The sequence below is a fragment of the Staurois parvus genome, unplaced genomic scaffold (assembly GCF_062004578.1).
Source record: "Staurois parvus isolate SC_StPar_1 unplaced genomic scaffold, SC_StPar_1.0 ptg000629l, whole genome shotgun sequence".
Lineage (NCBI taxonomy): Eukaryota > Metazoa > Chordata > Amphibia > Anura > Ranidae > Staurois > Staurois parvus.
In genome coordinates, this window is record NW_028318425.1 from 833,983 (window position 1) to 951,703 (window position 117,721).

The following is a 117,721-nucleotide window of genomic DNA, read 5'->3' on the forward strand; positions in this document are numbered from 1 at the left end:
ATCTTGTCATGATGTTTCTTGTTTGGCACGTCCTGTTATAGGGTGACAACACTCTGCCACTGTCCCCAGTTGTGCTCCTGTGTTGTCACCTGGGTTTCAGATTGAGACTACAAGTGGCTGATTCTACACAAGCTATGCAGACATGGTCCACTGTTGTCACCACCGGGAAACCTACCCTGTGAAATGCCATGCAGCCATCACCGGAGTTCATGTAGACAGGAAGTGGATACGAGAGATCAACAGAACTGTGATGCAACAAAAAATGAAAAAGGTAAGAACAACTAATTTACTTTTAAGCTAGGTTGACACTAGCCCGCATGATTCCTACACTTGTAATCACCTGCAGCCGCATCACCTTTCTCTTGAGAGACACGGGGGGGCACGCACTCGACAATCTCTGTATCCTTTGGACACAGCTGATCACATGATGTGGTAAAAGGCCAATCACAGCGGTCTTTTACCACGTGATCAGCCGTGTCCAATTACACAGCGATCACCGGGAAATGCATGAGGAAAGTACTGCTGATAACCAGCAATTGTCAGAGGAGGGATCGGCACCAATCATCAGATGATCAGTGCCCAGCAGTGCCACCCATCAGTGCCACCCACCAGTGCCCAACAGTGCCACCCAGCAGTGTTCAGTGCTGCCAGTCAGTGCCATCAGTGCTGCCTATCAGTGCCCATCAGTGCTGCCTATCAGTGCCCATTAGTGCTGCCCATCAGTGCCCATCAGTGCTGCCTATCAGTGCAGCCTTATCAATGCACATCAGTGAAGGAGAACAATTACCTGTTTGCTAAATTTTCTAATAGAAACAAAGGAAAACTTTTTTTTCTCTAATTTTTTGATTTTTTTGTTCATAGCCCAAAAAATAAAACACCCAATGGTGAGTAAATCCCACCAAAATAAAGCTCTATTTGTGTGAAAAAAATGATACAAATTTCACATTGGTACAATGTTGCATGACCGCATAATTGTCATTCAAAGTGTGACAGGGCTGAAAGCTGAAAATTGGCCTGGGCAGGAAGGGGGTATAAGTGCCAGGTAGGCAAGTGGTTAATCTATGCAAAATATAAAAACATTGTCTTTACTTACACTTTAAGCAGAACATTAAGCATGCATTTCCTCTACATTTTTTCACCACTAGGTTGGTCCTCTCTGTGGGGACCGACATAAACAGATTTTCCATTTTGTGCGGTAAATTAACTGAAAATTGCACGGTCATGCAATGCTGCACCCAAATGAAACTTATGTTATTTTTTTGCCACAAATAGAGCTTTCTTTCAGTAGTATTTGATCACCTGTGCGTCTTTTATTTTTTGTGCTATAAACTTAAAAAACAACAATTTTGAGAAAAAAATTTTACTTTTTGCTTTTAAACATGTCCAGTTAAAAAATCTAAATTCTTCATAAATTTTGGCCAAAATGTATTCTGCTACGTCTTTGCTAAAATAAATCCCAATATATGTAAATTAATTGGTTTACATGAATGTTATAGTGGTATAGTTATCGGAATTTTTGGAGGTTTTTTTTTTACTAGTAATGGTGGTGATCAGCGACTTATAGTGGGACTGCAACGGGCATTCTGACACTGGGTGGAACTGACTTGGTGTCACTGACATCCCCAGTGACACCAATACAGTGATTAGTGCTAATAAAAAGCACTGACACTGTACTACTGGCACTGGGCAGGAAGGGGTTAACATCTGGGGTGATCAAAGGGTTAACTGTGTGCTGTTTCACTATGGGGGCTGTGTGTGTGTTTCACTATAAGCACACTGCTTTGTATGGCTCTGCTATGCAGAGCCATACAAAGCAGTGTGCAGGAGCGTACAAGGGAGAGATCTGTGTTGTTAATACACGGGTCTGTCCCCGGCGATCACCGGAGAGTAATCACCCGGTGATTGACAGCCGAGGTCACGAATGGCAGCGCGGGTAGAGCACATGCACCCCCTGCCCAGAACTGCAAAATCATGTATATATATGTAATTTTGTGCACCCATGCCGCTCTGTAGCAGTATTTCTGCTATAGGGTGGTGCAGAATCGGTTAAATTAAGTCACGCAGAGTGTCAGCAAGCCACAATGAAGTGACACTGAGTTGCACAGAGTAGTGTGATTTCAAAGTAGCACTGATGTGGACCAGGGCGTATACAAATAAAGAGCTTTGTACAATGATTATGTCTGTTGCCTTGTCCCCTTTATGTCTTCATTAGAACTCTATATAACAACCATCTAAACAGGGCCAGTGCAAGGATTTTTGTCTACACAGGTGAAGGTACATTTTGCTGCCAGAAGAAGAGGAGGTTTGGGGCCTCTCTGTGCAATTCCATTGCACAGAGCAGGGAAGTATAAACCTGTCTGTCGGTTTGCTTTTAAATTAAAATGCATTTACAATCACTTTAACCACTTGAGTCCCAGAGCCATTTTTAAATGTTTTAAATGTTTTGTTTACATGTTTTAAAAATCATTTTAAGCCTGAAGATTACTTTAAACCCCCCAAAACATTTATTTTCTGACAGCAGACACCTTAGAAAATAAATGTATTATGTTATACAATATAAACAGTTAATGGTTTATGAAATACAAAATTTCAGTATAAAATATACTTCATGGGCACATAAATGCAATAAATGACCCAATTCTTTGGTAAAATGTAAAAGATGAAGTTGGGCCACATAAACAGATACCTAATAGGTCAAGAATTAAAATTGTGTGTGCCTGTGTCTTTAGAAGCCCCTACAAGGCATCAGTTGAGAGTTACACAGCAGCTCTGATGATAGAATTATTGATCTCACTTCAGCATGTGCAATGCTATTAGAAATGAGCAGGACAATCACTGTTTTCATTAATAGGCACTCCAATGCATGCATTTGTGTGTGTGTGTGTGGGGGGGGGGGGGGTAGGCTCGGGTAGGCTCTATAACTATAATTCTTTTTTATGTGTTTCTTTAAATATTTTAAACTTTTCTTTTGCATGACTTTATTGCCAATAGTCCCCAATGTGATAGCATATAGGTGACAGGCACTCTTTATGAGAAATATGGGGGCTGATTTACTAAAACTGCATAGTGCAGAATCATGGTACCCAATCAGCTTTTAACTTTTAACTTCAGCTTGTTCAATGAAGCTTTGACAAAGCAAAAGGAGATCTACACCAGATTTTGCACTCTCCAATTTTAGTAAATCTACCCCATGAGGTCTATTAGACCCTTGATGTCCCCTCTGTACTCCACTGCAGCTGGTGGAACACACATTGGTAGTTATTTACTAAAACTGCATGGTGCAAAATCTGGTGCAGCTCTGCATAGAAACCAATCACCTTCCGGGTTTTATTGACAAAGCTTAATTGAAGAAGCTGAAGTTATAAGTTAATCGGCTGCCATGCACAGCTGCACCAGATTCTGAGTGCTCCAGTTTTAGTAAATATCCCCATTGTGTTCCATCAGTAGCTTCCCTGGTCACTGATCCTGCCAACGCTGGACCAGAAAGTGATGACACACACAAAGTCCAGTGCTAGTCATCTTTAAACCCACTTCTTGTGAGCCCAGGCTGTCAAAGACCCCGCAACTGGGGGGCACATTGTTCCACCTGCCCGGGCTAACAAGAGGAGATCTTCAGCATCTTGGACCGAAGCACCACTGGAGAAAGAGAACCATAATGCCAAGTGTTTATATCAAAGACCACTGGAAATAAAGACATATATATATTTTTTAAATGTAAATGGTGTGAGGGGTGCTTCAGGAGATGGGGGCTTTAGAATTGGGAGTGGAGCATGTTACAGTTCCACTTTAACCAAGGGGGCATGCATATATTGGAAGATGTCTTCTCTATAAACCAGTAAGTAAGTTTCCTAATAAAATCGTTCTAGTGTCTAATGATTTTCTTTAACCTTTTTGGCCACAGCACTGATCTCCACCATCTTGCAGCTTAGGGGTACCGGAGTTCAGGCAAAGTCAACCAATTATCTAGCAAAAAGGGATGTTTAGCTAAACCGTCATAACTACCATTGCATTTTTCCCCAAAATCCCTTTAATGCAATCATGGAACTGGACCACAGTACCTTTGGTGGTCAACGGCAATCTACATTTTTTCAATGGCCAGTTTTAATACAGGGATCTTTATTTGTAAAGAATTCTCCTACCACAATGCAGAAGGATCCATTTATCTAGCTGTAGTATCCATGGGAAGCTATGTTGCAATGTTATCTGCTATATAGATACAGTAGATATACTGTTCTTGCTCAAACACGTGTGGTTGGGTGCCTGAGGTGCGTTAGGACAAACTGTTCTCGTAGTACTAGATTTGAACTAACCTGACAAACCAGGCGCAACTGGTCAGTTAACTATGAGAGCAACCAGGAAATGTTCTTCTCTCATGAATGTTTATATGTCTCAAAGGTCGTTAAAGTAATTTGTCTGGCACAGTCAGCATTGTACTGAATGAACAGTATGTCCTACAAAACAAACGAGTGGAGAGATGACAATGTATATAATCATTTTAAGTAATACACTGTTTAGTCTTTTGGTATGCTTGAATCCCAGCAGGTAACAAAAATTGCATGGATCCCTGTGCAAAATGTGTTCTGATTTTTGGTAGCGAAACTTGCGGCTCTATTTTTTTAAAACATGAATTATCCCTGTAATGCAGGGGTGTCAAACCTTTTAACTTTCCTGTGCCACACTGGAAGAATAGAAATTGTCTTGGACCAAACATTAAATACACTAATAATAAGGAAAGCTGCTGAGCAGAAAAAGTAGGACAGATCACAAATTAATGATCACTGATATAGATAATGTACAGGAGAAGTACAGCCAAAGCTTTTTTTGGCTGTACTTCTCCTGTGTTCACAGGAGTGCAATTTGTTCTACACTCCTGTGACCTGTTTTCAGCTGACAGGGACTGAAAGTAAGGAACGGTGTAGTTATTAAAAAAAAAATGCATAGCTATACATTAAGTCCTCATGTACACATGACCAGGGGCGGACTGACCATTTGGAAACTCGGGCACTGCTCGAGGGCCCGGGGTCAGTAGGGGGCCCCATGAGATTCCCCTGATACCTTTTTCATAGGCTTTTTTGAGTTTGGGCAAGGACACAGGGGCCCCATGATCCCCTATTGCCCGGGGGCCCCATGAGTTGTCAGTCCACCCCTGCACATGACATTTTTACAGCGGCTGTTTTTGGCTTTTGATTTTTTTCTACAGCCACTAAACCCCCCAGCATGTTATCCTATGTGTCCATGCGCACATAGACTGTAATCAACATTTTTTGGCTGGAAAAAAAACCCAGGACTAGTGGGTTTCTAGAGGAGTCTTTTTAGCTGCAAAAATTGCTTTAACGCTGAAAAACGTGGTAAAACGCTGCAAACTGGCGTTTATGGACTTTTTGACCAAAAAAACATTGTGAGGGGGGTAAAAAAAATGCTAAAAACTGCAAACGTGGAAAAACACAGGAAAACACCACTAATCATGGCAAAACGCAGCTAAACGCTAATGCAAAAATGCTAAAAAAAAGCTGAAAAACTCATGTTTTTAACGTGACTTTACACAGCTAATGTTACCAGTGGTATCAAAAAGTCCAGTGTGCATGAGGGCTTAGGGAAACTGCTAGTACATTCCTTCTGTGTAGCTAGGGCACAGCCAAATGTTCCAAGACTATTTCCCCTATAGGTTGAATGTTATTAATTCATTAAAAACAGAGTGGTTTAGGAAAATGTCACATTGTGGCCACTAGATGGAGCTGATGATCATAGGAAATAAATATGTATACTTAGACATTTTTATATTTTTTATGAATTATAACATTTGGCTTGTAGAGGAAATAGCCTTAGAAAATTTGATTTTGCCTCATTTACATAGAATGAAAATACCAGCAGTTTCAATAGATAAACAGATATGTAATTTTTCTTTTACAAACAGGAAGGTGTTTACTGGATTACTACGAGAATTAGAAGACTGATGATACAACAGTGTAAAATTGGCCATCACCAGGACATTTTCAACAAGGGAGTTATAATAAGCAAATCTTCACTATTTGTTATTATATACACTATATTGCCAAAAGTATTGGGACGCCTGTCTTTACACGCACATGAACTTTAATGGCATCCCAGTCTTAGTTCATAGGGTTCAATATTGAGTTGGCCCACCCTTTGCAGCTATAACAGCTTCAACTCTTCTGGGAAGGCTCACCACAAGGTTTAGGAGTGTCTATGGGAATGTTTGATCATTGTTTCAAAAGCACATTTGTGAGGTCAGGCACTGATGTCAGATGAGAAGGCCTGGCTCACAGTCTCCGCTCTATTTCATCCCAAAGGTGTTCTATCGGGTTGAGGTCAGGACTCTGTGCAGGCCAGTCAAGATCCTTCACCCCAAACTCGCTCATCCATGTCTTAATGGACCTTGCTTTGTGCATTGGTGCGCAGTCATGTTGGAACAGGAAGGGGCCATCCCCAAACTGTTTCCACAAAGTTGGGAGCATGAAATTGTCCAAAATGTTTTGGTATGCTGACACCTTAAGAGATCCCTTCACTGGAACTAAGGGGCCAACCCCTGAAAAAGAACCCCACACCATAATCCCCCCTCCACCAAACTTTACATTTGGCACAATGCAGTCAGACCATTCTCCTGGCAACCGCCAAACCCAGAAATGTCTATTGGATTGCCAGACAAAAAAGCATGACTCATCACACCAGAGAACACGTTTTCACTTCTCTAGACTCCAGTGGCGGCGTGCTTTACACCACTGCATCTGACGCTTTGCATTGCACTTGGTGGTGTAAGGCTTGGATGCAGCTGCTCTGCCATGGAAACCCATTCCATGAAGCTTTCTATGCACTGTTGTGCTAATCTGAAGGCCACACGAGGTTTGGAGGTCTTTAGCTATTCACTCTGCAGACAGTTGGTGACTTCTGCGTACTGTGTGCTTCAGCATGCGCTGACCCCGCTTTGTCATTTTATGTGGCCTACCACTTCGTGGCTGAGTTGTTGTTCTCAGTTGCTTCCACTTTGTTAAAATACCACTAAGAGATGACCATGAAATATTTAGCAGCAAGGAAATGTCACGGATGGACTTATTGCACAGGTGGCAACCTATCATGGTATTGTATTCACTGAGCTCCTGAGAGCGACCCATTCTTTCACAAATGTTTGTAGAAGCAGTCTGCATGCCTAGGTGCTTGACTTTATACACCTGTGGCCATGGAGGTGATTGGAACACCTGAATCACATGATTTGGAGGGCTGGCCCAATACTTTTGGGTGTAGTTATCACACCTTAAATGCCACTTTTTACACTCATTTGATAACCAAAGTAAACCACAAGTGCATTTACTAATCACTTACTGTGGTTTACAAATTATATAATACATGATAGAAAATAGGGTTTTCATCAAATCATAACCATGTGAAGTTATTCAAAAGTGCAACATTGTATAGTCTTTATTTTGTAAACCTTCAAGGCCAGTTCACACCAGAAAGTGCTGTGGGAAACCCACGTTCTGTGAACGTTTCCTGCACCGCATTCAAAACACACTGCCCTTACGATCTGCAACCAGTGGCGGACTGACCATTTGGAAACTCGGGCACTGCCCGAGGGCCTGGGGTCATTAGGGGGCCCTATGAGATACCCCTGGTACCTTTTTCATAGGCTTTTTTGAGTTTGGGCAAGGACACAGGGGCCCCATGATCCCCTATTGCCCGGGGGCCCTATGAGTTGTCAGTCCGCCCCTGTCTGCAACATATGTCATTGCAAAGCCAACGACACCCCAAATGCAAATCGCAAAGGTAGTGCATATGCCTGCACCAGATCCCATGGTACAGAAGTACCACGCAATCCAGTTGCTCTGTGACTGATTTTGTTGCAGTCTGGCATGATTTCAGCCCATTCAAATGAATTGGGAAATTACACTGCACCTATATCGCATGTGTATGGCACAGGAACACACAGCTCACTCCTGTGCGATTCATGGTATGAACTGGCCCTCAATCCTTCTTCAGGGAGGTCTGTTCCAGCCACAAGTGAATATGTTCTGGGACTCCTGTGTATCTTTTCTGTAAAAGAGCTCTTTTAGCATAGAATAAACCAATCTAAGGCCTCATTTAGGCGTGCAGCAACCCACGCCACCCCTCTGAAAAGCTATTTGTGGTGGAACACTTTACAGATGGCAGGTAACATGCAGCTGGGAGGAAATGCATCACATCACTGCCTGTTTTAATCCTCAAAAGCCCGTACCATTACATACAGTGCTTTGCCCTTAAGCAATGATAAAAAAAATAGAACTCCACATATTTTAATACTGTTACAACTACTTCAAGCCATGTTCACTGGTGCTAGCGCCAACACCAATTTATAGATCCACAACTGTCTTCAGGCATCTATCACCTGCCTACTCTGATGTGAGATCTCCCAGTCCTGACGTCTGTGAGCCAACAGTGACTCTCTCGGATCTCTGCTCAGACCCCTCCTACTGATATATTTCATCAACTTTCTCAAGGGTTATCTGAGTACAAATTGTTTTATCTTCTAACTGCCTCTGCATTTCATTTACTGCATCTTCCAATTCCACATTATAAACGGCCATTAAAAAAGCCATAGTTATAAACTCCTTACACTGAAAATGACCATAATCACAATTGTGTTTAGCTAAAATCATTTATTGAATACAAATATCATAAAATACCATAATATGTAAATTTTAAAATAAAAAGTTTAACTAGTTGACCTCTGAAAGATTTTATCTCCTTCATGACAAGGGCAGTTTTTTGCTATTCAGCACTGTGCTACTTTAACTGGCAATTGCTCAGTCATGCAACACTGTACCCAAATTTAATTTATGTAATTTTTTTTCCCACAAATAGAGCTTTTTTTGGTGGTATTTAATTATCACTGGGTTTTTTTTTTGCTATACTAACAAAAAAATACCAAAAATAAAAAAAATAAACAGCAACTTTTTTTCAGTTCCTGTTAAAAAAGTTTGCAAACAAATAATTTTTATTCATACATTTTATGAAATAATATACATTTTTTATTATATTATTTAGTCTGTGTAAAAGTTATAGAGTCTACAAACTATGGTATATATATTTGAAAATTGATCGATCCTGATGTACTGACAGCTGATCTAATTTCCTGAGACCCTAAAGTATTATTATTATAATACAGGATTTATATGGCGCCAACAGTTTGCTCAGCGCTTTACAATATAAAATTACCAGGATAGTACAAATAACCCCCAAATTACCTGTTTTTGGAAATTAGACTGTCCAAGGTATTTAGTAAGAGGCATGATGAGTTTTTGGAAGTTGACATTTTTTTTTGCTATTTTTTTGGAAGGTAAAGAAATTAAATATTTTTTTATTTTTTTTACATACTATCACCAGTGCAGTGCAGTGTCATCCAATGACTGGTGTGCTGGTGATCAAGGATACTGACTGGTTACAGTATGTAATAAACAAACAAATAATTTTTTATTCAATTTGTAAAAAATTTTTTTACTAATTTTTTACATACTGTCATCAGAGTAGCTCAAAGGCACCATTGTGACATTGTACTACACTGGGACGGTGATCAGGGACTTTTTTTTATTTACACTGTGATTGCTTATAACAGTGACGATCACTGTTATATGCAATCAATTTAACTGTCATGAATGCCTTTCATTCATTACAGTTTGCTTGCTATTGTGATGCTGTGATTGGCTTAAGGCAATTCACATGGGGTGCTGTGATTGGCCCAGGTACCATGTTATAGTTGTGGGCCAATCACAGTATCAAAATTGGAAGCCATTCCTGACAGTTTTGCTTACATGTTGCCATGTGATTGCTATGATTAGTCATAGCAATCACATGATACCCCAGACTCGCACAGCAGTTGGGAACCAAACACTGTGATCTACCAGACACAGCAGTCACAAGATGGTGCCGCTCCAAGGGCTATGCGAGCGCGCATGTGCACTGTAACATACAGGTACAACGTGGTGCCTGGGAAAGACGTCCGCCAGCAATAAATGTACTGTACTGCTGTATAAATTAGGGCAAAATAATAAACACTTTAATACATGGCATTTTATCAGAAAATACACACCTTTTATTCCTTTTATTACTAGTTATACAGAGCAAAATTATTTTTTCTTATTGTTAGAAGATTCTACTCTCGAATTTTATGTGTGGGTGTATAACCGCAGTGTCACACCACAGCTGTGGATGTTGTGATGTGCACATAATCTCTGTTTTCTACAAGTCTTCTGAAAATGGGAATTTGGGATGGCCTTTCCACCTGCAAAAACAAGAAAAACAAATAATAATGTGGACCCATCATTAGAACTCACAATATATATATATATATATATATATATATATATATATATATGTATACACATACACTGCCCAAAAAAATTAAAGGAGTATAGCATCAAGTCAATTAAACTCCTGGCATATTGATCTGGTCAGTTAAGTAGCAGAGGGGGTTGTTAATCAGTTTCAGCTGCTTAGGTGTTAATGAAATTAACAACAGGTACTCTAGATGGGCAACAATGAGACAACCCCCAAAACAGGAATGGTTTTACAAGTGGGGGCCATGGACAATTTTTCCCCCACTCATCTTTTCTGTTTTTCACTAGTTTTGCATTTGGCTAAGGTCTGTGTCACTACTGGTATCACGAGGCGATACCTGGACCCAACAGAGGTTGCACAGGCAGCCCAACTGCTCCAGGATGGCACATCAATATGTGCCATTGCCAGAAGGATTGCTGTGACTCCCAGAATAGTTTCAAGAGCATGGTGGAGATTCCAGAAGACAGGCAGTTAGAGCTGGACAGGGCCATAGAAGGTCCTTAACCCATCAGCAGAACCAGTATCTGCTCCTTTGTGCAAGAAGGATCAGGATGAGCACTGCCAGAGCCCTACAAAATTGCCTCCAGCAGGCCACCGGTGTGAATGTCTATGACCAAACAATCAGAAACAGACTTCATGAGGGTGGCCTGAAGGCCCGACATCCTCTAAAGGGCCCTGTGCTCACTGTCCAGCACCATAGAGCTCGATTGGCATTTACCACTGAAAGCAAGAAATGGCAGGTCCATCACTGGTGCCCTGTGCTTTTCACAGATGAGAGAAAGTTCACCCTGAGCACATGTGACAGACATAAAAGGGTCTGGAGAAGCCATGGAGAACATTATGCTGCCTGTAACATCGTTCAGCATGACCGTTTTGGTGGTGGGTCAGTGATGGTCTGGGGAGGCATATCCATGGAGGGACGCACAGACCTCTACAGGCTAGGCAATGGCCCCCTGACTGCCATTAGGTATCGGGATGAAATCCTTGGACACATTGTCAGACCCTACGCTGGTGCAGTGGGTCCTCCTGGTGCACGACAATGCCCAACCTTATGTGGCGAGAGTATGCAGGCAGTTCCTGATGGATGAAGTTGATACCATCGAATGACCCCAACGCTTGCCTGACCTAAATCAAACAAAGGGGCATCCTTACATTCCTATCACATTCATTACCCAGTACATACCAGTATAGATATCCAGCATATTTTTCCCCATTGAGGTAGTATATATATATATTTTCTTGCATTTTCTTTTTAATTCTTCTTCTAAGCTTCCTAACCTGGACTTAATGTGGAACTAAACCCTTCTATCCTTTTCAGCCAAGGAAGCTGCCACCTTAGCCTCTGTTTGATCTGCAACTGCTTGGGTGTTGCACATGTGATCAGTTATAACACCAGCCATTGGATGGTTTGACAGTTTGGTTGACAGCACAAGCAAATGTGACAGTTAGCATCCCCAGCATGCCTGGAAAGTAACTTTTTTTTAAATTGTTAGACTTTAAGGTCTAATTCACACCATACATGCAGAAAAACTGATGGAACAAACATGCAGATTTCACTTGCAGAGATACAAGTTTACAATAGTTTTCATGCGTGTTCCAGTGAGTTTATACACATGACAGATTCCTGCACAGAAAAAAATTGCACGTGATACCTGTATTGTAAGGTGAATAAGGCACATAGAGAACATTTGGGTTTTTTGTGCCCTTGCAGAAGGCATGCAGAAAAACTCACGTCTCTGCACCATGGTGTGAACGAGGCCTAAGACGTTAAAACCAAGAAGACACAATCATTGTGCAGTTGTTGTGTTATACTATTTGATTTATTATTATTTCTCTGTGACCATCACTTGTTTATTATTGCTCTGTAAATTTAAGCTGTCTCCTTCTGTCTAAGCTGAGCTCTTTCTCTCACTGTACTTGTGTTTACTCCTCCCTTCTACCTTTCTGTAATCATTCCACTGTATCCTGTCTTCTTGAATGCATCTTTCCATGAGCTACAACATTAACAGTTTTCTACCTATGAATATTCGCCATTAAACGGAACAATTCGACTGGGTTTCTTCATCTGGCTTCCTCAACATGTGAGTTTATTCATTGAGTTAAACTATCTGACCCGATGCAAGGGATAAATTCAACACTACGTGGTATAGCTGTATACATTGTGGGAGATAAGGTTTATTGTCCTGTAATTAAGTCAGAATAGCAGTACCACTAAGCAGGAAGCTGAACCTGCCTATGTAATGAGCAAAGATAAAGATCGCTGCACCCTATCCATATGTAACATTACAATCCATACTGTAAATGTAAGCAAGCTAGTTAACACACCATTTACATCATGTGTATATCTTTCAAATGCATTTCAAAAATTGTTACTATGATGATAATTCCTTTTAAACCATTGGTGCTAGCTTTGCACATAAATGCCGCACCACAGATATGTGCACCTGTGTTCTTGCTGGAATTGGGCTCCGTAGTGTTCCCTCAGCATGGACACAAAGTTGTTACCAACAGCTCTTGGTTTTATACTAATGGCTGGGAGCCATAAAGACAGGCTCCTGTTTACATGATCACTGTAATAGCTTGTGATTGGCTATCATAGTGATCACTAGCTATAAAACTCAGCTCTGTTGTCCTCTAAATGGTGAAAACGATATCATCATGTTGTAGTAGGTTACATTGCAAGTATTGCAAAAATCTGTGTTTTACTAGTGCAGAAAAATGCCAATCTCCGCACAAGTGTGAACAAAAGCCCTTAAACTTGTATGGAATATTTTCTCAGTATAACCTTCTTTAAGTGCCCTCTTTATTATGTACATCTGTCTATTACCCATGAAGGGTTAATCATGCTGTAGAGAGGGAAACCTATTTTCTGTTTGAAGGCAATGGTCTCCCTGCTGCAGTCCAGCACACCCAGTCAGGACGAGAACTCCCCGTAATGACATCACGTACTGGGAACTTAAAAAGTAGTGTCTGGTGGCCATGTTGTTCAGGAATCACAGGTCTACCATGACGGCTTAGGAGAACAGGGACACACTGCAGCAGAGAATTCCTAGGAGTGAACCCCCATAGCCTTTTAACTTAAGTCACATTTATGCGCGGGTGTGAAATTTCAAACAGCCTGTTGTCTCAACTTAGGGACAGCAGACACCAGTCCGCAGGAATTCACCAGAGCTGTAAAGACCTAACTGAGGTTCTTGCAGGGGGTCTGGCAGTGTCTGCTAATCATAAATATCTACAGATTATCACTTCCCTCTGGGGGTTATTGAGATTGACCCATCATGAAACCGTCACAAAATTCTTCAGTTCTGTCACCCATGGTTTGTAGGGCAATTAAACCCATTAGGAATACACAGCATGCCGTAAATTGATGTACCCAGGGTTAAAAGAGAAGTGTGGAATTGCTTTTTTTTTGTTGTAAATCACACTTACCTACGTGGATGCTGCATCTGCCTAATGCTGCATCTGTCTCCCGCCTGCTATAAGGTTGAGAACTCAGTGATCACATGACTGCCGAGTTCTCACATCTGCTCTGAGCTTAGAGCAGTGACTTTCAGTCTGGCTGGTTCAGGCTCTCAGCAGATCACTGAGAAGCTGAGTCAGATTCCACTCCAGACTCTGGGGTAGATCCTGACTTTAAAGTTGGGATCTTTCCCCAGCCTGGACCGGCTAAGTGACATCAGGCAAAAGCGGGCATCAGCCCACTGTCAGCTGAAAACGGGTCACAGGAGTGCAGAACAAACTGCACTCCTGTGATCCACAGAAGAAGTACAGCCAAAAGAGCTTTGACTGTATTTCTCCTTCAATGGGTATTGGAAAACCCCCCAAAAAAATCTACACACAATTCTCAAAATCAGACAGGACAAAGACACACTTATATTAGGTATATATTTAAATGGAGAGGATCGTACTGAACAAATCGAAGTCATACATGACTAAGCTATAACATACAGAAGGTGAGAAGTTTTCTACCTCCTGGGTGACAGGCCTAGCTGAAAGACTCTGTTTAGTATCTCTGGACACGAAATTTAAAGCTGGACAATAATCTACCAGGTTCCAGAATGCAACCTGTACATATTCAAAGATATTAACATTAGTATAATGCTGTGTGTAAGGAATGACCCTGATACAGTCATAAATCCAGTGACATCCCATGGCCTCTCCATAACTGTTTAAATGGTCAGATCATTTCTGTCAAGACCCCTATTACCGACAAGAAAAAGAGGATGCCCTTGCAGATGACAACTCTTGTGTACCATCAAAAGAAGGAAGATCTGTCAAAACCAGGACTTGATAACTATTTTCATTTTTTAACCCATTTGTTTTGCTGTTGCATTGTTGTCTTTTGTTTCTTTGTAATACCAATTTTCTGTAAATATTTTATTTGCACCATTTTTACCTTTTCATTATTAAACAAAAGTTTGAAAAGTGTTAAAATTGTCTAATGTGCTAGAGCTGAACCTAAAGAATCCCTGTTTCTTAAAGAGCGCTACTGGGTGCAAATCTCTGGATATACCTGTCTGTGGTGAAAGTGTGTGTTACAGACACTTATTCTAAGTCATAGTGTTACTGCTAATATTGTGAACTTTTGAGAGCTAATTTCTTAGTTAACTAAACCCAGTGACATGAGCTCTCATTCTGCTGGCACTTAGATTGTGGTCCCGCACACAGGAAAATCTTTTGTGCATGCTGTCTATGATGTCCTTTGCCCACACTCTTTGTATAACGTCTAGGGAGTTTCTCCAGTGCCTCTGAAGTCGGGGAACAGAATGAGATTTGTATTCTCGAAATGAAGTTGTGGTCTCTTTCATGCGGCTGATAAGATAAAGTCTCGGTCTCTATAGTTGAACAGTCTCACCAGAAATGGCCAATGATCTCAATAACCCCCACCCCCGGACACAGTGAGCTCTTTCTGTGATAAATGAGACAAGCACATTTTAGGTGGTCTCTGAAGGCTCAACAAAGTTGTTTGTTATCCCAGAGGTAGATACTGAGTTGACGGACATGGCGCAGTAAGACATCCACCCTCTTTTTTATTAACGGACGCCAACTCCCAGAACAGCTTTTTGTAAACATAGTCATCAGGTCATTGACTCCCAGCCTCCCTTTTTTTCAGTTCAGAACTATATTCACTAATATGTTTAATAATCAATATTCAATAGCTCTGAAAGTAAATTGGTTGCTGTATTATTTTTTCATCTATAGTCAGCTTTGGGTGATGGCTGTATAGTTGATATGCTGAAATATCAGTTCTCCTTCAGTTCTACTACATGACAACACTGACATACTTCATAGTTACCCCTGCTCTATAGTTAGAAACCCAAATTGTACTCTCCCGTTGGGAATTCTGAACTATTGGTTATTAACTTTGATGTTTGGATCTTACCCTGAGCCTGGACTTTCAGGGTGTCCTTAAAATGGTTTGAAATGTTTAGGGGTACTAGTCCACCCAGACCTAGCTGGTCTAAGTTTAGCATGATTTGTGGTGACAGGGCCTTAATGGGATTGTTCACGCAAACGCTGTTTAAATTGTCTAGATGAATAGCAATCCCTGTCTTGCAGTATCGTTCTGCCTTCAGCAGGGAAAATCATTATGCAATAATACATTTGGCCACTAGATAGAGCCCAGAACAAGTGTACTGTTCTACAGAAACTAGTGTCTGTTTGGTCTTAATAAAAAACTCCTTCATTCTAAGAAGAGGAAACAGGTGCATCCTGGGAGCTTAGACTCCATTTTAAGAACTGAGGGAAAGAAACCAGCCATAATTCTCTGCTGCACATGTCACGGACTGAACTTATATTCCATACAGGCAGCATCGCTGTTGAGCATGGACTTATTGCCATTCACATCTTATCATTTCATTGTGTTTGTATATCTCATATATTGATTATATGTACTTATCTGTTTTTCCTAATAGTTTCACCCACCGTGATTTGTTAATAAAGCTTCAAGATTACATTCAGTCTGGCTTATTGCAGAATAGGAGGGTCTAGCTGTGTGTGAAGTTACACAAAGGGAAGTGTGTAGTAAGGACAGAACAACTATCAAGCAAGTCATAACAGACCCAGTGGGCAAGGATGTGGCTGTAGTGATGGTTATCACAAGACACCAATATCTTTTTGTCAACTTCTAAATCCCTCCTCCCTATGACCCAGAAGTAATATGTGTGTTGGGTAGGTGCAGTGGCAGACAACACACAGAGTCTTTGCTTGCAGAAAATGATGTATTGTAGAACTTGTAAAACAGTAAAACAACCTGGAAGGAATAGAACACCTGACTGAGGAACTCACATCGGTTAGAGTCAGCTGTGCGTAAGCCCGAGCTGATGACAATGCACGTCAAGGAGAGTGGAGTGCAGCCTGGCCATTCCTACCCAAAATTGAGCCTGCTGAGGGGCTACGTACTCCTTTCCCAACTGCTCTGGAACATCTCCTTGCCGCTAGTGCTGTCCCTGACACTAGCGACCGAAGATGGACACCAAGGTAACCTGGATCCAGCGTAGCCAATCAGAGCATTGCCCCAGAGACTCGAGGGAATCATAGAAAAACCCATTTTCTCTAGACTTCCTCCTCCAGCAGCAATTCCATTTCAGACCAGCACCACCTGCAGTGGGAAATGTAGACTGCACCTTCCTATACACATTCTGTATGTTAAAGTACTATTACATTATCGCCATAAAAATTATAATAGCTAGTGACTTCAGTACTATAATGAACTCTAAGTTGGACTACACTAACCAACATACAGCCTCTGTAGTGGGCTTACAAGCCTGGGCAGACAGAATACTTGATGATGGAGGAACTAAACAGTGGTCTTGTTATTCCATCACACATGGCTCTGCATATTGCATTGACCTGGTTTTTGGATGCCCTAGTATTCTGTCCAAACTTTACTGCTGATCATACTCCTTTACAATTAACGTTGTGTAATGATGTTAGGAATATTTGTCCTCTTTGGCGGCTGGTAAATCAGTTTGGATCTCACATGACTACCTATTGGGAACTCAATAGGGAAACAGCAGGACCACAAATAGAGTGGGATGCCTTCAAGGCTTTTAGTCAAGGGGAATATATCTCAATTATAAAACACACTAAAACTAAACAAAATAAAGCTCTACATGATCTTCAAAACAATAATATTCTGGAACATTCTCTACTGCAGACCAAACTACATTTTGCAGCAGATCCTACCAGTGGTGTATTTAGTGCATGCGTTGCCCTAAGCAACACTAAAATTATGTATTTTCTGACTGGTCTCTTATATTTATGCCTACACAGCCTCTAACGAGACAGGATGAGCTTTATGCACAACCTTTTTGTTTTAAACTAAGGTTACCCTATTACATACAAAAGGTGGGCAGTTTGTAGACTGCTTCTACAAACATTTGTAAAGAATGGGTCACTCTTAGTAACTCAGTGATATCAAGAGTGGTATCGTGATAGGTTTCCACCTGTGCAATAAGTCCATCCGTGAAATTTCCTTGTTACTAAATATTCCATGATCAACTGTTAATGGTATTATAACAAAGTGGAAGCAACTTGGAACAACAACTTAGCCACGAAGTGGTATGCCACGTAAAACGACAGAGCGGGGTCAGCGCAGCTGAAGCACACAGTGTGCAGAAGTCGCCAACTGTCTGCAGATACAATAGCTAAAGGCCTCCAAACTTTGTGTGACCTTCAGGTTAGCACAACAACAGTGTATAGAGAGCTTCATGGAATGGGTTCCCATGGTCGAGCAGCTGCATCCAAGCCTTACATCACCAAGTGCAATGCAAAGTGGTGTAAAGCATGCCGCCAATGGACTCTAGAGCAGTGGAGATGTGTTCTCTGGAGTGACTAATCACGCTTTTCTGTCTGGCAATCCGGCAGACGTGTCTGGGTTTGGCGGTTGCTAGGAGAACGGTACTTGCCTGACTGCTTTGTGCCAAGTGTAAAGTTTGGTGGAGGGGGGATTATGGTGTGGAGTTGTTTTTCAGGGGTTGGTTTTGGCCCCTTAGTTCCAGTGAAGGGAACTCTTAAGGCGTCAGCATACCAAGACATTTCGGACAATTTCATGCTCCCAACTTTGTGGAAACAGTTTGGGGATGGCTCCTTCCTGTTCCAACATGACTGTGCACCAGAGCACAAAGCAAGGTCCATAAAGACATGGATGAGCGAGTTTGAGGTGGAGGAACTGGACTGGCCTGCACAGAGTCCTGACCTCAACCCGATAGAACACTGTTCAGATGAAATAGAACAGAGACTGTGAGCCAGGCCTTCTTGTCCTACATCAGTGCCTGACCTCAAAAATGCACTTCAGGAGGAATGGTCAAACATTCCCATAGACACACTCCTAAACCTTCCCAGAAGAGTTGAAGCTGTTATGACTGCAAAGGGTGGGTATAACTCAATATTAAACCCTACGGACTAAGACTGGGATACCATTAAAGTCAATGTGCGTGTAAATACTTTTGGCAATATAGTGTATTTCTTTGAGAGATACAAATGTTTGGGATATAATTGGTTTATTATGTTTGATAGAATAGCTATGTATGGGTGAGGTATACTGTAAATTGAATATCTTTACTGACATCTAGTGGGAGTCTTTGGTTTTCCTATAGTTCTGTTTGAGAAGAAGAAAAAACTGTCACCCATTAATAGGATTAAAGGAGGAAAATATAGATATTGACTTATTATGTTTATGAGGGAATTTTATTGATTTTAGTATCAATTAGGACCTTAAAGTGTAAGGTAAAAATAAAAAAACAACACTTTATTTCTAGGCATAGTAAAAGTTTCTATTATACATTATTGGAATTACTCGGTTCACATATATGCGAATTCTGATGCAATTTGAACCACACTGATTTACATGAGCATGTGAACTAAAATGCTTTTCTGTGGAGCCCATTCACATACATGTGGGACAGCCAAAGTGTGATTTTAAAAAGGGTCCTGTGCAATTTGCAGTGTGGTGCAGGTGTGATTTCTAGCCTAATACACTTTAACAATTCGCATCAGAATTGCACCTGTGCCGCATGAACAAAATCGCACCCCACTGGCCTTTAAATTGCACCGCATACAGTATATGTGAACTCAGGCTAAATGTCTGATTAGAAACAACAGTCTAATCAAGACATCTACAGTGAAGGAAATAAGTATTTGATCCCTGCTGATTTTGAATGTTTGCCCACTCACAAAGAAATGGTCTAAAAATCAAATGGTAGGTGTATTGTAACACCGAGAGACAGAATAGCAACAAAAAATTCAAAATAAATGCATGTCTAACAAATTATGCACTGATTTGCATGTTCATGAGGGAAATAAGTACCATTTGATCCCCTTCACAAAACATGACTTGGTACTTGGTGGCAAATCCCTTGTTGGCAATCACAGAGGTCAAACGTTTCCTGTAGTTGGCCACTAGGTTTGCACACATTTCAGGAGGGATTTTGGCCCATTCCTCTTGGCAGATCGTTTCCAAGTCATTAAGTTTGGTGGCTGACTTATGCACAGGTGAGTGCATATAAAGGAATACTTTTGACGGATCCACCAGGACTGGATGTCACATGTTCACGGATTTATTTTAGTGACTTTTTTATAACTATTGTTTATTGCAATGGTGTCATTTGATATATGTTCACTATCAGTCACTATTCATTTTATATAACCCAACGCTGACCACTCAGTGTGATGGATACCATGAACTCTCGCACTTTAGACTGGTAGCGCTGATCAGAGCGCCTCACTGTGTCTGCCTTTTAATGTTGCTGCTATTCGTTCTATTGCTGCTTCTATTCACCTTATTATTTATTTATGTATATGCACATGTTTTAGAAGTATTTCATTTGATTCAGTCATTACTTTAGCGCTGCACCTTTTATATTTCATTCTATAGGGTGGTCCTTTAATGCCAGCAGCTTATACCTTTCTACACATCCATAGCACTCACTGACATCCCATATACATTTACAGTATACCGCCATTTGTAAATGCTATAACTTTCACGTAAACCAGTTAATATACACTTATTGGGATTTTTTTTAGCAAAGACATGAAGCAGAATGCATTTTGGCCTAAATTTAATGTTTACATTTTTTTTTTACTGGATATGTTTTATAGCCAAAAACAAACACAAAAAATATTTTTTTCAAAATTGGCAGTCTTTTTTTGTTTATAGCTCAAAAAATAAAAAAGGCAGAGGTGATCAAATACCACCGAAGGAAAGCTCTTTGTAGGGAAAAAAATTACAAATTGTATCTATGTAAAGCATTGTATGACCGCACAAGTGTCAGTTAAAGTAATGCAGTGCCGTATTGCAAAAAAATGGCCTGGTCACAATAGTACACAATGAATGAAAGCCATTGTGTACTATTGACATGTGATTGGTTACAGCAATCACATGGTACCAGGGCCAGCCCCTTACAACAATCTGCCTTCTGCTGTGTCCAGCAGGTGATAGATCATGCTGCTGTGCAGCCCCTAGGGCAAGAACAAAGCGTGCACCTGAAGGATGTCATATGACGTTCACTCAGGGTAACACTGCTCCCGCTTGGACATCATTTTACAATAGGCCAGGTTTGGAAGTGGTTAAATACAAGCAGGGTCTTCAACTGTAACATTCAGTCATAATTTTAAGCAAAATGATAACATGAAGACCCATGCAAAATTATATATACTTACCTCTGTAGGTACTCAAGATCTTGTGTCTCTATTCCTATAGAGGGACCATTACCTTCCTGCTCATATGCCCTAATTTCCCTTGCAGTCCCCTGGGGGAGTTTTCTCTAGGCTGGTAATAGGAATCATTAGCTAATATGGTATGTAAATATCTTGACTTAGATCTGATAATTTGTAACTAAAAATAAGATATGTTAAGATATTGAAAATGTTTGAAAATATATTGTAAATACTAATGATGATTGTATATTTTAGATGTATTGCTGCTTGAAGAAGCAGATTTTCTGCAAAACGTGTCTAGCTATTCCTCATCGACTACCCAAAGATTGCAAGATCAATTGTTGGGTTTATCACAAATAATTAAAGCTCTCATGAACATAGAGATATCAGCATAATGTATGGATGGAGGCATATGGAAGTATGATAACTATACAAAAGCAAGAGGACGCCCTAAAAATGTATACCATTTAATGTGTATAAACTCTTTGATCAACTCAAATGACTACATCTGCACTGTAAAAAAGTGCCTTTATGATTGGGCTTCCTTGTGTGAATAGGCCCCATCTATATTTTTTCTCGAACTCTACTTTGCCCATCTATAAGGCTCCATGCACACTAGCATTTGTTTAAGCTCAAATAGCATTTTTTAGCAGTGTTTTAGTAGCGTTTAGGCACGTTAGAGTTTTATTAGCAGTTTTACAGTACATGTAAAGGAAAACAATTGGAAAACGCTGGAAAACGCTCCAAAAGCTATTTTTTTTCTGATCCTAGATGCTGAAGCTCACAAAACGCTAATAGTCTAAAGTAGGGGAGCCTAAGGCTGCCTACAATAGCAGAGGTTGCTCAGATCAGATTTGATCAGATATGGTACCCATGGCTGGAGTCCTTGGACATTTCTATGTTGAACTAAGATCCCCCACTATTGGGAGCCTACCCAGTCCCCTTCTCAACTATGTGATAATGTTAGCTAGTTTTGGTCTGGGATGCTTTCAGAATGCTTCTACTAGAGAGAGCCTCCCCTAGACTGAGAGTAATTCTGAGTTCATTCATGGAACATCCACTGCTGTTGGACTGGGTGGATATATACTCTCTTGATTCAAGTAATCTGTCCCTCATATAACTTTGTGATAAACACCATCTTATCTCATGTAATTCTGGCCAACTGACTTCTTTATCTTACTACTACCTCATGCTTTATAAAGGGTCCTGAATGATGAGTGGTTTAGGAGTGGAAGCTGGAGCAGAACAGATTTGGTCAACACAAGTGTAACTGACTTGTAAGATTTGCATTGACTTTATTATTTTTGTAACTGCAATACAGAACTTAAAAAAAAAAAAGAAGAAATGAAATTTAAAACGTTTAACTGGGTTTTGGAGGACCCAATATGTGGCAGTAAAAACACTTCCTGCAACATCATACTGTGAAAATCAACCGATACTGATACCATAAGGATGGGTTTATGGATTTGTTCCATGTATGCCACTTTTTGACCTTCCATCTGAACATCCAGCAAAAAGATGTGTCAGATCAGGCAATGCTTTTCCAATCTCTATTAGCCCAGTTTGGGTGAACCAGTGCCCTTGGTGGTCTATTTTTTTTCTATTTTCCTGTTCCCCATATGTTTAGAGATGGTCTTTTGTTTAGCACAGATGTGAAGAGTAATTATTGGGGCATCTGTGATTTTCCTATGAATTTGAACAAGTCTGGCCATTCCACAGAGCAGGTGCTGTCTGAATAAGTTCACATAGGTGTTGGATTTTAAAGGAGTCTTTAAAGAGTATCAACACAATGATGTTCAAGTTGCATCAAGTGACACAAGGAGTTCAAGTTGCATCAAGTGATGTTCCTTGATTACCCTTTGAGTTTTTAAATTTTTTTTCCCAGTGCTAAAATAGAAAATGGCACTCTGTAATCATGCTGTAAATGCCCTGTGGCTCATTTCAATAGAAGTGAATGAAGGCAGTTGCACAGTGGTAATACCATTCGAACTCTGCAGGCAGCTTTTGTTTTGCTTCAATGCAAGGTAACACTAACTCTGCCAGGAATGTAAATAAGGAGGATTAGGGAGGTCCAACTACCCCCACAGCATCTGCAGTGCTGACAGACACGCCAGGCATCCAAATCAGGGAACACTACTGTCAGGTCTGAGCAAGGAAGTCTGCTCTCCCCAGGCTCCAGTCATATCCAGCTGAAGGAGGACTTCACTTAAAATGCCCTGGCCTGATAAGTATGTTTTATGGAGGGGAATGGGGGAGCTGTACTGAGGGGGCAGATCTGTACAAGGGAAAAAGCTGTACTGGGGGAAGTGGAAAACTGTCCGGAAGCAGGAGAGCTGTATTTGAGGGGTTTTAGCTGTACTGGGGTGTACTGAAGGGGGAGAGCTGTGTTGTGGGAGGGAATCTGTACTTTTGGGGGGGTGGCAGATCTAGCCTATATGGCGATTGCAGAACCACCAAACTATTGTGGTCACTTACCCACCTGAATTTCTGGCTGCTGTAATGTAAACATAGCACTGGGGATTCCAGGAGACATCAATGACCAAACATGACCATGACCATATTTTGGCCAGGGTCCTATCATTTAACAACAGGAGTGTGTCAGGTTAACACAAACGTTGTGACTGATGAGGATTACATCACTAGAAGCCATGACTATGGGTTTTCATTGCTAGACATCGTGATTGAAATAGATTTATATTGGAAGACATTCCCTTTTTATTCCTTTGCCTATGAGGGGGCATATATCAGGGGGGCTTCTTATTATAAAGGGGGCTTTCAGATTCTGCTAAGTCCCCTAACAACTCCCACATCCTTCTTGGGCCATTGGATGTAGGGCAGAGGCCCTTGTTCCTCAGCAAAGTGCCTTGAAAGGGGAGCTTTGCCACCCCTTACAAGGTACTCCAATGTTAAATGAACTTGTCTGGCACTGGAGGGGGGAACTGAAACTTGTTATCCTCCCTTTCCTGGCCACTCAAGTTGCATGCCTGAATAAGGGTCTAGGTGAAATTTTAAGGGGAACTGCATGCCATTTTGTCATATCTTTTTTCTTTTTTTTGTACTTTCAGTTTTAAAGGACTATCATACCATCACGGTGGTTTTAATACATCCCCAAAAGCAATAAATTTAAAGGGTTTGTATATTTTCATTGTTGCCCTATAAAGGATAAGTTTACCTTTCTGCAAGAAATAAAAAATGTGCATATTTTTTGCAAGCAAAACAAATGTGCCTTATTTATTACTTGCACAGGAGCCTGTAGAACACTGCACATGTGATCAGTGGATTTAGGATGCAATGTCGGGCTCCTGCAGACATGTTCTCCAGCTTTCTTGCCCATACCTCTGTATGAGCTTTCTGTTGAAAGATGGAAAATATGTCAGTGGACTATGATAGCGCTCATCAGGACAATTGCAGTCTATTGAGAACTACAAGCCAACTCTCGTAGGTGAAAATGGGACATGCAGTTTACTCTCTTCAGACCTTTTCAAATTTGCCTGCGGGTCACAGTGAGAGGGTATCGGGGGGGTGGACTGATGTGTGCAGGGACCGGTGCTGGAGCATGTTAAATATGGGTGTAATGTGTACGTTGCTCCAAAAGGTGAACTTAGCCTTTAAAACACATGAAAGACCTTCTTCCAACTGAATGGTACTTTTTTAAATCTCTTTGCATTGGTATATGGCAGTGTTCAACTCTCCATGCCTTTTCTCAACAATAATTTGCCTATTGCCATTAAAATGGCCAAAAAACAATAAAAAGATTCAGATTTCTTAAGCGCCTATGGGATTAGGCACTAAATTCAAGGTTCAGAGATTTCCTGCTGGGTTCACCAAACCGGGATTAAACCCAGCTAGGTTCCTTCATCCCTAGTGGGGTTCGCTGAACTGACAGGCCTGAAACAACTCCTTCTTTTACCTTCTGGTTGTGGCGGTCCTGACACATCCGATTCAGTATGGACAGACATGTTAAAGTTAAACATTACTATAATGATTGACGAAACAAAAAAAAAACCCCTGCTTCCTGTAACTTACAGATCAGCATTTATATAACTTCTGTTCTGGTTCAATCCATCAAGAGTTTTCATCTCTTCATTGCTTAATTCAAATTCAAAGACCTGAAAACAAATGTCAGTCCATAAGCACGCCGTCAATTATGTAATGTTCTAATTCTAAAACTAACAAGCATTTGTAATGATGCGAGATTGTTTAAAGTGGAAATCCAGCCCAAACTTTGCTTTGGTCTTGGTCTTTTGGAAAAGACTTCACCGTGAAATATGAAGGGAGGTGGAGACAATAATCACATAAGTGCATATACCCCAAATCTGGCTGATAATTGGTACGTTGGGTGTCTACATGTGCATATTTGTAACTGATTGGTTTTAAACTTTTAAAATAAATAATTAGAGATGTTTATTGAGCACAGTTTGAGGTAAGTTCTTATTAGATCAGAGGTAGAAGAAGTGAGAGAACTTGTTGTTTTGCCAAGCACTTTTAGGAAAACTGTTTGATTTGAAGATAATGGCATAGTTGATATTTTGATTTTGGGATTTATTTGCAATGATTATTATAAATATATTTTACGGGCTCATGTTTTCATACATTGTCTATATCTCCTGTGTAAATATAGTGGTTGTGTGAATTTTTCTTTATTGTGGAACACTGAATTAAATTGTATAACATGTAAAATCAGCACAGCCCTGTCTGGCAGGGCAGGAGACCTGTTTTTTTTCCACTGCAGTTATGAAATTCTTACAGGTCTTGACCCTCCCCTACCCTATGATTGGACAGTGACTATACAAGGAGCTGACTGATAAGCTGATTTCTCTGTCACTCTGTCCACATCTTTGATCAGCACTTTCACACAAACACTGCAGCACAACTGATTAGCTTCAAGTGCTGTTTCTCCTTCTTCCACTCTGAGCTCAGTGTGCACTGTATAAAAAAGTGACAGGGGTGTATACCTTCCAAACTCTGCCAAAGCCAAAAAAGTTTTAGCTGGAGTTGAGCTTTTTTTAAATTCCTGTGACTGGACAGTGAAAAGAGAAGCAGCAGACTGATGAGCTGATCTCTATTTCAGTCTGCTCTCTCCTATCAACATGCTTCTTGCACTGTAGCACAACTGATTCACTTCTTGTGCTGCTACTTTCTCCCCTGGTACAACTCTGCATTGTAGTCTTTTACTTCTGCATCTTTGGACTACTGGTATCAGGGAATTTCAGTTAGCCAGGATGCCAGTGTTTACTGATCTTCAGCTGTATCCTGTGCCCTGATTGTGTCCAGTATATGGTTCCTGATACTGATCCGGCTCGCCCAGGTCTGATTCTGGATTCTGCATGTACTGTTGCTTAAAAGCTCCATCCACAACTTTGGTTCGAAATATGATTTTGTACCTTGCTGCCTGCTTGCTGCTGACCCTGCCTTCCTATGTGACTACACTTCTACCTCTGATTTGCTTCCACACTGTTACCAAGTGCCTGCACTGGCTGCATTTAGCATCAGCCTCCAGTCATTCCTATGTTTTCCTACCAAAAGCTCACTGGAAATGATAATGGACTCCACCTTCTGAATCTACGAGGCAATCAGAGTTCCCCTTTAACCTCCACTGGTTCTTCTAGCAGTGCTGCTGTACCTGACCAGATGTTCTGCTACATCTTTTAAGTCTGCATCTCCAGCCCAAGGTTCTGCCATCAACATCTACTGGCACTCATGTTCCTCCTGTCTGTCCCTTGGCAATACCTGTCTCACTTCAAGTGGTGCTTGGGCCGGAGATTTAAGGCAGGCCAACCTCTTCATTTTAGTTTTCTATTAGGTACACAACAACTGGTGAATATCAGGCCAAGGCTCAACATTTGACCTCTCCTTCCTCTTAGCTCACCCAAGGACCTCCCTATCCTGCCCATCAACTTCCAGAATAGTCACTCTCACTGAAACCCTGATTTCTACTTTCTGTTGGTATGCGTCAACTTACAATAAAAAAACAGACAATGATTAATGTGAAAGTGAATACATGCATCAGCATCTAACACAGTGTTTATGAGAGATACAAAGTAACATTGTTCTTTTCTGCTTCATTCATCTATAGATCAAGGGGATCAGTGTTAATATACACATGTATGATGTCAACTCAAGCAACCTGACAAGCAAAAAAAAATTGTCCCTGTTCAACTTCTTAATAACCCTTTTTACCCTAATCAGCTTTAATTAACTCCTTCTTTCCCTTCTACCCCTATTTTTTCCCAATGATTCTTTTTGTTTATTTTTACTTTTCTAACCATTAATATTTAAATTTTGTTAATTTTTATTTGTTTTGTTTATTAATGTTTATGTGTTGCATTAAAAATGTGCAAAATTTTAAATAAGCCTATGTTTAATTTGTAAATAACTTTGAAAATCAAAATATCAAATTACACTATATTGCCAAAAATATTGGGATGCCTGCTTTTACACACACATGAACTTTAATAGCATCCCAGTCTTAGTCCGTAGGGTTCAATATTGAGTTAGCCCACCCTTTGCAGATATAACAGCTTCAACTATTCTGGGAAGGCTGTCCTCAAGGTTTAGGAGTGTGTCTATGGGAATATTTGACCATTCTTCCAGAAGCGCATTTGGCTCACAGTCTCCGCTCTATTTCATCCCAAAGGTGTTCTATCAGGTTGAGATCAGGACTCTGTGCAGGTCAGTTCCTCCACCCCAAACTCCCTCATCTATGTCTTTATGGACCTTGCTGTGTACACTGGTGCGCAGTCATGTTGAAACAGGAAGGGACCATCCCAAAACTGTTCCCATAAAGTTGGGAGCATGAAAATGTCCAAAATGTCTTGGTATGCTGACGCATTAAGAGTTCCCCTCACTGGAACTAAGGGGCCAACTTCTGAAAAATAACCCCACACCATAATCCCCCCTCCACAAAACTTTAGACTTGGCACAATACAGGCAGGAAGGCAAGTATTGTTCTCCTGGCAACCGCCAAACCCAGACACATCCATTAAATTGCAAGGCAGAGAAATGTGATTTGTCACTCCAGAGAACACATCTCCACTTCTCTAGCGTGCAGTGGTGACTTGCTTTACACCCCTGCACCTGCCGTTTTGTGTTGCACTTGGTGGTGTAAGGCTTGAATGCAACTTCTCAGCCATGGAAACCCATTCCATAAAGCTCTCTATGCGCTGTTGTTGTGCTAATCTGAAGGCCACACAAAGTTTGGAGGTCTTTAGCTATTGACTCTGCAGACAGTTGGAGATGTCTGCTCACTATGCACTTCAGCACGCGCTGACCCCGCTCTGTCATTTTACGTGGCCTACCACTTCATGGCTGAGGGGCTGTTGTTCTCAGTTGCTTCCACTTTGTTATAATACCACTAACAGTTGACCGTGGAATATATAGTAGCAAGAAAATTTCATGGATGGACTTATTGCACAGGTGGCAACCTATCATGGTACCACGCTTGAATTCACTGAGCTCCTGAGAGCGACCCATTCTTTCACAAATGTTTGTAGAAGCAGTCTGCATGCCTAGGTGCTTGATTTTATACACCTGTGTTCATGGAGGTGATTGGAACACCTGAATCCAAAGATTTGGAGGGTTGGCCCAATACTTTTGGCAATATAGTGTATATACAGTGGGGCAAAAAAGTATTTAGTCAGCCACCAATTGTGCAAGTTCTCCCACTTAAAAAGATGAGAGAGGCCTGTAATTGGCATCGTAGGTAGACCTCAACTATGAGAGACAAAATGAGAAAATAAATCCAGACAATCACATTGGCTGATTTGGAAAGAATTTATTTACAAATTATGGTGGAAAATAAGTATTTGGTCACCTACAAACAAGCAAGATTTCTGGCTCTCACAGACCTGTACCTTCGTCTTTAAGAGGCTCCTCTGTCCTGCACTCATTACCTGTATCAATAGCACCTGTTTGAACTTGTTATCAGTATAAAAGACACCTGTCCACAACCTCAAATAGTCACACTCCAAACTCCACTATGGTGAAGACCAAAGAGCTGTCGAAGGACACCAGAAACAAAATTGTAGACCTGCACCAGGCTGGGAAGACTGAATCTGCAATAGGCAAGCAGCTTGGTGTGAACAAATGCTAGAGAGCATTTGGATGATCCAGAAGAGGATTGGGAGAATGTCATATGGTCAGATGAAACCAAAATAGAACTGTTTGGTAGAAACACAACTCGTCGTGTTTGGAGGAGAGAGAATGCTGAGTTGCATCCAAAGAACACCATACCTACTGTGAAGCATGGGAGTAGCAACATCATGCTTTGGGGCTGTTTCTCTGCAAAGGGACCAGGACGACTGATCCTTGTACAGGACAGAATGAATGGGGCCATGTATCGTGAGATTTTGAGTGCAAACCCCCTTCCATCAGCAAGGATATTGAAGATGAAACGTGGCTGGGTCTTCCAACATGACAATGATCCCAAACATACCGCCCGGGCAACGAAGGAATGGTTTCGTAAGAAGCATTTCAAGGTCCTGGAGTGGCCTAGCCAGTCTCCAGATCTCAACCCCATAGAAAACCTTTGGAGGGAGTTGAAAGTCCGTGTTGCACAGCGACAGCCCCAAAACATCACTGCTCTAGAGGAGATCTGCATGGAGGAATGGGCCAACATACCAGCAACAGTGTGTGCCAACCTTGTGAAGACTTACAGGAAACGTTTGACCTCTGTCATTGCCAACAAAGGATATATAACAAAGTATTGAGATGAACTTTTGATATTGACCAAATACTTATTTTCCACCATAATTTGCAAATAAATTCTTTCCAAATCAGGAAATGTGATTGTCTGGATTTTTTTCTCATTTTGTCTCTCATAGTTGAGGTCTACCTATGATGCCAATTACAGGCCTCTCTCATCTTTTTAAGTGGGAGAACTTGCACAATTGGTAGCTGACTAAATACTTTTTTGCCCCACTGTATGTATTGCTTTGATATCTTAGGCCTGGTTCAAACCTATGCATTTTTGGTGCTTTATGCGGAAACACACTAAAATTTAACATGGTTTCTTGTGGGACACGTTCACAACTATGCTTTTTTCAGCTGCTGCATTTTTGGAAAGGGTCAAAGACTTTTTTAAATGCAAAATGGTGCATTTTTGGTTCAATAGACTTTAATGGAGAAGAAAAACATATACTGCTTTTTTAATGCTTTTTTATGTGTTTTGCATTTTTTAATCTGCCCAACAACAAATAGTAAAAAAAAAAAAAAACAAAACACAAAACGCATGAAAAACGCATCATAAATGCAAACTGCATCGGAAAAAACACTGCAGAAACAGATCAAAATGAAACTGCATTGGTGCAAACTAGGCTTTATAGCTAAGTAAACAGCAGATGTAGAAATTGCTGTGGTCTGAAGGAAATGTACAGGTGTGAAAGCTGAACTGCTTAAATATTGCGCAAAGTACAAGTATGCTGCTGACAATAACTGCAATACAAACCTTCAAGTTCTGTTTGATCCTCTCTGGCTTGAAGCTTTTAGCAAGGACAACAACCTCCTTCTGCAACAAGTGCCTCATCACTACTTCTGCTGGAGTTCGGCCACGTTTTTTAGCGATAGCATTAAGTACAGGGTCTTCTAGCAGGACAGGTGCGCTTTGATCAATCCTGAAAGAAATACAATTATCCTTAAAGTGGTTCTAAAGCCAGAAGGTTTTTTACCTTCATGCATTCTATGCATGAAAGTAACAAACCGTTAGTGTGCAGCTGCCCCCTCAGCACCCCTTTATACTCACCTGAGCCCAATGCGCATGAGATCAGAAGCTCTTCCAGGTCTCTGCCTCCCAATTGGCTCTCATTGCTGTCAATCACAGCCAGTGAAGAGGGAGTGAGGGGCGGGGTTAAGCTGTGCTCTCTGTGTCTCATAGACACACAGAGGTGGCTCAGGAATGAACACACAGCTGGCCATGGAACAGCTGAAAAGCCAATTGTCCCATTACTTTTGGTCCTTTAACAAGTGGGAGGCACATATGCAAACTGTTGTAATTCCTACACCATTCACCTGATTTAGATGTAAATACCCTCAAATTAAAGCTGACAGTCTGCAGTTAAAGCACATCATGTTCATTTCATTTCAAATCCATTGTGATGGTGTATGGAGCCAAAAATGTTAGAATTGTGTTGATGCCCCAATATTTATGGACCTGACTGTAACATCATGGAATATTCTAGCGCTGACATGCCAAGACTGTGCCAGACAAGAGACGCAAAAGTAGCTTAAAGGTAAACTAGCATAAGATATTTATTTCATGTTAAATACATGCATGCAGGGGCTGACTGACCATTTGGAGACTTGGGCACTGCCCGAGGGCCCGGAGTCAGTAGGGGGCCCCATGAGATGCCCATAGTACCTTTTTCATAGGATTTTTTGAGTTTGGGCAAGGACACAGGGGCCCCATGATCCCCTATTGCCCAGGGGCCCCATGAGTTGTCAGTCTGCCCCTGTATGCATGCTACATACCATGTAACTGTAGCACGTACACTGATTTATTAATGTTGACAAAGATCACACTGACAATGTCTTTGTCTGATTTTCTCTCCGAAAGGAAGGCACTAGCTTTGTACAAGCATCATTCTGAGTTAGTATTTACTTCCAGGGCTTAAATGATGGCTTTGAGATGACATACAAATAATGGTGTTTATGTAATTTTTTTGGCTCATATTTGTTCACAAACATCTAAAAAAACCCTTTCTCAACCTTTTAACCCCAGAGGAACCCTTAAAATAATTCCCAGATGTCAGCGAATCCTTGCTATAATGAATACATTGACAGCTCAAACTACAAAAGAGCCAAGAGTAAGTTGATGATATAATAAATATCATAATAAGAAAAGATATGCCCATAGTGTAGTAACTTTGAAATATTTATTGCAGAAATCCGAGTTAAAACACAACAAGATTATATACAGGGCAGGTAAAGCAATGTGGATTGACCGTCCAAGTTTAAAGGTGGCCACTGGAGCTCCACGTTGCTCTGGCGGCGTGACGTCACGGCGTTACTGGCTCCTCCTTACATGTTTCGTGCACCCGCAAATCATCTGAGGGGAGTGTCAGTAACACCTATCCGCGTGCCGTCTATTTTTGTCCACGATGGCGCATGCGCATTGAACATGCGCCATCTTGGAGTAGACCTGGTCTTGTGCGCAGACGCGACTAAGCGGGCACCATTTTTCAATTCAAGCAAACTCACACGACAATACGAGGTGTCAGAAGTATGTGAAATATCTAAAATGTGATGGATATATAGATACAATGAGGAATCAAAACATCAGGGAAAAACCCTTACTGACAGCATATGAGCGTTACAATTCATAATGTATACCTATGGAAAAATGTGACATTAGGTCTTTAGTACTGAAACATATAAGGATATATATATAATCTCCAAGAACTGCAGGGAGATCAAAAGTAGAACTTCAAAAAGAAGACATTAATCCCTAAAAACAATATTCCATATGTGTATATAAAACAATATAAAAATAAAAGAAATATTAAAATTAAATTGAATATATAAATATATAAAAACCTTATATACCTGAAGTGAGAATTAGTCTATGTGGTAAATGAGCGTAATATACACAAATTTAAAATGAATAATAAGGAGGAGGTACTAAAACACGTGTATGTAAAAATGTAAAAATGACAATATATATTTAAGAGGATATTAATAAAGATGTTGAATCTGTTGTGTAGAATAGAATGGGGTAGAATTCTATCTCATTCTATTCATTATGTATTTAGCAGTAATGGTAGCAAAGAAGTGACTATATTGTTGGAGGGAATAACTATTATTGATGTAACAATTTATATCAATATCAATATTATGGCCGTATGGATGCATTGTATGGAGCTCATATATCCAGCACGTCTCAAGTTGTGAGACAGCTCTTAGCTTATTAGTACCCTGCCAGTGGGGTTGTACCATATCTATCCCTATAAATTGTAGTGGGGATGGATCTATTTTATGTTTCCTCCTGTAGTGATGTGACAAAGAATGTTCCTTATAGCCTTTTTTTAATGTTGTTGACATGTTCTCTTTGCCTATCCCTAAGGTGTCTGGTGGTACGTCCTATGTATTGAAGATTACAAGGGCATTGCAGGAGGTACACCACATTTTTACTATTACATGTAATGCACTTATCTATATTATAGGCCCTTCCCGTTACTTGTGAAGTGAAGGAAGTTGTTTTATGTTTTCTGCTGTTATTCACTGTGCATACAATGCACTTATTACAAGGAAAAAATCCTATTAGTTTGTTAAAAATGGTAATTCTCTCTGGTGGACTAATGACATTAGGTGCCACTCGGTGGCGAAGAGCTGTTGCTTTCCTGAATATAATTTCCGCTTTTTCTGGTAGGATTTTTGAGAGAATTGGATCTGTTTTCAACACGTTCCAATTTCTATAGATTGTGCGGTTGATGGCTCTGTATTGCATAGAGTATGTAGTTACAAATGGACATACTTGGGACTGTTTTTGTTTGTTCTTATCCCTCAGTAACTCAGTCCTGTCGACCTTTGCTACTAATTGAATAATGTCATCTAAATTTTTTGAGGCATATCCTTTTTCAAGAAATTTATGTTTCAGGTTTTGGGCCTGTGTGTGATATGTCTCAAGGTCCGTACAGTTCCTCCTGATTCTTAAAAACTGTCCCTTTGGTATGTTGGCTGACGGGGAAACCCAAAACTCATGGGTTCCAGTAACATTTTGACTGCTGAAGCCGGATTGAAAAGTAGATGTTTATTATACAAGCATGTAGCTAGACCTCCATGCAGGGAGAGCAGAACAATACATGGTGTTGGATTCAAAGTTATGCTCTAATCTAACTAGGGCTTTCTAATACAATTTATATGCTCTACAGTGGGTGGTACCTAGCTATCTGATCTTTCTTTGAAGAGTCATCTGTGTCTTTGGTGTAACTCATTGAGATGCGAATAGTTATCTACATGTTATTGTTACTTCCATTGTCCTTTGGGTTTAGCAGGATGTCAAAGAAGTCTGGTCATGGTCATTAAAAAGTTTGAGAGGAGTACATGCATCTATGCATAAACCCCTAAAACAATCACACAGCTGTATAAAGCTCTATTCATTGTAACTGTGTCATTGTGAAGACCAAGACAAGGATAGAGAGAGATAAAGAACTAAATCAATATTTATATCTAGAAATGGTTGCTCCATTTTCCCTTACAATCCCTCCTCTTGGACATCATATTGTCCAAACAATTATCCCTTCATAAAAAGAAATTTGAGAAACATATTTACTTTACAATTCCTCCCCTCCTTTAAATTCTCATACATCTCACTTTGTTTGCCTAATATTTCTTTCTAGTCCATATTTCTCCTGATTTACACATCCAATTTACTTCTGCAGAAAAATCTAATTTTGCTTCACAAAGGCTGAAAAATGCAAAACATTAAACAAAAATTAAAAATCAAAAAGTCTAAAAAAAACTGTGTGTTGGGCTAACTGTTTATGAACGCCAAGTCTGTAGTTGATTCCTCCAATGTATCCTTGACAGCTAGTCCTCCATAAGACTGTACTGCAACACCTAAGAACTCATACAATGTTCATACATAATATTTTCTTCAGGACCATCGCAGTCCACATGACAAGAAACGTCCGGTAGGTGTGCAGATCTGCTGCAATTATAGCAAATTGAGCTTTGACTTCTATTCATGGACAGCTGAAATGATAAGTGGAAATGTTCTTCAGATACTTAAAAGTTTTGAAACCACTTTTCTCCATCACTGTTGTTCGTGGCTGATGTCAAGAAGTCCAGGAATAAGGGAGGATATTTTTGAAGATGGCGTCATTCAGATTGCTAGTCCAACATTAGGTATTTAACAAAAATGCCCATGAAGCCATGGCGTTTTTATTTTTCTGCCGAAGTAAATCTGTGTTATAGAGACAATAAGACCTAGAAGAAAAGAAAGGAAATCCATCTTAATACGAGGAGAAACCATTCTCACTTTGTATAATGTGTTACTCAGTCGTCATCCAAACTTAACTACACTATTCATAATTCAATCATAAACAATCGGCCATCTTAAAAAGGGCCTATCATGTATGGCTGGGATCAGTGACCAGGAACATGTAAGCACAGAGACAGGAGACTTGGAGAGCACAGAATACAGGACTTAGAAGAATGGCAGGAGGACAGTTCAGCACTGGGGCACTGGTCTTAAAATCAAGCAGGACACAAAATGCTAGTAAGAAACATTTGTAGCACTGGGGATCAGGGCTCACAGGGAATGCAGGCACACAGGATACAGCTGATATATCAAGGATTCTAAGACCGGAAGGATACCCAACAGTATCATCTGGGGAGAACACAGCATGTCCGCACATGCAACAAGGGCGAGGGCCCTTGTAAGGGCCGAGGCGCAGAGTCTAAGGAACTGCCTTGTCTTCTCCAGAGCTCTTGAAGGTAGAGATGGGTTTGCTGCAGACAGTCCCCAGGTTGCGGTCCTTGTACTCACCCAGGCAGGAAGCTACTGGGAATTACTAACTGATAAATAAGAACCCCTTGCAGTGATGAGGCACAGGGATCACTGGACAGTTGGGAGCTCAGTTCAAGCTGACATGCATAGAAACACACAGACACTGGGAACAGAAAACTAGGAGTAGGTAGTAAAGCAAGCAAACAAACAGGAGTCTCTAAGAGCAGATAGAGATGTACGGTGACACCAAACAGGAAACAGGATTGAAACACATTCGGAGACACAGAGACAATCTGCTAGGACCTTTAAGGTGTAAAGCCTGAGGCAATGAGCCACATTAGAATGAGAAGAGATGGCCTGGCTGGGTTCATTAAATCATCAGCAGGAGGTTAAGCAGCCTTAAACACAAGTCTTGTGGGACAATAGGCAACAGCAGAACCTTATAATTTAAAGTCATGGAACTACATGTACCAGCATACCCCTGCTGCTCTTTGGAAATAGAGGAGACAGATCTGAAGAAAAGCTGAAGACCCTGACATAGCTTTAATTTAAAATCTTGACAATATCTAACTGAGCTTAACAATCAATATAGTAACACTAACATACATGAATTATATTTCTTAGGATATTATAGGTGTTAAAATAGAGAAACAATTATTCAACTCAATAGTCAAACTTTCACGATAATATAAAAACTTTATAAGATAGAAAATGCTCAGTTTTATTGTCACTGGTATCAGGGGATTTCTGGCTTTGTCTGGTTCGTTTGGGGACCTCCCTTAGAGTGTTGAACTCGTTAATACCAGAGCCCATACATGTTAGATCAGAACACACAACAAAGAAGATCTAACACCCAATAAATAGGAAAATAGGAACTTCCAAAGAAGGTACAAACTTAACCAACTACACCGATATCAGCTAATGGGGGTGAAACATTTAAGTATTTACAAAAGAAAACAGAGTAATAAAACAAGGAAGAAAACAATTTGGAACAATACTTCCATTGGTTGATTTTTTTTTTTTTTTTTTTTTATGAAGGTTGTGATCTTCCGTTCTGAAAGCCTGAAAGAAGTCCAACCAAGGCATTGATCTAATCTGATGAATAAGCATCAATTACATTTAGTAACAAACATGACACTTTCCTTCTAATAAACCAATGGTTAAAGATCTAACAACAAAACATACAGTACATACTTTTAAAATTTTTCTCTTTTAGTTGTTCTAACAGTGCACTTTTCTAATACCAAAAATTATTGACGTCAAATTAATTATTACCACGTGGATTTTGTTTATGGTATACCATTAAGAAAAAAATTATTATTATACACCATGGTTAAAAATGATCAGCTCAATGTAAACCTTTTAGTAAGCTACCATTCGTGTGCAAGAGTTATACTTCACCATACTGAACACTTGGAAACTTCCAAAACTGTATCTTCTAAAAAACAAACACAAGATAGTGAATACACATAACAATTCCCTATTAACATCTGATTTCCTTTTAGAGTTCACTTGGCTAAGTAAATTTGCATGACCATACAGCTGTTCTCATATACAAACCATGCAATTAACCTGTGTTAAAGAAAAAAAGGGGGGTCAGCACTCGGTGGGCTGTCAGCACCTTAAACATATGAGACAGCACTCCTGATTTTTAAACTTTAAATAAGATCAGTGAAAATGCTTTTTACATGTCACTAATTCTTTTAATATTCCCCTTGACTTTTTATAAATGTTAATAACGGCAATGGGTGTGGCTTAAATGTCCAAACCAATTTTACATGTTTTTTTTTTTTCCTACATTAAATTTATCACATTCCTAAATTGGAAAGTGCAAAACTTCTGCATATTACACTTATAGCTTTACGATTTTAAGTGATTAGTTACCCCAATCATGTCTCAATTTGTTTAAACTTCTAAAAGTCAAAATTCAAAATTTAGTAATTTTAAGGTCAAAATGTGTTTATCTTCTAGATGTTGCCATGACCAACATGGTATTGACTCGTTACCTTTACGTGCAACATCACATCACCTTAAAACATAAGTAACAAAACAAATCATTATGCCACTGATATTGAATCAGTATTGTCAGATATTTTGCTGACAGGGCACTTTAGGCACATTAATACAGTCATCCCAGACAATACAACATACAATCCATGGATCTCACACATCTTAACACAACATACTCTCACAATTAGCTTGCTTAAATTCTAGACACAAATATGAGCACATTTCTCTAATAAGGCTGCATTCTCTCTCTTATATTTTTTTTCTGGACTGTACCTCAAATCTATATATAGATCTCATTATTACCCTTTTTTTTTTTTTTTTTTTTTACATTCTTTCAAGAGTTTAAGGTGAAATTTCCCTTCTAGGGGTACTAAACCCCTGTGTGCCTTGGTTCCATTCCTTGAGGGCTTTAGCCACTCCTGTTCCAAAGTTATATATCATGTACTTTGGCAATCCAGGAGGAGCTCCCGGTGGGATCACACAGATACCCATTTGGGGTGTACACGGTGGTACAATTCCCCATCTCACACGGTGGTGAGACTTCCTCAAGAATTAATCTATTACTAAGCCCCCACGATCAAATGCAAGATACGATATACCTAGATAATGTCAGAATTCATCTATTACTAGGCCCCCACGATCATATGCAAAGATACGATATACCTAGATAATAGCAGGAACCGTATATCTGGCCCCCAATCCTGGCCAAGGATATATACCAGACTATACTATGCATAAATCAGCCACACAGACTGAACAGGGACACCTCAGTCACATAGGCTGAGGGGATTCGGTTATACGGTTATAAAAAAAAATACTTCTTTCTACAAAAAGAGAGACAGTCCACTTATATGTAAAACACATGGCAGTGCATAAAGAGATCAATACAGTACAACCAAAGCAACCAAAATTTCAATAGGAAAAGATTATAGAACTTTTTAGAGAAAGTATAGTATCTGACAGCTCTGTTTCCCTAAAAAGTCTTCCACATCAGTCTATAGACACTGCTGTAGAATAGAAAAGACAGTTCCTCTACTTATGGTGTGACTTTATGGAGAGCCACGCAGAAGAGAAAAAAAGAAGAAAGCTTCATCAATCAAAACTGGTACTAATGTTTCAAGCAGTGCTGTTTTTTAAGCAGCCTGTCACCCATGGCAATGGACCACGTGGCCCCACCACACTTAGTACCTTATCAGTCATACCTCAAGATATTTTGAGGCAGAAGACCCGATCCCTGACCTGCCCAGTCGCCCGGTAACAGGAACTGCAGAGATCCTACCTAACCACACATTGCACCTGAAATAGGGCAAATCATTCAGCAGAACACATTCATGCAAAAGGACAGTAATAAGTAACAGATAGTATGGAAAGTAAAAAGAAAAGAAAAAAATTCAACAGTCAAGGTTCTTGGAAAGGGTACTTTTCCACAACATCGACTTTACAGAAAAAGGCACAGCACAAGGGGAATCATAGTAAGCAGAAAGTTAGCTTACCAATGCCAGCAGAGATGACTTCCCAGGTTGTGCTGTCCTTCTGTGTCTAAACGATGTCTGTAGAGTTTCCCTTTCCGGCTCGAAGGACCAAATTGACGGGGAAACCCAAAACTCATGGGTTCCAGTAACATTTTGACTGCTGAAGCCGGATTGAAAAGTAGATGTTTATTATACAAGCATGTAGCTAGACCTCCATGCAGGGAGAGCAGAACAATACATGGTGTTGGATTCAAAGTTATGCTCTAATCTAACTAGGGCTTTCTAATACAATTTATATGCTCTACAGTGGGTGGTACCTAGCTATCTGATCTTTCTTTGAAGAGTCATCTGTGTCTTTGGTGTAACTCATTGAGATGCGAATAGTTATCTACATGTTATTGTTACTTCCATTGTCCTTTGGGTTTAGCAGGATGTCAAAGAAGTCTGGTCATGGTCATTAAAAAGTTTGAGAGGAGTACATGCATCTATGCATAAAGCCCTAAAACAATCACACAGCTGTATAAAGCTCTATTCATTGTAACTGTGTCATTGTGAAGACCAAGACAAGGATAGAGAGAGATAAAGAACTAAATCAATATTTATATCTAGAAATGGTTGCTCCATTTTCCCTTACATTGGCTAACCAAGTTGGGTGCTGACAACTGCCTAGTGGAATGAAACTATTTCTGTCCGTTTTTTCAAAATAGGAACTGGTTGTGATTCTTCCATTTTTTATTGAATAAAGAGAGATCTAGAAAGTTAATCTCCTTGGTGCTATAGGTGTACGTGAATTCAATTTCCAATTTATTGTCATTTAATGTGCTAATAAAGTTTAATAATGACTGCTCCTCCCCATTCCATAATAAAAATACATCATCAATATACCTTTTGTAAAAAATTAGCTCAGGCCATTCCCTGGCAAAGATTAAAAATTCCTCCCAGTAAGCCATAAATAAATTTGCTAGGCTGTGGGCAAATTTAGCCCCCATTGCAACACCTTTGGTTTGTAGGAAATACTTATGGTCGAACCAAAAGTAGTTATTTTGCATAGCAAACTGTAAAATTTGCAGAATAAAACCGATATGGAGAGGTGATAAGGTGCTGTATGTTTCCAAATAAAACTTGGCTGCTTCCATACCATCAGTGTGTGCAATATTACTATACAGCGAAGTAACATCAGCTGTTACTAAAAAAGTATTGGATGAGATCGTAATATCCTTAATGGCATTCAATACGTGCTTTGTATCGCGTAAGTAGGCAGGAATCTGCGATACTAGTGGCTGCAGGAAGTAATCAATATATTCACCTGCTTTTGAAGCTAGGGACCCTATCCCACTGATAATCGGTCGCCCTGGTGGTCTTGACGGATTCTTATGTATTTTTGGTAGTATGTAAAAGATAGGGAACTTTGATGCTGAAGAACATAGGAAGTCTCTTTCTTTTTTATTAATTACCCCATCTTTAAATCCCTTTTTAATGATGTTCTTCAAACCTTGTTTGAATGCTAGTAGGGGGTCATTCGCTAGAGGAGTATATGTGGTATTGTCCTTAAGTATATTATATGCTTCCTCAATGTAATCGCTTTTATTGAGGATGACCACTCCCCCTCCCTTATCAGCTGGCCTGATGACCAAAGCTTTCCTTTCCAGGAGAAGTTCAATACCTTTTGTAGAGTCGGTTTTAGGGGACTTTTTTATCTTCAGTTCTTCCAGATCTTTTAAGACTAACTCCTTAAATATATTAACATGAGAACGGGGTTGTGGAGGTGGGTTGTATGTAGAGGCTTTTCTTAGAGTGGAGTGGTTAGAGGCACTTCTATTGTTAAGTTCTATGGGGTTAGATAGAAATATCTTTTAAGTGAAAGTTGCCATTTAAAGACTAGATTCTCCTAGTAATCTTTAAAATCTCTATTATATTTTTTCTTTTTCTTAGTTATTTGTTCTTTTTACACATTTTCTAAATAGTTTTTTAACTTATCAGATTCCTTTTTATACTCATCTCTATCCTTATATGGGATGAGTTTTTCTTGTATAAGATTAATCTCTGAATCTAGGTGAGGGTTTTTTTCTTTTTCGGTGTGATCAGAAATTTAGGTAGGTCAATACCAATATTATTAAAGAACTGGAACCACTCTGAAAGGCCTGTGTTATCCATATTATCAGGAGGCACGTCCCATCTGAGTGATTTTATATAACCCTTTACACTGATACCTAACTAAAATCTAGTGGAACCAAATACCTTCAGAAGTCACCTAATTAGTAAATACTGAGTCCACTTGTGTGTAATTTAATCTCAGTATAAATACAGCTGTTCTGTGAAGCCCACAGAGGTTTGTTAGGGAACATTAGTGAACAATCAGTATCATGAAGGCCAAGGAACACACCAGACAGGTCAGGAATAAAGTTGTGGAGAAATTTAAAGCAGGGTTAGGTTATAAAAAAATAAATGTAGGCCAGGCAAGGAGAGCATTAATCAGAGAAGCAGCCAAGAGGCCCATGGTAACTCTGGAGGAGCTGCAGAGATCCACAGCTCAGGTGGGAGAATCTGTCCACAGGACAACTGTTAGTCACGCACTCCACAAATCTGGCCGTTATGGAAGAGTGGCAAGAAGAAAGCCTTTGTCGAAAGAAAGCCATAAGAAGTCTGTTTGCAGTTTGCGAGAAGCTATGCGGGGGATACAGCAAACATGCGGAAGAAAGTGCTCTGGTCAGGTGAGACCAAAATTGAACTTTTTGGCCTAAAAGCAAAACTTTTTGTGGTAGAAAACTAACACGGCACATCACCCTGAACACACCATCCCCACTGTGAAACATGGTGGTGGCAGTATCATGCTGTGGAGATGCTTTCCTTTAGCAAGGACAGGGAAGTTGGTCAGAGTTGATGGGAAGATGGATGGAGCCAAATACAGGGCAATCTTTAAAGAAAACCTGTTAGAGTCTGCAAAAGACTTGAGACTGGGGCGGAGGTTCACTTTCCAGCAGGACAACGACCCTAAACATACAGCCAGAGCTAGAATGGAATGATTTAGGTAAAAGCATATTTATGTGTTAGAATGTCCCAGTCAAAGTCTAGACCTAAATCCAAATGAAAATCTGTGGCAAGACTTGAAAATTGCTCTCCATCCAATCTGACAGAGCTTGAGCTATTTTGCAAAGAAGAATGGGCAAAAATGTCCCTCTCTAGATGTGCAAAGCTGGTAGAGACATGCCCAAAAAGATTTCCAGCTGTAATTGCAGCAAAAGATGGTTCTACAAAGTATTGACTCAGGGGGGCTGAATACAAATGCACACCACATTTTTCATTTATTTGTAAACAATTTTGAAAACCATTCATCATTTTTCTTCCACTTCACAATTATGTGTTACTTTTTGTTGATCTATCACATAAAATCCCAATAAAATATTTTTACAACTTTTGGTTGTAACATGACAAAATATGGAAAATTTATAAGGGTATGAATCCTTTTTCAAGGCACTGTATGTTAATGATAAAGTAACTCCTTACCAGTTTTGATCTCGGGTGGAGCCCAGAACTCCGTAGGCCACCAGCTTGATGTCATGTGACTTGCAGAGTTCCCGCATCTTGTGCTGGTTTAAGTATATATGGCACTCTACCTGGATATGGAAGAAGGCAGCAACATTTCATAATCATATTAAATGTGATTCAAAGAGATTCGTGTATGTTTGCTGGTATTAAAATATTTGATTTCATATTCCGGAAGGAGCCTGACCATGGCATGGAGTGAGAGCCCGATGTGAGGGCTTTCAGCTCACAACTACCTCCGTGTCCTGCCTATCAAAGAAATGCCCAAGGAGAGCAAGACTCACCAGTGAGAGGGGTGGTCTTGGTGGAGGAGCGCGGTCCCCACGGAGCGGTAGAGGAGACACTTGGTGCGAATCGGCTGTGGAGGTTGGGTGGACCAGGGATCTCCCAGAGAGGCGGCTGCTGCAGCGGGATCGCCGCACTTTCAGTCCGGTGCCGTATACTTCCCGGAGCTTGGAGTACGCATGTGACCCACCGCAAGGAAGCACTGGGAGGTGGGGAAGCCGGCCGGCGTTCTCTGAGGGAAGGAGACGTTGGATCCCCCCTTCTCATATAAGGGACTGTGGCTGCCAGGTTCCCACTGAAGACAGGAGAACCCCTCCTCTGCAACTTGCCTGAACTACTGAAACCCCCCAAAGGAAAGTAATCTAAGCCGCCTCACCCAGGAGAAAGTGAAGAAGGCGACAGGAGGGTGAGTGAGAGCGGCAGACTGCTGTGATGGAAGGAATGTGGGGGAATAGAGTTGTGCTGTAAAATTAAAGGGGGGGTTCACCCAGGGGGTCTAAAGGAAGAGAGAGGAAGGAGAAGGAAATAACAGAAAGGAGTGGAAGGAGAATAAAATAAAAACAAATAAAGACCCAGAAGAAGTGGAACTTGGCAGAGGAGATTAGGAGAGGGGGGGAGAGGAAAAGAAGAAAGTAGAGAGAAATTCCCCTGGAAGATTATAAAATTGATCATAACTTGGATATTTAGTTTAAAAAATAAATCTTCAGAATCCGGAAAAATTTAAAAAAATTGCGGACAATAAGAAAAATAAAGTGCCTAAAGGAGGTGGGCCTAAGGCTTCCCAAACAGGCTCAATTAAAAAATATATACCCTCACAGGAGAAACAGACCCCAGAAAGACAACAGGGAATATCTGAAAGGAGTGAGATGGAAATCAGTGTTGGAGAAAACTCCAGACTATCCCTAGGAATAGCCAATAGTAGTCAATAAATGGAAGAAGAAGTGGGGATGGAAAATGTAGAAGAACAAGAGCTCACAGCTGGCCACTAAAACAAAAATAGCAGAAATGTTTAAAGGACTTGAGAAATCTATAAAACAAGAAATGTCGAAAATGCACAAAGACCTGGGGCAAATATTATTAAGAGTGGAGGAGACGGAAGAAAAAGTGGATAAACATACCCAAATTAATCAGAAGTTAGAAAAACGGACGATAGAAACAAGAAAAGAACAAAGAAATCTACTATATATAATAGAAGATCAGGAGAATAGAGATAGGAGATGTAACCTAAGGATACGAGGTCTTCCAGAGATCTCTCAAGGAGAAGATCTAATGGGAATAATAAGGAAAATGCTGAATACTATAATGGACAGACCTACATCAGAGACTCTTAAAATGGACAGAGTATATAGAATAGGAAGACATCAACAAGAAGGCAGAAAAGATAATCCGAGAGTTGTGCAATTTCATAACTATCGAGATAAAGAAGAAATTTGGAAGAAGATAAAAGGAAGAACAGTGATAAAATATGGAGAAATAAATATACAGATTTTTGCTGATCTAGCAACAGAAACACTGATAAGAAGGAGATCTCTGAAACCATTATTAGAGCTGATGAGAAAGCAGAATATTCGATACAGCTGGGGATTCTCGGCGTGTTTAAATGGATGGAAAAACGGTCGTTCAGCAAGATTGAGATATCCTGAAGACTTGAGTGACTTTTGTGAGAGACTTGATTTACAGAAAATGGATATTCCTGGGTGGGAAGTAGAAGAAGGGGAGATATGGGCTAAAGAAAAAGAGCGATGGCAGGTAGTGTTAAGAAGGAATAGAGAGTAGAAATAGTAAAAAGGATCAAGACGGGAGGAAGGGGGGAAATTGAATGAATTGTTTTTTCTCTTCTTCATTATCTCCCTCTATTTCTGCCTCCTTCTTAGGATCTTTGAGTTTTTTCTTTTTTAAGTAAGGCTGGACACGGAGGTTTAGGTATGAATACTGGAGGGACGTACATGGTTAGAGTTTCACTCTAAAGTCGAATCAAAGGTGGGGTTAGGACCACAAATTATTGATAGGCAAGAAAGTAGCCTAAAAGGGGATGGGGGTTGGGGGGAAGGGAAGGCAGGAGGTGGGGGGAAGTGAAGGCGGGGGATGGGGGGGTAGGGGAAGGGAGGGGGGAAGGGAGGAAGAAGGGTATGGGGAGGTAGTAGACAGCCTGGGACTCTTTGGCAGCCTTAGATTACATGGGATAGTTGGAGGTACACTAGTCTGGAGAAACTCTAGAGAACGAAGGGGAAGATATGAAGGAGAGAGAGAGAGAGAAAGGTGGAGGGTGAAACCCAAGGATAACACTGCCAAATTTAATGAAATCTTTAAAAGAATATGGTGAGATGTCAAATTTAAAAAATAATCCAACTAAAACAGAGATTTTAAATATAAACCTTCTAAACAGAGATAAAAAAAATGCTACAGGAGGAATTTTCCATTGTCTGTAGAGAAAGAGAATTAAAATATCTTGGTATAAAATTGACGGTATCTATAAAAAATTTAGATAGATTAAATTATATTCCTCTATTAAATGAGATTAAAGATGAAATAAAGAAATTAGGATGGGGATTTCAGTCATGGATTGGACGGATAAATTTGATAAAAATGGTGATTGTCCCAAAAATGTTATATAAAATTCCAAATGATACCAATTGAACTACCCGAGGTATACTTTAGTATAATTTAAAAAATCCTGACAAGATTTATCTGGAGGAATAAGAAACCTAGAATTACTGTAGTTATGATATTCTAAGTAGAGACAAAGAGAAAGGCGGTTTGGGAGTACCAGACATAAAAAGATACTATAATTCAGTAATATTGGCAAGAATTTTTGACTGGTTAGATTTTTGAAAAGCTGGGTAAAAATAGAAAACACACTAAGTTGTATGGATTTAAGCAGAAATATTTGGTTGCCTCCTAAGTACCATGGATTAGCAGATAACACAAGTTTATTTACAAGTAATGTTTTAAGAGTTTGGGATGTTCTACACAAACAAATGGGATGGGAATTTAATTCACTGCTAATGCCCCTTGGGTACACAGAGTCTTTCCCTCCAGGTAAAGAAAGTATTACAAGGAAGTGGATAAAGAAGAAAGAAGCACAATTAAGAGATATAATGAAGGAAGGGGATATATGTTCACTTAAGGAATTGGAAAGTAAGAGGGAAATATTCATGAGAATGGATGTATGGCATTATTTTCAGTTGAAACACTTTATAGGGAACCTCTCAAAACCACTAAGAAAAAAAGAGGATTGGAACCCCTTCGAGCACTTACTAGGAACACGAGGAGATGGGAAGCACGGGACTTCTAAAATATACATGATACTCACAGGTTTAAGTATGGATATAAGGCCACTATTTATAGAGAAATGGGAAAGGGATTTAGGAGTAATAATTGCTGAGAAAAAAACAAAAGAAAATGTATAGTTTAATTCACAGAAATGTAAATATGAAGGAGGTAGAAATGAACTATAAATTCTTGATAAGATGGTACATTACACCGAGTGTTGCACATAGGATAAGTGGAGATAATTCACCTTTATGTTGGCGGGGATGTGGAGATAGAGGCACAATGTTTAACTTGTGGTGGGAGTGTCATAAAATACAGTACTGGGGAAGTATAGTACACTTAATACAGGAAATAATGGAGGTCAATATTCCAAAGGAACCTGAGATTTGTCTTTTCTATGGCTCTGAGCTCTCGGTAAAAAAATATAAAAAAAAATCGGATTAGTGTACTACTTGAATGCAGCGAAAGGGCCTGATCCCCAAATTCTGGAGGGAACAACAGGCACCGAGAGTAAAGGATTGGATAGAAAGGGTGGAGAGGACTTACAAATTGGAGGAACTTTACCATATGGATGAAGATAGGATGGAGATTTTTCATATAAGCTGGGAAAAGTGGGAGGAATTTAAAAAGTCAAACTCATACCTGGAATAAATGTATTAGAGAAAAGAAGTCATGGAGGATAGTTGTAATATTAAATTTAAAAAAGTAATATTCTTTGAATAGGATTAATAGAACGAGTAGGAAAGAACATAATCAGGGCTGCGGGGGAGGGCTTAGGGGCAGGGGAGGTATAGGTAAGAGGGAGGGGAAGGGAAAAGGGGAAAAAGGATACCAAGAACAATGCTAATATCTTGATATATTTTTGGATAAATATGAATATCTTATTCTGGTGGTTTTATTAGCTTTTGTATATGAAAAATGGTATTTTTGAAAATTTATAATAAAATATTTGAATGTTAAAAAAATATATACTTGATTTGTGATGGTGCTTTTCTCTCTTAGGTAAAAACAAAGGCTTGAGTCCCAACTCCAGCCACAACTTTGTATTTTGTTTTGGATAGAGAACGGAAAGGTTGGAGCTTCTATCAAGGTAGAACTGCTGCCAGTATCCCTAATGGGGAAATGTCCCCTCACTTCCTGTCACTGGGAAACAGACAAAAAGAAAAAACATTTTTAGTTTGAACTTCCTACAATGTTTCGATTGCTATCTGTGCCTTCCTGTCCTAGTTTTCCATTTCCTGATTTCTTGTATGGTTGCCACAGACAGGAAGTGAGGGTGGGAGCCCCATACAATGAGCACAGCAAGTGTGAAGACAGAGAAGCTCAGCACACGCGTGGTGGGAACCCCTCATAATAGACACAGATGATAGAGTCCATTGGCGCTTGTCCTTGATTGCATACATCACTAAACCTTAGTACCAGTCCAGCCACCAAGTGTGCATGAGTCCTTAAATAAACATGTATTTTCCTATAATGTGTACCAATAAAAATATGTTCTCATTATCCATTAAAAAAAGTGGTTTCTTCAGGAAGGCCTATTCGCATACGTCACCTGGTTACAAACTGGTTTGTGTCTCAACCCTGGCATATTGAGAATCAGTTGAATCTGGCTGCGGTTCAAGTTGGAGACTCCGATAGACTTGGTCAGTCCAGCTTCTTTACAGTCCTCCATGGCCTGGGATTAAAAAAAGATGGTAAATTCTGTAACATATTTAACGAATATCATCTAGTGACCCCAAATTGTCATAATTTGCCAATACTTTAAATTTTGGAATCTGAACATTAAAATGCAATACCCTCCACGTGTCTCGAAGGTCTGTGTTGTTAAAGATGAGTTTTCCATTTTCGTCTGTTGGGTGGAGGTCATTACCAGGCTAAAAAATGGACAGAAAAAGAATGTCTTTGAAGACCAGATTGACAATGGTTTACAAGAACTAAAATTTCATTTGTGATTGGCCATAATCCACCCTCAGTTGGTTAAATGTTTCACCATCCATAGAGGATCTACTCTGTTGTGCTTTGGGTTTTTACAATGCAAAAATAATTATTTAGAAAGACAAGGGAAGGTTGGAAACTGTAGGGTGCTTGAGCTTCAAAGCTAAATTACTCAAGTAGTGGTACATTTATTAACTGGATTCTGTACTTATCTGTAAAATCCATTTCTTGGAATACATCACAGGACATAGATCGACCATAATATTCCATACTCATAGGGATGCCCTAGAGCAGTGGTCTCCAAACTGCGGCCCGGGGGCCAAATGAGGTCCTTTGCTTGCTTTTATCTGGCCCTTGGGGGGCATCCCCCCCAACTGTCAGCAACAGTGGGGCATAGTTCCTGCCACTGACAACGAGGCTCTAGTCCTCCCACTGACACCAATGACAGGGCACTATTCCTCCCACTGACATCAACAATGGGGCAGAATTCCTCCCACTGACACCAATGATGGGGCACTATTTCTCCCACTGACACCAATGAGGGGTCATTATTCCTCCCTCTAATATCAAAGAGGGGACACACCCACTTACACCAGGAATTTTTCTACTCCTGCTGGCCCCCTAAAAACTCCTGTCCTACAGCAATGCCCATGAGGGAAGGAAGACACAGCCAGCACTAACAGACTAAAAAGAATCTGCATAGCAGACTGTAAAATAGTGCGACCAAAAGCAGCATCCTCAGTGGCTCTAACATCTGTCTGGTAAAATCTTGAACATTGAAGGCCAGATTGTAGATTAGCAGACCTGAGCCACTGAAGCCTGATGGGAGATAGCCCAAGAGGCAGCAACACCCCTGGCAGACTGAATTATCATGGGATAATGGTTGAACTTCTCTGTCAAGTCATAGACTTGAGAGATAAGCTGAGGAAGGCAACGAGAAAATAGAGGACTATAAACTTTGTAACCCTGATTTTTAGTCCTGATGGAGAGACAAATACAGTTTGACTACCTGGTTGACATGGAAAGCTGAAACTGCAGCAGGCAAAAAATCCAGTTGAGGTCAAACAACCATCTATCATGATGAAGTACCAGAAATGTAAAAATGGAAAACCGCCTTTGGTGCAAAAAAAAAAAAACTAAAGTAAGGTCTTGCATCGGTCCAAATGGCAGTTTCTGCAAACTGATAACACCAAGCTGAGATCCTCTGGAGTAAACAGTGACCTCACTGGAAGAACAATCCACATGACATCTTGAACAAAGGTACACACCAGAGAACAAGAAGCAATTGACTTTTGAAAGAGACTACCAGTGTCAAAATCTGTCACTTGGTCATACTCAAGGCCAGTCTCATATCAATCCTGTTTGGAGAAAAGCATAACACACTCCACACTAAGTCATCTAGGCTTTCCGGGTCCTGTGGTAAATCTTCCCTGAAGAAGCCTTTCTGGCTTTTAAAAGTGTGAGGATGACTGCATCAGACATTAAGAAAAGAAAAAACAGGTAGGTACAGAGCAATTCACCAAAACGGGCCATATACTGAGCCTCTGGGGCATAAATTGACAGGTTAATTAATTATACACAATAATAATAGAAAAAATCTTTATTAAATTTACCAAAATCTATACAAAAAACTGTAAAAAATAATAAACCACCTTCCACAACCGTAATAAAACAAGGCAACGTTGCCTTAGTACCAAAGAGTACTCTAGACATCACACACATATTCATACAGCTCACATTATAACATTATAACATATCAAAGCATTAAATTCTGCGATAAAAAGCTGTATGTATCCTCCACCTAAGGGTGTCCTATCAGTGAGGCTGTAGGATCATGGTGACCCATTATCAATTAAATGAGCCAAAGGTAAATAATCACAATGCTAGAACAGCTCTGGGCAACCAAAATATAGCTCACTCAAGCTTAACAAGAAGCATAACAAGATCACCGGGTGTAAAAAACATAGGTGATTGCAACTATTTGATCAATCAGATATTGATTCATTCAGAAAGCTTCTGCTTGGACTAGGAATGTAGTAGTAGCAAAGCCATGGATATAGATGAGCGAATCTTCTATACTGAGCACACAGTCCTGTAAGCAAAGGGGGGAGCTAAATGCAGTGTCTGTGCAAATAAGTATCTCTCATAGCCCCCTAGATAGATAATAGTTCAGCAGAAAGGCTCAAAGCAACAGAGGCAGCATGTATAGCAAATGGTAAAGAGACAGTGCTCTACATCACCAGATCTTCCATGGCAGGCTAATAAAGGATGTGGAACCACAGCAGCATAAATCAGGGAAGGCAGATAAAGCAGATGGGATGGGGGCAACAGACAGAATAGCATGGCAATTCAGCAGAGGTGTTGGAACTGTCCTCCTTAGTGTCTCTCACACCCTCCACACACAAACTTCAGACACTTACAAAGTCCTTGGTCCTTGGTACAACAAGTTTCGCCAGGAACCCCAGCTTCATCAGGACGTCAACAGAAATCCCTTATCCATCAAAACTCTGACTGCAGTCAAAAACCAATCATAACAAAAGGATGAAAGATCAGACCTTACAACGGGGAGTCTGGTCGGGTTGGAAGAATCCAAGGACCATGCACCAACTGATTCAGGTGTGATAAAATTTGCCAGGATTCTTTCCACCTGCGAAGCAGACATTGAAAGAGATGTAATGGAGGAAAGGCCTAAGACAGGGAGAACTGGTCCCATGACATCACCAGGCCATCCAACAAGGACCTGACAAGAAATCTGCCCAGTCTCATACTGAACTGAATGTCAACAAATTAATTCCCAGCCTGTGCCAGTACTGACATCGAGACCTCCAGTTAGAGAGCCCACTCCTCCATCACCAAATGTTGATAGCCAAGGAAATCCACCTGCCATTTCCCTACCCCCAGCACAAGACTACAGACAGAGCAGGGTTGTAAGGGACCGCCCGGCGGTACCACTAGCACTCCACTGAATAGACGTCCCCAGCGCACGGAATCTAAGTCCCAGAGTGCTTGTTCACCAGGGCCCCTGATGGTGGGGATGGACTTGGAGCACCCAGAGACCAGGTTGTGGCTACTGGGTACGTCCGTCAGTGGTAGTGGTATGCGCCGAGGGCTCCCACGGGAATGAGTCTGATATGAGGAGGTCTGAAGACCCCACTGCGAGGGATGGATGGATGAGCAAGGTCAGACAGGCCGGGTCGGTAACAGAGAGGACGGTAAGGTACAAGGCAGCGGGCAGAGTCACACGCCAGGTCAGCAACAGCAGGTCAAATCCAATAGGGGGCATCCAGGAGAGAGGTCAGGCAAAGCAAGGGTCAGGACAGGAGAATATAGCAAGGTCAGGTACAATCCGGGTCAAAAACTTACAGGGCACAGGTTTGCAGGATACAGGATGCAGGTAAGACCAGAAGGCACTGAATGACAGCTCAGGGCCATTTAAATATCCCGCCCTGCGCTGCCATTGGTGCCCAGCGGGTGGCCGTGGTTTCTACTGCACATGCGCGAACTCGAACGCCGCGGCCGGCCCGGACCTAGTGCCCGTGTCCCTGCACAGGGCGGCGCACTGCGCCTGCGCCGGGACCATCGCTTCGGGGATCGTGGAGATCCCTGACAGTGGTGTTCTGCTCAAGACAGGATGAGGACCACTTCTTTTTGGTTTGCCTGGCTTCTGGTTCCCCCAGAAGATTGATATATGCTGCAGCCATGGCAGTTCCTGAATGAACCCTCACTGGAAGAAGCTGCAACTGGTCTGTCTTAAGCAGAACTAGGTGAATTGCTTGCAGTTCCAGTATATTGACAGGTAACGAAATCTTCTGATGAGACCACATTCCTTGTGCTGAAAAGCAATCCAGAACTCCTCCCCAAAAAGTTAAGCTGGAATCTGTTGTCAGCACTTTCCTACAAAAAGGGAGAAAAGATTTCCCTCTCCAACCTTAGGGGCTACATCCACCAGTCTAGAGACCATTAGTATTGGAATGTAGGGACGTTGGAGAGATCAATGACTGAGTCCTCCACTCCCATGGTAACAGATCACTCTGTTGTAAAGTTCTGGAATGGAACTGAGTAAAAAGCACTGCTGAAAATGAGGTAAACATATTCCTTAGCATTCTCATGAACTGAGACATGTGTCAGTGTTCCAAGAAAAAACACCTGATTCCTCAAAGCCAGGTATTTTTCTTGAGGAAGAATCACCTATCCAGGAGCAGGCCCAGACATATCAAATGCTGAGTTGGCATCAAAGCCGAACTCTGGAGATTGAGAATCAGCCAACCTCTCCAGAGAGTACATTAGGGATGAGATGTGCTTCAGGTACCTCAGCATTGTATCCTAAAAAAGGCCTAAAATTGTGCCCAAGACTTATTCAGGTTCCCACATTTGCTTTTTCCTCATTGTCCACCAATTCCTCTTCTAACTATGAAGAGAGGACAGGTGATTTTTATTACCTCGCCCCATAAAAGCTATAGTGGACAGCAAATCCTTCATCATAAAATTTAATGGTGTCCCTGCACTAGCTACAGGACCTGATAGACAAAGGGGCTCAGAACCACCTGACACCTCTCAAGGAAAACTGCATCAGTGGGGCTGTGTCTAGCATCTTGTAGACCTGGACTGAGCCTCTGTGAGCCCTCTCAGTTGCTCTCAACAGCAATAAGCGGGAAAAATGGGTAGGAACTAATGTTCTTGTTGTATGTTTATGTTGGAATCAGGGGCGGACTGACCATTTGGAAACTCGGGCACTGCCCGAGGGCCCGGGGTCAGTAGGGGGCCCCATGAGATGCCCCTGGTACCTTTTTCATAGGCTTTTTTGAGTTTGGGCAAGGACACAGGGGCCCTATGATCCCCTATTGCCCGGGGGCCCCATGAGTTGTCAGTCCGCCCCTGGTTGGAATACAATGTTCATGTATTTTGTGTGCGACAACTACATCAATACAGGTGTCCAGTAGAGATATATTCTTCAACAAATAGATGGCAGTGTTTATAAGTGTGTAGCTGCATTTATGGTTAAACTTTATGTCTTTTCTCTATAATAAAGTTGCAGTGAAGCAGCAGATAAACACATGTGGACTATGCATTATTGTCTGTTCTGTAGGTATATACAGTTGTGTTCAAAATAATAGCAGTGTGTTGAAAAAAGTGAATAAAGCTCAAAATTAGAGATGAGCGAATCGAACATGGCGAAGTGGAAATCGTTTCGAAGATTAGGAAAAATTCGATTCGCGCCGAATCCGAAAATTAGCAAACTTCGGATGCACGAATCGAATTTTCCCAAAAATGGCGGCGACATGTGTGACGACGGAGCGGGGATCTCTGGGAAGGCGCGCAGACAAGGCGCGCTGACCCATAATGCATTCATTCATGACATGTGATCGCATTAGCCAATCAGCAGCCAGCCAGCCAGCACTGTGTAATGGTGGAGCTATAAATCGCGGCCATCTTAGAATTCTCCATTAGCCTCCAGTCATTCAAGAGAGACAGACCTGTCTGTATTAGGGACAGAGTTAGGGCCACAGAGACTTTAGGGCCACAGAATCGTTACTCAGGGACACAGAATCGTTACTCAGGGACACAGAATCGTTACTCAGGGACACAGAATTGTTATTCAGGGACACAGAATCGTTACTCAGGGACAGACACAGAATTGTTACTCAGGGACACAGAATTGTTACTCAGGGACACAGAATCGTTACTCAGGGACACAGAATCGTTACTCAGGGACACAGAATTGTTACTCAGGGACACAGAATTGTTACTCAGGGACACAGAATCGTTACTGAGGGACACAGAATTGTTACTCAGGGACACAGAATTGTTACTCAGGGACACAGAATCGAAACTCAGGGACACAGAATCGTTACTCAGGGACACAGAATTGTTACTCAGGGACACAGAATCGTTACTCAGGGACAGACACAGAATCGTTACTCAGAGACACAGAATCGTTACTCAGGGACACAGAATTGTTACTCAGGGACACAGAATCGTTACTCAGGGACAGACACAGAATTGTTACTCAGGGACACAGAATCGTTACTCAGGGACACAGAATCGTTACTCAGGGACACAGAATTGTTACTCAGGGACACAGAATTGTTACTCAGGGACACAGAATCGTTACTCAGGGACACAGAATCGTTACTCAGGGACACAGAATTGTTACTCAGGGACACAGAATTGTTACTCAGGGACAAAGAATCGTTACTGAGGGACACAGAATCGTTACTCAGGGACACAAAATTGTTACTCAGGGACACAGAATTGTTACTCAGGGACACAAAATCGTTACTGAGGGACACAGAATCGTTACTCGGGGACACAGAATCGTTACTCGGGGACACAGAATCGTTACTCAGGGACACAGAATCGTTACTCGGGGACACAGAATCGTTACTCGGGGACACAGAATTGTTACTCAGGGAAACAGAATCGTTACTCAGGGACACAGAATCGTTACTCAGGGACACAGAATTGTTACTCAGGGACACAGAATTGTTACTCAGGGACACAGAATCGTTACTGAGGGACACAGAATCATTACTCGGGGACACAGAATCGTTACTCGGGGACACAGAATCGTTACTCAGGGACACAGAATTGTTACTCGGGGACACAGAATCATTACTCAGGGACACAGAATCGTTACTCAGGGACACAGAATCGTTACTCTGGGACACAGAATTGTTACTCAGGGACACAGAATCGTTACTCGGGGACACAGAATTGTTACTCAGGGACACAGAATCGTTACTTTCTGCTTCACAACCACTATTGAATTAAAGAGTATGTCAGACAACACGCAGAGGAGTGGCAGAGGAGGCAATGTTTCAGGAGCGAGCAGACGTGGCAGCAGACGAAGGGGTCGAGGCAGCACTAATCGCAGCCAGAGGTCAGTGCTTCCAGTGTCATCCAGCGGTCGTGTCTCCACCGACAACCCTGCCGTCATCGATTGGTTGACTCGGTCGTCTTCCTCTTCCCAGGTCACCTCTGACACCTACAGCCAACGGTCGGTGGGTACGTCAGACACAACCGTTAGTTGGCATGGCCCGGGAGCAAGCCCACTGAAATCACGTGTCCTCTACCTGCCCCTGTCCTTTGGTGTTCCCTCACCAAGCGAAGTATCGCATGCTGTGGGTTCAGCCCCACTGTACAGTGAGGAAGAGCTAACAGAGGGCGGTCAGGAACGGGGGGAGACATCCGCCTCTTCAGCAGCCAGGCGAAGAAGTACTGGCGAGGAGAGTGGCTCGGTAGCCGGTCTAGAGACAGGTCTGTCTCCTGACCCACACGCAGCCGAGGGGGCTAGTAGTGACGCGGAGACCCTAATTGATGATGATGAGGCTGATCGCACTTGGCAGCCTCGTCGTCATCAGGCTATTGCTTCCGCATCATCAGGAGAAGAGGGTGCCAGCTTGGCAGCGAGCAAAACAGTCGGTGGGTTGCCCAGGAGGCAGCAGGGTCACAGCAGTGTCAGTGGAGGCAAACGGCCACGGAGTAGAGCACCAGCTCCACTGCAGCCTACCACCACGGCCAGTAGTGGTGCCGGTGTGCACGGAGGAAGTAGCAGTCAGCCAGTGAGGAGTAGCGGGGGCAAAGTTTCCTACTCGGCGGTGTGGCAATTTTTCGTCAAGCCGCCCGAGGAAGTAAACGTAGCCGTATGTCGACTATGTGGCCAGAAAGTCAAGCGTGGCCAGGGGGCCCATGTTGGGACTACAGCGTTACGTCAGCATATGCAGCGTCGCAATTCGGTGGCCTGGGAAAACCGTGATAAAGATACGGCGGTTCTGCCTGCCCCAGCCCCCGCTCCATCACCCGCTCCGTTACTTGCTCCGTCACCCGACGTCAATCGCCCCCTCTATAAGCCAGTCAAGGCTCCAACACCTCTGCTGAGGGGAGTTGTCGCTCGTTGGCATCTTCCGCTCATTCAGATGCTCCTTCTCCTGCTACTCCTCTTCACGGATTCCGTCAGCAGTCTTTCTTGGAATCCGTTTCCAAGAGACAACAGTTTGCGAGCACGCACCCGACGGTGCAGAAGCTGAACGTCCTCCTGTCCAAGTTGCTGGTGCTGCAGTCCCTCCCTTTCCAAGTGGTGGACTCAGCACCTTTCCGAGAAATGATGGCTTGTGCCGAGCCGCGGTGGAGAGTGCCAAGCCGTCATTTCTTCGCCAAAAAGGCAGTGCCAGCCCTGCATTCACATGTAGAAGAGATGGTGGGCCAGTCTTTGAGAATGTCGGTCTCTGCCAAAGTGCACGGCAGCGCCGACGTGTGGAGCTGTAACTACGGTCAGGGACAGTACATGTCATTTACGGCCCACTGGGTGAACGTGGTGCCGGCACAGCCGCACCAGCAACTTGGACAGGTCACGCCGCTTTTGCCTCCACGTTTGCACGTCCTTGGTCCAGCAAAGATGTCCGCCTCTACCACCTCTTCTTCCGCCGTGTCCTCAGCCGCCACCCCCGTGCCAAGTCCCATTACCCGACCGGCATATCACATGTGCAGGGCGCAACGGTGTCACGCTGTGCTGCACCTGGTATGCCTTGGCGAACGTAGTCACACAGGGGAGGAACTTCTGAGTGTAATGAACAGAGAAATCGACAGATGGCTGTCTCCGCGCAAACTGAAAATCGGAACCATGTTGACCGACAACGGAAAGAACATGGTGTCTGCTCTGCGTCAAGGAAGGTTGTGCCATGCGCCATGCATGGCTCACGTGTTCAATCTGGTTGTCAAGCGGTTCCTAAAATCCACCATCCCACTGCAAGACATCCTTAAAATGTCACGTAAACTTTGCATGCATTTCAGCCATTCCTACACCGCAAAGCACACCCTCCTTGAGCTGCAGCGGCAGAACGGAATTCCACAGCATCGCCTGATCTGCGACGTTGCAACAAGGTGGAATTCAACCCTACATATGTTAGACCGCCTTTACGAACAGCGAAAGGCCATCACCGATTTCCTGATGTTACAAGCGGATAAAGGTACTCCCCTGTGTAACTTAGATGTCAGCCATTGGCAGCTCATGCGTGACACCTGCCGCTTGCTCAGGCCCTTTGAGGAGGCCACGCTATTCGTGAGTCGGCAGGACTATGGGATGAACGACGTCATTCCTCTGTTGCACGTCCTGGAACAAATGCTGTTAACAATGGCTGGTCAGGGTGCGGTAGACGTGGCGCACAGATCTCAATGCCACATGACCCCTGTGGGGGCAGGACAGGAAGAAGAGGAGAAGGTAGAGGAGGACATTGGTGCTCAGGAATTATTGAGTGAAATGGGTGGTTTTTCCACTCAGCGGACAGGAGTGGAGGAGCAGGAGCATCTGGTAGAGGAGGAGGAGGAGGAGACAGAGGACCCAGATGCACCGTGGCAGTATGCTGTGGAGATGGAGGCAGGGAGTCCCTCGCATTCCTTGGCACAAATGGCCCATAGCATGCTCGGTTGCTTGCGTAGCGACAGCCGAATAATAACCATCAGACAGAGGGATGACTTTTGGCTGTCCACCTTATTGGACCCTCGCTACCGTTCATAATGGTGGCCTTTTTCACACCTGCTGAGAGGGAGGCCAAAATAAAGTACTATAAAAACCACCTATGTAGTCAGTTGGTCTCTGCCTTTCTGCGCCAACGTCCATCCTCAGACACTGTGGGCCCTGTGCGCTCGCGTTCTGCTGCCATGGCAGCAGGGGAGGGGTGGGGTGGTAGGAGCAGTGGCAGCTCCACCAGCAGCGGCTGCCTCAGTCTGCAGTCGATGATGAGTAGCTTTCTTCACCAGCGCAGTGAGGAAACTACTAACCAGCTACAGCAGCAGCAGCATCAGGTGGACCTGGAGCAGGACCTCAAACAACAGGCTCGGGCCTACTTGGACAGCACCCTGCCAACCGAGGTAGACAATCCCCCTGACTACTGGGCAACGAAACTTGACCTTTGACCCCAACTAGCTGAATTTGCCCTTGAAAGGCTGTCATGCCTGGCCAGTAGCGTGGCATCGGAGCGCGTGTTTAGTGCGGCAGGAGGTATTGTAACTCCGCGGAGGACACGACTGTCCACCCAAAGTGTCCACCCACGCTGCTGACGGCTTCCATTTTTTAACCTAGTCCTGTGTATGTCTTCCGAATACTGCTGCCTCCACCGCCACCCTGCGCCATGTGCCACTTTCAGGTCTCCTTACACTGTTGGTGGGTTCCATTTTGTGATAGGGTGCTGTATGGCCTTCCATTGCTGCTGCCTCCACCGCCACCCTGCGCCATGTGCCTCTGTCGTCTGCTCACGCTGCTGACGGCTTCCGCTTTTTAACCGAGGCCTGTGTTTGGCTTCCGAATACTGCTGCATCCACCGCCACCCTGCGCCATGTGTCTCTGTCGTCTGCTCACGCTGCTGACGGCTTCCGCTTTTTAACCTAGGCCTGTGTATGGCTTCCGAATACTGCTGCCTCCACCGCCACCCTGCGCCATGTGTCTCTGTCGTCTGCTCACGCTGCTGATGGCTTCCGCTTTTTAACCTAGGCCTGTGTATGGCTTCCGAATACTGCTGCATCCACCGCCACCTTGCGCCATGTGTCTCTGTCGTCTGCTCACGCTGCTGACGGCTTCCGCTTTTTAACCTAGGCCTGTGTATGGCTTCCGAATACTGCTGCCTCCACCGCCACCCTGCGCCATGTGCCTCTGTCGTCTGCTCACGCTGCTGAAGGCTTCCGCTTTTTAACCGAGGCCTGTGTTTGGCTTCCGAATACTGCTGCATCCACCGCCTGCCCACTGCTGCTGCCAGGCCCGTAATCTGTCATGGGCCCCTGTACCGCCTCCTCATGCTGCTGCCAGGTCCAGAGTGTGTCATGGGTCCCTGTACGGCCTCCCATTGCTGCTGTCTCCATCGCCACACTCTGCCATGTGCCACTTTCAGGTCTCCTCACACTGCTGGTGGGTTCCATTTTGTCATAGGGTGCTGTATGGCCTCCCATTGCTGCTGCCTCCACCGCCACACTGTGGCTCCACACTCTGGTTTTGGCCCCGTGACTGCCCAAATGAGTGAAGTGTGCGGTGATTCTAAGATCGACGGCACTCATCTGCATGTCATACTGACTGACAGTATTAGTTCTCTTCCCCAGCAGACTCCAAGGGCATTTAAATTAAAGGTACAGTGTTCTTCACTAATATAAAGGCTCTCTGAAGCCTAGAAACACCCTTTTTATAAGTTAAATTCGCAGCGAATATATTCGCCTCGAATCGAATTTATTCCGCGAATTCGGAGAATCAGCCGAATCGAATTTTTGAATAATTCGCTCATCTCTACTCAAAATCCTTCTAATAGCTTTTATTTCCATACACACAAATGCATTGGGAACACTACATATTCTATTCCAAATCAAAACATGAAGAAAAATATATCAAATTTGTGTTGTTCCTCTAAAATAATTGAAGAAAAGTGAATATTAGACTGTTTAAAAAATAGCAGTGTTTGTATTCTTCTTTACAAACTCAAACATTCACTATATAAACTGAAAAATGTTTGAAGATTTTGCTTTCCTTTGAATAACTTAATGAATATTTAGTTGTATAAGCACTGTTTCTGAGAACTGCTGTACATCTGTGTTGCATGGAGTCAACTAACTTCTGGCATCTGTGATCAGGTATTCCAGCCCAGGATGATTGGACTACATTCCACAGTTCTTCTCTATTTCTTGGTTTTTGCCTCGGAAACTGCATTTTTGATGTCACCCCACAAGTTTTCTATTGGATTAAGATCCGGGGATTGGGCTGGCCACTCCATAACGTCAATCTTGTTGGTCTGGAACCAATATGTTGCACGTTTACGGTGTGTTTGGGGTCGTTGTCTTGTTGGAACACCCATTTCAAGGGCATTTCCTCTTCAGCATAAGGCAGCATGACCTCTTCATGTATTCTGATGTATTCAAACTGATCCATGATCCCTGGTATGCGATAAATAGGCCCAACACCGTAGTATTAGAAACATCCCCATATCATGATGCTTGCGCAACCATGCTTCACTGTCTTCACAGTGTACTGTGGCTTGAATTCAGTGTTTGGGGGTCGTCTGACAAACTGTCTCCGGCCACTAGACCCAAAAAGAACAATCTTACTTTCATCAGTCCACAAAATGTTGCGCCATTTCTCTTTAGGCCAGTCAATGTGCTCTTTGGCAAATTGTAACTTCTTCAGCATGTCTTTTTTTCAACAGTGGGATTTTGCGGGGGCTTCTTGCAGATAGCTTGGCTTCACATAGGCGTCTTCTAATTGTAACAGTACTCACAGGTTACTTTAGACCTTCTTTGATCTTCCTGGAGCTTATTGTTGGCTAAGTCCTTGCCATTTTGGCTATTCTTCTATCCATTTGAATGGTAGTTTTTTGCTTTCTTCCACGTTTTTTCAGGTTCTTTCAGGTTTTGGTTGCCATTTTAGAGCATTTGCGATCACTTTAGCTGAGCAGCCTATCATTTTCTGCACTTCTTTATATGTTTTCCCCTCTCCAATCAACTTTTTAATCAAGGTACGCTGTTCTTCTGAACAATGTCTGGAACGACCCATTTTCCTCAGAATTTCAGAGAGAAATGCACTGTAACCAGCATGTACAACATTTGCTGCCTTCCTTCCTTAAATAAGGGCTATAATTGCTGCCTGTTTTTCAAAGAATGAATGACCTCACTAATAGAACTCCACACTGCTATTATTTTGAACATGCCCCTTTCAATTACTGATTCAATTACACAGAATCAGCAGCATGCATGTCATGACTGTTGAGTCTGTTGGATTTCTATTACTCTACTACACCTACTAGTAAATTATTTTCCATGTAGAAATATAATTTCTACTAAAAACAGTGATAGATCCGGTTAGTGATGTCTGACTGCTATTATTTTGAACACAATTGTATATATATATATATATATATATATATATATAGTGAAGGAAATAAGTATTTGATCCCCTGCTGATTTTGAATGCTTGCCCACTCACAAAGAAATGATCAGTCTAAAAATCGAATGGTAGGTGTATTGCAACACTGAGACACAGAATAGCAACAAAAAATTCAACAGAAATGCATGTTTAACAAATTATGCACTGATTTGCATGTTCATGAGGGAAATATATTTGATCCCCTATCATTCAGCAGGATTTCTGGCTACCAGGTGTCTTTCATACAGATAACAAGCTTAGATTAGAAGCAGTCTCTTAAAGCGAGTGCTGCTAATCTCATTTTTTACCTGTATAAAAGACACCTGTCCACAATAGCAACCAAACAATCAGATTCCAAACTCTCCACCATGGCAAAGACCAAAGAGCTGTCCAAGGATGTCAGGGACAAGACTGTAGACCTACACAAGACTGGACTGGGCTACCAAACTATCGCCAAGCAGCTTGGTGAGAAGGTGACAACAGTTGGTGCAATCATTCGCAAATGGAAGAAACACAAAACAACTGTCAGTCTCCCTAGGTCTGGTGCACCATGCAAGATCTCACCTCGTGGAGTGACAATGATCATGAGAACAGTGAGGAATCATCCCAGAACTACACGTGAGGATCTTGCCAATGATCTCCAGGCAGCTGGGACCACAGTCACCAAGAAAACAATTGGTAACACACTATGCAGACAAGGATTGAAATCCTGCAGTGCCCGCAAGGTCCCTCTGCTCAAGAAAGCACATGCCCAGGCCCGTCTGAAGTTTGCCACTGAACATCTGAATGATGCAGAGGACGACTGGTTCAAAATGTTGTGGACAGATGAGACCAAAATTGAGCTCTTTGGCATCAACTTAACTCGCTGTGTTTGGAGGAGGAATGCTGCCTATGACCCCAAGAACACCATCCCAACTGTCACACACGGTGGTGGAAACATTCTGCTTTGGGGGTGTTTTTGTGCTAAGGGGACAGGACAACTGCACCGCATCAAAGGAACAATGGACAGGGCAATGTACTGCCAAATCTTGCGTGAGAACCTTCTTCCCTCAGCCAGGGCATTGAAAATGGGTCGTTGATGGGTGTTCCAGCATGACAATGACCCATAACACATGGCCAAGGCAACAAAGGAGTGGCTCAAGAAGAAGCACATTAAGGTCAGCCACCAAACCTTAATGACTTGGAGGGGATCTGCCAAGAGGAGTGGGCCAAAATCCCTCCTGAGATGTGCAAACCTGGTGGCCAACTACAGTAAATGCTTGACCTCTGTGATTGCCAACAAGGGATTTGCCACCAAGTACTAAGTCATGTTTTGTGAAGGGGATCAAATACTTATTTCCCTCATAAACATGCAAATCAGTGCATCATTTGTTAGACATCCATTTCTTTTGAATTTTTTGTTGCTATTTTGTCTCTCAGTGTTACAATACACCTACCATTCGATTTTTAGACTGATCATAAGGCTTTCTACTCTATTTTATTCTTATCTCATCTTAAACTGTTGTTCAACTCTTGGAGAAGGCGGATTCCCTTCCCCCAAAATGCATTGTCTGTATTTTGTGTTCTTGATGATTATGTTAAAAAAAAAAAAAAACACGATGAACATTTGTTCTAGGTGTTCATAACCACACATCTTGATGTTATGTCAGGTGGTAAAACAACCTGACATGGGTTTCAACCACTGCATACTTGCAGATGGTGACCTCGTTGGTGCCTGAACAAAGATGATGCTTTCCTTCTGGAGAGAAAATCATATGTAGACATTATCAAGGGGAATACTGTGATCTCTGTTAGAGATAATAAATACCTGGAAGTCTTAAACTTACACATTAATAGCATGCATGAGTGTAACATGGATATTACCGTATATACTCGAGTATAAGCCAAGTTTTTCAGCACATTTTTTGTGCTGAAAAACGGCCCCCTCGGCTTATACTCGAGTCAACGGGGGGGGCGCGAGGCTCCGTCAAGGGGGGCGTGTACAGGGGTGGGCAGAGGGCTGCAGTCTTACCTGACTCCCACGATGATCCATCCAGGAAGCGCTGCTCCTTCCGTCACTCCGGCCACTCCCTCACTCCTGCCGCTCGGCTCCGCCTCCTCACCGGTGATTGGCCGCCAGAACTGTAGCTCAGGAAAGGTACACAGGCGGCCAATCACGGGCGAGGAGGCGGAGCCGAGCAGACCCGCGAAAATCGAGTGAGGGAAGAGCCGGTAAGTGTACAGTGCAGAGGTGCTGCTGCAACCACATATGCTGGCTGCAGCAGCACCATACTGCAACAGGGGTCAGCAAGTGTCATTGGTGTCAGTGGGAGGAATAGTGCCGCATCATTGGTGTGACTGAAACTAATGATAGGGCATTATTCCTCCCACTGACACCAACGATGGGGCACTATTCCTCCCACTGACACCAATGATGGGGCACTATTCCTCCCACTGATACTAATGATGGGGCATTATTCCTCCCACTGCCACCAACGATGGAGCACTATTCCTCCCAGTGATACCAATGATGGGGCACTATTCCTCCCACTGACACCAATGATGGGGCACTATTCCTCCCACTGATACCAATGATGGGGCACTATTCCTCCCACTGACACCAATGATGGGGCACTATTCCTCCCACTGATACCAATGATGGGGCACTATTCCTCCCACTGATACCAATGATGGGGCACTATTCCTCCCACTGATACCAATGATGGGGCACTATTCCTCCCACTGACACCAATGATGAGGCACTATTCCTCCCACTGACACCAATGATGGGGTACTATTCCTCCCACTGACACCAATGATGGGACATAATTCCTCCCAGTGACACCAATGATGGGGCACTATTCCTCCCACTGATACCAATGATGGGGCACTATTCCTCCCACTGATACCAATGATGGGGCACTATTCCTCCCACTGACACCAATGATGGGGCACTATTCCTCCCACTGATACCAATGATGGGGCACTATTCCTCCCACTGACACCAATGATGGGGCACTATTCCTCCCACTGATACCAATGATGGGGCACTATTCCTCCCACTGACACCAATGATGGGGCACTATTCCTCCCACTGATACCAATGATGGGGCACTATTCCTCCCACTGACACCAATGATGGGGCACTATTTTTATTTTATTTTATTTTTTACATTGACTAGTAGGTGCCTCATTTCCCACCCTCGGCTTATACTCGAGTCAATAGTTTTTCCCATTTTTTTGTGGTAAAATTAGGTACCTTGGCTTATATTCGGGTCGGCTTATACTCGAGTATATACGGTAAGCCAATCATAATTTTTTATAGTTACGGGAAATAAAAACCACCAGTGTGATGACTACTTTCTAATAGGAATTCTGACCTTGAGCTCAAGGGGGCTGTGAATGATGAACAAGTCCATGTAATCCAGATTCAAATCCTTCAACGATCTCTCAAGCGCTGGACGAACCAAATTGGGGACATGAAAAGTTGTCCAGAGCTGAAAAAAAAAATGTTGCTTATTTTTGCATTAGGATTGTATGATTATGTATGTATACAACTGGCATACTAAGGCTTTGGTCTAGTTAGAAATTTAGGGGCACCACCTTAGACTATGTTCCTTTTGAAATCATAAATGCCAAGCTCCTGCCTTACTGAAAGAGTGTGTTGAGATGAATTACTTTGTGCACACATCTCTGGAAAGAAATGATCATATGTAAGAAGGACCCACTAAGCCATTATGTGTGTTGAGGACTCCACAAATAAATATATGTATGGAAGACCACCCTCCAAATGATTATGTATAGCAAGGGGTCCCTGAACAATCATGGTTATGGACAACCTCCAAAATGATTATGTAGTATACAGAGGACTCCACAAACAATCATGTGTACAAAAGATTATGTGGGTATAAGACTCCACAAAATGATCATGTGAGTGGAGGACACCCAAAACAATACGTTCTATGCACACCCAACAAAATTATGTGTATCAAGGAGTCCTAAAATAATTATGGGTATGGAGGACCCCACATAAATATGTAAATCAAGGAATCCCTAAACAGTTATGTTTATGGAGGAACTCCCAAATGATCATGTTTATGAAGGACCCCCCAACCAATCATCTGTAAGAAGGACTACCCAAATGATCATGTGTATGGAGGACACTCCAAACAATAATGAGTTTCAAGGAGTCCCAAATTGATCATGTACATGGTGGATCCCCCTAAGCAATTATGTGTATGAAGGATATCCCAAACAATTATGTCTACGGAGGGCCTACAAACAATCATGTAATGCAAAGACTCACCAAACAATCGTGTATAGAGAAAATCCCAATCAATAATGTGTATAACAGGGGGCCCAAATGATCATGTGTATGAAGTGAAGGCCCCCCAAAAGATCATGTGCACGGGGTTCTACACATGATCACTTGTGATAGAGGAACCTCTAAACTATTATGTATTAGACATGTGAACAGCAGAAAATTTTGTTTTGTTTCAGATGCATTTGTAAGGTAGATCATTTTGTTTTTTCGTATTCGTTCATTTTCGGGATTTGCATCATATCTTTGGCATTCATTTTATATATTCATTGGTTTGGGCGGATTCGAAAAGTTTTGCAGATTTTCCGGAAGATTGCTATATATTCGATATAATTCGATATAATTTTGAATCTGACCAGTTCGAATCAGATAGATTTGATATTTACAGCCTTTAGTCCAACCCATCAAGAGAAACGGCATGAGCTGATTGGACATCCAAATAAATGAATGGCTAAGAAAATTTCATTTTAATTTTGTTTTTGATTCACTGTAATTTGTTTCTGTTTTGTTTCAGATATTCATTTACATCCAAATGGCTGAATAATACATTTTTGTACGGAAACCGATTCCCAATTAACCAGATCGTACATACAGTATATCCATTATGTATGGAGGACCCCCAAAATGATTATAGGTATAGAAGAGCCCCACAAACATTAATGTGTATGAAGGACCCCCCAAACGTTTGTCTATATGAAGAACTAACGATTGTGTGTGGAAGACACTGCAGAAAACCCCAGAGAACTCCAAGAAAAAACTGGTCAGCCTGAATTCATTAGTCACCATTGTTCCTGAGATAAGTCCCACATTGGGGGTGTCTGAAGAGAACATAAACAGGCTTGCTGGGCATATTTGTGTCAACAATCATTGATTCGAACAAGTCATTGCAAACAACAATCCTGCAACAGCTGGATCTTTCCACACCATCCCTTGACTAGGGTTTGTATGATGATACTACTGTTTGATGTATTCACCTTTTTGTTTTTTTATTCAAAGGGTGAACAGTTACCTTGCTGGTGTAGAATACATCCTCTCTCTTCACTGTCCCATCTGCAATCTTTGTGTTGATTGCACGACCAACCTCCACTTCATTACCATACATAAATGCAGAGTCAATGTGACGATATCCAACATCAAGGGCCACTTTAACTGCCTCTTCAGCCATGGACTTGGGGAACTATTTTAAAAAAGGAAAATATTAACTATAGTTTATTAAAAAAATTGTTTTTAGAGGTTTTTTTTAGTCTATTATATACTTTTAAAAAATATAAATATCATAAAATATTATATGAGAATATATGGTAAATATATATCACTTATTGTCACTAGGTGGCAATTTCTAAACAACAGCTCTAGTTTTCTGGTGCTCAAAAATCAATTCTGTTGCAAAACAGCAGGAGAGATCAGATTACACACAGCTGAATGAGTCAGAAAAGGCACACCCAACTCACTCCCTCTTTCCTAGCAGAGACAGGACCATCATAATTAGGCTACTTTAACACTGATCCGCCACAAAAACACAGCAAAAAACTCATAGGTGTTTTTAGCACACTTTTACCATGCTTTTGCTGTGCTTTCTGGGTGTTTTTTAAAGGACACATGACTTAAACACTGCTCCAAAAGCGCTTCTCAGAGGCAATTTTGAGGCATTTTTAAGGTGGTTTTTGGGCATTTTTCAGGAATTTTCCATTGATTTCAATGTGAAGAGACGTTTTTGGGGCTTTTTTTTTAACTCCCCAAACATGCCCCAATGATGCTGCAAGCAGGAGTTTTTACACACCACAGCGCAACACCTCAGTGTGAAAACATACAGTACATAGATATACATTCACATACATAAGGAAACAGTTTTCTTGAGCTTTTCAAGCACTTTTTAAAATGCAAAAACGCTTGAAAAACTCCTCAGCGTGATAGCAGCCTTAGTCTGTTTTTCTGAAAACTAAGAATAATGGATGTACCTTGTACTGAAAATAATTTTGTTAAACAAAGAACATTTTAATACAACAAAAATAGTTTGTAATCTTTTAAAAAATATACTTTCCCTGTAATTATAGATACTGTATATGTATATAACAATTGCCAGCACCTAACAAATGGTCAGACAGACTATGATGCTTCAGAACAAATAATGTTTGAACCTCACTGGTTTCAGTTTCTTTTCACAGGTATAATGGTCCCACTTCTCCTGTCTTTTTCCATTCTCCATATAAAATAAATGTAAAATATGTTAGGAACAGAGGACAGATCTCATCACTGGAGTCCCTGGGAGATATAAGAAGCCATGAGGCAGTTTAACCATTTGCCAGCCAGCTCACAGTAAATGTACTGCGAGCGGGCAGCACAGGTAATCACGGAGATGTACTGGTACATCGCCCATGCACATGCGCACCAGCTTACCCCGTGGGGCACGCAGTGGCTTGACCCAGCAGATCATCGTGCTTGGTACCTGGCTGCTGTGAGCAGCCGGGGTATCATGTAATCTCTGTGACAAATCATATTGATCACATGATATTATATAAGCAAACTGTCATGAATGGCTTTTGTTCATGAACAGCTTGCTTACTGCTGTGATGTTGTGATTGGCCCATAGTTATTACATTGTACATGGTACCTGGCACTCTGTACCCTGTAATTAGCTGTAGCCAGTCACAAGTCAGAGCATGTCAACAGTAAAACAAGCTCTCATAAATGGAAAGCCATTCATGACAGTTAATTATTGCTTATAACAATGATCATCGCTGTTATAAGCAATAACAGTTAAAAAGAAAAAAAAAAACCCTGATCAACCTCCCCCCAGAGCAATACAGTGTCACTATGGCGACACTGACATACTCTGATGAAAATTTGTAAAAAAAAGTTAAGCAATAAAATTGTTAAACAAGAAAAAAAAATGTTTAAAAAATGGCTAAAAATGTATTTATTTTCTTTTTCTTTACATACTATCATCAGTCAGTATCCCTGATCATCACAACAGCTTGACCTTTTGACATATATAACCTAAGGCATGTATGAGACAATGTAGAAGTTGAATTGGAGAATGTTTACATCAGTGTAATAGTTAGAAAAAGGATACGCCAATGTGGCATGCCGTTCCTTCAGAGCTCATGCTCTACACAGGTGAATTTCTTCTACATGGTGCATGTTTAGGAGATAATTTCAGTACCTACAGGTAAGCCTTATTATAGGCTTACCTGTAGGTAGAAGTGTAAAAACAGACTTTACTACCACTTTAATAAATGCACATTAATACACTGCAGGGGTCTAAGCTCTACCACAAGAACCTTAACAGACGCAAAGCAAAACAATTGAGGGCTCATCTGGGATTTACACTAAAGTTCACCCAAAACAGACCTGTTTTCTGTAGCTTGCACTAAGTAAAAATGCTGTGTAAGATATTTAGGAAAAGCAAGGCTATAGAGTTTTATGGTTTCCAGGAGCAGGCATGCACCCTGCCTACCTGGGCTAGAGATCAGTGGATGCCTCTTGCTAAGGAATTTGCCATATATGCTTCTCCCTTGAATAAGACAAGGGGTGATAAAATTCTGTAGATTTTAGCCTTGATGGGTTTGATTTAGGTAAAGCAAAGAAGTAGACAGTGTCCCAATTTAGCTGGTACTTTCTTCATACTCTCTTTACTGAATCACAAAGGATGGAGAAAGTGGCAGAAATTAAGCTATTAAAAGATCAGCTAGCAGTTGCTTCAGAGTGTGTACGTTCAAGTGACAGTTGGGTTGATAACACTGTTCAACAAATTTTTATTTTTTGCCAGTTTTGGAAACAAAAGGATCCATTTCTTAATGAATTTCACATTCTGAGTTCAAATATAACAATGAAATTTGTCAATTGGCTCTAGTTTTTCTGTAAACGGAAAGTTTTCTACTATAGGCGTAATGACTACATAATGCACAATAATTATATAGATAGATGTCTTTCCACAAATATAAAGCAAGTGATATTGACTACATAACAAAGCCTAAATGGCATAATATATTGCATAGGATTACCAAGAAAAATTATAGCCATAAGCCAAGTTGAATCATTTTAATACTTAGGATTCTCACTAGTTTTGTCTTCAGTTTGTGTCGGTTTTGCTTCTCTTGGCTTTTCTCTTGTATTCGAGGAAAGGGCTATCTCTTACAACTGCACGTGACTACACGCTTCAGGTTCTTCCTCACTTGACTCAACCACGAAGGATTCTGGTGCTTTAGGAATTGGTAGCCCCTCTCCATGAGGAACTGGACGTATTGCCGATGGAATATTTGGATAGTGCACAGATAACGTTTTCTTCTTATTTAGCCCTTTTACAATTGGAGGCACCATACAAAAGTAACAATTACTAACATGATCTGTTGGCTCTCTCCAAATCATTGGCACAGCGAAAGGCATAGATGCCTTTTTTCCATTCAACCATTGCTCCAGTGCCGTCCCACAAGAATTGCAGCATATATGTGGTGCCCAGCTCTTGTCCTGGTCTCCTATCTTGCAGCCAAATTACAAGTTGTAGGCTTTCTTAATCATTCCTGTTATCCTCCTTTTTTGTGAGATAAAAGTTATTTCACCGCAGATATAGCAGAAATTATCTGCTTTATTCACACAAGTTCGAGGCATTACTGAGTAGCCTATATAAGCATAAAACGAAATGTAAAGACGCTGTCGAACTACAATCAGCTACAGATACTGCAGCTTTTATGCAGTGAAGTGATGCAATTAAAGGCTAATATTGCATCATCTCAGTATACATGCAATTTTCTATTGGTCACCAGTATCAATTGCGCAATATGCAGCTGAAGTTGCATCATAATTTTGAATGGCTTACGTCATTAGATGGGTGAATATATCATGGAAACTAGAGCCAATCAACATTTTTTAGGGACATTTTCGTTTTCAGCACCCCAAAATTATGTAAGATTAGCTAATTTTATGCCCAAAACTTTTTACCTGTTGAACAGTGTAATTTGCAAGTGTGCAGCCCTCATGACCAAATCAATTAATGCCTTAAGGAAAAAAAGGGCTGTAAACCTGTTAGTAAAGCCAGAGTACGTGCCATTGTCACATCCCAAAACTGGGATTGTGAGGATGTGCTCTCCTCAAATGATAGTGAGGATGAGGGGATAGAGTTTGATATTTTTTTATGATGATCACCCACTGGAAAAGAAAAAAAATGTGCCAGACCTTTCATTACCAAGCATAGGATAAGGCAACATTATAGACAGGATATGGCAGATGGGCAGTGCATTACATTAGATGTGGAATTTGAAGAAGTAAGGGAGTTTACACAAGCTAAGCGCCATGAGCTGGCAAAACAATATAAACAGAGCTCTGGGAAACCCCTATTGAGTTGGCTCCTATGTTTGTGGGATGAAGGGGCATACAGTGTTATTTTGTCAGGCAAGGAGGCAATGGCTATGGGAGTGTTCACCCATGGTCCACAATTGCATCCAGCCATATGAAAAGCCCAAGAGGTTACAGTGAATTTTTCACTGTTAGACCTTGTGAGAGATAGGTTAGTTTGAGTATACACTAATCCTAGTGGCCTGGAAAATACTACTCATGGAAAACAATAGGAGAGGGTATTGTCAGGTTAAGTGAGATGGGCTGTATAACTGGATTAAATAAGTTTACAGAATGGATGGGTATAGATATGGAACCCTTTACATCTGCTGTCTGCGCTTTAAGCTGATGAAGTCTGCGCCATTTAATCTCAGTGCTCCTATATTGTCCTTGCTGGGGAACCTGGAATTAAACAGAAAGATTCATGAAGCTACTACCCTTTTAAGCTGGTTGGGGGAGCGAAAGAAGACTAAAACAAAACCTGTTAGAGCAGAAGATAAGGTCAAGGCTAGACAGAAGAAAACAAGCAGAAACAAACAAAGAAAAGGAATATGGTAGAGAATACAGGAGATGAAGAGAAAACCAGGCTAGTTATCCACAGGAAACAAATGTGGGTGGACCTATTAAAGGCAGGAGTACCTAAAGATGATATAAATAGGATTTGTACTGCAGAATTGCTGAAAAGGTGGAAACAGCTAGTGGGGAAAACTATCAAGGTCAGGAACACTACTCCTAATGAAGATAACAGCCTACCTTTAGAGAAAACAGAACAGACCCCCTCCTGTTACTCCCAAACTGATTCCCCAAACTGTACATGAACCCAAACCCAAATCCCTGGGGAGGAGTTAGAGAGACCCAGAAAGGGGAAGGTTCCTTATCCTTTTTGAAGGGAAGGTGGGTCTCCTGTGATAGCAATGAGAACAGTGACAGCAGGAGACCAATGCCCATATGCACCTGTCATTGTACATTGGGGGAAAGTCATCGTCTTTTACAGCTTTAGTTGATAATGGAGCAGAAGTTACACTTTTGCAAGGAAATCCTTCACATCACAAAAGAGAAGTGATTCATGTAGCAGGGCGAACGACACCAGCAGTTAGGACTAGGGTGAAATTGGCTAGGGACTAGGATTTTGGACAAATATTTTGGTATCAGAGTTACCCGAAAATATTCATGGTATGGATGTATTTTAAGGTTAGGCAATTCAGACTGAATGGAGTATATTTCCATTCGAGTATCCTGATAAATCCTGATAAAGAGTGGTGAAGGCTGTGGTCATAGGTCATGCAAAATGCACCCCTGTCAACATTCCTCCACCAGAGAAGAAGTCTGTCTCAAGCAGTATAGACTTCCTGGAGGCCACAAACAAATTGAGGAGACTATTCAAGACCTGTTGAGAGTAGGAATCCTTAGACATGCTGTAAAGTCCTGTCTCGTCTCCAGTGTTCCCAGTAAAGAAACTTGACCTGGCATATAGAATGACTGTGGATTATAGAGGTCTAAACAAGGTGGCACTTCTATTGAAGTCAGCTGTACCTGATATTATCTTCATCATTGAGAAAATTGCTAAAGAGGCAGGGGAATATCATGTTGTAACCTTGCTAATGCCCTTTTCTTAATTTTGATGGACCCACAATGTCAGGACCAGTTTGCTTTTGTGCGGGATGGCCACCAGCACACTTTCACTGTCTTTCCACAAATCAACCTTCATTCTCCAATGATATGTTATGGACTGATTGCCCGAGATTTAAGTACCCTGAATTTTAATGTCACTGTGTTTCACTACATTGATGACATCATAATCTCTGTAACAAAAGAAGATGTAACTGAAGCACTGCACCTGCTGACACAGCGCATGGAGGACAAATGAAGGGCTATCAACAGAGACAAAGTCCAAGGGCCTGCCACAAAGGTGAGATTCCTTGGAATGATGTGGACTGGGCCACAGAGGAAAAATCCAGAGGCAGTTGTGCAAACTATCCAAGCACTGTTGCCCCCCACTACCAAAAAGGAAGCACAGACGTTCATTGGAGTTGTGGGAATCTGGAGATCATTCATCCTACATCTTGGCCTGATCTTGAGGCCTATATACAATGTCACCAGAAAAAGAGTTCTCATGGGGTGCAGAGCAGCAGACCACATTCCTTGCTGCTAAAGAAGCCATTTTGCAGCATCAGGGATTGGGAGCTATGAGACCAGGAGTACTATTTCAGCTGGAGGTACTAGAGCAGGATGGTACCATATCTTGGAGTCTGTGGCAGCGAAATAAAAAGAAAAAAAGGACATAGAGTAAGCCTAGAGTTCTTGTTGTTCTTGTAGGGTTCTTGCGCAGATTGTGAAGCTGCTATAAGCCAAACGAAGTAACTTGTAGCATATTCTTATTGTATACAGACCATTATTCATACTCATTCACTAGGAAGGATAGTGTTTGTGCTTGCTTGTTGTAGGTATATCTGTAACGTTTAACATGTTCTTATTGTATACAGACCACAGTTCCTGCTTATCCACTAGGGAGCAGGAAGCATTTTGCTTGTTGCATGTATATCTGTCAGTTTCATATTTTTTTTCAATGATTGAAATAGTTTGTATGTACAGAAATTTTTGTTTAGTAAATGCATATTAATACACTGCAGAGGTCTAAGCTTCCTTGGGTTTCCCGAAAGAACCCTAATAGATGGAAAGCAAAACAGCTTTTGGCTCAGAGGACTACATTTGATTTGACCAGCAGTTCTATCGTTCATAAATTACAAACATTGCAAGCATATATGATTTATAAGGGTTTTTTTTTCATTATATGACTGTGTGGCATATTAAATTGCCTTTGTTTTGGGTGATGGAATCTCTGCATAATGCTACTTTATAATACACCACTTTTGCAGTTGGACTGTGACCAGTTTATTTTCTTTCAACAGCAAGATTACATCACAACATGCTGAACTTAACTGCACTTTACTCGGTTCACATTTATGGATAAATATACTTTTGGACTTTGCCTATGGCACAATATTCAAGCTCCATATTTTTTGCAGACACAGATACAAAAATATAGGGGCATATTTTAAAAATCAGTAAATCTGACATTCAGCAAACATTCACTACAGGTGAGCCTTCCAGGTGCATGTGCTTTAAATATCAGTGATTATAAAGAGATGTCTTAAAATAGTATTAAACCCTCTGCATTTTTTCAGTTTAACACACTGAGCACAATAATATAAACATACTCCCATGAGCTTTTGTTAACATTCCTACCCCAGCACATGCAGTTTACAACTTATAATGCTGCTGGCTTCTGCTTTCTCAGCTCTGCTTCCCTGAACTTCTGGTCTTCCTGTGAAACAGTTAACAGTGGACAGTGCAGTCTCTAGTCAGTCTGTAAGCTTGGAGAAGGGAGGGGGAAAGGAGGAGGGAGGAGCCAGGGAGGAGACATCCTAGGCTAGGGGGCTGAGTATTTTTATTGATGCACACAGTGTAGGGAGACACAACTCTAGTCCCTGCCTACAAGGGTGACTCCATAGGATGTTGCAAGAAGAAGGATCCACTCTAAAACAGGAAACCTGGGGCAGCACTCATGGCACCAACAGGAATGTAGGCAGGGATTAAAAAAAAAAAAATAGATAAAGAAGATGCACAATAAGTAAGTGATTAAATCAGCTGTCGTAAAGGCTAAGCAAAACTAAAGGTTTAATATCACTGCAATGTCTCGTGAAATATTTACATGTCATATTAACCTCAGGCGAACATGGCCAGCACACAATTTTAGCTCTAATTACATTTGTGCTCAAAAGTTTGCATACCCTGGCAGAAATTGTGAAATTATGGCATTTATATTGAAAATATGACTGATCATGCCAAAAAATGCTCTTTTATTGAAGGATGATGATCATATGAAGCCATTTATTATCAAATAGTTGTTTGGCTCCTTTCTAAATCATAATGATGATATAAATCACCCAAATGGCCATGATCAAAAGTTTACATACCCTAGAATGTTTGGCCTAGGTACAGACACACAAGGTAACACACACGGGTTAAAATGCCAATTAGTGGTTAATGTCCCACATCTGTGGCTTTTTAAATTGCAATTAGTGTCAGTGTATAAATAGTCAATGAGCTTGTTAGCTCTTACGTGGAAGCACTGGCTAGGCTAGATACTGAGCCATGCGGATCAGAAAAGAACTGTCAAAAGCCCTGCGTAACAAGGTAATAAAACTTTATAAAGATGGAAAAGGACATAAAAAGATGTCCAAAGCCTTGAATATGCCAATCAGTACTGTTAAATCACCTATTAAGAAGTGGAAAGTTCTCTTGATACCAAGCCAAGTACAGGTAGACCAAGAAAGATTGCTGCCAGAAGAATTGTTCGGGATACAAAGGGAAACCCAAAGGTAACCACAAGAAAAAATACAGGCTGCTCATGAAAAATACAGTGTGGTTGTTTTGAAGGAGCACAATATGATGACACTTGAACAAAAATGAGCTGCATGGTCGAGGTGCCAGAAAGAAGCCTTTACTGCATCAATGACACAAGAAGGCCTGGTTAGGCATGTCAAGGTGTTGTCAGGCATATTGTAACTGGGCTTTTTTGTGGCATTGGTGTAGTAAAAGCTTCTTTCTGGCACCTCGGCCATACAGTTCATTTATGTTCAAGTATCACCATATTGTACTCCTTAAAAACAACCACACTATCTTTTTCCAGAGCAGCCTGTATTTCTTTTGAGATTGCCTGTGGGTTTTTCTTTGAATCCCAGACAATTCTTCTGTCAGTTATGGCTGCAATCTTTCTTGGTCTACTTGACATTGCTTTGGTATCAAGAGTAACCTCTGGAGGAACCCTTGAGTTCCATGGAACATTGGCTGAGAGACTGTTTTATTATTATTATTATTATTATTATTATACATGATTTATATAGTGTTAACAGTTTGCGTAGCACTTTAATATTAAATACTATTTTGATGGATACCTTTTTTTCAGATCTCTGTTACATTATGTTTAATACTGATGTAGGTGTAACCCATTCAAATGTTATTGCTTGCAATACATTAAAATGGACATTACATGGCAGTGGTCTGCCATTCAGGGTCACCTACAAGGTCAGGACAGCCCTCTGGAACTTGTATGCTGTATATCAGGACTCAGCTGGTGAACAGGGCGGTCAGGGACTACATTTCCCAACAGAGGTGGCATGTGGGCAGGAGCATATGAATATCAAGGCCTGGGAAATTAGCAAGGAGAGTGCAGGGAGAGACTGAAGGAGAAGGAAGTGTGCTGACGGTTGAAGTGCTGAACTAGGCCACGGAGCCAGGGTTGGAGAGAGAGAGGAAGAGCGGAAAGAGCCTACTGACTACCCAGTCTGCCATGCTGCCCAGCAGGCTAGTCTGACAACAGGAGACCAGATGGGACACAGAGTCTGAGTCGGAGAGTCCGTGGACTAACCCTGTTTTCAGAGAAGGAAAGGCTGCTACGATCTGCCAGACTACTTAATCGAGTGAAAGAGACCCATGCTCCCACTAACCAAGTGAATACTGACAGTTTCTCACCTCAGCTATCCACCTACACATAGTTTTGAACATTACATATAGTTGATCAGTTTGCAGCCTAGTTCTTGCAGCTGCCATCGTTGAGCTACATCTACATTGCAGTTTATTGTACAAGCTAACCGCAGGACATACAGTACAGTTGCAGGCCAGGATACAGCCGTGCCAACTGAAACAACATGTTCCCCTTTTTCAACAAGGCAGGATTCCCATTACTGTTAACTTTTGCCTTTGATGTACAAAGGGAGCTGTCTTTGCCTATAGACATTCAAGCCAATTGCTGCTATTCATTACTTCAAATCTGTCCCATGTTGAGTGTTTTAAAGGGGACCCCCGCCCTAAATTGCTACGATCGAGAGGAAAGGTGTTAAATCTCCTTTGTGGGAGGCGTGGCTGAGCAGCGGATGTAGTCGGATGCTTCCTTCAAGCTGTCTGCCGAGAATCCAAACAGTTATCCTGTGGGCACCCACATCCTTAGCCCGACTATCATCCACTTAGCACTGGGGACATCACTTACCATCCTGCTCCCAGTTGAGGGGTCCCGCATTGCTCTCTGCCATGTCTAAACAGCTAAAAGACACCCACTCCTCCACCAAGCCCCCGAGGCCAACATGTTGCCCTCCCTCAGCATTCTGCTAGAGAGAGACAAAAAGGTTGCCCAGAAACTCTTTTCCAAAGCCCCAACGAAGGAAGCGTTGGCTCTAGATGACTCATGATTTGTGTCAGACAAAAAATAATTTTTTTTTCAATTGACGATGCCTTATGTCTTATCTCTTCTGTTGCTGTAATGTGTAATGAGTTCAGTTGCTGTACACAAAATCTATGCACTGTATCACACCCCATTTCTTTTTTGGATGTCCTGTGTTATGTAAGATGTACACGCCATTGTAGCAATTGTACGTACAGAGATGGATGTGAACTTCCATTTTGCCAAAGGCCCTCCATCTTGTGTCAATTCTACTCCAAATCAGCTTCCACCCTCCCTTTCTGTTGGCTGACACGTGGTCCCTGTGTGCTGGGTTCAGAAGTGCTCAGGCAATCAGGCACAGCAGGACAGCTTCATGGTTATAAATCCCAAATTAGCTGGTGCCCAGGTGTCTGTTAGCTTCTTAATCTGAGATAATTGTAAAGCCATAAACCAGTCCTTCACGCGACTTCAAAGACATTCCAGCTAACCGTAAAACACACAACACATTTAAAACCCGCTTTCCCATATAATTTTATAGCTGGAGATAGGAAATAATTACCTAAAAATAAAGCATATATTCAGATAGCTCAGTTTAATGCGAGTCGTCTGATATCTTACACTCCTAGTTGAAGTCTACAGGAGAGCAGAAAGCCATATAGATCTAGCTGGAATCGTGAACTATGCCATGTTTGATATCTAGACATTCAGCAGATGATTCCGCATATTAATCTACCCTTGGATAGAATGTTACATGTACCTAGGGAAGTTTATTGACCCTGGTATAACTTGAGAGGGATTTTGGTTCTAGCTTGGGTCTCCGCCTAGACACCCCCTCCCCAAATAAGGCGATTGGCCCTTGGCTTCAGAGACACCCCCTGCTGGAGGCCTACAAAATAGGTTTTCAGGCCTGAGGGAAGGAAGTTGAAGAATTCTCCCTTTTAACATCGGAACCAACTTGGGAGACGGAACCCTTTTGCTCTGAAACTTGATCTGCTTAACCCAGGACTTTTGGCAAGCACTCTACCTCTCTAAACTTCTTTCTGTTCTCTTTGCTGTGTTATTGCTCTCTGTATTTATATATACATATTGGCTACATCTTTTTCTGTAAATACTGTTATTGCACCATTTTGACCTTTTTAGTAATAAATCTTATTTTCTGAAAAGTGTTGAACTGTTTCTAAAGCTCTTTATTAAATACCACTAAAAGAAAGCTACCAGTATGTATTTGTGTGAAAGAAATAATAAAAATGTAATATGGGTGCAATGTTTCATGACCGCCCAATTGTCATTCAAAGTGAGACAGCGCTGAAAGCTGAAAATTGGCCTGGGCAGGAAGGGGGTTAAAGTGTCTAGAATTGAAGTGGTTAAGCAACTGCCTTTAAACAGAACTTGGAATTTGGTGAAAGACTGCAGTAATTCTTAAACTCTAGTTAGTGTCTTTGCCTTGCCTGAGATGGTGAGCTACTCAAATCCCTGTGAGCAAGCCCTTCGGGGTAAAACAAATTTGAAGAGTGTGGTATATTTGGTGGAGACAGAATGTATGAATGCACTTTGATTTTAATGGACTAAAACAATATGAACAATTTAAGGTGAGTGCAATTCTCACTTTTTTTTTTACACTGTTATGGAAGCGGATACAGGCTATAGCTTCTGGCATCATAACAAATCTTGAACCATGAGCTGAGGTCGCTTGGAGCAGCGTTGCAGATTTGCGTGCGTGTTTACATTGCCTGGGATGATGTCATCAGTCTGCTGCAGGCAGGGGGAAGCATTTGCCCTCTCTCCCCCAGTGATCAGACTACAACATTGTAACTTTGGAGCAAGTCACAAGGTGAGAGGCTGCAGCAGTGGCTGATCTGTGTCAAAAATGTTTAAACAGAGCCAAGAACTGCATCGGCACCAGGATTCATCTCTGAGCTGGCACCTCAGTCTAGGAAGCAGACGGGTACCCTGGATGATGCCCAGACAAAGATGGCTCTGTCTTTCTGAAGACATAAGCAGGTGAAGGCATTGTCAAGGGAAGTACTGTGATCTCTGTGACAGGTAATACCTGGAAGTGTTTAACTGACACTTTAGGCCCCTTTCTCACGGGCGTTCCGTATGTCCGATTTTCATCTGTCCGTTTACGGATGAAAAATGGACACCCGTGTATTTCTATGGACTAGCAGATGTAAACGGATGATCATCTTTTTACATCCGTTAATGTCCGCATTCGTTAACATCCATTTTTGTAATGGAAGAAAACCCTATTTTTCTTCTGTTAAAAATAAGGTAACGGACTAAAACGGATGTAAATGGACAAAAAACAGATGTAAACGGATGAAAATCAGATATAAACTGATGTGAACTGATCCGTTTTTTCTTGGAAAAAATGTGACTGGACTGATGAAAAAAACAGAATGCCCATGTGAAAGGGGCCTAACTCACTATGCTGCACTTAACATAGACAATGGGGGTTAATAACTAAAACTTGAGAGTGCAAAACCTGGTGCAGCTCTACACAAAAACTAATCAGCTTCCAGTTTTTATTTTCAAAGCTTAATTGAACAAGCTGAAGTTAGAAGCTGATTGGCTGCACCAGATTTTGAGTGCACCAGTTTTAGTAAATCTCCCCCACAGTGTCTGATTCTAGGCCAACTTGAAAAGACTTCAGCTTGCCAGCAACTACACAAATCTGTAGTTGGGCTTTTAAATACTTGATACATGTTTACTCAAACTTTGCATTACTGTTGTGTGATGTCACCGGCTAGTGTCAGTTTGTGTTATGCACTACCCGTTTTAACTGAAATCAATCTAAAGGCAGTGCCAGTTTGTGCCTGGTTCAGACAGTTTAAAATGGTGATGATGACTGTGCCATATTATACACTTTGCTGCCCAAGAATAGCTGAATGTACCTACCTCCTGAGGGGCATATGTACCCAGCCCAACCACTGGCATCTTGTGTCCGTCATTCAGTAGGACCCGAGAATCTTTTGTCAAGGCCATGATTATTCAATCGATGGGCTGTGAGCAATGAATCGTATTTTTCCTGAGGTTTGCAGGTCACTTTTAATCCAGAGTCGCTCCTCCTCTTGGCTCAGACAACATTTGCAGTCTGCCCAAGCTTTCTCTGATTTCTCTGATAACCGTGCTTTATTGACAAAAACAGCACGTGATCTGGAACTGTGATATTCTACTTGTATAACAGATACCAACATGCTCTAATTGTTTATCACAGATTAACACAACCTCTCACACAAAATAGTGTGAGTGAAATGTTGTCAGAGACATGAGAGACCTTAGAGTGACTCATTTCCACTGTCTGATGCAAATGTCAATATATATGCCACTAGTTAAAATTTAATCAGGCAGATTTGTTTATTGCAAGGGCACAGATATGTGACCTGTTATAACCCTGTTTACTGCGATTTATCCATTTTGGTTTCTTTAGTTATTTTAGCTTTGCTACAGAGGCAAAAAGAAAAGAGGAACAGCCAGCTTAGCAATTAGTAATTTATAATACTGCAGGAGGTTACTGGGCAATTGGCAATCAATTAAAGTGTTACTTAACCCAGGACCCTGCATTCACTATATCTGGTCTCCCAAAGTACACACAACATGGAAATGCAATTATTTTAGTAAATATAAATTATAATGACAGGAATGGGCATAACTCAGGGGTCCCATTAGCAGAAAGGTGTGGAGACAGCAGGTTCCTTGTCCAGAGGGCTGAGAGAGTTGAGATAGGTAAGCAAGTCTGGAGGACTGGGAGAGTCGAGATGACTAAGTGAGTCCAGGGCACTGAGGGAACCAAGAGGTTTCAGAGGACTAAGTGAGCCTAGGGTATCAGGAGATCCCCTACTGAGAGGCCAGGGCATGGGCCTGTACAGCAGGCTTGTCAAGTACCTGGTCAGAGGCCAGAGTTCTGAGAGGGCTCCCCTTGTAGCTGAGTGCAGAACACTGCTGAGGGTAAGGAACAGGAGATGCTCAGCCCAAAGAAGCATGGGTTTCCAGCTGTAAGAGCCCAACCAGCTTGTGATGATGGCCACCTGAAGATATAGGGCCAGTAGGAGCAGCTTCAGAGCTGATATTCCCAGACATGGCAGGTGGAACTTAACAGCAGACAGACAACAGGGTCAGAAGTTAGGCTGAGGGTCATGCACACAGAATTGGGCAGAAGCAGCAGTGAGAGGCAAAATCAGAAACAGGCTGTGGTCAATGACGGGTGTTCAAGCGGCAGGGTCAGAAGGCAAGCCAAAGTCATACGCTGGTAATCAGGCAGCAGTGAAGTCAGTCAAGCAAGCCAGGGGTCAGAGTCAGGAGATGAGACAAGACAGGTCAAATGCAAGCCAGAGTCGGCAACAAGAAATCCACTAGTAATAAGACAGGGGACAGGAACACAGGGGGTTGATGATCATCCAGCAACTAGTGGTCAGAGCTGCTGTCCTTTTAAAGGAGAATAGGTGCCAGAATCTATCATGCTCTGCGCGTGCCACCGCTCATGCGCACCTGCCGATTCGCGCACCTACGTGCGCCAATGCAAATGGGAGAGCGCAACCTGCGGCCATGTTGATATTTGTGCCAGTCTTACTTCAACTAGTCCCCTGACAAGGCTTCTGCAACTAAAAAGACTGTGAGAGCCCAGAGAGCTGAGAGAGCCAGGAAAACTGGGTGAGCTTAGAGAAGGGCAGAGGAGCACAGAGGTGCTATGTAAGATGGTCTGAGGGACCAAGCAAAAGCCCAAGGGGCAAGGTCTAAGCCCTAAGCAATTGGGCTGCTGAAAAGAAGAAGCCAGGTGGCTTGGTATTATTTTCACATTTCCTGTATTGACTGTGAAAACCCATTTGTGGGCAACTGTTTTATGTTGGACGTTTAATGTCCTTTAATAAAAGCAGGCCAAAAAGTCTTAAAGCACAGTTCTAACTGGCATGTACTCACTAAAATGCTAATATATAGAAAGGGTATTGCTAAAATAAGTGAATGATATTATAGTGAAAATAAAGTGCAAAGTCAATCTGACATATAGCGGAAAAAAAAATTGATCAGCGGAACAGTCAAGTGCAGCATATAAAAATCAAATATAAAAAAAAGTTCAATAAATCAATAAATAAATGTGAAACAGTAAAGTGCAGCATAAAAGTGAGAATATATAAAGTCAATAAAATATCAATGGAGTAAGAGCTATAAATTGTCCATAAGGATATAAGTATGGCAATCAAGGTGAAATATTGTGAAATGATTCAATAGGGAATCCACCACCTCTGTCAGATGTACACTCACCAGACATCTACTGTTAAACAGCATGTAAGCACATCTCATCTGGGTACAGGTAACAGCAATGAAGCCTCTGCAAGGGATGCTCAGCCAAGGGAAAAAAATGCAGGTGGACCCTCTCCTATGAAGAATAGCTCACCATAGGAGCCAAGATGGCCACCGTTCCGACCTGTGGCAACGGCGGCATGACGTCAGAAAGTGCGGCTCCACCCGATGTGTTTTGTGCGCTTGCATATCTTCAGGGGTATGCTCACTCAGGGTACCACTGAGTGAAATTCCCCAGAATATCACAATGCCAACACTTTTCAACCACTCCATTACTGGTACTTTTAGAAAGCACTAGCGCAGTCTGAAGCGCCTCAGTCATGGAATTGAAAGATATTTAAATCAAGCAAAATGCTTACCAGGCAGAAAGAGAATCGCTCAAAAACATATGTTCCTTGATGTCAAGTACAAAGATCTTGTCATTAAAGCATCCAGTTGGATAATGCACATAGCAGAGGCAGGTGGCATATAGCAGCCCAGTGTAAATACAGATTAGCAAGCAGAGGCAGAGTAATTCAGGCCATACATGGGTCAAATTCCAAACGTCCAAAAATGGTAAATAAGAATTTTTGTTCAAATTTTGCCCCATTAGTAGGCCACAGCAACAATTCGTATGGCCATAAAATTTGAGTGATCAGACATGTTGGAAATTTTTTGAAAAACAAATTTTTAATCAATGATGGGAGATTTGTGTGAAAAATATAAATAATAAAAAAATGAGCATGAGTTGTGACCTAGAAAGAAAAGATTCCCAGCAACGAAAGTTCTTTTATGTAGCAACATGAGGTGAAATTGAAGGCTTGGTCGAATTTCAAAATCAATGGTGGCACCACAGGATCACAAAACACCCAAAATTTTCAATTTTCTAAAGAAAATTTGTTTGTAATTCGACCCATATATTGCCTGCATTACAAGACAAATGCAGCTGTGATGCACAGGCACTTAGTACGCCACCTTGCACCACTGAAAGCTTGGACATTCACCTTCTGTCTCAAACAACGGTGCTCAGATGTCTACTTTGACAGTGGAGACTCACCTGAACCATTCCTCATAATGGTGCATTGCCCAACACACTGATGATTGCCTAGCTTCAGGTATTCTCCATGGAGAATGCCAGAAGGAGTGCAGTGCATTCAGCAAACATCAGAACATAGATAGAGGTGACGTCATCTACCCAGAAATTCTGAAGTTTGATAAGATTTTGGTTGAAGGTTGGCTCCCACCAACACATTTCATCCGTATGAGAGCAGACTTTTTCAGGAACTTACCCTTTGATATATCACACATTCATTTAAAACTCATGCAATACCTTACACCGTGTTCCAAATTATTTTGCAAATTCTATTTAAGTGTCACAAAAATGAAATATTTTGTTTTTCAGTTTAACTCATGGATGGCATTGTGTCTGAGGGCTCTTTTGATCACTGAAAACAATCTCGGACACCTGTGATAATTAGATTGGCCGGTGATCCCAATTTAAGGAAAAACTACTAAAGGAGGGTGTTCCACATTATTAAGCAGAGCACCATTTTCAAGCAATATAGGGAAGAAAAAGGATCTCTCTGCTGCCGAAAAGAGTGAAATAGTTCAATGGCTTGGACAAGGTATGAAAACATTAGATATTTCATGAAAACGTAAGTGTGATCATCGCACTATTAAGAGATTTGTGGCTGATTCAGAGCACAGACAGGTTGGTGCAGATAAAGGCACATTGAGGAAGATTTCTGCCAGATCCATGCATCGGATCGAGAGAGCAGCTGCTAAAATACCATTACATAGCAGCAAACAGATATTTGAAGCTGCTGGTGTCTCTGGAGTCCCACGGACATCAAGGTGTAGAGTCCTCCAGGGTCTTGCAACTGTGCATAAACCTTCTATTTGGCCACCATTAACCAATGTTCACAAGCAGAAATGGCTGCAGTGGGCAGAAAAATACATGAAGACTAATTTGCAAACAGTCCTGTTCACTGATGAGGGCCGTGCAACCCTGGATGGTCCAGATGGATACAGTAGTGGATGGTTGGTGGATGGCCACCCTGTTCAAACAAGGCTGCGACGTCAGCAAGGCAGTGGTGGAGTCATGTTTTGGGCCGGAATCATGGGAACAGAGCTGGCCAGCCCCTTAAGGGGCCCCGAAGGTGTAAAGATGACTTCTGCAAAGTATGTGGAGTTTATGACTGACCACTTTCTTCCCTGGTACAGAAGGAAGAACTATGCTTTCCATAATAAAATCATCTTCATGCATGACAATGCACCATCTCATGCTGCAAATAATACCTCTGCATCAATGATTGTTATGGGGATAAAAGGAGAGAAAGTCATGGTGTGGCCTCCATCCTCCCCTGACCTCAATCCTATTGAGAACCTTTGGAGCATCCTCAAGAAAAAGATCTATGAGGGTGGGAGGAAGTTTACATCCAAACAGCAGCTCTGGGAGGCTATTCTGACATCTTGCAAACAAATTCAAGCAGAAACTGTCCAAAAACTCACAAGTTCAATGGATGCAAGACTTGTGAAGCTGCTATCAAATAAGGGGTCCTATGTTAAAATGTAACGTGACCTGTTAAAATGTTTAAAAAGTTAAAATGTTGTTAAAAGTTTGATTAAAATAGCTTTTGATTTCAGTAAATATGCTGCAAACACAACAAATGACAGTTTTCAGTTCTTTACAACCTATAAAGTGTTTTGAAACTTACTGTCCGTAATAATTTGGAACAGTGCATTGTAAGTGTTTTATGTTTAAAAAAAATGCTGTTATCATTAGAAGGTTTGTTCAATAAAATGTGAATTGTACTCTTAATAGTTGATAACATGAGAATTATGCTGACTGTTATTTACATCAATTATTTAGGTAAATGAGAAAAATATAATTTGCATAATAATTTGGAACACGGTGTAGTACCACTCACTCCTACAAATGGACAGGTTTAAAGACAAATCTTTCTGATTGTTGTCAGTTTCCATAGAGCTCATTGTTACAAGCACACACAATAAATTCACCTTATGTTATCAAAGGCCATTCGCCATTTCATAACACTTACTTGTTTTTAAAATAATAATTAATTTGTGCCCTAATTTAACCACAGTGCTATAATGGACTTCTATTTAAACTGTATGACTGACACAATGGTGGTGGTGGTGGAAATCACAAGAGGATCAGAATTCAAGTATCACTGGATCATTTTCATATTTAATGTTCTGTGGACTTATTTTCTATAAATGTTTCATTACTGGGTGAATATGCATGTTTATAATGGTATTTAATTTAAAGGTATATGCATAGTACCACTGGATTGGCATAAGGCCAATGTGGTGCCAATATTTAAAAAGGGTTCAAAATCTTTACCAAGTAATTATAGACCTGTTAGTTTAACTTCTATAGTTGGGAAGATACTGGAGAGTTTAATAAAAGACCAAATAGATGAGTTATTGCTGGAAAAAAATATTTTAAGCAACAGACAGCATGGATTCATGAAAGACAGAAATTGTCAACAAATCTGATTTCTTTTTATGAGGGGGTGAGCAAAACCTTGGACAGAGGGGTGGCGGTGGACGTGGTATACTTGGATTTTGCAAAAGCGTTTGACACAGTTCCCCGCACACGGCTAATGTGTAAGGTAAAGTCTACAGGCTTGGAAAAATCAGTCTGTAAATGGATAGAAAACTGGCTAAAAGATCGTATTCAAAGAGTAGTGGTTAATGATTCATACTCTGAATGGTGTTATGGACCTGCCGGCCGTAGCCTCTAGCGTTCCACAGACCGGAATTCCCCAAGGCGCGAAATCTAAGCCCCGACCTGCTTGTTCACCAGGGTCCCTGATGGTGTGGATGGACTTGGAGCAGGCCGAAACCAGATTGCGGCCCATGGGTGTACCCAGCTGTGGTAGAAGCACTTGCCGGAGGTGTATAGCAGGCGAGAGCCTGATGTAAGGAGGTAGAGAGAGCGGAGTCGGGCAGGCTGGGTCGGTAGCGGTGGAGGCAGAACGGTACAACACAGTAGACAGAAGGATAAACTGGTCACGAACAGCAGTAACAGGAGATCAAAACATGCAGGATTAGACTGGAGAATGGTCAGACAAGCCAGGGATCAGAGCAGGAGACAGTCAGCGAATCAAGGTCAGGCAGGGTCGGCAACAAGGCAATCTACTTCAGGAAACACAGGATACAGGTAAGACCATACGGCAATTAGAGCACAGACCTGACCTGTTTAAATAGGGCGCCCTGAGCCCTCATTGGTGCCAGGTGCGCGTCCGCGAACGCGAGTGCGCATGCGCGACCGCCGCTGCCGTCGCGGGTGCCCAGGTCCTAATGCTCGCGCGCTAGTGCGGCCCGGCATACCGCACTTGCGCAGACCCGTGCGCCGCGGAAAGATCTGGGATCCCTGACAAGTGGTCTAGGGTTGTCAGTGGTGTACCCAAGGTTCAGTGTTGGGACCCTTACTTTTTAATATATTTATCAACAATATAGGGTCTGGGATTAAAAATACCATTTCAGTCTTTGGAGATGACACCAAGCTACAGTCATGGCCGAAATTGTTGGCACCCTTGATATTTTTCCTGAAAATCAAGTATTTCACACAAAAAAGGTATTGCATTAACACATGTTTTGCTATACACATGTTTATTCCCTTTGTATGTATTGGAACAAATATAAAACAGAGGCAGAAAAGCAAATATGACATAATGTCACACAAAACCCCAAAAATGGGCTGGACAAAAGTATTGGCACCCTTAACTTAATATTTGGTTGCACACCCTTTGGAAAACATAACTGAAATCAGTCGCTTCCTATAACCATCAATAAGCTTCTGACACCTCTCACCCGGAATTTTGGACCACTCTTCCTTTGCAAACAGCTCCAGGTCTCTCTTATTGGAAGGACACCTTTTCCCAACAGCAATTTTAAGATCTCTCCACAGGTGTTCAATGGGATTTAGATCTGGGCTCATTGCTGGCCACTTCAGAACTCTCCAGCGCTTCTTTGCCATCCATTTCTGAGTGCTTTTTGACGTATGTTTGGGGTCATTGTCCTGCTGGAAGACCCAGGATCTTGGACGCAAACCCAGCTTTCTGACACTGGGCCCTACAGTGCGACCCAAAATCCTTTGGTAATCCTCAGATTTCATGATGCCTTGCACACAGTCAAGGCACCCAGTGCCAGAGGCAGCAAAACAACCCCAAAACATCATTGAACCTCCACCATATTTTACCGTAGGTACTGTGTTTTGTTCTTTGTAGGCCTCATTCCGTTTTCGGTAAACAGTAGAATGATGTGCTTTACCGAAAAGCTCTATCTTGGTCTCATCTGTCCACAAGACGTTTTCCCAGAAGGCTTTTGGCTTACTCAAGTACATTTTGGCAAACTGTAGTCTTGCTTTTTTATGTCTCTGTGTCAGCAGTGGGGTCCTCCTGGGTCTCCTGCCATAGCGTTTCATTTCATTTAAATGTCGACGGATAGTTCGCGCTGACACTGATGCTCCCTGAGCCTGCAGGACAGCTTGAATGTCTTTGGAACATGTTTGGGGCTGCTTATCCACCATCCGGACTATTCTGCGTTGCAATCTTTCATCAATTTTCCTCATCCGTCCACGACCAGGGAGATTAGCTACAGTGCCATGGGTTGCAAACTTCTTGATAATGTTGCGCACTGTGGACAAAGGCAAATCTAGTTCTCTGGAGATGGACTTGTAACCTTGAGATTGTTGATATTTTGCCACAATTTTGGTTCTCAGGTCCTCAGACAGTTCTCGTCTCCTCTTTCTGTTGTCCATGCTTAGTGTGGCACAGACAGACACACAATGCAAAGGTTAAGTGAACGTCTCTCCTTTTTATCTGCTTTCAGGTGTGATTTCTATATTGCCCACACCTGTTACTTGCCCCAGGTGAGTTTACAGGAGCATCACATGCTTGTAACATTCTTATTTATCCGCAGTTGTGAAAGGGTGCCAATACTTTTGTCCAGCCCATTTTTGGAGGTTTGTGTGACATTATGTCGAATTTGCTTTCTTTCCTCCCTTTTTTTGTTTTGTCCCAATACACACAAAGGGAATAAACATGTGTATAGCAAAACATGTGTTAATGCAATACGTTTCGTGAGAAATACATGATTTCCTGGAGAAATATCAAGGGTGCCAACAATTTCGGCCATGACTGTATGTGGAATAACGTCCTTACAGAATGTCTCAAACTTACAAGCCGACCTCAATGCACTGTTTAATTGGGCAACTATATGGCAAATAAGGTTTAATGTTGATAAATGTAAGGGTCTGCACTTGGGGGCTAAGAATATGCATGCATCATACATACTGGGGGGGAGGGGGGTACAACTAAGGGAATCAATGGTGGAGAAGGATCTGGCAGTTCTGGTAGATCACAAGCTTAATAATGGCATGCAATGCCAAGCTGCGGTTTCTAAAGCGAGCAAAATCCTCTCTTGTATTAAAAGAGGTATAGCCTCCAGAGAAAGAGATATCATATTACCCCGGTACAAATCATTAGTAAGACCTCATCTGGAATATGCAGTTCAGTTTTGGGCACCAATTCACAAAAAACATTGGGGAACTGGAGAAAGTAAAGAGAAGGGTAACCAAACTGATAAGAGGCATGGAGGAGCTCAGCTATGAGGAAAGATTAGAGGAACTGAATTTATTCTCTCTTGAGAAGATGAGATTCAGGGGGGATATGATCAACATGTATAAATACATCAGTGGTTCATATAGTGAACTCGGTGTAGAGCTATTCACCCTGAGGACATCACAGAGGACAAGGGGGCACTCTTTATGTCTGGAGGAAAAGAAATGTAATCTCCAAAATGTAAAGGTTTCTTCACAGTGAGAGCTGTGAAAATGTGGAATAGACTCCCTCAAGAGTTGGTTCTGGCCAGCTCAGTGGATTGCTTTAAAAATTGGATTATTTCTAGATACACAGAATATAACTGGTTACTAACATTTATAGGTAATGTTGATCAAGGGAATATCCGATTGCCTCTCGAGTGATCAGGAAGGAATCTTTTTCTCTGCAGGAGCAAATTGGATCATGCTTTGCTGGGTTTTTTTGCCTTCCTCTGGATCAACTGTGGGTATAGGATTATAACTTTTTATATTTTTTGAATGGTTGAACTGGATGAACTTTTGTCTTTTTTTCAGCCAGACTAACTATGTAACATTTTTGTTTATTGGATCATACACTTCCTTAACCACCATTTGGTACATCCTCCTTCTGGAAGCACTTGGTTAACTCTTTTGCTTCCTCGTGGAATTCTCTATCTCCGGAGTAGTTCCTTCAAATACTGAGAAACTAACCTTTAAAAAATCCCCTTACTGGTTGCTATAGGATGATGGCTGGCAGCATGGAGGAGTGTATTACCTGCCATGGGTTTATGAAGAGTATTAGTATTTATATATCCTTCCTGGATACAGATTTTTAGATCCAGGAAGGTAATTTCTTGAAAATCTGCAGTAATGGTAAGATTAATATTTCTGTGATTTGTATTTCATATGGATATGTTAATCCAGGTGATCGTGAGACCCATTCCACACTGCCAGAACCTAATCAATATACTGCACCCAGAGCTTGACATAGTCCCCATACACCTCCCAACAGCTAAGGTGCATGTAAGTATAGGAGGAGGTACGTGCTGCTCCCATGGAAGTCCTGAACATCTGATGAATATACACACCTGCAAAAACAAAGAAGTTGTGTTTAAGAATCATTTCCAACATATTCAAGATGACTTGATTATATTCATCACTTTACTGACTGTATTGCCTATGCAAATTTACCATTGTTTCTAGGCCAGTTTTCATGTGTACAGCAACTCCACATTGATCCTCACCAACAGCCTCCCTTCTCCAAAGGGAAATACATCCAACTTCTTCAATACAACCTCAGTATCCAGTATGAAGGAAGAAAGACATAATATGAGAGGTTTCAAAGCGCCGTCAGTAGATTTTCTGACACTTTCCATAGAACTGCCAGTCGCCGAAATGATTGGTTCGCCAGGCGGTGTTACTGAATTTTTGTGGATTTTAAATAAAAAAAATCCTGCATTATTGAATTCATTTACCCACATATATTCTTTCTTTTGTTTCGTAATTACTTTTTCTTGCCAACTTTGTTTCAACAGTCCATTCACCTTAGTAACAAGGGAGGGAAAGGGATTCCTGGAAATGGGTTAATAATAACTTCTACCTCTTAGTTGAGGCCTTCACCTCATATTTAGTTGTCATCGGGATTGCCTTCCCTTCTTTGTCATTTTTTTTTAATAACTTTTAAAGCTTTTGGTTCACCTTTTCTTTTACTGACTGTAAGATTATCAATGTCCTTCTCAGACCAGTAGGTTAATTTGATCTCCTATGCAACCATTTACACAAACAGGTGAATATAGTTATGGTAGCTTAGGGGTGATTTTTTTTTTAGATTTTTATTAATGTAGGACATTTTAAGGTATGTCTCTTTACCTCATCTTCCTCTCGACTTACCTCACTCCCCTCCTTAAAAATGTTGGCTAGTTCTTTAAGAGCTTTTTCTTTCTTCTCAATCCAAATCATCATATCGGGATTGTCATTTCTCTCCTGTGTAGTCTTTACATTCTGGTTTACTTCCTTAGGGGATTGGATTAAACATAATATGATGCTACATAGGAACAAAAAATATCCATATAACTAATAAATTAATTTCCATTAAATACTGGGGGGGGGGACATGAACATACTTAGCAACAATAAATGATCCTCACTTAGTTGTATATCTGTTATTATTATACAGGATTTATATAGCGCCAACAGTTTGTGCAGCGCTTTACAAAATGAAGGTAGACATTACAGTTACAGTACAATTTGGTACAAGAGGAATCAGAGGGCCCTGATCATTAGAGCTTACAACCTAAGAGAGAGGGTCAAGTGATACAAAAGGTAAAAGCTGTAGGGGATGAGCTGATGGAGAGAGTAAAAACAGTGTATTAGTTATATGCAGGATAGGCTTCTTTTAAGAGAAGTATTTTCAGGGATGGTCTAAAGGTAAATAGATTAGGAGATAGTTGGACAGATTGGGGTAGGGAGTTCCATAGGATGGGAAAAGCTTGGAAAAAGTCCTGGAGGTGAGCACGGGAGGTGACACAGGAAGTAGAAAGCAGGAGGCCTTGGGAGGACCGAAGAAAGTGGATTGGTTGATATTTTGAGACCAGGTTAGTAATGTAGCTGGGGCAAAGTTGTGGATGGCTTTGTAAGTTGTTGTTAGAACATTTAATTTTATTAACTGATTGAGTGGAAGCCAGTGGAGTGATTGGCAGAGAGGGGTGGCAGTCACTGAACAGTTGGTAAGAGGGATGAATCTGACAGCAGCGTTCATGATGGACTGAAGGAGGGATAGCCTATGATTTGGACAGGGATCGGATGTGGGCCTCAAAAGACAGTTCAGAATCCAGGGTTACCCTTATTACCCTGGCATTTGGGGACAGGTTGATAGTTGTGCCATTGATTTTGACAGAGAAATCAGGGGAAGAGGCACATGGAGGAGGAATATTATGAGTTGAGTTTGAGGAAGTGGTGTTACATCCAGTCTGATATTCTGTTAGTAAATCAGTGATACGTGAGGAAACTGATAGGGTGAGCTGAGGGATAGTCTAGCTTGGTCTTAGGCTTCTGCCACAGACGCTCAAGAGCACAGCAACATTTTTTGAGACATCTGGTATTGTCTGTTCGCCAGGGATGTAGCAATCGGGGCCTGATTCTGTGTGTAGAGAGGGGGGCTAATGTGTCTAGGTTGGATGACAATGAACTGTTGTAGACAGAAGTGGCCAGGTTGGGGCAGGACAGGGCTGAGATTTTGTCATAAAGACAATCTGTTGCAGAAAAAAGAAGAGAAGGGTTAAGATGGCAAAGGTTTCTACGGGTAACTGTTGGGTAGTTGGAAGGCAAGAAGCAGGAAGCCAAGGAGAGAGTGAAGCTAATAAGGGAGTGATCAGAGAGTGGAAAAGGAATGTTGGTGAGGTTGCAAGGAGTGCATAGGTAGGAGAATACAAGGTCAAGGCAGTTACCATTAGAGTGAGTGGGCTTTGTTTTAGGTCAAAACAGGTGGTTAGGCTCAGAAGTTTAGAAGTAGCAGGAGTGTTAAGGTTAACGTGGATGTTGAAGTCACTGAGAATAATTGTGGGAGTTTCAGAAAAGAGAAAGTAGGGTAGCCAGGCAGAGAAGTCATCAAGGAAGCTTGACACTGGTCCAGGTGGCCGATAGATTCCAGCAATTCTTAAAGAAACTGTAGAGAATAGATAAATACAGTGAGCTTCAAATGATTAGCGGGACAGAGAGAGAGGGGAATGAAGGACCTGAGAAGGATTCCAACTCTACCTCTCTTCCTTCCATTAGGCCTGCCAGAGTGAGTCTAGAGGAGACCTCCGTGGGAGAGGGCAGAAGGAGAAGGAAAGTCAGATTCATGAAGCCAGGTTTCTGTAAATGCAAGTAGGTTAGAATAACTTACTTGATTATTCTAACAGCCAAGGCATTGAAAATGGGTCGTGGATGGGTGTTCCAGCATGACAATGACCTAAAACACACGGCCAAGGCAACAAAGGAGTGGCTCAAGAAGAAGCACATTAAGGTCCCGAAGTGGCCTAGCCAGTCTCCAGACCTTAGTCCAATTGAAAATCTATGGAGGGAGCTGAAAGTTCGAGTTGCCAAACGTCAGCCACCAAATCTTAATGACTTGGAGAGGATCTGCCAAGAGGAGTGGGCCAAAATCCCTCCTGAGATGTGTGCAAACTTTTCTCCAGAAGTTTTTACCCCCCCCCCCCCCCCTTCATGACCAGGTTGTTTTTTGCTTTTTGGAACTATGCTACTTTACCCGACAATTGCGCAGTCATGCAACATTTTTACCCAAATGAAATGTATAAAAAAATTCACATAAATAGAGCATTCTTTTGGTGGTATTTGATCACCAGTAAGTTTATTTTTTATTATATAAACAAAAGAAAACAATATTTTTAACCTTCTCCTATAAAACATATTCAACAAAAAATAGAGAGAAAATCTAATTTCTTCTTAACTGCTTGCCGTCCAGCCACTGTGGAAAAACGGCCACAAGGTGGCACCGCTGGGCAAAATCACGTTTTAAAATGTGATATTGGAAAACAAGTAGGGGGCGCCAGCAAGGCACGCGCCCGCCCTACCCGTCCCAGCGATCGTGGTCGCGGGTGTCAATCACCAGGTCCCAGACGGTCATTAGCCATCGGGTCCCAGCGATTGCCGGCAAACAGTGACACAGAGCACAGCTGCATTGTTTACAATGCAGCGCTGCTCCCTGTCAGCTCCTAACACACTGATCCTGAGAGCAGAGTTTAGCTCTCAGGATCAGTGTGTTCCTGTAAAGTACACCCCCCCGCCCACTAGTAAAACACTCCCCTCACACAGTTAACCCTTTGATTGCATAATAATGTTAACCCCTTCCTCCCCAGTGCCATTAGTACAGTGTCAGTGTTTTTTTTGCAGTGATCACTGTATTGGTGTCACTGGGGATGTCAGTGACCCCAAGTCAGTTCCCCCCCAGTGTCAAAATGTCCGCCGCAGTCCCACAGTCCCGCAGTCCTGCCATAAGTCGCTGATCACTGTCATGAATCCCTGATCACTGCCATAAGACGCTGATCGCCGCCATTATTAGTATAAAAAAAATCCCAGTATCTTTTCCGCCATTTGTAGACGCTATAACTTTCACGTAAACCAATTAATTTACACGTATTGTGATTTTTTTTTAGCAAAGACATGTCGCAGAATACATTTTGGCCGAAATTTATGACGAAATTTGATTTTTACATTTTTTTACTGGTCATGATTTATAGCAAAAAGTCCAAAATATTGTTTTTTTTCCTCAAAATTGTCAGCCTTTTTTTTTAAAGCGATTCCCCAACAAAGATGGCCGCTGTAACACTTCCGGTTCCTGTTTCTTACGTATGACGTCACTTCCCTCTGACGCGTTTCGTCACTTCCGGGACTTAATCATAAGAGAGAGACCTCTCTCTTATGATTAAGTCCCGGAAGTGACGAAAAGCGTCAGAGGGAAGTGACGTCATACGTAAGAAACAGGAACCGGAAGTGTTACAGCGGCCATCTTTGTTGGGGAATCGCTGGATACCTGTGTATGAACTGCCTGGAAAACTGGGGGAACTGCCTGGTAATCCCCATTAAGTGGGGTTTTCTGCTCTAATCGCATATTTTTATGTAAGAAGATTTATTAAAATGCTACTGTAAATACATGGAGGTATATCATGGCAAATATTTATTATACTGGAGCCTGGTAAAACCATGATTACAGACCTGTGAAAGTGGATGGCATTATAACATCACCCTGACAATAAGTGCAAGGAGGAGAGGAGGAGAAAGTTCTTTTGGAGGATTTCTACTAAATATATTATAAAGGCGTGGTTTTTCTCTACGGTTGGTAAGGGTATATTTGCCTTACTCACTAGAAGTGTCACGTGTGGATAGCAATTTCACTGAGTGTTTCACTTCAGGATTTCAGAGTTTTTTGAGCACAAGTATTTTTATTAATTGTTTGGAAGGTTTTCACTAGTGTGTCACTATCACTTAGTGTGGCACAATTCTATGATACACATTTGTGTGTGCATGTAAGCGTATATATATAAGATTTTTTTTTTTTTTTCCTTTCTTCTGATTTTATTACGGTAATGCACTATTGTGAGTTTCTTTTTCTTTGAGGTTTTTCACATAATTCACTGAACACAATCAACGTTGCAAGATTCATAACTTTTTGGTTTCATTATTTTGATTATTGAGACACTGGACTTTTATGATTTTGTTTTGATTATTGGGACTTTGGACTTTATGATTTTCTGGTAGTTCACGTTTACAAATTCAAACCTTGCCAGACCAGTCGCATGGAGTGGCCTAGCCAGTCTCCAGACCTAAATCCAATAGAACATCTTTGGAGGGAGCTGAAACTCTGTGTCTACTTTCCAGAAAGGGGTCATTTGGGGGGGGGGTTGGTGCTATCCTGGCATGTCAGGGCCTTAGAAACTGTGATAGGTATTGAGGAAGTGAAATGAGGAAGTTACGCACCTTCAGGCTTCAGCAAGTGCTCATTGGATTTCAGGCTCCTGTATGTGGCTAGGCTCCCAAAAATTCTCACACATGTGGTATCCCCATACTCGGTAGAAGTAGAAGAATGTATTTTGGGGTATAATTCCACATATACCCATGGCTTGTAAATAATAATTTAAATGACAACTTTGTGTAAAAAAAAATGTTTTTGTCATTTTCCAGAAACTTGTGAAAAAAAAAAATCTTCCATGGACTCAATATGCCTCTCAGCAGATAGCTTAGGGTGTCTACTTTACAAAAAGGGGTCATTTGAGGGTGTTTGTACTATCCTGGTATTTTAGCACCTCAAGAAATGTGATAAGCAGTCAGAAAGTAAAAGCTGTGTAAATTCCATTATCTATACCATAGTTTGTAGACTCTATAACTTTCATAAAAAGCAATCAATATACACTTATTGGGATTTTGTTAACCAAAAACATGTAGCAGAATACATTTTGGCTAATTTATGAGGACATTTTAGTTTTTTTGGATATTTTTAATGACCGAAATGAGAAAATATTGGGTTTTTTTTACATTTTTTTCTTCAAAAATTTTTTTGTTTATAGCGCCAAAAATAAAAAGTGCACAGGTGATCAAAAACCACCAAAAGAAAGATTTGTGTGAAAAAAGGACATAAATTTAATTTATGTACCGTATTGCATGACCGCGCAATTGTCCGTTAAACTAGCGCAGTATCAATACCATAGTTTGTAGACGCTATAACGTTCACACAAAGCAATCAATATACACTTATTGGTATTTTCTTTACCAAAATCATATAGCAGAATACAATTTGGCCTAAATGTATAACTAACTTTGAGTTTACTATATATTTTTTATAGCTGAAAGTAAAAAATATTGTTTTTCTTCAAAATTTTCTGTCTTTTTTTGTGAAAAATAAAAAAGCGCACAGGTGATCAAATACCACCGAAAGAAAGCTCTATTTGTGTGAAAAAAGGACATAAATTTTGTTTGGGTGCAGCATTGCATGACCGCGCAATTATGAGTTGAATTAGTGCAGCGCCAAGTAGCAAAAAGAGGACTGGTCATTTAGGGGGGTAAATCCTCAGATGTGCAAGTGGTTAAAGTGTCACTAAACCCAGGACCCTGCATTCACTATATCTGGTCTCCCACAGTAGACAGAACATGGAAGTGCAATTATTTTAGTAAATACAAACTGCTAAACACCTTTTCTCATCAGCAGTTAGAACAGTCTTGTGATTTCTGTCAGTGCCCAGCAGAGCACTGGTTAAAGCTTGTAGGAGGAGTTTTCATTTTGTTCTAGGAGGATGCAGAACCCCTGACCTCTCTGTCTTGACAGTGTTGATTGGCCCTGTCCTCATCACATGCACAAGAAAAAAAAAAACCTCTCTAGCAATATACACCAAACTGAGCATGTGCAGAGTGCCTCCACACTATATGTCTTATCAGGAGATAAGAGGGGGGACACTGGAAGAAGGGGAGCATCAGAGAAGACGGGATCAAACAGCATTTTTACACAATGCAGAGGATTAAACCCTTTAGGTTCCACAGTGAGTATAACAAGCATGCTTTACTGCATATATAGACAGACATATTTTACTGTTGTGGGTTTAGTGACACTTTAAATTTAGGCCAAAATGTACTCAGCTACATGTCTTTTGTGAAAAAAAAATCCCAATAGGTGTATATTGATTGATTTGTGTGAAAATTGTAGCATCTACAGCAGCGGTTCTCAACCTGGGGGTCGCGACCCCTTTGGGGGTCGAACGACCATTTCCCAGGGGTCGCCTAAGACCATCGGAAAACACATATTTCCGATGGTCTTAGGAACCGAGACACCGCTGCAGTCTCCGGCGATGTGTGGGCGGGATGATACGCTGCTGTCACCTGGCCACACCTCCGGGATCGCTCAGCAGCTCCGCCTCCTCACCGCTGATTGGCCACCGGAACTGTAGCTCAGGAGAGGCACACAGGCGGCCAATCACCGGCGAGGAGGTGGAGCTTGGAGAGGAGGAGCCGAGCGGCAGCGCGCGTACACCAAAGAAGACCGAGGGAGCTGCCGGAGCGAGTGAAGAGGAGAGCGGCCAGAGAAGGAAGACAGCTGACAGGTAAGTGAGAGAGCGAGCCCAGGCTGTCACTAATACCAACGATGGGGCACTATTCCTCCCCCCACTGACACCAACGATGGGGCACTATTCCTCCCCCCACTGACACCAACGATGGGGCACTATTCCTCCCCCCACTGACACCAACGATGTGGCACTATTCCTCCCCCCACTGACACCAACGATGTGGCACTATTCCTCCCCCCACTGACACCAACGATGGGGCACTATTCCTCCCCCCACTGACACCAACGATGGGCACTATTCCTCCCCCCACTGACACCAACGATGGGGCACTATTCCTCCCCCCACTGACACCAACGATGGGGCACTATTCCTCCCCCCACTGACACCAACGATGGGGCACTATTCCTCCCCCCACTGACACCAACGATGGGGCACTATTTTCCCCCCCCCCCTGACCCCAATGATGGGGCACTATTCTCCCCTCCACCACACTGACATCAATGATGGGGCACTATTCCTCCCACTGACATCAATGATGGGGCACTATTCCTCCCACTGACACCAATGATGGGGCACTACTCCCACTGACACCAGTGATGGGGCACTACTCCCCCCACTGACACCAGTGATGGGGCACTATTCCTCCCACTGACACCAATGATGGGGCACTACTCCCACCACTGACACCAATGATGGGGCACTACTCCCCCCACTGACACCAATGATGGGGCACTATTCCTCCCACTGACACCAATGATGTGGCACTATTCCTCCCACTGACACCAGTGATGGAGCACTACTCCTCCCACTGACACCAGTGATGGGGCACTACTCCCCCCACTGACACCAGTGATGGAGCACTACTCCCCCCACTGACACCAATGATGGGGCACTACTCCCCCCACTGACACCAATGATGGGGCACTACTCCTCCCACTGACACCAATGATGGGGCACTACTCCTCCCACTGACACCAATGATGGGGCACTACTCCTCCCACTGACACCAATGATGGGGCACTACTCCTCCCACTGACACCAATGATGTGGCACTATTCCTCCCACTGACACCAGTGATGGAGCACTACTCCTCCCACTGACACCAGTGATGGGGCACTACTCCCCCCACTGACACCAGTGATGGAGCACTACTCCCCCCACTGACACCAATGATGGGGCACTACTCCCCCCACTGACACCAATGATGGGGCACTACTCCTCCCACTGACACCAATGATGGGGCACTATTCCTCCCACTGACACCAATGATGGGGCACTATTCCTCCCACTGACTCCAACGATGGGGCACTATTCCTCCCACTGACACCAACGATGGGGCACTATTCCTCCCACTGATACCAACGATGGGGCACTATTCCTCCCACTGATACCAACGATGGGGCACTATTCCTCCCACTGACACCAACGATGGGGCACTATTCCTCCCACTGACACCAACGATGGGGCACTATTCCTCCCACTGACACCAACGATGGGGCACTATTCCTCCCACTGACACCAACGATGGGGCACTATTCCTCCCACTGACACCAACGATGGGGCACTATTCCTCCCACTGACACCAACGATGGGGCACTATTCCTCCCACTGACACCAACGATGGGGCACTATTCCTCCCCCCACTGACACCAACGATGGGGCACTATTCCTCCCCCCACTGACACCAACGATGGGGCACTATTCCTCCCCCCACTGACACCAACGATGGGGCACTATTTCCCCCCCCCCTGACCCCAATGATGGGGCACTATTCTCCCCTCCACCACACTGACATCAATGATGGGGCACTATTCCTCCCACTGACACCAATGATGGGGCACTATTCCTCCCCCCACTGACACCAACGATGGGACACTATTTCCCCCCCCCTGACCCCAATGATGGGGCACTATTCTCCCCTCCACCACACTGACATCAATGATGGGGCACTATTCCTCCCACTGACACCAATGATGGGGCACTATTCCTCCCACTGACACCAATGATGTGGCACTATTCCTCCCACTGACACCAGTGATGGGGCACTACTCCCACTGACACCAGTGATGGGGCACTACTCCCCCCACTGACACCAGTGATGGGGCACTATTCCTCCCACTGACACCAATGATGGAGCACTACTCCCCCCACTGACACCAATGATGGGGCACTACTCCCCCCACTGACACCAATGATGGGGCACTATTCCTCCCACTGACACCAATGATGTGGCACTATTCCTCCCACTGACACCAGTGATGGAGCACTACTCCTCCCACTGACACCAGTGATGGGGCACTACTCCCCCCACTGACACCAGTGATGGAGCACTACTCCCCCCACTGACACCAATGATGGGGCACTACTCCCCCCACTGACACCAATGATGGGGCACTACTCCCCCCACTGACACCAATGATGGGGCACTACTCCTCCCACTGACACCAATGATGGGGCACTACTCCTCCCACTGACACCAATGATGGGGCACTACTCCTCCCACTGACACCAATGATGTGGCACTATTCCTCCCACTGACACCAGTGATGGAGCACTACTCCTCCCACTGACACCAGTGATGGGGCACTACTCCCCCCACTGACACCAGTGATGGAGCACTACTCCCCCCACTGACACCAATGATGGGGCACTACTCCCCCCACTGACACCAGTGATGGGGCACTACTCCTCCCACTGACACCAATGATGGGGCACTATTCCTCCCACTGACACCAATGATGGGGCACTATTCCTCCCACTGACTCCAACGATGGGGCACTATTCCTCCCACTGACACCAACGATGGGGCACTATTCCTCCCACTGATACCAACGATGGGGCACTATTCCTCCCACTGACACCAACGATGGGGCACTATTCCTCCCACTGACACCAACGATGGGGCACTATTCCTCCCACTGACACCAACGATGGGGCACTATTCCTCCCACTGACACCAACGATGGGGCACTATTCCTCCCACTGACACCAACGATGGGGCACTATTCCTCCCACTGACACCAACGATGGGGCACTATTCCTCCCACTGACACCAACGATGGGGCACTATTCCTCCCACTGACACCAACGATGGGGCACTATTCCTCCCACTGACACCAACGATGGGGCACTATTCCTCCCACTGACACCAGTGATGGGGCACTATTCCTCCCACTGACACCAGTGATGGGGCACTATTCCTCCCACTGACACCAGTGATGGGGCACTATTCATCCCACTGACATCAGTGATGGGGCACTATTCCTCCCACTGATACCAACGATGGGGCACTATTCCTCCCACTGATACCAATGATGGGGCACTATTCATCCCACTGACATCAGTGATGGGGCACTATTCCTCCCACTGATACCAACGATGGGGCACTATTCCTCCCACTGATACCAACAATGGGGCACTATTCATCCCACTGACATCAGTGATGGGGCACTACTCCTTCCACTGACACCAATGACATGGCACTACTCCTCCCACTGCAAAATTACAGTTATGAAGTAGCAATGAAAATAATTTTATGGTTGGGGGTCACCACAACATGAGGAACTGTATTAAAGGGTCGCGGCATTAGAAAGGTTGAGAACCACTGATCTACAGGGACATTTTGCAGGGAGAAAAAACAGCCACATCTCTGCTCCATGTACAGAGCCCTGTGTTGCTGTGTCATTTGCAAAGCTGATCAGCAGGTCCAGGACATAAATCATTGTCAAGGACCTGCTTATCGCCTTGTCCTGTGCGGAATGACAGCACAGATGGGGCAAGCATGCCCCCTACCCGGAAATGAAGGATCATGCATCATGAGTGGCCACCCTGCCGCAGTACACTCTAAAAAATAATGTTTTGGCTCAACAAAAAAAATTAACGCAACAGTTTGCATCAAGCTTTTTAAGTTATGACAATGTCTGGTGAAATTAAGTTGAAGCAACAAACTACATTGCATTGAGGTAATTAGCTTTTCTGATAGAAATGAATGCATTTTTATTTACCGCCAACGTAATTACTGGCATTATAAACACATGTTTTTAAGTTGAGTACTTAAACATATTAAGTTAATTCAAATAGTTTTTCCAGTTTTTATAAGAAACCTTCAAGTCACGTGTACTTAATTGCTACAATTATGAGCAAGTTTTTTAAAGTTAAAAAGCAGTTAAAAATCAAGTTGATCCAAACTGATTTTCTGTATTAGTTTTTAGCTTTGTTTTTTTATACTAGCTTTCAAAAATGAATTAATCAGTTTAGGCTTACACTAGAATGTGTTGCAGAAACCCCGCAATCTGTGTGCATTTCACGCACCGCATTCAAATCGCACTACCCTTGCAGTCTGTAGTGGATGTCAGTGTTGCAAATACAGTGCATTTGCCGGCACCAGATTGCATGGTACAAAACAAAACATGCAATCTGGTTGCACTGTGGTTCAAAAATTGGTGCATGCATGTCTTTGGTGCGATGTGGTGTGATTTGAGCTCATTCAAAATGAATGGGCTCAAATTGCATTACACTGAACCACATGTGAATTGCACAGGAATGTGTTGCAGTTCCTTTGTGATTCACATGCACTTCATTGTGTGAACTAAGGCCCAACAATCCAATTGTTAAACAATTGACATTTTTTGCACGCCAAAATCAAATCCTTAAAGTTGTACTGATGAATGAGTAAGCACTTTGCATTAAGATTTTTTTAATATTGTCTGTCTGGTGCAGAAACTGTTTCTCTACAAGACCTTTGCTATATTGTGCAACAAATTGTGGCAATATAGTGAAGCTATTGGAGGATATTGAAAGTTGATATTTTGTGAGCTTTCTTACAATTTGCTATATTCTTTCCGCATTACCCTGCGACAACCATTTTGTGAACTGAAATAAAAGTGAAAAATGTCATCTGAGTATGACTGTGCTATGGAACACATACGTTCTTCAGAGAATACTGTACTTGAGACCCATTTCTTTAGCACTGGCTTTCAGTCCATCAAGTTCAAAGAACAGTTTTTGAAACAACTGAGACTTGATTTGTGTTAAGTGAATGGGGGTGGAGACTTGCAATGCAGCTCTCAATGTAGAGCAAAATTAAGTTACCAAGTCAAATTTATTAAGGTACCTTAACTTAAATTTCATTGTACAACAATGAATGCAGAAATGTAACTGTACATGACACACAATATTAAGTTGATGTAATTTCCAACATTATCATTTCAACACAACTCATGAAAGTAGGTTTTTAAATGAAAAAGTTTATTTAAACCAATAAATTAGGATTTTTATCTTGGAAATACACATTTAATTAATTGGTGGCAACAGGTCGCTTGAGTTATTTTTTAGAGTGTATATATACATGGGACAGTCTACAATCGGATATAGGACACTAAAAGACTTACCTCTTGTTTCTTTCTTTGTTGCTCTGTGTTGTCATGACCTTTCTTTGAGAAAGTGTCAGATGGCTGTGGGTGGGCTGAGAGTGTTGTCACCTTTTAATACTCATGGGAAGTATTTTTAGGAAGTTTTAGTTAATTTACTCATGTTCTATAAAGTGATTATGCACAAAAGCATTTAATTAACCATTTTCATTTTTCTTCTCCATCTGTTTGAGAATCCATTATTTTGGGTTTGGAATTGCTTGACTGTGTTCTTATCCAAATTATTAACTTCTCATGTACACTGCTCAAAAAAATTAAAAGAACACTTTTTAATCAGAGTATAGCGTCAAGTCAATTAAACTCCTGGGATATTGATCCAGTCAGTTAAGTAGCAGAGGGGGTTGTTCATCAGTTTCAACTGCTTTGGCATTAATTAAATTAACAACAGGTGCACTAAATGGGCAACAATGAGACAACCCCCAAAACAGGAATGGTTGTACAGGTGGAGGCCACTGACATAATTTTCCCTATTCATCTTTTCTGACTGTTTTTCACTAGTTTTGCGTTTGGCTAGGAACAGTGTCACTACTGGTAGCATGAGGCCATACCTGGACCCTACAGAGGTTGCACAGGCAGTCCAACTCCTCCATGATGGCACATCAATACCTGCCATTGCCAGAAGGTTTGCTGTGTCTCCCAGTACAGTCTCAAGAGCATGGAGGAGATTCCAGGAGACAGGAAATTACTCTAGGAGAGCTGGACAGGGCCGTAGAAGGTCCTTAACCCACCAGCAGGACCAGCATCTGCTCCTTTGTGCAACGAGGAAAAGGATGAGCACTGCCAGAGCCCTACAAAATGACTTCCAGCAGGCCACTGGTGTGAATGTCTCTGACCAAACAATCAGAAACAGACTTCATAAGGGTGGCCTGAGGGCCCAATGTCCACTAGTGGACCTTGTGCTCATTGCCTGGCACCATAGAGCTCGATTGGCATTTGCCACTGAACACCAGAACTGGAAGATCCGCCACTGGCACCCTGTGATTTTCACAGATGAGCACGGGTTCATTCTGACCACATGTGACAGACGTAAAAGGGTCTGGAGAAGCCATGTAGAATGTTATGTTGCCTGTAACATCATTCAGCATGACAGTTTTTGTCAGGAATGGACTGGCCAGCAATGGTGGGTCTCACCTGCCTTATGAGCTGCAGTACCAGGGCTGGCCAGCGGGTGCTCCCAGCAATCAGAGACTCAACCTTGCAGCCAGTCAAACACCTGGAACTGATTATACTGGTGTATTTAAGGGATGGCCAGACCTGCAGACTCTGCCTTGGTGTGTGTTTCTCCTGGGCCCTGTATCCTGTTCCTGCTCCCTGTTCCTGTTCCTGTCTGATTCGTTGCTGACCCTGCTCTGATCCCTGGCTTTGTGTGACCATTCTCCTGCTCCTGATCCCTGGCTTGTCTGACCATTCTCCTCTGCCTGACCCTCTGTACCACGCTGCCCGCTACCTGCTGAACCTGGCTTGTGACCCCGACCATTCTCCGCTTGCTCCCCCTGTACCTACCTGCCTGATTGATATTGACCCGGCCTGCCTGACGACGCTTGTATTGTATGTACTGTCATCTGTGGGTGGTTGGTTTGGTTTGTTTGCACTGTGTTATGTTTTAGTATTGCACTGCATTTATGTTTGTATTGTTAGTGTTAATAAATTATATTGTTTATAACATATCTGAGGTCTGCGTTTCCCTGCGTCAGTCACATACCTCTGGTCACACCCTGGAGCCCTGACAGTTTTGGTGGTGGGTCAGTGATGGTCCGGGGAGGCATATCCATGGAGGGACGCACAGACCTCTACAGGCTAGACAATGGCACCGACTGCCATTAGGTATTGGGATGTAATCCTTGGACCAATTGTCAGACCCTACGCTGGTGCAGTGGGTCCTGGGTTCCTCCTGGTGCACGACAATGCCTGGCCTCATGTGGCGAGAGTATGCAGGCAGTTCCTGGAGGATGACGGAATTGATACAATTGAATGGCCCCCACACCTTAATCCAATAGAACACCTCTGGGATATTATGTTTTGGTCCATCCTATGCCGCCAGGTTCCACCTCAGACTGTCCAGGAGCTCAATGATGCCCTGATCCAGATCTGGGAGGAAATACTCCAGGATACTATCCGTTGTCTCATTAGGAGTATGTCCCAACTTTGTCAGGTATGTATAGAAGCACGTCGGGGCCATACAAACTGCTGAGTACCATTTTGAGTTTCTGCAATGAAATATCAGTAAAATGGACTAGCCTGCTGCATCATTTTATCACTTTGGTTTGCAGGGTCTTTGAATTCAGTCCTCTGTAGGTTGATCATTTTCTTTTTCATGAAACGATGGGGCATCATTATGTACCTAACACATTACCCAGTCCATATCAGTATAGATATCCAGCATGATATTTTTTCCCCATTGAGATGTCTGATGTGTTTTAAAATGTTCCTTTAATTTTTTTGAACAGTGTACTTTTGATATCACTAGTCACCAGTACTACTCATAGATAACAAAATTATTATGCACAGAAGCATTCTGTTTCACTGTTTTCATGCTCCCATCTTTTTGAATACTGACGACTGCCTGCCATTTTTGGGGCACAGCTGTCAGAGTTCAGTTCCTCTTTAACCACTTGAAGGCTGACATATTAAATCCCTGTCCAGGCCATTTTTCAGTTTTCAGCACTGTGATAATTTGACTAACAATTAAAACTGCACCCAAATAAATTTTATAGCATCTTTTGAGAAAGATAAAGCTTTCTTTTGGTGGTATTTGACCACTTGCCTACCAGCACTTATACCCCCTTCTTTACCAGGCCAATTTTCAGCTTTCGCGCTGTCGCACTTTGAAGGACAATTGAGCGGTCATGCAACATTGTACCCATATGAAAGTTTTATCATTTTTTTCTCACAAATAGAGCTTTCTTTTGGTGGTATTTAATCGCCGCTGGGCACTTTACTTTTTGCGCTATAAACAAAAAAGTGCAAAAATTTTTTTTTAAAAAGTTTCTTTGTTTCTATTATAAAATTTTTCAAACAGGTAATTTTTCTCCTTTACTGATGTGCAGTGATGAGGCAGCACTGATGGGCACTAATAGGCGGCACTGATGGGAACTGATAGGCAGCACTGATGGGAACTGATAGGCAGCACTGATAGGAAGCACTAATGAGGTGGCACTGATAGGCAGCACTAATGAGGTGTCACAGATAGGCGGCACTGATAGCTGGCACTGACTGGCATCACTGCTGGGCACTGACTGGCGGCACTGCTAGGCACTGACTGGCACAGCCACTGGCACTGACTGGCAGCACTGCTGGACTGCACTGATGGGCACTGGTGGAGGGCACAGGTGGGTGGCACTGCTGGGCACAGGTAGGTGGCACTTCTGAGCACAGGTGTGTGGCACTGCTGGGTGGCACAGGTGGGCGCACTGCTGGGCACAGGTGGGCGGAACTGGTGGGTGGCACTGCTGGACACCGATAATCGGGGCACTGATCATCAGTGCCCCGATGATCGGTGCCGATCCCTGCTCTGACAACTGCCGGTTCTCGGCAGTACTTTCCTCGCGCTCTGACAGCGTTAGGAAAGTGCAGCCGAGAATAGGCAATTGCATTTCCCGGTGATCAGCGTGTCATTGGACATGGCTGATCACATGGTAAAAGGCCGCTGTCATTGGCCTTTTACCACATCACGTGGTCAGCTGTGTCCATAGGACACAGCGATCACAGAGGTCGCCGGGTACGCGCCCCTGGGGGCGCGCAGGAGAGCGCGTTCTGGGGGGAGTCATATGACGCCCTCCCAGAACTGGCCGGCCGCAGTGTAGCCGTCATTCGGCTATCTGCGGTCGGCAGGTGGTTAATCACCACTGGGTGTTTTATTTTTTACTATATAAAGAAAAAATTACAAATATTTTTGGAAAAAATCCTGTTTTGGATAGTTTTTGCTTTAAATCTTTGCAGATAAATAATCTTTCTTCACATATTTAGGCCAAACTGTATTCTGATACATTTCTTTGTAAAAACAAATACATGTAAATGGTTTATTATGTGTGAAAGTTATAAAGTCATATATTTGAAATGTATCAGCCCTGATGCATTGACTGCCTATCTCATTTCTCTAGGCCCTAAAATGCCTGAACAGTACAAACAACCCAAAATAACCAATTTTTGGGAAAATTGTCACTCCAAGGTACAGTCAATGGCCAAATATATTGGCACCTCTTCATTTCTGTCAGATAATGCACCACTTCACCAAGGAAAGTGTTGCAATTACAAATGTTTAGGCATTCTCATGTTTATTTCCTTTGTTTGTATTGGTATGACACAAAAAAGTGGAGAAACAAAAAGCCAAATCAGATACATTCCACACAAAACCTCAAAAATGGACTGGACAACATTATTGGCACCCTCAATTTAATATTTGATAACACACCCCTTGGAAAAAATAACTGAAATCAATTGCGTCCTGTAACTATCAGTTTCTTAAACCTCTCTGCTGGAATTTGGACCACTCTTCTTTCTCCAACTGCTCCAGGTCTCTCAGATTGGAAGGTTTCCTTTTCCCAACTCCTGTTTATAAATTTCTCCACAGGTGCTCTATGGAATTGAGACCTGGACTCAGTTCAATATTCTCCAGTGCTTTGTCTGAAACCATTTCTGGGTGCTTTATGACAAGTGCTTTGAGTCATTGTCCAGCTCAAAGACTCATCACCTCTGACGGAGAACCAACTTTCTGACACTGGGCCCTACATTGCACCCCCAAATTCTTTGGTAGTCTTCAGATTTAGAATGTCATGTACATGGTCAAGACATTCAGTGCCTGAAGCAGCAAAGCAAGCCCAAAACATTAGTGAATCTCCACCACGTTTGACTGTAGGGACTGTGTTCTTTTCTTTAAAGGCCTCATTGCCTTTTCTGAAAACAGTAGAATGATGGGCTTTATCAAAAAGTTGTAACTTTGTTTCATCTGTCCACAGCACATTCTCCCAAAAGGATTTTTGGCAAACTCCAAACTGGCTTTTTAATGTTTATGTGTCAGCAGTGGGGTCCTCATGGATCTCCTACCATAGTGTCCCTTCTCATTCAGATGGCGATGTATAGTGAGAGCTGACACAGTTGTACCCTGTGCCTGAAGGTCAGCTTGAATTTGTCTGGAAGTTGATTGAGGTTCTTATCCACCATTCGAACAATCCTTCCACAATTTTTGTCCTCAGACAATTATTTGCTGCTCTCTCTCTTCTCCATGCTCCATGTGGCACACTGAGATACACAACAGAAAGATTTAGTCAATTTTTCACCATTTTAACTGGTTGCCGGTGTGATTTCCATATTGTGAGCATCTGTTAATTAATACAGGTAGGTTTAAATACAAATTACAGGAGCTTCACAAACTCGGAATGCAATGATTTCTTACCATTTTGAGAAGGTGGCATGAAATTTTGTCCAGTTCATTTTTGGGGTTTTGCGTGGAATGTGTAAAATTTGGCTTTTTGTTTCTCCACTTTTTTGTGTCATACCAATACAAACAAAAGAAACAAACAAGAGAATGCTAAAACATTTGTAATTGCAACAATTTTCAGGGCAAAGTGGTGCATTATCTGACAGAAATGCAGGCGTGCCAATATTTTTGGCCATGACTGTATATATCAGTATGCAGTGATATGTGAACCTCCAAAGCCATATGACCCATTTTGATACACTGTCGGAATTTTAGTGTTACTCTGAATTATTTTTAAATGTTGATCAATTCTCATAATACCTTGATAATGTAAGCAGTAGCCCTTCATCAATGCATTCGGAAAAGCTTTTTAAGTCTAGTTGAGAGTAAGGCTGCTTCCATTAAGGGTAGGTTCACACTTGCGGGCTGGTTGCAGGTTCAGGAATTGCACCTGTAGCTGCAACCAACTGCAGCCAAATTGCGCTGCTCTTGTGAGACGTGTGGGACTGACATTCATTCTTAATGGCACCCCCATGTATCTCAGCCTGCTGTGCAATTGCGGGTGCAGGAACCGTAGGGAAACCGCATGGTAAAAAAGACCATGCAGTTTCTCTGCAGTCACATTTTCAAACAGGTGCATGCACTTTTCTATGCGGAAACATGGGCACAGCAGCCCATTCAAATGAATGGGCTGCCATGCCTGAGCAAACACAGGTCACACGGTGCACAATAGTGTAAACCAAACCTTACACTGGATATTTTTGCCAGGAGCTAAAGTCTGGACTAGAAAAAACAAGCAGTTTTTGTCCTCTACAAATAACTATATCTTTTATGAGGGACAGGGTGCCCTTTCGCATATAGGTATGATTGTCCTTCACGATAAGAACCCTACATTGCCCGGCTACGGACACAGAAGAATTGCACGCCTTCAAATGATATTTTGTACTGCGCCTCCTGGTCCCATTATTTGAATAATCCCTACGCATCAGAGCAGCATCCACTATAATCCTCTAGACTACCTATTATAATCAGTATTCTTTTTTTTTTTTTTTTTTTTTTTTTGGTTTAGTTTACTCAACAGCTATAATGTGATCTTTTGTATAAGGGTAATTCACACTTCTAGTAAACAACTTATGACCCGTCTGCGCTACGGGAGATTATGACAGATGTTTATGCGCGGACTGTGTTCCGTATCCGTATATGACTTGTTGTGCCTTTCTTATTTCAAAATAAAATAAACCTTTTTTTGGGAAAAAAAGAAAAAACAAGCAGTTAACCATTTTAGTGCAGAGAGAGATCCAATGAAAGGGTAACTATCTCTCCAGCCCAAATTCAGCTTTAAATGACTGGGGGAGATTTACTAAAACTGGCAGTGCAAAATCTGGTGCATCTCTGCATACAAACCAATCAGCTACCAGTTGTAGCACTACCCCCTTAGGAGTTGCTGAAGATTTTGGTCCTCCTATAGTCCTGCACAGCCAGGCAACACACATTTCCACATAGGTTTCCATCCAGAGTCAGAAATGAGTCCTTGAGCTCTGGTTTGGTCATTTTTATTTAGGGGTTTTGAACTGGGATAGGGTTAGGGGTGTACAGGATGCCTAAAGGAATTGATGAACTGAGGACAACTTCTTGTAACTATTTACCTTCACTGTAACACAGTCTTGGTTGGAGAGCTAGCCAGCGTCTCCTTAATGTACCACCCCACACCCTAGATGAACTTCTCTTCCCTCAGCAATCTGGTGGTATCCCTGAAAGGGTCATCTGGTGTCCTTTAAAAGCAGACAGTCCCAAATAGGTAGTGAATCTGGTTTCCCACTAGAGTGCTCCTTCCCCTATCTGCCCAGGGGGTGCAGGGGTGCTCACTCAGTTCCTCTCCTGTACCACGGGTTGGTGGCTGATACCAGGCCTTCTAGCTGGGCCACTCCTTCCCTGCTATACAGGTGGTCCTCACTCTGGGGGTCAGTGAAGCTCTGAGTTTTCTTACTTTCAATCTCTGCTGCCTGTAAGTGAGCTCCTCTATCTGGGCTCCCTCCCAGTCTCCTGCCTTCAGCCTCACATCTTCCTCTCTGTCTTCCACCCAAACTCTCCTGCAGTTGAGCAGGCTCAGTTAATGTTAAGGGTTTTCCTAGCCCCTTGCCAATCCTCCTGTTGGGGATTGGCTAGGATCCCTCAAGAGTACAGGCCAGCATCTCCTCAGTTCCACCCACTGCCACTAGGCCTTCCTCCAAGGCTCTAGACCAGGGGGGAATTCCAGAGGGGACGGCCTGCAAAACCTCTCAGCAGGGGACAGATGCAATAAGTATAATTTAACCACTTGCCCTCCGGAAGATTTACCCCCCTTCCTGACTAGGCCATTATTTGTTATTTGATCACTACTGGGTTTTTTTATTTTTTTGCCACAGATTGTTGGACATTTTTTTTTTTTTACACAAATTTCTTACTTAAATGATATATTACCCACTTATACCATGGCTATATGTGGAATAACACCCCAAAACACATTCTGTTACTTCACCCGCGTATGGGAATACCACATGTGAGAAATGTTTTGGCAGCCTATCCACATACAGGCCCCCAAAGTCCAACGACCACCTTCAGACTTTAAAAGGGTTACATTTCCTCATGTCATTTCCTCACTACCTATCACTATCACAGTTTCGGAGGCCCTAAAATGCCATGATAGTACAAGCACCAACGCCCCCCACCCCCCCAAATGACCCCTTATTGGAAAGTAGACACTCCAAGGAATTTGATAGGAGGCATGGTGAGTGCACATGGGTTTGAAAAAGAAAAGAAAAAAAACATTTTGTTTTTTTCTTCATTTTACAAAAACTTATGGCAACAAATGAGATCTGCAAAACTACTCGCCATGCCCCTTAGCAAAAACCTTGGAGTGTCTACTTTCCAAAAAGCGGTCATTTGTGGGGTGCTTCTACTATCCTGGCATTTCAGGGCCAACATTAGTAGATTATGCCACATATGACCCACCCTTCTAACCACTTGAAGAATAAGTCTTTTCTGACAGTTTTTGTTTACATGAAAAACCATTTCTTTTGCTAGAAAAATACTTTTACCCCTCAAACATTACATATTTTTAAAGCAATGGCTCTATAGAAAAAAAAGGTGGGTGTTGCAATTTTTTATGTTACACAGTATTTGCACGGCGATTTTTCAAACGCAAATTTTTTGGAAAAAATACACTTTTTTGAATCTTAATGCACAAAAACACAATATATTGTCCAACTGTTTGTTAACATATAAAAGATGATGTTATGCTGAATAAATAGATACCAAACATGACATGCTTTAAAATTGCACACGCCTGTGCAACAGCGACAAACTACGTGAATGTTTAATATCAATAGGCAATGCTTTAAAAGCATTTACAGGTCACCAGTATATATTTACGCAGGTCATCTAGAATTACTGCTCTCGATCTGATGTTTGCAATGCCACCTCACATGCATGGTGCAATATCTGTTTAAATACCGACACGGGACCGGAGCTTGCGTTCGCCTTTGCGCATGAGTATGGGAAGGAGTAGGCAGGGTTTTTTTATTTATTTTTACACTGCCCCTTTCTTTTTCTTTTGTAATCACTTTTATTGTTATCACATGGAATGTAAATATCCCCTGCGATAGCAATAGGCAATGACAGGTACTCTTTTCTGAGAAATCAGGGGTCTGTTAGATTCTAGATCTCTTCTTTGCCCTTAAAGCTTCTGATCACACCAAGATAGATGTGATCAGATGCTTTCCTAATTTAAAAATGGAGCTGTCAATATCCAGCGAAACGGAAATGATGATGCTTTGCAGAGATGAGAAACTTACAGATTCCTCCCTTTGTACGGAGCTCTGTGTTGCTTACACAGCCAATCAGCAGGTCCCATGAATTATTGGCCGGGACATGCTGATAGGTTCCTGCTGTGTACAATTAAATCGGGTGCTGGCAGGGGGAGGTTTTGGTACACACACGCTCAAAACCCAGAAATAGGCGATGACATACCCGTTTGTTGCTTTGCCTGCAGCGCAGGGGCGGACTGACCATTTGGAAACTTGGGCACTGCCCGAGGGCCCGGGGTCAGTAGGGGGTCCCATGAGATGCCCCTGGTACCTTTTTCATAGGCTTTTTTGAGTTTGGGCAAGGACACAGGGGCCCCATGATCCCCTATTGCCTGGGGGCCCCATGAATTGTCAGTCCGCCCCTGCTGCAGCGGCCACCTGTCCGCAGTGTATTGCGGACAGGCGGTCGTAAAGAGTTTAACAGAAAATAAAGGAACTATGAACATATACATATCTATGTTTAAAATATATACACATATACAGTAATATATGCAATATATACTGTAAATAGGCTGCTACCAAAGCCTTCAAACTACACATGAAACAAGAACAATTTAAATATAGCAACAAATATGGCCCAAGAGACACAACCCATCACCTATGTATGCAGCTATATTTCAAAAAGGTCAGGGTGTCTTAAAACCACTCCATGCCTTCAACAAGGCCACTTACCCCTCTTGTCTCTTTCAAGCAACAAAATCTTTCTCACCTCATGCAGAAAGTCACACACCACCACCTAGACAGGAAGGACTTTATGCCAAATGGAGACATGACACTATGCATTCCATGTGCAATAATGGACCACTATATATGCTAAGCATATCCAAACAGAAAACCCCACCAGCATTGAATTCTCCATACACCCACTCGGCATAACCCAGCCCAGAATGGAGCAGAACACCAAGGGCTTGCCTTGCGTGTTTGTATACCTCTATGCTAAAAAGGCAACAAAGCAAAAAATTGTCCATAGACTATTGCTCACCCACACTCTCCTCCCAAGGACAACCACTATCCATCTCACTGTGGTATTTCAAATTCTCTGGAACATAGAGGTTCCTGTGGAAGCACAACCAGGCCAGATGCCTAAATTTATAGGGCACATTTCCAAAATAATCAATATTAATCTTTTCTTTAAAACTGGGCCTGGACATTAAGACCAGTGGGTCATGAGAGACTTCACTCAAGATCCGGCTCATAAGGACTTTCCCTGGAGTGGATCTGAGATCTTCAGCCAACAATTGCCACTGCTGCAGCAACTTCAGGCACAGAGCAACATAAGCTGGGAGCTGACCACGATGACCTCAGAGATTCTTTACATGGCCACCTTCTTCCAAAATGCATAGAAAAGGCCTAAAACAACATTTAAGATGGAGTTCAGTCAGTTCCCCCACAACATCTGGAAGAACACAATACAGATCCACTATCCACTACAGCTCAACAGCGCCACACAGCCGCACCGTTTTCAAAAACTGACAGCTAGTATGAGAACTTCTCACAAAGGGGAGGCAGCAATTACAGCGGGTAGAACATGCTACATGTTCCACCCTTAAAACAGGTGGAACCAGTAACATGTTCCCACAGATGAACTTATCCTTAAGGGTTGTTGGAGAGATTGCAAGATTGAAAAAAGTGCATAGCTGGGAGAAAACAAGGTCAAGAGAGTTGCCTTCTTCAGAGTGAGTAGAAGCAAGTGTCCATTGTTTTAGGTCAAAAGAGGAGGTTAGGCTGAGAAGTTTAGAAGTAGCAGGAGTGTTATACTTAACAGAGATGTTGAAGTTGCCAAGAATGATTGTGGGAATTCAGAGGAGAGAAAGTAGAGTAACCAGGCAGAGAAGTCATCAAGGAACTGAAAGATTGGAGTAAAACGACAGGAGTAAGTAATCAGTGGGCACTATTAGAATCTACTATCCAGGAGGCAACTAGATTATACAGTATGTCAGGCAAGTTAGTAAGAATAAATGGAATTAAAAAAAAATATGGTTTACTAAAGAGATAAGTAGGATAGTAAAGGGAAAAAAATCAGTGTATAGGAGATTCAAGGAAACAGGCGGTGTAGCTGACAGAGAAGAGTATAAGAATAAAAAAAAAGGGGGCAAACACATTATCAGCACTGCCAAAGTACAAAAAGAGGAGGAAATTGCTAAATCTATTAAGAAAGGTATAAAACCTTTTTTAGGTACATTAGTGATAGAAAGAAAAAATATGATGGAATCACTAAAATGAAAACTGGGCACAACACTTATGTTGAGGGAGACCTGGATGTAGCAAACCACTTAAACAATTACTTTTGTTCAGTTTTCTCAGAAACCAATTATAACAACAATAATAAGTTGGGAAATCATATTGGTTCTAGTAATGATGGATCATTTTTAGGATTTCTGGAGACAGAGGTAGCAGAGGAACTGGCTTTGTTAAAGATTAATAAAGCACCTCATGGTATTCATTCCAGAGTTCTAAGAGAACTTCGAGGTATAGTTGTTGGACGATTAACTGATCTTTTTAATCAATCTCTTCTAACAGGAGAAGTTCCCCATGACTAGCGGACAGCTAATTTTGTACCTATCCACAAGAAGGGCAGCAAGGTAGAAGATGGCAATTATGGGCCAGTGAGTTTAACATCTGTTGTAGTCAAGTTATTGGAATCACTCCTGGAAAGAAGGATCATTGATCACTTAAAAATACACAACTTGCTGGATCCAAAGCAGCATGGCTTTACTGAGGGAAGATCATGTCAGACTAATCTGATTGGATTTTTTTTACTATATTACTATGTTTTGGACCATACCAGGGTGGTGCTGTGGACATGGTATATCTTGATTTCAGCAAGGCATTTGATACAGTTCCACATAATGATCTAATACAAAAGTTGTACAAGCTAGGACTTAGCCCTTGGGTGGTTCAGTGGATATGCAGCTGGCTAAAGGATAGATACCAGAGTGTGGTTGTAAATGGGGTTCACTCTGAAAAGAGACCAGTCACTAGTGATGTACCACAAGGCTTTGTACTAGGCCCTGTTCTATTTAATCTATATGTAAGTGATATAACTAAAGGTCTGTTGGGTAAGGTATGTCTTTTTGCTATTGACACAAAGGTGGGCAATAAGGTTGATATCCCTGGAGGTGTTTGTAACATGGAACATGATTTGTATTGCTGGAAGATTGATCAAAAAAGTTGAAATTGCAGTTCAATGTTTCTAAATGTAAACAATGCACCTAGGGAAAAATAATGCCTTGAGAGAGTACAACATTGGGGGTACATTTTTGGCCAGCACTTCAGAGAAAAAGGACTTGGGGGTACTTATATCAGATGATTTCAAAATGAGCAAACAGTGTGGCCAGGTAGTGGGGAAAGCGAATAGAATTCTAGGAGGGGTCACAAGCAGGAGGAAGGTGGTCCTGATTCCCCTATATAGATCTTTAGTCAGACTTCCAGCTGAGGTAGTGAGTCAGTCAACAGTAAATAGCTTCAAACATGCATAGGACAAGCATGGATCTATACTCAGAAACACATAAAAAAAGAAAAACAAAAAAACAAAAAAAACTAAAGTAAACAAAAAAAAAATGACCCCCTCCCAAGCAAAAAACAAACAAAAAAAACAGGCAGACTTGATGGACCACTCGGTCTTTTTGTGCCGTCACTTTTCTATGCTTTTATGAAACTTGATACCGATCCAAGAGGCCGATAGATCACAGCAATTCTTAAAGAAACTGGAGAGAATTGACAAATACAGTAAGCCTCAAATGAGAGGGGAGACAGAGAGGGAGGTGAGTGAGGAACCTGAAAGTGCTACGTGAGGATAGAAGGATTCCAAGTCCACCTCCCTTCGGTCCCCTGTGTCTGGACGAGTGGGTCCAGAGGAAGCCACCATGGGAAAGATCAGCAGGAGAGGCAGAGTCAAATTCCTGAAACCAGATTTCAATAATAGCAAGTACAGTAGCCTCCCTAGCAGTCTGATTATGTCCATATTTCTGTGCTCAAAGTGGTACATTTTTTTGCATGGAAATATGTTTTTTTTTATTGTAGGCCTGTAATTTTTAGGAATAGGAGGTGGTGGCAGTGTGAAGGGTTAATTGCGTAATTAACCTGACCCAGTAACAATTGCTCCCAGGCTTCCGGCACACAGGTTGTGGTCCATTAGCTGGAAAATCTTTGTGCAGGGTGCAGCTGGGTGTGGCATTGTTACGCACGTGACAGCGCGGTTTTAGATTGGCTAGTCCTTCGGTCACGAGTTTGGTGAGAAGGGCTAGAGTCTGACGCCGCGATCGTCACAGTCCTGACAGCCCAGCCTGCGTGGGCCTGCTTAGTCTTGGAAGAATACTCACCCCCTGCTACTGCCAGAGGAAGAAGATGAAGTTTCACCATAGTGTGCTGAGCTCCTTATTAATTAATATCTCTTTAAATACTTATAATCCCAAAATAAATAATCATGTATTTCCTAGTGATCAAATATACAAAAAATATATAAACATGAATTCATACCTTTACCAAAAATTCATATATAATAACTTAATATATAAAACATATTATTAATCATTATCCGTGATTATATAATTAATTAATTATATAATCACGGATAATGATTAATAATATGTTTTATATATTAAGTTATTATTATATATGAATTTTGGGTAAAGGTATGAATTCATGTTTATATATTTTTTGTATATTTGATCACTAGGAAATACATGATTATTTATTTTGGGATTATACGTATTTAAAGAGATATTAATTAATAAGGAGCGCAGCACACTATGGTGAAATAATTTATGTACACAGTGGTAGTTATGTGTTGAGTGTTTGCGATCCAGTAATATCAAGGACATATTCTGTCCAGATTTGTGTTTTAGGGTGGATATTAAGTAGATACAGCTTGGCTCGCAAGATATATAGATATTTGCTAGAAGGTGAAGTTTCATTACATAACCTGACCAACTGGATAACGAATAAAAAAGTATGTACACCTTTTTTTAATTAAAGAAAAAAAACAAAAATAAACTGGGAGGACTTTAGGGTTGGGGGAAGGTAGGTAACAGGGGGTGCTTAAATGATGGGGTTCTGCTTTATTGCATTCTAACTAGTATTAAAGTCATGCTGAAACTACATACAATAATAATGCCTGAGAGACTTTAGCGTGCCGTAGCCTCCCTAGCAGTCTGATTATGTCCATGTTTCTGAGCTCAAAGCGGTACATTTTTTTGCATGGAAATACGTATTTTTTTTATTGTAGGCCTGTAATTTTTAGGAATAACTCACTGAAATCTGTCCGAACAAGAGTCTAGTAAACATCCCGGGTATGATAAAATTTGAAGCACGAAATCATAAATTATAATTTAATAAATAATCAAAAAAATAATAATAATATAATAATAATACATTTAATTAAATAATATAATCAAACCAAAAACACTGAAATTTGAAATAGAGCGCCAAGTTGGCACATCGCTGAGCAAAGTCGCAAAATCGTTTTCAGTGTCTGATGACGAATTTCCCCACGAATCATTATCACTCAATTCTGCAAGTGGTTCTGATTTACCTTGCTGTTCTCTAGCTGGTCTAAAACCGCTTTTGACCTAAAGGGGCGCTTTTTAGACGTCATGGACATTTCTCAGTTTCCAGGCAGAAAGAACAGTAAAAATGCAGGCAGGGCACAGGACAAAGCACTAGGGACAAAATGTATGTGAAATGGTTTGGTACAGTAATGTTTTACTATGCAATTTTAGTGAATTTAGTGAATGTCACTTTTATAACTTTCAAATTTCCCGCCAGTTCCGTCCCCCGTACGTCCCAACGTCGCAGGGAACGGAACCTGGAAGACAGATGCTGGCATCTGCCGGAGGACATTGCAGGGACACTGCAGGGGGAACATCGTGGGAGCGCAGGTCAAGGTAAGTGGGCAGCACAGTG

The 117,721-nt window shown here is 42.1% G+C and overlaps 1 protein-coding gene across 2 annotated transcripts; it reads right to left on the reverse strand.

Annotated features, from left to right (window-relative positions):
* Positions 1-8,628: 8,628 nt before the first annotated feature.
* LOC149449343 (prostaglandin-E(2) 9-reductase-like) lies at positions 8,629-79,901 on the reverse strand. 2 transcript variants are annotated; one of them, XM_089693372.1, is made up of 9 exons: positions 79,588-79,891; positions 66,148-66,315; positions 64,198-64,314; positions 47,808-47,885; positions 47,564-47,686; positions 42,415-42,524; positions 30,431-30,596; positions 25,012-25,094; positions 8,629-10,270 (listed from the first exon to the last, which is right to left on the reverse strand). In XM_089693372.1, exons 1-9 carry the CDS (start codon positions 79,672-79,674, stop codon positions 10,228-10,230), a joined length of 975 nt encoding a protein of 324 aa, XP_089549498.1. In that variant the 5' UTR covers positions 79,675-79,891; the 3' UTR covers positions 8,629-10,227. The 2 variants fall into 2 exon arrangements, with proteins under 2 accessions (XP_089549498.1, XP_089549499.1); XM_089693373.1 differs by lacking the exon at positions 25,012-25,094 and having other exon boundaries at positions 79,588-79,901.
* Between the last annotated feature and the right edge of the window lie 37,820 nt (positions 79,902-117,721).

Excerpts from the sequence above, each read along its gene's own strand:
- LOC149449343 (XM_089693372.1), bottom strand. The coding sequence starts at position 79,674 with ATGGCCTTGACAAAAGATTCTCGGGTCCTACTGAATGACGGACACAAG. Across the intron at positions 66,316-79,587 it reads GTACATATGCCCCTCAGGAG|TTCCCCAAGTCCATGGCTGA; the intron begins GTAGGTACATTC and ends TTTTTAAAATAG. Across the intron at positions 64,315-66,147 it reads ATGTATTCTACACCAGCAAG|CTCTGGACAACTTTTCATGT; the intron begins GTAACTGTTCAC and ends TTTTTTTTTCAG.